This window comes from Denticeps clupeoides, chromosome 5, assembly GCF_900700375.1.
Source record: "Denticeps clupeoides chromosome 5, fDenClu1.1, whole genome shotgun sequence".
NCBI classification, from domain to species: Eukaryota; Metazoa; Chordata; class Actinopteri; order Clupeiformes; family Denticipitidae; genus Denticeps; species Denticeps clupeoides.
In genome coordinates, this window is record NC_041711.1 from 28,357,513 (window position 1) to 28,479,408 (window position 121,896).

A 121,896-nucleotide genomic window follows, 5' to 3' on the forward strand; every position below is an offset into this window, starting at 1 on the left:
CTAGAGCAATGCATGTGACTTACCAAAAAAAAATGAAATAATGTTTTCTTCCCATCCCCAAACATGTTCTCTCAAGCTTGTTAGGTGTATATTAATGGTGATGTGCGCAGTGTATGTCTTGGCCCATGTGAAAATACTTATTTCTAGGGTTCAGTGTATTTATTATTGCACATTGCAATTTGCCCTTTAGCCTGTACTGACGTACTTAATGATTGAGTATCAAAGTTGAGAAGTGATGGCATGCTCCGTGGAGAATGGACTTGGACAGGAACAGCACTCTTGGAATTCTGTCCACCCAATTGAATTAATCAGTGAATGAATGACTGGATGATGATGAATAAACCACTAGAGAACAATGACATGATGTCCCTTTGCCATTACATTATTAAATAAATAAATACAGAGACCATTTGCCATCACAGAATGTTTAAGCAGTTGTTGAATAAGGTCAGCAGACACAATATGCAAAGCTTTGACAGCAGTGCTGGTAAAAATCTACCAGGCAAAGTCACATAGAATAAATCACCAAGACCTACAGAGGTGTAGTGGTACAAGCCAACAGGGTGTTTGAAATATTAAAACCCAATGGTGGAGGAAGGTATATCATGAAGAAAAGAGTAATGATAGCTGGAAGGCTCAGGTCTGTTGATTATAGTCATAAACAAAGTCATAATTGCTTGGCTCCTTTGGAAGTGGAGGAGGGGCTTCGGGAATCTGGATGTTTTCAAGGTCCAAAAGGCGGAGTTTCAGTTCCATAGAGATTAGAGTGTCCATGTCAGATTTGGTGAGTGCACTGGACATCTCTTTACCCAAGAGTGCATTCAGACCATCTATCCAAATGCAGAACTTAAATAAGAAAGAAAAATCATTACAAAGCTGTTCTTGGTGCTGTTGCATGCATTTAGTCAGGAACTCATAATAAAAATGTCAAAAGTCAGATCACAGCTCACCTCATGCTTGTCAGGAGCAATGAAGTTTAAGTATTCATCTGATTCGTACAGGACAGAGAAAGCTGACTCCAGCACCTCCTGATACAGAATGAAACATTTCATTTCATGATTCAGTACCTGCAAGTGACACCCACACCTCCTGTGGATTTCATTTGCACATTTACTGGTGAGTTTGCAGCGCCAGATGGCAGATCTGTCACAATCTTACCTGTCCTCGGCAGCCACCCACTGGCATTGTGGGTAAAAAGGCACAGTGTGGCTGACAATGCAACTTTCAGTTTATTATTCTGCTTACTATTTGTGCTCGTAAATGTTCTGAAGTGGAATTCCACTCCACTCTGTGATTGCAACATTTTCATGGTGGTTATGCCAGCCATGTCCAGGTGGTTGTGTTTTAAATATTTTTTTGGACATTACTAGCTTGGTTGACCTGAGTACAAAAGGTCAGCTGAGCTGTGTGCAGCTGAACTTCAGACCCAGATCCCTGTCATGCAGCGGAAAGGCAAAATGCAGATACTCTATAGAAAATCTATCAATTGCCGTTTTGTGGCTCACCTTATTCTGCTTAAGAGCACCTTTTTCCTTCATGTGTGGACAGTCTTTCCCTGTAATCACTGCTTTGATATCAGCCACATTGACTGCAATGAGGGAGAGAATTACACCGTATTATGGAAAATCATTTTACACTGGAAATTAAATGATTTTCTGTTAGTTAACAACAGATAATCATATATTTACAGTACAGTATGTAAATATATGACCTGAGCTTACTCTTCTCTTGTAGAGAGTCGTGGGGTATCTGTCCTTGTAGGTTCTCCTCCAGATCTCCATAGTGCAGCACTTTATGATTTGGTGACAGTCGACAGTACCAGAACTTGTCTGAAGAAAATTTAATATTAATGTTATTGTTTGAGTGTGATGTATCTTACACAAATATGCTTTCATACACACGTCAACCACACACTAATACCCTGTATCTATATTATGCACACAAATTACATTGGCTCAATTAACCAATAGTCTGAACGAAGTAGATGTTGACATGTAAAGACATTTGATTGTTACACGTCCTGCAGGGCAGTTATCCCCCACCATATTTCTAATCTCTTGGATCAGAACCTGGCATCGTTGGAAATATGCCCAATGTTCTCTGTGGGTAATAATATGGAAACAAATGAAAACACTTTTTCTTGTTTGAGAGAAATGACTCAACCCCCATTTGTGCAATGAATGGTACATTAATACAGCATCATTACATGAGTGTGGACGACATGTAATCACAATCAGTTTGCACACAGTAGCTGATTGTTGAATATTGTAGAATAAATCCCGTCAACACTGCCTGAGTGGGCTGATTTACAGAAAGCCACCAACCTGCAACAATACATTAAAGTGGTAAATAAAAATAGGTCAAGGAGTGTAGGTGTAGGGTAGCTGTCTGAAGACGATGCAGATAAGGACAATGACAGGTCTGAGTGAGAATGGCTGATGTTGCAGGAATGGGGTACACTGGGGTATCTCACCCTGCCGCCTACGAGTGCTGATCTTCCGAAAGCAGGTACCCTCGCAGAGACGGTTCAGTCTTTGCTGTTTGATCAGCTCCAGCAGCTCAGGCTGGACCCTCTCACGCAGCTCCCTTCATACACACAAACTCAGCTTTATATTATGTTTCTATACATAGGACACAACAATGGCTTAAAGCATAATTAACACTGTTGACCATGTTAATATGTTAAGGAAGGGCTAAATCGTTGGTTGCTCACAGGATAGGTCGAGATTGATGGTCATCCTGATTCATCCTGTAAGAACTTCAGAGAGGAGTGAAGACCCCCGAGAAACTTCTCTGGGCTACAACCAGCAGAAGCAGCTTTCAACTTCACCACCTACAGACACATATTCACATTTTTTTTTACATATGGATGATATATGGGGGGGTGTTATGTCATTATGTTCATAATGCTTTTCAGAACCACCTTATCAATGTCTCTCAGAAGAACAGAAAATTAGTGCAGGGATTCTGGCATTTGCCTGTCATTGTGGCATCCAGACACTAGAGACAACTTGGTCACATTTTGTGGCATGTGCTAAGTCAGCTGTATACTTAGGAGGCAACCACTGTCACATTAATCTTCTGCATTACTAGGAGAACATGCCAGGACACCGGAAAATGCATGATCAGATATAGGCGTGATTACATCGTTGAGATGAACCACGCTGACAAGCCACGCCATTGTGGAATGCACTTTGCACCCCCACACCACAGCTCTTGTCCAAATCCAACCCTCGAGAAGGTGAGAGACTGTAATGTAACCCTGCTGCTGGGGTGATTCAGTCACAGCACTACCTGGAAATATTTTCTGTGCATTTTGAGGCTCCATCTTGCACAGCCCTCTCACTGTTCTCTCGAGAGAGAGACATGACAGCTATTGCTTTCACCACAGAATGAACCAAGATTGTTTTGTCCTCAACAGTTTGTAGGGAGAAATAAAACAAACACAGAGCAACATGTTCTGATAAAGCAGCCAATACGCAGCCCAGACACAGTCCCCCGGGAGAGCGGCGCTTCAATTTCCCCATGTCCCCCTGGGGCCCTGTGATTAACCATCCTCAAATGAAACAGCCTAAAATAGCACATTAATGTCTGGGCTGGAAACAGGTTGCAGATTTATGTACGGACAGCACTCCAGCAACACAGAACAAATTGGCTCCGGACATTTTAAACAAAATTGAATTCAAAAATATATTTGCAAATAGCTCTTTAGGCATCACAAAATAAATCAAATGCTCGGTGTGTTCAAATGCTTCTTTATGCTCTTTATTATGTTGAGAGCATAGCTGACAAAGCTCTAAAACACATGGTACAGGGAACATGCAAATATTCCTGCTCTAATTAGGACTAGGCAATACATGGTTAGAATAGGGTCCTTGTTATACGCTTTAATATTATAATAAGCTCAGGGCATCGCCAGCTGTCTGCAATTACTGAATGCAAATAAATCAGGTCAGCATGAACTGTCATGTTCATGGATTTATTAGAGCAAGATATCCTGATGCATATTTTCTGAATAATATACATGAGTATTAAATCCTTTTTATACAACCTCACAAAGCCATACCCGTAATTATGTTTTCATATTTTTCACATAATTTTAAGCTACTTTCACCAGTCACCCAAGATCACCGTCTGGGTGGCGTATTTTTTATATTTCCTTTGTTTGCTCCCAAGCACAACCCCGTCAAAATGGTCTCAGCCTTCGTGGAGATGTACTTACCAGTCAGTGTCAAAGCCATGTCTTCTCATGGACTTGTTTGTCAGAGGTGACAAATGAAAAACCAGAGCTGGTGACTTCGGTGTCGGTGCAGATAGATGATTTTCCCAGAACAGGCAGAAAGAAAGGGCAACTCTGTTCAGTCAAGCAAAAGGAGAACATCTCAGCCTCGGCTCCTCAGTGCAACACAACTCGCCTCCAGATCATAAGCATGCAGCTTTTGCTTATGTTTATACCATTGTGCTGCGCGGATTGGCCAGATGACTCGGTGGTGCTGGCCAATGAACAGCTGTGAAGAGTCACATGGGCAGACCACTGAGCGAGAGCCTAAATGGGTTGGGGGGAAGGGATGGTTATGAGGAGGAGAGTGAGAGCTGATGGTTCAAGGGCTAGGCTGTCTGCCTGAATGCTGGAGTGATGCGGTTTTCTGCACACAGGGGTGTCAAGACAGTCCAGTATTTTTGGACAGCACTGGCACAATCCTTGTCACTTTGTCCTTCTCTAGTGTGAAGAGGTGTTGCAAGAACATGTGTGCATAAACACAGATGCACAGCCCCTTCAGCACGCAGACACACACAAACACAAAGGCATACACATGGAAGCTAGAAGCGACAGTCTCTGTCTCTCATTGAGGCAAGGGCCAGGGGTGCAGTCATTAGAATTCAGTTGTCATGGAAACCAGTTCAATGTGGCCAGTCAGATGGTGGCTGAACTCAAAGTCTACCCCAATGTGACACAATGAGATCTGCCTACCTACACATTCCCTGTGACCAAAAACCACTCTCCTGAGAGTGTGCAGACGCCACATTATATCCGTAACATGACAGGGCTACCGGTCAAGCGTGAGTAAGGTTTAGCTGACCTGAAAAGTCAGTGTGTGAAATGCATTCACCCTTCAGACAGACTCCACTTGGTTATGAAATGCGTGGCTTTTCATTTGGAAGGATGGGGTCATGTTATCATGTTAATATTATAAGGCCTTAAATGTTGATTTGTGGTCTTCAATTTATAAGCTATAATAAATAAGGAAATACTACTAGGGCATACTTTGTGATATCCGGACAGAGAGCTGATATATTTGAAAACCAGTTTTGGAAGGGATGTTTCATACCGGAAGGATAACTGCCTTAAATTTATGTTACTCATGCAAGCTGATTAAGGTATAGTGAAGGTATTAAACTGTATAATATGTATTTTAGTAGGATGTATTATGGTACCTTCCTGCACCTGCATGCACAGAGGAAACGTCTGCAGTGAAATCAGCGACCATGGAGACCAGATAAAAAAGTGATATTTGGCTGATATCTGTTGGAAAGGGGGTCAAAATGTACGGTTGAAAGTTAGTTTAGCTGTGAATTTTAGAAGGAATAACAGACCTTTTCAGTATTGCACTTCATACAAGGTGAAGCTGAGTAAATAATGCAAAGTTTTGTGCTCTCACTCAGTCCATTAAATTTCCTCTGTTGCTCTTTGGGCTTTTTCTTTCATTTCAATAAATTATGAGTTCACATATGAAGAAGAGTTTTTTTTCTAAGGCAAATTTATGTGTTTCCCTAAATGTCTGTGCAAGCGGTATGTACAGATTAATGCTGGGTGTGTTTTGAAAATGGCTTCATATACATTGTGGTGATATGGGACCCTGTACACATTAAGAAGAGCACAGTTGCACCCACCGGATCAGATCGGCACTTATGGAGGTGATGGTGTAGTAGAAACAGATTTATCCCTTTTAACAGATTTACTCTGAATTCTGTATTTTTATGAACAAGATCACAGTTAAACCTTCGTATGGTTTTTGGGACTTGCTGAACAAAATCACAATGACCTTTCATCTGACAAGCGCTCAACTGCTACTTTCACACCCCTGACGTCACAAACTATTTCTGGAGCAGGAAATACTCTACACTGACATCTGCTGTAACAGATTGGATGATCATAAGTAAATGTCCTGATTTTGTAGTAGACAAACTGTAACAACTACATCAATAAGTCCATCAAAGGATCTCAGTGTACACACACACTGGCAGAATTTCTTGTTGGAAACACGGTCTATTAAGATTCATACATATGCGTTTTATTTGCTGTTTTACGCTTGTTGGCTTCATTCTGCTTCATGGAGTTTGTAACACGTGTCTACATCAAATAATTTGCCCTCCATGGAAACGAATTTATTATATGCAATGTTATCCTTTAGTGACACCTAGAGGCCAAATATAGCTATTTAGTTGCTATCGTTTCTGTTATTTCTCAGGGTATTCTGAAATCATAGATCATATGATTATTTCCATGATTGCATATTTCAGTATAGCTTGCACAATGTTATGATGTTAACCATATCATTAAGTGCTCTGTGTCTTATTCATGTCTCATTGTAAAACATTTTATATATTCAGGCTTCAGATAGAGTACGGTGTGGGACAAATGGTGTTAACTTAGTATGCTTTAGGTAAACAAAAGGAAAATCGAAATTAAATCTTTGTTCGTTGTTACTACTACAGAAACAAATGTGTAGGACTGTGTGGGACAGCAAAACTCTGGTGAGGTTGTGGAATACAGTTTCATGACACAGGTAAAACTGAACACACAACAAGACCCAATGTATTCATACTGCATCAGCAAGGTCTTCCCAGACAAAGCTCTTTCCCAGATAAAGATTTCAGATATTTCTAAATATTTGGCTGAAGCAGAAGGCAAATTTTCACAGAAGGCCAGGAGGGCAGTACAACTGTGAAGTATGCAAGCAACAGTGAAGCATGGTGGAAGTTCCGTACAAGTTTGGGACTTTTGGTTGGTTATTAATGGTGTATCATCGCTTAGAAATACAGCCAGATACTTATCCATCATGCAACACCATCAGGCCCCAATTTTATTCTGCAGGGGTCCAACAAGTGCCAAATAGGCACCGTCATTAAGAACTAAAATCCCAAATTATGTGAGAGTCAAAAGCATTTGAGGACAGCTTCAGGCACAAAAGAAGCTGAATGCATAACTGAAAACAGTAATTTGCAATGTGTTGTTAAATTAACCAACATGTTGTGGCATGCTGCGCTTTCTGAGTATAGCAATATCCCACACAGACGTATTAACAGCATTTAGAGAGATAAAAAAAATCGAAAAGCATGTGTTAATATGGAGGTTTCACTTCACGTTTTAAACCAGGCAACGTGCACAACGACGTGCTCCGAGCGAGTTGCGACATCAGTCCCATCGCGATGTTGAGCGGACAGTCGTAATATTGGTACTAAGTGCGCAGCCCGTAATATTGGTACTAAGTGCGCAGCCCGTAATATTGGTACTTAGTGCGCACATCGTGTTGCAACAGTTGGAGTGTTGCGCCGCGCTGCGCCGCGACTGCTGTGAGCTGATCTCTCCATTGGGCTCCTCGCAGGCGTCTTCCCAGCGGCTTCCAGGGAAACATCGGCAACCCGATGAAGAATTCAGTATAAACTCGAGTCACAACAAATATCCAGTCTTTCCAGTCAGAGGCACCAATCCCGAGGCTTAACTGGTCTGGGCGTATTCGTTCATTCAAGGAGCAAGAAAATATTGTAAATATTTGTTGCCTTTCTGGGTGCTGCTTGAGGAAGGTAAGTGTTTTTTTCGACAGCTCAAGGAAGTTAAATACAAGAGTTTTCAAGCGTGAAATCAGATTTTGATTTGTTTGTATCAGTTTGTCCATCAGTTTGTCAATGCATTTATGCGGGACTTTGGAGAATTGTGGAAGTTGGGAAAGTATTTGGATCTGCAAAGGATGTCCGTGGGTGACGTTTGTGCATTATAATGCACAGTTCCAATGCGACAGCGTGCATTCTACCATCCGTGTGTGTGTGAAAGGGGGGTTTGTGCAAATGCTCAGTGAAAAAAACATAATTTACATGGAAATAGGCAACCTTTAAATGGTTCTAATACAAGTTGTACCTTAACTCATTGACCAAATATCAAATAGAGTGTAACCTCAGTACCCCAACCCAACAAGTGCCAGTACTGAAATAGAGCCCTCTTTGCTTTCTCAGGAGACCATCCATTTAGTCACCTAATGGTCTTCTAAAGGTTTGCCAAGTGAGTCTAGACTGACCATGTCCTGCTTAGATAGGTATAAATCTTAGGACAGCTCCTCTGTTTGTTCAGCTCAAGGACCATCTGGGTTTGTAAGAGCTGTTTTGACAAATAAAAATTCACAAAACTTCCTGCAAAAAGGTTGTTCTACATGGACTATTAGAAGATTCACTCAAGAACTGGTGTGTTTGTGTGAAGTTCCTGAGCAGTTGAAGGTTGGTGTGATCTGGCAATTTTGCTTTTTATTTTTTCACAGAGGCCATGGCTCTCTCTGTTGTGATAGCATTTTGTACTTGTCTCGTCCCTGCCTTTGGTGAGTAAATTTTTATTTATTTTTATTTATTCATGTGAAAGAAATTGTCCCTAGTGATGCAACTTCAAATTTCCTGGAGACAAAAATTCCTTTTATTGTGCTCTTTTGGCAAATCGCATCTACAGAAACCACGGACTTTCGAGGATCAAACCTTATGAGGCAAACCAATCAGATTTCAAATGACTCTTTACTCTGATACCATACTGTTTCTAGACAACTGGGATCAAATGGAACTGAAATGTTTGACTGCATGTGTACTATCATAGTTCAATTCAAGAGTTTTAAAAGTATGTGCGCCATGACATAACCATTCTCCTAGTCCTTTGCATTCTATGGTGTCATCAGGTGTCAAATGCCCTTTAGGAAGAATAATGTTTTTCCCAGATTTGGTTCTGCACATTAACAGAGTTTACAGTCACAATTACACGTATTACACTATTGTGGATATTCATAAGTCACATCAGCGCTTAGTTCAGGCCTCGTCGTGGGCCAGGTCTACTTGTAGACCTGCATCACCTATGCTGGATTAACATCCTGTGTCTGTTTACATATGCGTGAACAGGATCAGCTTTTGGAAGGGAAATGCCGGGTAAGTCAGCTGTCATGGTAGTGTGAAATTATAGGCCTGTCTGCTTTATATTTTGGTTGTCCTAAGAGTGTATCAGCAGCTTCATATATCTGGCATAAATAATGCATCATGTGCACTGCTCTACCCTGCACATTATAACCATAACCGGACAGTAGGGAACAGCAGGAGCTTTGTTTGTCAGAATCTAAAGGCCTTTACCTAAAATGTGGTTATTGTTTTCCTGTTTGTCACACAGTGGTTTTTGCAATGTAAAGTCCTATATTGTGCGTATCATTTGTAAGTACTGCCTGATTTGAGGGTTCCTGAAGATAGATATCAATACAAGGGTCTAGAGAAACTGACCAACTGGCCTGGTATACATTTTACTAGAAATGTTAACATAATGTTAACATGACTAACGCTACCCAATTTTTTTTTTATTGTTTCTAAGATCTGAACAGAATGTGTAATCAAAGCTACTGCCTCATCACCTTTCTGTTCATGTCCTGTGTGTTCCTAAAGTTGTGTGTTCTGAAGTTCTGAGGAATTGTAGGTCAGTGAATAGCGAATTATAAAATGGTAACGATTTTGAACATGTTTACAGCATTTGGTGGCCTTGGGAGAAATGATTCCAGTTATAATACAGGCGTGGTATTATTAATAAGAGACATTTATTGTTGTTCTTGTGAAGATTTCAGAAATAGACTTGAGCCCTGCGTGTAACAGCTTTTGCAGGATTCACTTATTAAGACATTTTGATATCTCTGGTCCATTAATCATATGCATGCTCTGTTTTTCCTGCCTTGGTGTATCGTGCTTCTCAGCAGTTCATTGCATGTGCTGTGTGGCTGGTTGTTTTTCCCAAAATGTCACTGTAATATGCCGGCAAAGTGACTCCAGCTGCTGGACATATACAGTTCATTCAGTGCCATTTGAACTTTTATAGTTTACATGTTTAAATATCGTTTTAAATATTTTCCTTTGTTTTTCAGCTTCTGCTGGGGATGACCCTCAGGGTAAGAAATTTGCTCTTCTTTTCTGTAAACTCACATTTTATGTGCAGTTACTGTGGGTATCGTCAAAGGCAGAATGAGGATAACAGTGACTGTGTATGCACGTTACTTTCTTTTAACTTTTGAATTTTCAGCTGTCTCTCCCAAAAATACAGGGTCGCCGGCCTGAGATCTAAACTTGTCTTGTTTATTTCCTCCTCCCTCCCTCAGACCCTGACAGCCCATTTCATTATGGTAAGTGGGAGTTTGTCCACATTGGTTTTCAGGGGCAGAGTTCATCCCCAACTAGAAAACATCTGGGATGTCAGGACTGGCCCGTGTTTTTCCCTCCATTTTTCTAGGATCAGTGGAAAACGGTCGCCCTCAGTGGGGGAGGGTGATCAAGCTTTTGCCTTTCATTGCTTGTAGAGATTTCTTTAATTCGTCTCTTGTCTCTTCTGCAATTTCATAGATCCTGTCTGTCATGAATGGACTGTAACTCCAGGCAATGCTGACTGAGACTCAGTGCTTGCCATGAACAGAAAGTCTTTAAAACGCTCTCATTTACTCAGCTGTCCCCTTCAACAGATTACGAGTCTCTTCGTATTGGTGGACTGGTGTTTGCAGTGACCCTTTTCCTTATGGGAATCCTCCTCATTCTGAGTAAGTCTGGAAAGTTGAGCTGCACACGAGGAGGAGCAGCCATCTGCATGCTGCTATGCTGAAGCATGTCTGAAATGTGGAGCTGAAAAAAAATCAACTCATGGAACAATTTGCCCTTTAGCTAGAATGCATAAGTAGTTAAAAACCTAAAACCTGGGGAATGCTGCGTTCAGAAATGTAGATTTAGTTTTGCTAGAATTGTTAGCATGTGTTTTCTCTCTCCGCAAACAGCTGAATATTGCCACATCTGTCTTATTCGTCCATGCGCTGCTCGATGCAGCTTTACTTGGACCTTTATGTGCTGGTGCCGCCTTTGTACAAAACTTGATAAACAAGTCTGAGATCTGGGACTTGCTTGGCCGCAAGCCAGCACATGCTTGCAAATTCTCCAATCTTAGCCCCCTCAGACACCCAATACCGCACCCTGGTTATGGCCTCTGTCCTGTGTGGGATAGCCTGTCGCCCCACCCGTCACTACTGCTTTGCAAGTAACACCAAGCCATAAATTATTCACAGGCCTCACGCTATTCCCCTGCTATCTGTGAGAGAAGAGCTACTTCACTAAAAGCAAAACAGATATTTTCACTTATGTTTCTAATATATTTTAATACGTGAGTAGATTAATCATATGTTGGAGCTACACAAGCATGGAAATGTTGCATTTGCTGTTTCATTTTTTTCATTCACTTTTCAGTGTCAATCACAGTCTAATTACTTGTAACATTAGACCAAACCTCTTTCTCTCACCCTCTCATCTCTCTTTATATAATTAATTTTTTCTGGTAGGCCGAAAATGCCGCTGCAGGTTCAACCAGCAATCAAGGTAAGTTCACTCAACATCTTACTGGTAAGACTGACACACTGAAGATAATTTATGACTATTTAGAAGTTTGCTGGACACATTCTTGTGGAGTTTTTTTTTCTGAATAAATCCTTTTGTCTTTAAAGGCCTGTGGGGGACCCAGAGTCAGCTAGATTAAAGGGTGAGTTCACACAGTGCAACATGGTGAAGTGACTTTCATCTTTTAAACACAATCTTATTATACACATTGATTTTTTGTGCAGATGGGAAGTAAAGCACGGCAGTTAAAATTTATCCGTGAGTAAAATTACATTAAAATGTGCAAAAAAAATCGTTCAAAGGTTTAGGGTTAATTAAAATGTCCTTGTTTGGTGCATTTAAAAAGATGTCAAAAAGGTTCAAATGGAATGCTTGTTAACTCAGGTCTTTCACTTAGAAATTTGCACTGATTGAAAAATCATTTAAAATAGTCTTCAACATCATATTTTGACTATTTATTACACTTTTCTTTCTGATTTTTCTATTCATTTTAATTCTGAATGACCCTGAACATTCGAACAGTATTGTGCATGTAAGAATTGTATTTTTGGCTGCTGGTGCTGCATTTTTAATCATACATGTGGGGTCTCTATTCATACAGAAGTTTGCCAAGAGGGGGCAGGTTAACCAACACAAGCCACGATGTTGAGTGACTGACCATCAACCATCTTCAACAGAGAAGAATATATTCAGAATTCAGTCTGATTCTGCTAAACTACATTTTCCTTTTCTTTCTGTTTTTTCCCCCTATTTGTTGTATAGTTATAACTCAATGTGGCCCTGCTTGAGAGGCTGATGCATTCTTATGCACATTAATAATACTGTGTCTAAACTCATTATGCAAGGCTGCAACTGAAGTATTTTCCTGGTTAAACAAGGATTGTTCTTTTTTGTATGTTGTGCAGCACATGTGAATTGCCAAACGACCTGGTAGACATATCTCATTTGTTCTGAGGTATCAAATAAATACACACTAGACTAACAACTATGGTTTTATAATTACTTCATTAACTTTGTTATTTACATTAGCAACATTATTATTATTACTTGGTGATCGCCCAATTTTCTGACCAGGGCTTACTTCTTACATAATTCTGGATACGGGCAGCTTAAATTTATGGCATGCGGGTGGTAGCGACTATGAACTAGAAGACCGCAAAATGAGTTGTCTTCTTCTGGCTTCTCCCTTTATGGGGTCGCCACAGTGCCACAGCTGGTTGTCTGCACAAAGATCTGGCCAAATTTTTATGCCGGATATCCTTCTCAATGCACCCTTCCCCAACCATCTAACATCTAAATAAATATATAATACTCTCACGTCTGTGCCGGCTCCATCCCCCCATCTCCAGAGTACTAGGATTGGAGTAACTGCGTGTCATTGCTCACTTTTCAGACTCCCTTCAGATTACAGGTACAGGTGCGTGTGACTGAGGCTGAATAAAAACCCGCCTGATCTGGAGGCATCCTCCATCACCTATCCGTGTCCAACCTGCATGTATAGTTGGAAGATATATGTGAACTGAGATTGTCCGGTGCCCCTGGGAGTAGGTCTGGGAACAGACCCATACAGGCTGAAATCCTGCAGGAGCATTCCGACTGCAGCATCCTGTGAATAAGGAAGCCGAAGGCAAGACTGGGGAACAGTTCAGCACAGACATTGCAGCTTTGTTCTTCCTTATTGTCCAATAAACCCCCTTTTTGTTCCATCCTTCTGTGCCCGTCCTCCCTCATTCACGATCATGAGAAATACAAACATTAATTTACCAGATGCCCTTTTTTTAATTGAAGTGATTGTCACTTGTGATACACAGCAGCAGAGCACACGGTGCACACAGTGAAATTTGTCCTCTGCATTTAACCCATCACCCTGTGTGAGCAGTGGGCAGCCATGTCAGGCGCCTGGGGAGCTTGGCGCTTGGCCTATAACCAGCATCAGAGAGGGCGACTAATTCATCACCCCTACTGGACATTATGAAAAACTGGTCATCCTGTTCGGGTTTTACAATGCGCCTGCCTTTGGGACATGTTAGGTGTATGCGTTCCCTGGACAAGAAAAGTGACCAAGATACTGCTTGCCCAACAACTGTACTTTAAGTTGGAAAAATGTCATTTCCACCAGTGCTCCACCACGTTTCTAGGCTTTACCATCTCACCCCAGGGTGTGGCCATGGATCCCAAGAATCTGGTATCCCCACCCACGACACTGAAACAGCTACAATGGTTTCTTATATTTGGGGACTGGGGTGGGGGACTGTGAAGTGCTGGCAATCAAGTGGGGTCTAGGGGAGTGGCGGCACTGGTTGCAGGGTTAAGACATCACCTTCCTGGTATGGACTGACCACCAAAACCTCATCTCCATCCATCAGGCCAAATAGTGGAAGCCTCGCCAGGCCTGCTGGGCCACATTTTTTGAACATGTTCTACCTCACAAAAGGGTTTCTTAAAACTAGGTTGTATTATGTGCCATAATATGAAAACGAACGTGGCAAAGCATATTAAGCCTATGTTACCAAATTTCCTACGAGACGACCTCAACTACGGCAGGCCAACAGGGCCACAATAATCGGCATGTACACGCCGCATTTTTTAGGGTGAGAAAAAGAAAGAAGCATAAAGTCAATCCTCGACGCTGTAAATTTTTGTGCTCAAGTGCCTTGAAAAACACCGTTCTGAAGCCGCCTTTAACTACAATCGCGGTGCAGCGTTCAAGACCCGACTTCTTTGGGAGTAAATCTTGGTATCTGACATATAACATCCCCACCATGCATGATGTTTTAGGATGGGAGAATAATACGAATTATACACGATGTTAGTAAGTGGGGTTTGAACATCGACAAACCGCCTACATAAGAGTGCAAAAACATGGGAGACAGGCCGTGCAAGACAGGCAGTGCGAGAGTAACAAGAGCAACATCAAATAAAACATGACAGGCAGTGCTAAATACCAGGCCTTCATAACTGAGGCCCTACAGAATGGTATCATCCACCTTCTAACCTCACTGGCAGCAGCGAGTTTCATTTTTCCGTATCCAAAAAGGACGGAGGGCTATGACCCTGCATTAACTACCGGGGACTCAACAAGATTATCAAAAAAAAGAAACATCATCCACATCCTCTCACCAACACTGAAAGTGATTGTCATTGTGATCCACTGCAGCGCAGCACACGGTGACACAACGAAACGTGTCCTCTGCTTTTAACCATCACCGTATAGTTTTGCTTAATGTGCACCGGCACGTGCACCGCCATCAGCACAAAATATGGCTGATAAACGATAAAACTCCCCCCCGATTTATTTTTACAACTGGACTACTGGCTGTCGGAGTCAGTACATTGTTTTTACTTGTGCAGTGTGTAAATCGACAGAGAGCTTCAATTACATCGTTTTTATTTTTTATATAAATATGCTACACGTTGCATTTTCACGTTAGCTTCCTGCACAAAGGGCTCAAACCGCAGCGTCTGCACCGCCTCGCCCTTCTGGGGGGACCGCGTTCCTCCACATGCGGGCCTGCCGCTGGCGGCCCTCGCCGCTGGGGGGCGCTGTGCTCGCAGCGTTTTACTGCGACGCTCCGGCTCCTCCGGCTCATCCGCCCGCCGCATCCCCCGCCGTTCGGACTGGAAGAGCCGCTCCGCAGCCCGGCACCCTCGTCCACCGCGGATATGGAGTCCACAGCAGGTTTGGCGTCTTTAACTCCGAACAAAAAAAAAAAAAAGTAGCGCAGAGATACGAATTCAGCTTTAAAGTCGTAAAGTCGTCCGTCGCTTTGACCTACGTGGGGTCTCCCGGCGCGGGGAAGTTCCACTCTCCTCGGCCATCGGGTGATAAATAAAGAGAGAAGCTGAAAACTGGTTTAAAGTCCAGTGTACAGATGTGGGGTGCGGTGCGGGGACGGAGGGGGTTCCACGGATCCGGCGTCTCAGCAGCGGAAAGCCGCAGTCCCGCCGCATTTAATTTTCGTAATTCCAACTAGTCGACCAACAAAAATACGGTCACGGATGTCAAAACCATTTCCTCCGGCGCACTGTAATAAAGGGGATATTTTTTTTTGTGTGTGTGCTGCTGACCACCCGAAACTGGGAAAAAGCGCCGCTCATTCATCGACCCACGGGACGGGGTCTCCGTGTGGGAGGGTGGGGGGTGGGGGGGGGGGTTGGACCCACTGTGCCAGCAGGATTCACTGCCGCACCGCGGATCCACGCAGTCTCGCCCCGCCTTCTGTCGCGCGCGCTCCCTCCACGATCCGAGGGCGCGTCACCGATGGTGGACATGAAGTCGATTTGAACCGATAGGCTGGAAAAGCAGGAGGTTCATATGAGCAAACGTCGCAGCAAAAAAGCGAGGAGAAATAATTTATAATTTTATATATATATATATAATTGGCAAAAAAAACTTGAATATAGCTTATACATTTGATTTTTTAATATATATTTCTATGTGGCTTGTCATCTCTCTCTTATAGAATTTGACCAAAGTGCCTTCCACTACGGTAAGTCTGATCATTTGGCATCTCTTGGAAGAATTTGAAACGTCTCACGGCTGTGGCTTCACACAGATTACGAGACACTGCGGACCACAGGGGTCATCCTGGCGGTGGTCATGTTTGTGTCGGGCATCCTCATAGCACTGAGTAAGTATGCGTCACACGGACCTCACATTATGATGCATAAAAATGTCTTTTTCTTTTTATTTTCTCTCTCTGATTGACTTGTTCACAGAGCGCCCATGACCACAGAAGGGCACTCTGCATGTTGTGTTCCTGTTGTTTTTCAATTACATTTTCATGACTATTGTTATTTTTTCATTATTATCATATTCAGAATGATGAGCACCGGTCACCTTTGCGTTATCTCTTTCTCACTTTGATCCTTTTATTTGATTCATTTATTTCTGGTTGTATCTTTTTGTTTGCTTTTGACAGGTAAAAAATTCAAATGCTCAAAATCGTCCAAGTAAGAGTTTGCACATGCCTGCAGAGCTGCACTGTGCATGTGGGTTGTCTTGGATGAAGGGTGTGGAACCTAATAAAAAAGTGAATCCTTCGCCCCTCTGAGGGAAATGTTAAGCCTCCTCTATTAAAGCCGATCCACTCATCGAGATGCTAGAAGTTAAAATGAAAATTAATCCAGCTCCCCCCTCCCCCTATTACAGTCAAAACACTGTATAATGAACATTGCCCTTCCATTCATACATAACTGACTTGAAAAGCACAAATTTACAGTCAGTTGGTGAGTTATTTTAAATCCATGGCAAGGCAATGTGTACAGTGTCCTGTTAGCAAGCAGCATGTGGCCTCTTCGACTCGCTCTCCAAAAATACTCTGCTAATGAGGAAATTATTATGCATTATGTATGTATTTATTGAATAATTCAGGTCAGTCTAGCGTGTTTGACAGATTTTGTGGACATTAGGTTTGCATGTGGGAGTACGCCTACACTGTCACCCCTTTTACATACTTCTGTATAAAATGTGTAACTGTGTTATTCAACTCTTTAGGTCCAGTCCAGTGGAAGGGACCCAGGTACCAAAGACAGAAGGTACTAAACAAATGCATAATTCCTAGTGGAGTCTCAATAGACTGTTAGAACAAAAACCTAAAGACACACGCAACCAGTAATACTTTTTATATTCTCTCTCACTGCCCTCTTTCTCATGCAGTTCCTCCTCAGACCATATGAGCAAGATGGAAGTTGGTGGGTCAGTGGGACTACACCGGACATGAGAGAGAATGGGCTTAATGTACTGGAAATCTGCTACCTGGAGTCTCTTACCCCTACCCTGGCCAGCCTGTCTTTTCTGTTCCAGGTTTCTGTTCGCAAATATCTTAGCCAAAGCATGTTTTTAAAGTCTTTAAAAACACAAAAGTCATTGGAACTTGTTAATTCCAGTAATTTAGAGGAATTGTGGGTTTATTCATGTTTTATCATCACCATGGTTGTATAATAATCATCTAAATTATTTAAAATCAACAGATATGACTGTTCTCAGATAATGTTTATAATTTTTTTCTATACAATTCATATCGCCATATGTTAAAATAATTTCCTTGCAACGAAAAATGCAATAATTCAAAGACAAAAAGTCCGATTATTTTTTCGTATTCTTTCAGCATTTTACACAGCAAACATTTTAATTGTCACTACTTTGTTCTACCAACAACCAACAGGAGTTAAGGGCTTAATTCAGTATAGATTGAATAAAGCCTTAATTGTCATAATCTTGTATGACTGATTGTATGTACATGATGTTCTGCATTTTCAATTTAAGTGTATGGAATCTGTATGTAAGATCTTATTCACTCTGTTAGTAGCATTAACATTAAAACAATCATTGATGATCATTAGATAATTAGATAACTTGAGGGATTTATTTTATTTTTTTTGCAGTGATGACAACATAAGCCCACACCGATTCGTTTCAAACACACTGATATTCTTTATTCTGTCCAAGTATAACCTCAAATAAACATACAAGTGACGTAAAACAGTCCTGTCTTTCTGCAGCACTGCACAATGGAACATGTCTATAATAATATACACATTGTTTATTTGTTGGCTCATGCTCTGTGAATTTAAACAGAATTTTCAAAGCATGGATAAAATCATCAGTGGTTTCACTGATAAGAAATATAATTTCATCCACAATATATTCATTCCGTTCATTTTAATGGCACAGTTAAAGACTGCAGATTTAGTTAAATAATGGAAAACATCTGTTAAAATGTGCTTTTTATTACTACCACTGTAGAGCTAAGACGAGATACATATATGTACCAGCCCAGATAAACTAACACAAAATACAGCAACTCTCCATTTGTCAACTGTGCAACTGATCTTGTTATATCAAAAAGAAAAGGCTTTTCTCCCTGTAAATGAAAATATATAAAAATGGCGACATTGTGTTAGAATTTAGTTTAATTAAAAAAGTACTCTAATAACTTAATTACTTATAATTACTTTAATAACTTATTATAACATTTCTGAATAAAAGTGGGTAACACATTTGCCTTTGAACCATAAGACCAAGGTTCAAACCTCACTTACTACCATTTTGTCCCTGAGCAAGACACTGGCCCTCTCCAGGGGGACCGTCCCTGTAACTACTGATTGTAAGTCGCTCTGGGTAAAGGCGTCTGATAATTGCTGTATGGATAATTGTAAATATAAATGTAGATACCTAGCTCTATGGAACATCGTGTTTCTGGCTCATACGTCAAACTGTATTCTCTGAAAAATCCTACAAAAAAAAATTTAGATCATTGCTAGTTGATTAAAATCAATGCAAAGAGGTACAATTATATACTCGTGGATGACAGCTGAAAAACACTGAGCTAGGATGACTCACCATGACCTTTACTCTGGTGATGAGTAAGTGTGAGTAACGAAACAATCTAGCGTAATGAGTGCAGGAGACAGTTCCTGTAAAATGTGACACTGTATACAAAAGCAGCGGCTGAGATAATGCAGCAATGCAATAATTTAAGCATTGTCCTTCGACATGTTATCAAACGGTGAAATTTGAAATCTCTAAATAGAAAGGAACAAATAAATACAATGAAGTGTTTAGCTTTCATACACTGATGCAGTGTATGATGAGCTTACTGCAACTCTTCTATAAACCAATATGGTTTGTACAATAAAGATTATGGTGATAAAGCTTGTGAAGCTGGTACATTCAGTAAGAAGCTGTAAACATCAACAATTTCACAGAAATTACAGAGGACAAAACCTCCCGTCTTTGGAGGAGTATGTTAGCTTTACACATGATCCTTAGTTAGTTGGTAAAGTCAGTTAGCTTGGTGTAATGTATTTTTTCTTTACACACACATTAACCTACATATCTGAAATAAGCAAACACTCTAAACAATTGAGAGCTGAACTGCTTGAAAATCCTCACAAGAAGATACAGAAAGATCCCTTGTCTGTGGAGGCAAGGCTGCATTCATAGGACAACAAAGGCTCTGAAATCTGATAATATGCCAATTTAAATATATAATTGATACATATGGACAGTATCAGGCAAGTTCCTCAATAAGTTATACACACACATCAGAGAGAGAAAATAGTATTGCTTGACCAAAATTATAAATTGCTTAAATTGGGAAAGGTTTTTAAAAACAAGATCAATTATATTAACCCATTTACTTTGAATCAGATGGCATTAGCGATCTGAATCAAAACATTTTCAGTGTATGTGGAAATGGGACATGGGAAAAATCCCATTCTCCTTCAAACTTATTGCTGAGTTAGGAATGGTCCAACATTCTCATCATCAATGGTTATTTGGCCAGATATTAAACACTGATGGCTGATATATGGTATACACATAATTCTTTTGAATGTCTACGCCTTTCAGTAATGTCCAATGAATTAGGTTAACCTCCATTAGAAACAGATAACGGATACACACAGGGACTTAAAAGTAGTCCGGGTCACTCTTGGTCCTGTAAGGACGTGATACGCCGTCTAGATGAGGCACTTTTCCTCTTCAGAATGAGTTTAAGCTGGAAGAAAACAAGGCAAGTAAATCTCTGAAATCAGGGTAGCTAATGACATTTGTGTAAAAATGACGTGGGTTAGAACAGCAGCTAAGTGCATTGATTTGGTAATTTGGAGAAAACTTACCTGTTCTCCATGTTCTCCACTCTGCAGCAGGTGTGCCGGCTGGTCATTCTCCAGGTTCCGAATGCTGGGATCTGCCCCATGGTTCAGCAGCAGACAGATCAACTCTTCCTGATGTGGGCTGCTATGAAGGCCAGCAGCCATATGGAGGGCTGTGTGACCATGTGCCTGGGTTTGCAGAGTTACACAGTGAGATTTGAATTTTAGGGCCTACATACAACCACTGTTGAGTATTATTATCACAAGTATAAATAATTACACATTTTACATAAACATTTATGGCATTTGGCACATGCTCATATCCAGAACAATTTATGTAAGTGTTTTAAGATTTCAATTATTGTAATCCCACATAGTTGGATTGAGCAACTGAATGGGTCCAAATAGGTAAATAGCTAAATGATGGTTTGGGGAAACACGCCCCTGGTTACTTATCTACAATTAAGGCTGGCTATACTATAATCTTTATGAGATAATGACTGTGTACTATTTCCAGTCATCATGTTATTTTCAATTTTATGTAATAATTGTTCCGATGAATCGTTCTTTAAAACAGAGATCAACTTCTTTTCAGTCATCCTCACCTTTACATTGATAATGAACTGCATCTCTACTGGGCAGATTCTCAAAAGATGATGGACAAGGCTGATATTTCCTTCTTTAACAGCCAAGTGAAGGACTGTCTTGTTACTTTTGACTTCCTGCAATAGAATAGTTCCATTTGTGGATACTAAGTGAACAATGCATTCACTTTTATAACCAAATAAATGCAGTAATATTTTACGGAACAGAACAGACTATTTGTCTGACAGCCATACCTGACTAGTCAAAGAGGCTCCAGCATTCCTCAGGAGCTGCAGGCACACAAGTTTTTTCTCAGCAAGGCCATCGGTCACCCATGTGGATGAGGAAGCTGCCATGGCCTTCATTGTTGCACTGTGAGAGATAGCTACACAGTGCAGTGGAGTAAGTCCTGCTCAGTTCAAAGCGATGTGTGAAGAGAGGGAGCGAGAAGGAAATAATTAAATTCCAGCTTGGTGGGGTTCAGTTCAAACTACAAGTAGAGGACAGATGTTCTATATATTGTACCTTCAAAATTGCGAGCCTCAAGGTTAATTTTCAGCCCCATGGAGAAAATACACTACAAAAGAGAAGAAGCCGTTAGTGTTATCTATGTTTAACGTAATGGTTTCCAAACATATTTCAGACGATGTTGGAGGTCTTCTACCTGCATGACCTCAGGGAAGCCATATGTGGCAGCAAGATGAAGGGCGGTTTGTCCTTTGTTATCACATATATTAACATCTGCCCCTAATGAGAGTAGATCGTGCACAATGGATGGATGATTGGCTGTAACTGCTACCAGCAGCGCACTCTGAGAAGCACAAGGGTTCATAACCACTAGTTATTACATTTATATGGTTATAATGTCTAAAACTCAAACAAAATAGCCAAATAATGACATACCTTTCCCTTGTGCTCTTTTGAATCCAGCTTTCCCAAATGCTTCAGTTTTTCAGCAGCAGCATAGGCGTACTCTCTCTGGCCTTTGGCTGTGTAGATGTGCAGCATCCTTGAAGAAAACGAGTTTTAGGTGTTATTTTCGATTCAAAGTAAGTGCCATAGAACTAATAACACAAGTAAAACATCCAACTCACGTGTCCCCCTCATCATCTTGCCAGGTGTAATCCATGTGCCGGAGTAACAGCTGAGCCTCTTGCAGTTTCCTCAAGTCCATCTGACCACAGAAATGGTCCAAGCTGGAGGCGGCATTACCCTGAAGTCTGACTCCTGAGTCCCAGGTGTACACTGGGTTCTCCACAGGCTCATTGTGGGAGATGCCAGTGAGGCTTGCAGTGACTGGACATTCAGACTGCAGATAAAAGTTGTTCAATTATGGTCAGAGGACTAATCTGAAAAATTAGCTTCTATTTGCAACTTCGAATTGGATTGAAATTATTATTATTATCAGCATGTGAAATGAACAAAATGTTCAGAAGTCTCAGTATTTGTATATCTGTTCTCTCTTGCTTTATTAAGGGCTGTAAATATAGAACTATAAAATGTGCATACCACATTTTACCTGTTCTTACTGGTATTTAAATGTAACTTGATATATGAAACAGCTGTAGTACTGCTTACATATTGCTGACTCGTAGTGGGGGTCTGGTAGCCCTGCATGTGCTGCTGACTATAGCTGAAGCTGGCAGGTTGGTTGAAGGCTGGGCTCTGACTGAAGGAGAAACCCATTGCCATGGGGAATAACTGGCCACTCTGGTGCAGAGCTGTAGAGGGCTGATGAATGCTGGTTAAGTCCCACTGTTCATAGCCAACAGCCCCCATGTCTGAGTAATTGCTGGCAGTGGCTTGAAAAAGAGAGAAGCATTACATTTAGTCAACTGTCTAATAACCTGCTCACAGACTTCAAATTTACATTGATTAAAGATGGACAAGAAAATGTATGTTTATCTGGTGGAATTCAATATGATTGAGTAACAGGTTTTACAACAAAAAATTCCTATGTTTTATGTTTCTGTGTGTCTGTGTGTTGGGGGAAGGGGTTCCAGAGGGGGCATTCGCCAAGAGCACCAAACAGGTTGTCCATGCTGATCATTAAAAAAAGATGACCACATTCACTGAAATGCATTTATTACTACATTGACGTACCTCCTGCGGCAGCTTGTGCTGATTCAGAGGACTCCTGCAGTGGAACATAAAAACAAGATTCAGCTAGACAATAGCCACAGTGCACAATTAAACAATGGTCGAACAACACTGTTTCTCTGATATGTTAACATGCATTTCTTGATATACCCACATTTTAATCACCCAGGAGCACTAAAACAGATATACTACACAGTCCCAGGGTATGTGTTTAGGACAGCATTATTAAATGATTTCTTTTTCATAATAACTCCATTTATTTACTCTATGCAATGATGTTAAATCTCCACTCACTGGATGAGCAGCAGCAGGAGCAAAAGTGACTGGCACTTGAGCACAGGTAGGCGAAGCTGAGGAATTTTCTCGCTTTCTCTTCTGCTCCAGGAGCTTCTTCACTGTGGGAAGAGGGTAACACGGCTTCTCCTTTGGTGCTGTGGACAACAGGACAACAGCGTGCCGGTGATGGCATCGATCACTTCTGAACTGTTCACCAATAATAAATAATAATAATAATACATTTATTTATAAAGCACATTTTCAAAAACAGAAGTGCTGTACATATGAGAAATAATACACTGAATAAAACAATGGGTGAGGATAAAATTAACCTAAAATAAGAGTAAAACAACAAATAAAGAAATAAAAAAAATGTTTTTAAACATAATAAATTATAAAATAAATAAAAACCTCAATCTCAGAATGCCTGGGTATGTTTTCAACTGTTTTTTTTTTAAAGGGTAAGATGGGTGGAGAGAGTTTGAGGTACAGCGGTAAGGCATTCCCGAGTTTCGGAGCAAAGGAGTTCATTCGCTTATCGAAGCGGAGCTCAGCGTCGAAAATGATACCAAGATTCCTGACCCAAGGCTGTATCAAAGTGGAGAGAGGAGTGGTCAGTTCCAGAACCGAAGTTCCATTTGTGGAAGGTCCAAAAAGAATGACCTCGGTCTTTTTTATATTAAGCTGCAGGAAATTGCTTGCCATCATGCGTTTGATATGGTCATAACATTCAAGTAGTCTGTGGGTATCATTTGGTATTAGTGGCATGTACAGCTGGGTTTCATCAGCATAACAGTGAAATGAGACACCGTTATCTGTAATGATTTGGCTAAGTGGGAGCGTATAAATGTCTTGACCAATGCATCCAAAGATCCGTTTGAAAAGTTTAGCTGGGAATGTATCTGTGGCTAGAGCTGATGCCAAAAAGATTGAAGACATTTCTTCAAACTCACTGAATCTGGGTAGAGCTACTGGTGGTGGTAGAGGAGGACTCATCTTCGGTATAACTGACTTTCTAAAGTAAAGTAAAGTAAAGTAAAGTAAAGTAAAGTAAAGTAATGTGGTCAGTCTTTTCAGAGAAAACGTGTTCAGGAGCAGCACAAGGGCTTTGCACTGACTGCGGATTTAGCAAGTGGTCACTAGTCTGAAAGAGCGCAACGCACGTGTACTTTTAGTGCAAATTTGGCTAGTCAGGGTGGTAGCAGTCCAGTGGAACCAAGCCTATGAACCAGAAGACCCAGGTTCAAATCCCACTTACTACCATGGTGTCCCTGAGCAAGACACTTAACCCTAAGTTGCTCCAGGGGGACTGTCCCCTGTAACTACTGATTATAAGTCGCTCTGGATAAAGTGACTGATCACTGTGATATCACTTGTTCATTTAAAAACAACGAGTGTGACATGACTCAACGGCACAGGTGGCCCTTTCCCCCCCTTCTGGGACAGAGTCCCAATCACAATATTACAAGAACAGTAGTAAATTTAAGAAGGTAATACCCATACACGCCTGATCACCCACACACACTTTCTTTTTCATTTTCAATTCACTTGTATATTCCCAGTCCTGTGAATTCCCAATTCTCATTTTCTTAGCTGCTGTTCTGCTTCTAAAATGCGTTCTTTCCTATCATTAGTCACCAATATCTGACGTTTCCAGTTGTTGCACTAATGTGGCCAGGAAGGAGGGGAAGATTTCTTTGAAATTTAAATGTGACCTGAAAGAAATTTCCATGAAAGGAGCATAATGCTCACAGACAACGTTATTAGGAAGGTATTCCACTAGGAAAGCAAATGGTGAGGTCAGGCCTACCTGCACAAGAAAAACATTTCTGTGCAGGATGTTCTTACAGAACTTTCTATGATTGCTTCCTCCTCCATTACGCTCTCTGTGGTGAAACCACACAACTTCCTGTCTGTCGCTGAACACTAGGCCAGAACCCATTTGCTGTGAGCCTTGCCAGTCAGACATTTCCATGAGCAAAGTGTAGTAATCAATATCCGAAACCAAGGAATACCAAAACGTTTGAGAAGGTTTCTCACTTCTAAAGTAGTTCTCAAAAGTGTTTCACTTTCATTTTGTTTCATCAAAAATGTTTAATTGAGTTTGCTTACAGACAGACAAGAGGCTTTTCAGAGAATCAATGTTAACTCACACTGTAGGTACACTGTTCCAGTGGATAAAAAAAAAAATGACAACACTCATACCCATTTTTATCAAACATAAGACCGTGTAGGTGGTCAGTGCACATTTGAGCAGGGAATGCCTCAGGGTGCGGTGGCGGAGGGAGCAGTCACTGGAAGGGAAAGCCTGACCAGTGATGCATAAGAAGTGGCAGGTGGCATATCTGGCAAATACATGAATAGTACATGCATGCAAATATGTCAACAGAGTAGAATGCGGAACAACTCTGAGGCCCAGCGGGTTTGAAAGGCTGCTTTCACTCTGCCACAGGAAACAGTACAAAGAAACCAAGAAAATAAGTATAAAGACATTTGCATAGCATGTCAGCTGTCAATCAGCAAACATAGCATGAGCACTTTTCAAAGAGGTGACACAAAGCGTAGTTTATCCCAGAGATCTGACAAATTCCCCTCGTAATTTTCTGGGTCAGTGACTAATTTAGCCAACATATTAAAAACTGGCCGATGAATCGAACGATTTCAGTCAAGCTCCACGAAATGTCTGCAAACACTACAAACATTTTCTTCACTGTTTTGTCTCTGAACACACGATCCGATTTCCGTGCTCCATCTTTCAGAAATATCAAACTACAATGTCTGACAGATGTGACTGGGATGCCCTCTCGGCGGTGGAAATCCCTGGCCACTGAGTCACGGCCGTGGGCGGTCGGGGATTCCAAAGCGCCGTGAGGCGCAGAGCTCCACCCAGAAAGAGGAACTCTCGTGACGCGTCCGCGGACCGCCAACATTTTAATTCGACGTATGAAACAAAACGAACACACACAGAAGTAAGCAAATACGTTGCCTTTACAGCCCCGGCGTAATGTACACCACGCAAACTCTGAACGGGGAGCTGACGCCGCGACAGAGCGGGACGATGGCACGATAACATGCGCGTTGTGAACGAGTTACGAACGCGTTCACCCAGTCATTCCGCTGTAAATAAAGAAGACTGTGCTGTACGAGCACACGAGCAAGCAGGACGGGACGAACCGTCGACTCACATTTCGGCCAGTGCATGTCCGTGTCCCTGGTTCTGTTGTAGTTTTCAGCGCTGTAGCGGTGAGAACGAGGCTCCGGTCGGCGCGTTTCTCTCGTGTCGTTCGCTGCGCGGTCCTCCCCCGTCGGTTCGTGCCGGTGCTACTGACGGCAACGCTCGTATCCACACACACACACACACACAACACACATACACACACAACACGGCACGTTGCCTGCTGGCTCCGCCCATCGCGGACCGTGATTGGACGCGGCCTCGACCAACCCGCCGCGCGCGCACTGTTGACATGTGTTGGACTTGGACTCGGACTTGGCTGGGCGTGCAGGACGTTCCAGATATTGCGCGATATGGTTGACAAAGTGTGCGTTTGCCCAAAGCCTTGCGTTGAAAAAAAAACGTTTTGTTAAAAATTGTAAGCTGATGCCCTGTGGCTAATTTTCCCTGGGCTCGCTCCAGCCCAAGAGTCCAGCATGATTTTATTGACATTTCATCCGTCTACTACAGTGTGCACCGGCATAGACCAATACGTTAAAAGATTTTTAGATTATTGTAAATGTACTCTTTATTTCATAACACAGCAGTGTTTCTTAAGCCCAGTGAAATTATTGTCATTTTCACTTTTTAGTAGTCATTACAATTTCAGAGTTTTTTTTATTATTATTTCAGAACTACACTACTAATAATTAATAATACACTACTAATAATTACTTAACTAAACTAGTTTGGATGCACCTACTTTGTGGCCATTTTGATGAATATACTGCAAGAAACATATTTAGTCGTTTTTGCAGCAGGAATTTTTTTTTGATGAATCAGTGCTTTAACTCGTGTGTTATTTCATAGCCTTCAGTTTTGTTCTATAATGTATAAAATCTATAAAAGCAAAGTATAAAAGTTGTGTGTGCTTTTGTAGTAAAGCACATTGTAAGTCGCTTTGGATAGGGGGGCCAGCCAAATTCCATGAATCCTATGATGTTATGTAAAAAATACAAGACCCAAAAATGAGTTTGACTGGTAGTGTATGACTGTACAGACAGAGCGGGACACAATGAACAATGGACTTGTACACAAGTGCTAAACAATCACAACTGTGCAAAACAGGACAGCATACAATGCACCTGACAAATGCCCCAAGCATTACTTTTATTGGTTTACATATATTATTTGTGCTGCTGACACGCTGCCTCTGACATCAGACGTCTAATTAACAATAGGTAGACTGCTGTCATTTTTCACTGAAATTGTGATTATGCTATTTTTCAAGTGAAAGGAATCTTCCAGTGTTGCATGAGGGAGCACCTTTCCGCTAGCTCCTTTCCGACATGTGACAGGTTCAGGCAGACAACAGATGCACAACAGGAAACAGAGCACTAGAAAACCTCACATACCCATCACCTTCTCATTCACAATGGAGGCTGATACCATCTCAGAAAGGAAATGATGTGTGGTTTTGTTGTATGTTGAGCACATGATCTTGGTTCCACTAAAGAACACTGTGTTGATGTAGCTATCTGTCCATATCTATTGATCGATTGAATGATCTATCTTAGCATTAATATTACTAAAGAACAAAATAAACAATAAACTAAATAAAGGTCTTAATAAAGAACAAAACCAGAAAATAACAAAAACACATCATATTTACATTTAGGGAATTATTCAGAGTGACTTACAATCAGTTGTTACAGGAACAGGAGACACTCAGGGTTAAGTGGCAGTAACACAATGGTAGTAACCTGTGAATTTGTGGTATTCTAGTTTAGGCGAGTGTCTTACCCACTTGGATACTAACATATTTAGCCTGACAGCTAGAAAGACAGCTCCTTGGCTGTCTTTTTGAACAAATTCAAATTTATATCGCTATAATTATTATTTATTGAATAGTTTTTCCAGTGTAAATTGCATGGCTGTATGAACACACAATAAATGAAAATGTATGTAAAACTTTTTTATAAACTTCAATTGATTTAGAATCAATCATAAGGCTGTTCATGATTGATGAGGCTTTTCAACATGAAATCACAGCATATGTTATGGGAAGCGGACCCATAATCGAAACGTTACCACAAAATAACCCAGAATCACCAAGGTGCCTCTGAGCAAGGTACTGTCCCCACACACTGCTCTACGGTTGCCTTTCATCAGTTAAATGCAGAGGACATTTGGTTGTGTGCACCGTGTGCTGTGCTGCAGTGTATCACGTTTCTTGTGCCTGGTGTCCTGGGAAATTCAGTGATTTGGATTGTGTGTCCATGTATCAGTTATTATGTTGTAGACTCGCCCACAGGTGATGATGTTGACTTGCACGTTCCTTGTATGAATCCGTGGATGAATCAGGAATTCCAACAGGACAGGGTGCCATCCTATTGCAGGGTGTAACCGAACCATTCACACACCATCCACTGCCTTTTGGGTGGTGTTGGAGACTGGAGAACCTGGAGAGCAAACATCCCGCACACATATCTCAACAGGCTGGGAACAATGTCTTGTTCTTACTCATTATCCCCAAGATGGACTGATGTGCAACTTCGTAAGGTAAAGCAGTCCCGGTCAGCGGACTACTGAATGCCACTGAATTCTACTGAACTTCCTGATCTCCCACCTTCTTGCAACATGCCCTTATTCTCGGCTCAGTTTCCTGAGCAGTGCTCTTTCTTTCCTCTTCCAACTGTATTTTTTTTTTTTTTGCACTGCATTTAATGCTCCACTAACATTTTTGTGCTTAGCATAAAGGTGTTCCATGTCTGGGCTTCTTTGCTTGGAAGTATTGCTAGACATTGCTAGTATGTCCAAATATATCTTGTATAGATATTAACATAAAAAACAGTGCAGAGTCAGCTGAAATGTGCAATAATTCTGCGATGAAACCATAGTGTTGCTATTTTTCCTATTTTTCTTAAAGATGCTGACGCAAATGTGCTCATTTGTACTCATGATTGTTGAACTCAAGAATTCACTCTGTACCCCGAAAATAAAAACATGAAGTTTTTCTTTTTGAAAAAGGAGCTTTGCTGTCTAATCCCATTTTATTATATGCAGTAGGACATATTACAGAATTAAGTTGTATTACAAGAGGCTAGTTTCATCCCCCATAGCTTTCATTCACAAGATGGCATCATAGAGTCACAAACTTCCCCTGACACTTGTGTTGATAGTGCCCCTTCAGGACAATGAAGGTGGTACTATTCAGGACATAATTTTTTTCAATGTAGTTAAATGTGGTTCAGTGTAATTAATTGTTTTATATGTGTGTCAGTATTATTGTATATTGTTTTTTGAGTAACTGGTGTTCTGTGGAATTGAATAAGGGACACATTTTAAGTCTGCTTCATTTGAACTGGTAACCTGTCCTACAGAGGGACTATTTAGAGCATTCTGAAAGTAAAAGTGAAGTGATTGTCATTGTGAAACACAGTACAGCACACAGTGACACAAGGAAATGTGTCCTCTGCTTTTAACCCATCACCCTTTGTGAGCAGTGGGCAGCCCTGGGAGCAGAATCTGTTCAGGATTCGAACCAGCAACCTTCTGATTACGGGCCCACATCCTTACCCGCTAGGCCTGCCCAATAGAAAGGGGTGTGTTTCTGCTCCGTAGTCATATTAGACTGTCTAATACTGTCATAATAGTTCGGGAACTGCATGGTATCAGACTGCAAGACCCATCCCCCCGTTTTATTTTGAAATAAATGACCTGGGATGTAAGGAGTTATGTGGGGGAACAAGCCTTTATTCCCAGCGAGGGTATAAACAACAGACAATGGGCAGGGGACAAATCGCATGTGGTCAGTTTCAATTATTAAAGACTGAAATATGTCATTAGTTTGCTTTAAAATATACGGAATATACGGAATCGCAAGATTAGGCCTTTTCTCTCGCAACAGGCTACGCAGCTCCTCGCCCAGGCAATGGTCATCTCCAAACTCGAATATTGTAACTCTCTCCTGGCTGGAGCCTCTGCAGTCACCATAAAACCACTCCAGATGATCCAAAATATGGCAGCCCGTCTCGTCTTCAATCAGCCATAATACACCCATGTTACACCTCTTCTTACCTCCCTCCACTGGCTCCCGGTAGCTGCTCGCATTGAGTTCAAATCCTTGATGCTTGCCTACAGGGCTGTAAATGGAACTGCGCCCTCCTACATCAATACAATAGTACCTAGATACACCCCTGCACGCCCTCTCAGATCAGCAAATGAAATGAGACTAAAAAAATCCTTCTTCACGGGGTCTCCGATTCCAATCAACTCTGTTGTCATTGTACCTGGCTGGTGGTAGTAGCCTAGTGGGTAACACACTCGCCTATGAACCAGAAGACCCGGGTTCGAATCCCACTTACTACCATTGTGTCCCTGAGCAAGACACTTAACACTAAATTGCTCCAGGGGGGGACTGTCCCTGTAATAGTGATTGTAAGTCGCTCTGGATAAGGGCGTCTGATAAATGCTGTAAATGTAAATGGAACAACCTGCCCTCCTCCACACGACTTGCCGAGACTACCACCACTTTTAAGAAGCAGGTCTCTCCCTCTTGTTCAAAAATTATTACAGACAAATCTAACACGCGTACCCATTGCACAAAAACAAAAATGTATATATACATTATAATTTTTTCTTCGTCTAACACTTAACAATCTCTGAGCATGCTCTTCGCTGACAAGTTGAGCCTTATCAGGGCTCTTAGTTTGTAAACTCAATATTCTATAGAAATCGAACGAGAATTACCGGTGTCTTCCTCTTGTAAGTCGCTTTGAATAAAAGCGTCTGCTAAATAAAGTAAAGTAAAGTACGGTAAAGTAAAGTAAAGGAATAGACTGTAGCAACCATGAGAGTGGAGCGACAGCAGCCTCTACTGGCCATTTAGCGTAACGTCAGGATCTTAATTTTTTTTTAAGGTGGACCGGAAAAGGCGAATAAGACGCAAAGTTCAGCCTCGTAACTTTTTACCACCACAGGTCCGCCCTTCCGAATAAACATGAGGTGCGAATTCTCTCGGTCTTCGTCTTTTCGCCTTATTCGTGATATCATTTTCCGGGACTCGGTGGCAGGAACGTGCGTGAGCAGAAAAGGCGTCACTTTCTTAAGGTCGCGCATCACGACAAACATCGCCAGACGCCCGCGGCACAGAACCGAGGTAAGATGCTTTAGGCGTCGCTTTTCATTGCTGATGAATAAATACTCGCAAATACAGCCACCTATACAAACATTGGCAGAGACGTGTGATAGAATCATATCCACTATCAGTTTAAAAAAAAAAAAAAAAAACCTTATATCACATTATTATTTTCTGTAAGTTATTACTAATGTTTTCGTGCGCGTGACTTGAAGTATGTATTGGATGTAATTTCATGCAACTGTGGTTTATAATTGCGCCAGCGTTTTATAATGCAACATACTAAATAGGTAAGGACGACGTGAAATGCACAGCGATTTGAATAAACCCACGTGGAGGGTTTTTTTTTTTTTTTTTTTACCAGCACCCACCTACTGATTATCTGACTCACTTGACATTTAGACAAGAGCCTTTCTCAGCCCCCCATAGGCCCTCCATGAATGGCCTTCAGCCCACAGAGACCGTTTTAAAGGTATTGCATTCAAATTATAAAGGCACTGTGTAGATCGTGTCGGTTGTACCGATTACAACGCTTGGCGATCTTGTGTAATCCTAGATGCAATCGCTTTTCTTTGTTGTGTTCTTAACTTTAAAGCCTTAAGTTGAATTTTTCCTGCTATCTTGCTTTACAGGTAATTGTCAGGTGAAGAGGTTTTTAGAAACTGGCAGGAAATGGCGAGGATTTTATTGCCCGCGTTCTTGTTCCTTTTTTTCTACGGTGAGTGAATGACTTTCACACCTACCCCCTGTTAGCAGACTGTCGCTTCCTGGTCTCCCTCAGGTCTGTGCAAAAGACCACAGTGCAGTTTTGCACCCTAACAGTGGAAAGAAGCGGCTCCTTCTGCAGTAACAGACACTTTTTTCAGTTCTGCCTGTTTATGTGCCACTGACAGTAATCACTAATTCTCATTTTGCCTCGTCTCCATGTTACCGCTCACTAAAGAGAAGACCATGGCTATTACAGGTTTGAATTCTTTATCCCTTCATTTCACATTTCAATCACTTTACTCTGTACATAATCAGTATTTTCTTAGAAGACCGGTTGCATATATACACACATACACACACACACACACACACACACACACACACATAGTGTATAAGGTGACTATTCAATCTGGTGATATTTTTTCACTCCTTAATTAGACCCTCCTAAAGAAAACAGTTCCTGTTACAAAATTGAACCTGCAACACTAACCGGTGTGATCGTCGGCGACGTGGCCCTCACTGTCCTTGTCGTTGTCATCACATATTTCTGCGCTAGCAGGCGAAGACAGCGTAAGGAGAATGGTAACATTTCAAGTAGTTCATATATACCTTTGTCAGATTACAGAAATACTCAATTCAGGAGCCACTGATAATTCGTGCATTTCAAAAAACAGTCACCTGTTCTGTGGATGTATCGTGTAAGAGTTTGCCTTTACCCTGCGATCATGCTTTGTTAGCCCCACCAAGATCTATATATGCCTGCAATTGTCCATTAGGTCAACATATTTCTTATATAGAAACTTAGTGCAATAATAAAATAAACAGAACTCATGCTCTGCAATACAAGTATGACATTCAAGGAAAAATATAGCAGAAAATAAAGATTATTGTGTTGAATGTAAGACAGGTAACCTTCATGCCAGTTGTGTACAATCACGCAATCACCCACCAGGAAGTGTTGGATGTATATTCTCACCAGGTGACAGTGTGAAAATATAATTAATATACGTTTTCTGTCTTTATGCAAACATTAGAAATCCTTGGCTTTTGTCCACATCTATTGAAATAAAAAAACTATTTGAATTATTTTATTCTTACATTAGTCCTCAGTGCTTCATGGTATTTAAATAGCTTTGCTTGCATTCTAATTCTGAACATTTGCTTTACCAGCAGAGAAGGTCTACATGAATGTGAGGGCTAACTGCAAAGCATAAGAAACTGAAGACCATGGACTGCAGCAGTCGGGAAACTACATTATCCCTTGTCATTTGTTTAATCTGATCAACAATGAGTAATCTTGAGTTCAGATGAGCAGATGCATGCATTTAATTTTTTATATATGTGTTTTCATTTGCTGAGCATTTATTTTGAATGAAACATCTGCTTTTTAAAGACTCGATATTTTGTAATGTTTTGTAAAAATATTTAGATGATAAGATGAAAATAAATTACCTTTTTTAACCTTCAGGCTTTATTAAAATGATTTTATGAAACATGCGTTGGTAAAGTTCGACAGAATCTTGATTAGGTTGAAATCTGTAGAATTTGGAGGTCAAGTCAACACCTTAAACCCTGTGTCATGTTCCTCCAGACATTAATGAACACAGATTACAGTGTGGCAGGTTAGGGTAACCTGCTGAAAGAGGGCACTGTATATGAGGACTCTCTTGAGATCACATCCCTGCTGATTCTCTTGGGTGACTTCATGTGTGTCTGCTCTGCATATATGTGACTCCCCTCTGAACCGTCGACCCAGTTGTTTTTGTGTGTAGTAAAAAATCTGTGTCTAAACACTTGTGCGTGGGTCATGACACGTGTATTACTTTGTTTAACAAGCCATCGGCACTACTGGTTCACTAGTGTGAAATGCAGAAGCAGTGCAGAGTGTTCATGCCTTGGAATTTCCCAGTTATTTGTGTCTTGGACAAGACTGCTCAGTAAAAATCATGATTTGTTGAAGGTCCGTTGAAAAACCATTAAACCTTTTGAAATAACATGCATTGTCTATGTTTTGCATTTTAGCTCGTTTTCTGCATATATATTACAGGTTACTGTCTGAATGGGCAGAATTAGTTTCATGTCTAAATGAACAGTGGAAACCAGATGTCTGTTTCCTGTGGTTTGCATTCTGTTGGTTGTTATACAGAGGCTGCATATCAACAGTTCATATCACAAGGGCCAGAGCAAAAGGCAGAATTAATGACTGTGACCACATGCAGCATCTCAGTGCATTTCAGCAAGCGTGCGACTAACGGTTGGTTACACCTTCTTGTGCCGAGTTGTAATCATGATTGGCCTCTAGATGAATACTCAGTCTTCACACACTGTCTGCCTGACAGCATTGTTTTCCTGTGAAATTTTTAGTTGCAAAAGTGTTTGGTGTAGTAATTTCTGGTCCCAGCAAGTAAAGCACTATAGTATGCAGCTGTTCAGAAGGCACAAACACACACAGCAACACCACAAAAAGGAAAAAAGGTCTAACATATCTTTTTGTCATGATCCGGTCCGGCAGGGGTTACTCCGGGTCCTGAGTTCGGACCGAAGTTTCATGTTCGTCCTGTGTAAAGTTCCCTGATCATGTTTAAAGCTATCCTGTTCGTGTCTGTTCGCTGTCGGGTCATTGTCTGGTGAGTTATGTATTAAGCCGCCGATACTGGTCAATAAGGGCAGTGGTGGCTAAGCGGCTAAGGAAGCGGCCCTGTAATCAGAAGGTTGCCGATCTGCCAAGGTGCCACTGAGGTGCCACTGAGCAAAGCACCGTCCCCACACACTGCTCCCCGGGCGCCTGTCATTGCTGCCCACAGCTCACTAAAGGGTGATGGTTAAAACAAACACACTGCCATACCCACGGACGCATTCATCTCGATCACCAGCGACGCCCACAGAATAATGCACCTCCTCATCTCCTGTTATCTAGTCTTCCCTGCCAAGCCTTGGGTCATGTGGATTCTTTTGTCTTTCGAGTTCTATCCTGTGTCATTTGTAGTTCTGTTTTTTTATCATTTGTGAATAAACTTTGTTTTTCCTGCAATGGTCTCAGATGTTACTTAGTTCCAGAGACCAGTTAACAGAAGGCAACAAAGCAATGCTGTGATTCTAGACCTTCTTGTGGGGCAGCACCAGGGGCGGTCCTAACCTGTTTGGTGCCCTGGGCGAACACCCACTCTGCCCCCAACCCCACAGACTCAACGAAACATAAATATACAGAATTGTGCATTAACATATTTTATTGTAATACCTGTTGTCGGAACCATATTGAATTCCCACATATATGGGTGTGATGGAATTTAGAAAACTACATAGGTGCAAATTATAAGTCTGTATCATAAGGGGCAGTGGTCAGCACCTGTGGTCAGCACTGAGGTGCCACTGAGCAAAGCACCGTCCCCACACACTGCTCCCCGGGCGCCTGTCATGGCTGCCCACTGCTCACACAGGGTGATGGGTTAAATGCAGAGGACAAATTTCACTGTGTGCACCATGTGCTGTGCTGCTGTGTATCACAAGTGACAATCATTTACATTACATTTACAGCATTTATCAGACGCCCTTATCCAGAGCGACTTACAATCAGTAGTTACAGGGACAGTCCCCCCCTGGAGCAACTTAGGGTTAAGTGTCTTGCTCAGGGACACAATGGTAGTAAGTGGGATTCGAATCCGGGTCTTCTGGTTCATAGGCGAGTGTGTTACCCACTAGGCTACTACTACCCCAATCACTTCAATCACTTAAAGTCTGGTGCTTTAGTGTTTTTATTTTGTCTTTATTTAGTTTTTATTTAGTTTCATTTTGCAAGCTGGTTAGCAGGAGGTGCACCTTGCAAAAGGAGGGCACTCTTACTGCCCACAAACAGGAAATAGAAAACCAAGCGATGCCCCTTCAATCCAAAAATCTGTTGCCATGGTGTCGGGTCAACATGGGTGCGCGCCATGATGTCTTCCAAATCAAAAATCACCACTAGGCAACACAATCCAAAGGCCCCTGTGCCAGCCATCAACATGTCTTGACTTTTTACTCTCACTTCTGTACATAGTCCTTTTGCATCAGAATAAAGAAATGACTCATGTAGTTAAGCAGAACTTAAGCTGTTTCACTTCGGTTTACACCTAAACTGGTTGGGAAAATCTAGGTCAGATGTTCAGGTCAGATTGGTTTACAGAAGGTTTACAGAAGAAAGTTTGTACCTCAGAAAAGTGCAAAACAAAAAGTACCTCAGTAATTTGTGTATGTGTGTGTGTGAGTGTGTGTGTGTGTGTGTGTGTACAGGTGTTTTAGATGTTAATCTAATCTTTAGATCTTAGTTTGTTTGCATTATTAGCCTACATATGGAGTGCCACAAGTCATCCTGGACAGGGGTGGGCCCAGTCAGTCCAAGCATTAATTTAGGCTTCAGGGTTTCCTACCCACCTGGGCTCTGGGTACTACCACGCCCATGGCCTTGGACCATGGCGTGGTGGACCCTTTTTCCACCTGTAGAATGATCTTCTACAGTCTGCACAGGTGCTGCACTTCACTGTAACAGTCACAATGTTCCTCCTGAAGCCAGGCAGACAAATATCCAAAAATTCAGCAACTTGTCATCAACACTTCTTAAAACAAACTTATATCAGTGCAACTACATGGGATAAATATGTTGAAAAGGTTAGGTTAATTTAGCCTAGAGTACTGAAAATATAATTCTATAAACGTTATGATCATCCATCTAGTTTATGATTATCCAGAGTTTCTTTAAATCAAGTCCCTCATTCAAAGGTGTACTTACTTTATAGCTTTTATTTGTTGTTGTCTTGTCTTAAAAGCAAAAGTTGTATGACCTTCCTTATCTTTATCCAACACGAGTGGTTGGAAACGTTTAAAAAAACGTGTGGGATCTAATTGAAATAAAGTAATACCAATCCTGCGTGGTGCTGGACAACGCAATAGCCACAAGTCTGTGATGTCACACACGAGAAACAGAGATGGTCCCACCTCAGTGGGTGTTTTTCAAGTGAACACACTCACTTCCCCGTCATGCTGGCCACTCGTGGCTTGACACTTGTGGACGACGTTCGGCAGCAGCAGGAGAGCAGATGGGTAGGGCACTGTGCGTGGTGGCTCCACTCGCAGGACTGTTCGGTAAGGGACTGCACTCTTTTGTGGGGTGGTGGTGGGTTAAGTGGGATGTGGGGTGTAGTTGTGCGCGGGATTATCAAATTGCAATGCATTAATGTGAAACTGTAAACTACGAGGACTGGACTTTCCCACGCTTCATTGACTGTGTGTGTGTGTGTTTATTTTGGTGGTCACAGTCACTAAAGAGACCTGAAATGACAGAAACATCACAGGAAATGACCCACTTTTACCACTGCTCTTAATATTTCTCTTTTTTTCAGGTCCAGCCTCAGGAAAACAAGGTGGATATCCGTGGTGGAAGGTCTTTTCTGGCACATAGTACATTTCGAGTGATGTGTGTGTTTAATGTTATTTGTCTCATCACCGCACAGACTGTAGACAGTGCTACCCAATGGACATGGGAGTTGTAGTGGCCATCGTTGTTTGTGACGTTATACTGACCGTGCTTATTGTTCTGTCTGTCTACTGCATTGTGACACGCCAAAAAAAACGAATTGCTTTGCAGCTCAAGGCAAATGAAACAGGTATGGGAATTCATTGTGTTCGTTCTTGTAAAATGCTATATATTTTAAACGAATCTCATAAAAGTGAAGGTTAGGAATTTGAGATGGACATCTGGTTATAATGTGAAAGTGTAATGTGTGTTAAAAAAGTGTCTGCGTTTAAACGGTCACTTCTCTCTTTTCACCAGCAAAAGAAAAAATGCACACAGCATCGAAACGAGCAAGGAAGTCTGAAATCACAGAGTCTCCATACCAGGTGGGTTTGTTAAATAAAAGTGTTTTTTATCCTCACGTGAATGTACACTATCAGTTTGGATATCTTCTGCGGTGAAGATAGAGGTTATTTGAAGAATCTGATGCAAGACACATATTAGTATTTTTTTGTAGAAGGAGAAAGTAAAGTATGTTTGATGAATCTGTCACCTTTGTTCATAATTGTCACAATCAAAACCCACTTCATGATATCACCCATATCACTCATTAACTTGAGTGAATGATAAGAAATTGTTCAGCAGAAGCTTTCAGGACTGTTGGAAACCATCCCAGTTGCCTTACTTGGTGGTGGAGAGAAGACAAGTGTGAGAAATGCTGCCATCACAGCAAAAGCTCTCTGTTTTTGCCCAGATGTTCAACTTTTTACATAGTTTGCATTGTGTCTTCAGTTTTGTTGTATAAAATAAAAAAGCAAGATCCATAAATGCATTTAAACTTTACATTGCTAATGTATGTGTTCCTGATTGCCCCATCCTGGGTTATAGGAGCTGTATGGGGTGCAGTCAGACATTTACAACGATCTCCGACAATATCAGAAATGAAGCTCCACCAGGCAGATCTTTCCTCCTCTTCTGCTCTTCCATTAGACATGAGAATTGCATGCAAGTAGTAGACTATGTGTAAATGTACATGCACTTCATGATTGTATTGTATGCTGATATTTGTGTATATAATTAAATACCCAGAATAAATAAATTTGCTCTGCAAAACGCAATTAGACTCTGAATAACTCCTCTGATGGTGCACAAGACCGCTCTGACAGTCACACTCCTGACAGCTCTTGGTCACAAGCTGGAACCTTTTAGACATCCTGGGAATTCACAGCTGGAAACTAAATCATGTGTTTCTTTTAGCAAAGTTCACATGATTGCAGGCTACCTTTGATAAAATCACAAGAAGATACTGTTTTAGCTCAGAAACACTGATCTCATAATACATTGGCAGGGCAATAGTAATATACTATAAACTAAAATAAAGTAAAATAATAAACTACCGAAAGAAAGAATGAACAAAATTATTTTTAAAAAATCAAGAATGAAAGCAAATGTCAAGATGTCTCAGGTAGATTCGAACATTTCCCAACCACCTACAGATAAGGGTGTTGACATTTTGTCTCTATCTTTTGTAGAGAATAGATTTGCACTCAGTTTATAGCATCATCTGGCATGTAGTTAAGTTCTTACCGGTACATTTTGGTCACAAAGACCGAGGTGGTTGTGCGCAACATGAGAATGAAAGATTTCACCTTTGGTCATGAGCTTTTGCATGAACAACAGGAATGTTTAGAAATCTGTTCATTTTAATACCACAGCTTGTGACTCTGGTCTGGCAAACATGAGGTTGTGTGTCCCTGCGCCACTGCAGGGGGGTTGAGTTTCAAAGGCAGAGACAGTCCTGCCCAGCCAAACTGAGTGGGAGGCAGAAATGCAGTGATGGACATGGACGTGCTGCACTTCTCACTTCTCCTTTTTAATCTGAAGTACTTTGAATTTTTAAGTCTCATGGTTCTGGCTCTCATCTCAGCTGTCTGCCGTGGAGCGTGTGAGCACATGAGTGTTCCTCTGTGTGCGGGAAACAAATGACATTGCAGCCAGGTACTGTATTAGTCTTTTTATTATATTTATTCTATCGAATCCCTTTTTACGGAAAAGATGCAAGTTGATACCTCTCTTATTGTTCTTAAGCTTTAAAGATGTGGATAGCTGTGTTTCTGCTGACTGTGTACAGTGCTTTACCAGGTAATTCCTCCTACGGCATTACTGAAATGAAAACGTATTTTTCCTTTGGTGTTGATAATTTTGCATGAATTATATAATGTACTGGTGTAAGTGTGATTATTATGATTATACAATTTATTCAATTAAAAATTGCAATGATGAGCATCTGCTACAGTGTAACCGGTGATGTTTGTGCTTTTTAGGTGGTGCAGGGAGTAAATGGGTGGTGACTTTCTCCCGGACTGAAATTTGCGTATGGGCAGGCACCACAGTGACTCTGCCCTGTCGTTATGACTATCCATCCGGCTACAGTGTGAGGAGGGTGATGTGGTTCCGCATCTCATCAGAGGACAAAAGGGACTTTGCCTACCACGCCGACTCAAGCATGGTGAGCCCGTCTTATAAAGGCAGGACTAGGTACATGGGTGGCCACAAGAGATGCAGTCTCCACATCACCAATGTAAGACTCAGCGACGCCGGCCAGTACCACTTCAGGTTCGAGACGGACAACCAGCAGGGGAGGTGGACTTCGCCCGACACCATCCACCTTTCCGTCACAGGTGAGTTGCTGCTCTACAAAAATCTTCCAGGTTTAGTTTTTTTGTCGCCAGATCTGTAAACTGCGTGCGTCACAGAGTTGCAGGTGCAGGTGCATCCAGCCCGGGCGGGGAACATGTTCGCAGCCGGAGAGACCGTGTTTCTGAGCTGTGTAGCCCGAGGCTGTGCAGCCACAGGAAGAACCTTTGCGCTCTACAGGAACGGCGTCAACCTTGGTTCAGCCGAAAGATGGTCAAAAATCTATAACTTCGGAAGCCAGCATGTTGGCACCTACAACTGCCGTCCGGTGCCGCCACAAAATGTCCTGTCCCCTGGTGTCGCCTTGTCTCTTGGCTGTAAGTGGGCATCTTTGAGCCTATGGATCCATACGTGACAAAATAACACGAGCCACAAACATCTATATCTCTCCCATTCTTTCACAGCCGCCCCACACAACACCATGGTCCATATCATTCCTCAGGGCTCCGTACCGGAAGGGGGTTCAGCAACCCTGACCTGCAGCAGTGACGCTGCCCCCGCGGTGGAGAGCTTTGCCTGGTTCAAAGAGGGCGAGAGCGGCAGCATGCCTGACAGTTTCAAGCCTCAGCTGCACTTCTGGAAGGTGGACTACACAGACCATGGAGAGTACTTCTGCGTGGCCAGGAACCCCTTGGGTGTAGACCGATCCCGACCAGTTCTCCTCAATGTCACCTGTAAATGTCTGAGCAAGGCAGAGTTTTAAACACTGTAAATCAATCAATATTACTGCATGCATGGCCTTTCATCACTAAATCCATGTGGTAACTCTTTCCATGTGTGCTCTTTAGTTATTTAAATTGGCTGCAGTGCTCATAAATATTTGTATAACTATATTTATTAATATAAACATTTTGCCGATACCTTTTTCTTGCCTATATTTGCTCAGACCCTCCAAAGAACACCAGGATTCTCATCCATCCTCCGGGGGACATCATGGAAGGATATTCTGTGAACCTAACATGCAGCAGCAATGCCAATCCTCCCGTGGAGAAGTATGGCTGGTACAAGGTGAATGGCGGACAGCCTTGGACCAGAGGGTCTTCGCAAAATCTTTCATTGCCCAGCGTGCGCTCCCACCACAGTGGACAGTATTACTGCACTGTGTGGAACCAGATCGGACAGCAGATGTCCCTGACGGCCGTCCTGCCTGTATTATGTGAGTGGCCTACTCGTCTGAAGGAGCTCCTTGTGTCCCTTCAGAATCTTTTGTGTTACTGAGCAGTCACCTTTAGCTTGGCGCTGTTCAGGTTACTCAGAGTGAAAAAAAAAACTAACCTCCAATCAACCTTGGACCTTTGAGCAAAGTGATCAATCAATCCTTCCTACTCCCCCTCCCTGCTGCCTCAATCTCTTTTACCTCTGGCTCCTATTCCCCATTTTTGTGCGCTTTGTCACCCCATGTCCATTAGAGTGTCTATTTTATTCCACGACTATTATTTGTTTCTGTGTGACCATGCAGATGCCCCCAAAAACACCTCAGCGTGGGCTCGTCCCTCCAACGTGATCGAGGCAGGTGAGTCGCTGACCCTGACATGCAGCAGTCAGGCCAACCCGGCAGTGGAGAACTACACCTGGTACCGGATCAATGCTGCTGACACCTTGGAAACGCGATCGGGCTCCAGCTACACCATCGCTGAGGTCAGCCCTGGAGCCAGCGGCCAGTACTACTGCGAGGCCCGCAATCGAATCGGGACCCACAGCTCGCCCGTGCTCACTGTTCGAGTTCGAGGTCAGTGAGCAGAGAAACGTTTCTTCACTGAATCCACAACCTCAGCCTCAGGTCTGAGGTTGTTCTCCATGCAGTCAGGTCTTCAACTGACAGAGAGCAACGTAATGAACTCCAGTGAACTCCCTTGAGCTTTGATTAGACTTTATTTAGCTGCTATGACATATTTAGATTTTCTTCAGACACATTGAGAAATACATCTCACTTTCATGAGGTCAGGTCCACATAGTTCTCTTTTTCATTTGTGCTTCTTAAAATGAATAGCTTTTAATAACCTCTAAAGTGTCAGGAAACAGGGATTAGGTCGCTGTCTCATGGAAAGTGCTGACATGACACAGTTGTCACCCTGACGTTTTATGGTGTTGCAACAATGTGAGGCATCAGAAGTTAAGAAGGACCATTATTTTCTTTGACCAACATTAGTCACAAAAGACAGGACCAATAGCCGTTTGTCTGCATTAGATGTGTTTTCTGGAGTGCCTCAGGCTTCTGACAGCCCACACTTTAACCACAAGGATGTGGGTTCTTGCTTTGTTTCAACTTAAAGGCGGTCAAGATAAGGACAAAGTTTACATCCTGTCACAGTTTGGAAGTTATATCTCGAGCAGGATCAGCTTTTTCTGGCAGCACACAGGCCAGGTTGTTGTTTTAAAGAGGACATCTTAGTGGCATTCACACTTTTATTGATTTCCAGGGCGTCTGAAGGTCATTGCTCTGGCTTCTGCAGTGGGAGTGTCTTTGGGGCTCATCACACTTACAGTGGCTGTTATGATCAGGTGACATATGCTCGTAGTGATTACCGTAATATCTCAAATCCTGTGACATGGAAATGCTGACTTTTTCAAATGTAAACTTGATTCTGTGCAGTAAGAACATGCATCGAGTGGACACAGAAACTCCTGAAGAAGACAAAGAGGTCATCGTCTAACATTGTATTATAGAATTAAAAACTATTAAATGCTACAAACTAAGCATAAACATGTTTACAACAAGTTTAATACACAAAGCAATGCTGAGTGCAACTGCAAAGCAATTCGCCTTGTTTCAACCTGACAGCATAGATCATCTGTGAGTGACACAATGTTCTATGAGTCAACTCAGCCAACAATACCAGCCAGGAGCTGCAAGATGTCAGACATACCGGTCAGTTCATTATGTGTGAAAACAAATGCCTCTCACAAAAATAAATTTAAGCTCATCACAGGAAAAATGATTTTCCAGGAGGAGCCAGAAGAGATGACTGAGAGCTCCCACCCATCCATTGTACCCCTGAACGAGGCTCCTCAGAGCTCTGAGTTAAACTATATCACAGTGCATTATGGTAAAATGCCAAGGTGAGTATTTGACATTCTGTTCCGTATTGATGCTGCGGCTATCTGGCTATTGGAGGACTTCTTTGTAACAATTTGTCAATTTGGTGGCCTATCGGGTAAGGAATTGGACCCTTAATCTCCGGGCGCCTTTCATGGCTGCCCACTGCTCACTTCACTTTCACTTTCGTGTTTATATTGTCAGTGTGGACCAAGTGCAGCTAATGAAAGTTCCACTAGATGGAAGTAAAGAGTCTGAGGACAGACACGGTGTCATTTATTCTGTCCTGTCCAGACAACAATAGTGGCAAAGGTAAGGGAAGTCTTTATGATTTGTCAGGAGACACCATGCTAGGTGAATAATGCCATCACGTGTCTGTTTTTTTTCCAGAAAGGAATTCTGAAGAATCTCCACCAAATATGCAATATCTGGTTCAAGATGCAAATGAACATTACCGTACATTAAAAAACATAAACCAAACCCAAATCTAAAATCTAATTCATTTGTTACAATGATCTACTAAATATTGTTATCTAAAATATTGTTTCATATTTTGTCATTGATGTTAGATTTTTATTACTCTGTTGATTTTACCATTGAACTTACTAAGTAAAACGTCTTGCTTACTGATTTGAATACCATTTCTATAAATAGTGATACAATATGCCTTATATTCAGTTAATACTGCATTCATTCTTACAAGGTTTGTCTAGCTTTTAAATTTTCGCCATCCTTCAGTTTAGTAGTTGGTTTTCAATTTTGTGAATCACTATAGTATTTCTCTTGCAAGAATCTGAGAATAAAAATATCTTGTAAAGTGTATAAAAGTCAAGTCAAATTAGAGTAACAAAAAAGCCATTACAATCTAATGAATACACTACCTGCCAAAAAAGTCTCCACCTTGATATCTTCCAATTGGCAACATTTATTCTGACCTAAAGATGTGCATTCAGATCTGAAGTGCATCATTTCCCATCCTCCGGATACAGATAACTAGCAAGTGGTTCTTTCTTGTTTTTTCTAATGAATATACCTGACAAACACTAGCGAGTCTCAGGCGCTCCGCGCCAGATCAAAACTGGTGAAACTACCTGAATACAATGCATAAGCACTCTTTTTCATGAATGGAGAGTATGGGCCAATTTCAAGCAGCTATGCCAGGATAAGTTGGGCTCTATTGGTTCAATTTCACACACGAACCTGGCACCACAGAGCCCTGACCTTAACCCCTTTAAGAACATTGTGTCAATTGTGTTGGAGGCTGCAAATGTTGGACATTTCTGAATCATGTATTCAGCATGGTAATTGGCTTCCCTAGCTTCATGCCACCATATCAGCATGTCAGTGACACACATAACGGCAAAACAAAATGTACAAACAGTACTTTTATTAACAGTGATCAATGTTTACAAGCAACAAAAGGAACAAATACCACAGACAAGCAAAAAACATTAAGGCAACATCCATATGTGAACGCTTTTCTCTAAACTGGTTGTTGGTTTCTAAAAAACTTGTGTCCACGCGGGAATGTTATCCGCAGAAAACGGCCTAAACACTGTTTAACCCCCCCTCACAAGTGCTCTCCTCATTTCTAGATGTCCTCTGTGGAGAACATGTCATTGTTCTCCAGCCTCATCTTTTCATTAGAAATGTGCACCATAGAGAGGCCATCCACACAAATAAAAAAAAAAGTTCTTGTGCTCTTCTAAAGCCTGTGGATAGTAATCAACTACAGGGAAGGTGAAACAAAGGGGAAAGTAATCAAAACACACACAGGCTAAAGATCAAATACAGTAAAATTAGACTATAGACCACTTATCACTAGCTGTGGTCTATAGTTGTTTTTGAGGGTCTGTCTTGTTTCGCACCCGTCTAGGGGGAAGGAATGTGGACAATGTGTACTAGGTGGACGGTGACGAGGAGAAACACATGGGCCAATACATTTGATTAACATGGTACACATGCTGCTTAATCGGGGCATGATTGCCGACCTCTATATCATGCCCCAGCACGTTTGTATGAGTGGAAACATCAGAAAATAAATCTGTAAAATCATTAATCAACTCTTACATGTCATTATGAGGCAAACTTGACAAAAACTCACCTAAATAACACAAAACCTAAGCGAGCCCCCGCAACAGGGACCTCACGCTGGTAAAGCCAATCTTCATCTGGGGAGTAGGAAGACACAGTTGACACTACCACAACAGGAGGAGACATTTACATTTTCACTGTCAGCACACAAGTAGGCTTTTAATATGTTAAAATGACAGAGATGAGTCTTGCATTTCTGATCAGGCATGCAAATAATGTCACTGATCTTGGCCTCCGCTGTATAGGGACCATAAAATATAGCAGATAAAGCAGAGTCAACGAGAGGCAACAAAACCAGAACCTGATCGCCAGGCTGAAAGGAGTGCACAACTAACTTAAAGTCATATTATATTGCCATTCATTTTTGATTGAACCGATGCCAGCCATCTGAACGAAGCAGAGCCCTCACAATCACAAACAAAATTACAGATTACATGCTACTACAACATACAACATCATAATATATCAGACTCCTGCACATACTACAGTATACATCATGAAATATTATTCCGAAGGTCTCATGCATGCACAACTCAGTGTGTCTAACATACTACAACATACACTATCATACATTACACAAGCAAAGGTATCCCCATTAACACACTCCCATTGTGCCAAGCACCCAGGGATGTAACATTCTTAATTTTAGTCTAGTCTTTCTGTCAAGCTGTCATTTTAGTCTTTATTCGTCTTAGTCATGTCCATACTCATTTTTGTCTAGTCAAGGTTTTGTCATATTTAGTCAGAATTATCCATGACTATTTTAGTCTAGTTTCAGGCAATGAAAACCTGACATTTGTGTGTAGTTTTAGTTAATGAAAATTGTATTTTAGTGTCTAATATTTTAGTAATGCATTTCTAGTTAACCCAGTTAATATTGTAGATGTACGTAGTAGAACAGACAAAAACAACATTTTCTTTTGGTCTAACTCATTTCATAATTAAAGGTTATCTTATTATTATATTATTGTTACCTTATAGACTCCAGAATAATCTACATCCACTCCAGACATGTTAGACGCTCTGATTTGTTCCATGTTTTTCAACATTTTGTGTTTTCTTTTCCACTTCACTGTAAAGAAAGTGCATGCAAATAGTGCATCAATTTGTAATTTTCTCCCAGCCATTTGCTAACCCACCACTAGTATCCTGAAAATTATTGATGCAAATGCATATTGAGGAAGTGACTTGACTTGTATTCGTCTATGAAAATCAAGAGCCATTTTAGAGTAGTTTAGTCTCATTTTTATTTTTATTTTATATTACATGATAGATTTTTAATACATGACCAGCATTTATGTTGTTTCTTGTCTTGTTTCCATCAAGTCAAAAAGGTTAGTTGACCAAGATATCATGAATTTCATAAAATATCATAAACAACACTTGCGAGGTCTCCAGAAATTTGCTGCAGTGTTCATTTACATTTACATTTACATTTACGGCATTTGGCAGACGCCCTTATCCAGCACACGGTAGGTGGAGCCAGTAGGCGTGCAACTCCTACCACCAAGGCAGTCTAAAAGAGACAGACACAGAGACAACAGAAGAAGACACAAATACACATGGGAGCATAAGTCCCTAGTACAAAAGGACATAAAACCCAGGCTATTTTTATTCAAGCATCAATGGTCAGCACCCTGGACAGCACATGCCTGTCAAAGTACAGCATCAAGATTGGAGATAGCCCATCAAGACCAGCCCTCTATTTTCCCTAATGATCAGCGGTAAAGTCCCATCAATGCTCAATCAAATCAAATGGACATCTACCATTAGTCAAGAGAGAGCTCAGTTCTCCAAACCCCTGTTCATAAGTCCGTGTATCCTTTGGTAATATTATTTTTGAGCTAAAATACTTTACTCCAAGAAAGGTTGAAGATGAGGTGGTAAACAGAGACTGATTGGACTTCTACAACAGTCTGAAATTGACAAGAAATAAATACATAGATATTTAAGAAAATTTGTAATGGACCACAGAGAGAACAATGTAACCATACTAATGAATTTTGATGTATGATCACATATAATCCACGCCAGTGTTGCACACAATAATTGTGAAATGTTTAGAAATGATAGTTCCTCTTAATTATTACATCTACTTTAATTCTGGAGCTATTGTCACCACATTTAGTTTCATAGGTAAGTGTTGAACGTCTCATAGGAAACAACTGTTTCTCTATTTTATGTTAACTATTGTCATATTCCCCAGCATTCTGTTCCTGTGTCTACCTGACCAGAGTTTGCTTTGTCTTGTGATTCCCTTGTTACTTTGATTATTTGCATCTGTTATAATATAATATATATAATGTAATACTAATAATCTTAGTATAAATGTATCCATGCCATGTCCCATCCATGTCCTGTCCTCCGACATCCTCATGTGGGGTTGTGTGTGAATGTTCATTATTATGTTCTGTGTTTATAACTTTTTATGGGCCCTTGTCCTTTTTTTCTTTGATATGAGCATACAGTATGTGTCCTTCTTTCCCCGTCACATGTTTGTGACAGTTGTGGACATGTTCTGGACAGGAAAAAAACATCTGCAAAACTGACATCTCTTTCTACTTCATATCTGATTACTGCTTTGCACACTCTTGGCATTCTCTCGATAAGCGTCAAGAGGTCGTCACCTGAAATGCTTTTCACTTCACAGTTGTGCCTCATCAGGGTTAATTAGTGGAATTTCTTGCTTTATTAATGGGGTTGGGACCATCAGTTGTGTTGTGCAGAGGTCAGGTTACTACACAGCCGAAAGCTATTGGACAGCTGTTCAAATTCATATTATGGCAAGAACCAATCAACTAACTAAAGAAAAATGAGTGGCCATCATTACTTTAAGAAATGAAGGTCAGTCAGTCTTGAAAATTGCAAAAACTTTAATTGTGTCCCCAAGTGGAGTCGCAAAAACCATCAAGCGCTACAACAAAACTGGCACACATGAGGACCGACCCAGGAAAGGAAGACCAAGAGCAACCTCTGCTTCTGAAGAAAAGTTCATCTGAGTCTCCAGCCACAGAAATTGGCTCAGATCAGAGACCAGATAAATACCACACAGAGTTCAAGCAGCAGACCCATCTCTAGAACAACTGTTAAGAGGAGACTGTGCGAATCAGGCCTTTATGGTCAAATAGCTGCCAGGAAGCCACTGCTTAGGAGAGGCAAGAAGCAGAAGAGATTTGTTTTGGTTCCCACTGTGAAGCATGGAGGAGGAGGTGTGATGGTGTGGGGGTGTTTTGCTGCTGACACTGTTGGGCGATTTATTCAAAATTGAAGGCACACTGAACCAGCATGGCTACCACAGCATCCTGCAGCAACATGCCATCCCATCCGGTTTGCATTTAGTTGGATGATCATTTATTTTTCAACAGTAGAATGACCCCAAACACACCTCCAGGCTGTGTAAGGGCTATTTGACCAATAATAATAATAAAGTGAAGTGATTGTCACATGTGATACACAGCAGCACAGCATACGGTGCACACAGTGAAATTTGTCCACTGCATTTAACCCATCACCCTGAATGAGCAGTGGGCAGCCATGACAAGGCTCGGGATTCAAACCGGCAACCTTCCGCTTCCTTAACCACTAGGCCACCACTGCCCCACTGGAGAGTGATGGAGTGCTGCAGCAGATGACCTGGCCTCCACAGTTACCGGACCTGAACCCAATCAAGATGGACTGCATCACTGGACTGTAGAGTGAAGGCAAAGGGGCCAACAAGTGCTAAACACTTCTGAGAACTCCTTCAAGACTGTTGGAAAACCACTTCAGGTGATGACCTCTTGAAGCTCTAATGCCAAGAGTGTGCAAAGTAGTAATCAGAGCAAAGAGTGGCTATTTTGTAGAAATGTAAAGAATATAAAATATAAATTAAAATGTATTTTATATATTTATTTTTGTATATAAAATACATTTTATATTCTAAATATTTTGGAATATAAAACATGTTTTGAGTTATTTAACCTTTTTTGTTAAGTACAGTGGAGGAAATGATTATTTGACCCCTCGCTGATTTTGTAAGTTTGTCCAATGACAAAGAAATGAAAAGTCTCAGAACAGTATCATTTTAATGGTAGGTTTATTTTAACAGTGACAGATAGCACATCAAAAGGAAAATTGAAAAAAATAACATTAAATAAAAGATTGAGACTGTTCTTTAAGTATTTGAACCCTCTAACAAAAAAAAGACTTAATACTTAGTGGCAAAACCCTTGTTTGCAAGCACAGAGGTCAAATGTTTCTTGTAGTTGATGACCAAGTTTGCACACATTTTAGGAGGAATTTTGGTCCACTCCTCTTTGCAGATCATCTCTAAATCACTAGGTTTCGAGGCTGTCTCTGTGCAACTTTGTGCACCCTTTTGTTGCCTTTGCTGTATGTTTTGGGTCATTGTCGTGCTGGAACACACATCCACGACCCATTTTCAATCTCCTGGCAGAGTGAAGGAGGTTGTCGCTCAGGATTTTATGATACATGGCTCCGTCCATTTTCCCGTTGATGCGGTGAAGTTGTTCTGTGCCCTTAGCAGAAAAACACCCCCAAAGTAAAATGTTTCCACCTCCATGCTTGACAGTGGGGACGGTGTTTTGGGGGTCATAGGCAGCATTTTTCTTCCACCAAACATGGCGAGTTGAGTTAATGCCAAAGAGCTCAATTTTGGTCTCATCTGACCACAGCACCTTCTCCCAGTCACTCTCTGAATCATCCAGGTGTTCATTGGCAAAATTCAGACGGGCCTGCCCATGTGCCTTCTTGAGCAGGGGGACCTTTCGAGCACTGCAGGATTTTAATCCATTGCGGTGTAATGTGTTTCCAATGGTTTTCTTGGTGACTGTGGTCCCAGCTACTTTGAGGTCATTAACTCACTCCTCCCGTGTAGTTGTAGGATGATTTCTCACCTTTCTCAGAATCATTGAGAATCCCACGAGGTGAGATCTTGCGTGGAGCCCCAGACCGAGGTCGATTGATGGTCATTTTGTGCTCCTTCCATTTTCAAACAATTACAGCAACAGTTGTCACCTTCTCTCCCAGCTTCTTGCTAATGGTTTTGTATCCCATTCCAGGCTTGTGCAAGTTATTTTTTCAATTTTCATTTTGATGTACTATCTGTCACTGTTAAAATAAACCAACCATTAAAATGATACTGCTCTGAGACTTTTCATTTCTTTGTCATTGGACAAACTTACAAAGTCAGTGAGGGGTCAAATAATTATTTCCTCCACTGTACATAACTCCACATGTGTTCATTCATAGTTTTGATGCCTTCAGTGAGAATCTACCAATGTAAATGGTCATGAAAATAAAGTGTTGGCCTGTACTGTACAGGTCAACCTCATTATGAAGGTAACTGAGACATTGCACCAGTCTTATAAAATTGAGAAAGACTGAACAGAAAATCAAAGGTAGGTAAAAAAAAAAAAAAAACATGTGCAAAAAGAAACATACTTAGGCTCTGAAATTAGCATTATTATTTCAAACATTTTGATAGGTCCCTGCAGCAGAAGATAAAAAAAAAACAGTTTTATGTTGACTGACCTCCAAATGCCAGAAACTCCTATCACAGTCTGAGGTGCCAGAACAAGTACTCCTAGTGACCTGCACCAACCATGAGAGAGAGATGTTCCCTGGACCTGAAATGATACAACGCCAGAACTCAATTCACTGAGAGATCATGAGAAGTTATACCCATATTAAATATGTGTACAAAGTAACTTAATAGTATATTATAAAATGGGGTCTGACGTGCCATGGAACATCCCGCAAACATCCTGAATCAGAACATAGAGTCTTCATACTAGCATTTTTACACCATACATATAAACATGTAAAATATCAATTATATCTATTGCATGTGTTTTTGAAATTAACAGTCATGTACAGTGAACTACAAAGCTGTTTCTTCTCAGGCATCCAAATTCGTGTGATCAGGTCCATGAGAGGTGATGGTTTCAAGACGGCTACTGGACCACCTAAAGGTTAAGAGGCCAATCTGCAGGTAAGGGGGAACCTAAGTGTTCTCAGACCTCAGAGCAAAAGCATTCGAGGTTGAATCATGCAAGGTTACTACATGGGAAGTTTTTTTTTTTATTATTTAATCCTGCATACTTTCAGAGCTCCGGGAATGAATGGCGATCGATCACTGTAAAAACTCCAGCGAAGGACCCGTGTTCGTACAGCATGGGATTTGTTTGCTCATCCAGCAGGCAGGGACGAGGTTCAGGAGGAGGGACGTTACTTTGTCACTGCCGGGCGCCCAGAACCTCGGCTTTTACTGGCCGGAAGGAGGAGGTGAAACCGGGGTGGGTGGGGGGAGAAGAACGCATCCCTGGCTTCTGTAGGAGCGAGGAACCTGGCTCTGGTTTCATCCACTTTTTTTTAAAAAAGTCGCGCAACACGACCGGAGGCAGGTGTCGCGGTAAAGATTACGGTCCAGGACAGGAAGCCTGTTACGAAGAAGAGGTGAGCGCCCTGGAACTTTCCGCCAATCAGCGCGAAGAACCAGCGTGGCGTCTTGTCTGTTTTTTTTTTTTTTTTTTTTTATATATATATATATGTATATGTGTGTGTTTTTATTGTTATTTTTGTTATTCTTATTACTTTTAATCTGATTAGTAAACGTGGCCACGCAGGCAGGCGGCCGATCGCGCCCTCTGGTTTGTTGAACCGGTTTAACCCATCTCTCTTCCAGACTCCTCGCCGGAGCGTGAAGGGACTTTCTGCGCTTCATTCTCAAGAGATGACAGAGAGGAAGAAAGGTACAAGTCGGCCAAAAGCTCCCCGCGCCCCGTACGAACTTTTCCACCCGAAATGATCTACTGTTAAAAACGCCCGCTGATTATTACTGTCAGCTACTGAGGTCGAGGCCGTAGTGAGAATATGGGTGAAATGCCTTCTGTGTTTTTTAATGGATTACCATTAACCAAAATGTCACGTTGTGATAATTTAATTACTTTAAGCACCTCGAACTGTACTCCTGGTTGTTTTTGTTTTTTTTTTCAACTTTATTTAGTTAGAAAAAAGGTGCTGAGCAATATATATTTCATATTCTGACATTACGCCACAGGGCTGTTTTCTTTTTCCAGAGGGACCTGAGATATTTCCGAGATAATGACATCTGTGTCTGTCATCTGTAATAACTTGCAGCTAAAAAGATTAGTATTATTTATTTCTGGTAGGGCTCGTGTCATAATAAGCGTAAAAAGGATGATCTTTTTCCATATCTTCAGAATGTGACCCCTGGCACCTGTCTTGGAATCATTGGAAATGTATTAATTGATGCTACGTTTTCTTGTTGTTTGGAGGTGAAGAGCCCTGTTTAAAGAAGGCAGGTATGAAAATGGGAATTTCGGCTTCTCTGTGTATTAAAATGGCCCCTCATACAGAGACCACTTTTCAGACAATAGCGGTGCTTGTTCTCCCGTCAGTCTGGCCATAGCAATAGCTGCACTGCAGGCTCCAAGGAGGAAGCAGGAACCCTCCCCCTTCTCCCGGTGGAAGCTGCAGGTCCCACAGCCAGTCATTAAGCAGAATGCTGGAAATGCAGAATGCTTGTGGAAAGAACGAAAAGGAAAGAGCCTGTGAAGTGTCGATTTGATCTGATTGTATGAAACCTGTACTTCATCAATATATCTATCATGACGCATGATATCCAGTATTGCTGGATCTTAGTCTGTGTTTGTGTCAAACAGAATATGTCACTGTGTAAGGCATTAGTGTAAGGCACTGTGTAATAGCATTAATGTTAAAACAGCTACAGGGCACATTTTTAAAAATGATTTCTTGTAATTCTATCTTGTAATTATTTCACAACATTGTAATATGGTTGTTATGGGGGGCAACATGTTATTTCATTGAAATATGGCTAGTACTTATGCTACTGGGGGACTTATGCTTGATTCCCGTGCTTCATGCTGTTAACCTGTTGAATTTGTGCATACTGAGGTTGACTGTGAAGCACGCAGCGCTGATCATTGATGTTTGATGAACATTAATGGCAAGGCAACCAACATATTCTTGTTTGTTTACCTTTAGGCACGAGCTTATCAGCACCCCAGAACTGAGGGTCTGGGTCTGTGGCTGTGTCTGTGGCACTTCACTGAGCAGCCATTTGCAGTTAATGATCACACAAAAACCATACTCTGTCAGAGAGGGTGGTTGCACACAACAACAGGCCCTAATTGTGGGTTTACACAACTGTGCTTGTCTGTTCGGTATAACGTTGGAACATTGTGTTACCGCTGTCTTATGTTCCAGAGAGATTTTTAGGTATACCCTGTGCATTTTTATATGCAATCAGTGGCGCTTGCCTTCTTGTAGTTGTCAGCAGGATGGCGTTGACCCCAGTATGATTATTCATATGGTTGTATGCGGCTACCCTATTATCTGAGCAAAGATGGGTGCCATGTGGTCCGATAAGAATTGCTTTATGCAGCCAACCACATGCATGGCGAGATCTCTCTGACTGTGTCCAAGGACAGGATGACACTTTGTATTGGTTGGCAGTGGCACTGAAAGTGAGCTTTGCGTTTGCTTTATCTCTATTGAAATGGAGACTTTGGACTATCGATCCTGTGTGCTTTCCTTGATGTGCAGCCTTCATGGTGTCATGTTTTTCTGCTCTTTTCATCATTTGTTATTTTTCAGAAACATGAATGTGAAGCAAGTATCTTAAACTGAAAAGATTTATTTATTTCCTTGCATTTTTAAATTTTCGGTCATATGTTGTCATCAACAGGGAATCTGGTGGTGGCCATTTTCAGCCCCTGCCGATTGGCTGTAGCTATCTGCCTGACGGTCCTTATCCTTGGGGGAATTGGAGTAGCTATTTGGGCCCTGGGTGAGAAAAGTTACACATGGTGTTCCCTTTCCACCACTATCACCATCAGAGCATTATTTTATAAATGTTTAGGCCACAAATGACCTCCATTAGAAAATCTACAGAATATACACAGATTATAAAAATCATAGAGATTAAACATCACCGGCAGGTGAAAACATTTTGCTTTGTCAACATTTGTCTATCCTGCCTTCAGAGAATGGATTAACCCTGAATTTAAAAGTGCATACATATTTTAGCGTTTTTTTAGGGGAACCCTACTTTACTGTGACGTGACATATTTCTGTTCTGTTCTGTTATAATGGTGTTTTTCAGTAACATATTTGAGCAAACCAGAAGACATTGGGTTATATGAAGGTATGCCATATGAATAAAACAGTTTTAGATTCTTTAATTTTGTGGACAACAGTGACTAATTTATGACCCCATTCTGAAACAGTTCAGATGAGCTCTGCTGACAGGCGTCTCCGGGTATTTGACTCCACTCAGAGCAGGTGGAGGCATGTTTGCTCTTCCAGTGCTGACCAGCTTGTGGCCTCCATAAGCTGTGAAGAAATGGGTTTTGTCAGGTTGGAATCATAGGAATTATTTCATACACCGACAAGTACCATTTTACATTTGAATTTGTCTTTGAAATGTCTATATTAATTTATCTTTTAATGTAACTACTTGCACAGACATTGTAATGCTGAATAATATAATGATGTTATAAATGAGAATAATAATAAAAATCTTTGTCCATTACAGGATGATGAATTATTCCAGAATACCTATAAGTAATGACCATGATGTTTTCTGCGTGAAAGACAATGAACTAATACATGGAAAGAAGATCATAACATCACTTTATCCATGGTAAAACTCTTCAATGCATTTGCCTCATAAATTTCAACATATAGGACAAATATAAATATCACTAATTCATAAATCTGCTTTTGATCAGATAAGAATCACTCTCATGATGTGCCTGATTCAGTCCACATACTGACACTGTTGTTTTTTTGTCCAGTGAATGTGAGACCGGAGAGATCATTGCTGTAACTTGTCAAGGTAATACTTTTATTTCCCCTTTAAACACACAATCTTCTTTATCACTTATATTATTGTCCTTAACTATATAGAATGTGGACGTCGGAGTCTGACAGAAGAGCGCATTGTTGGTGGTGTGGATGCTCGTCAGGGAAGATGGCCCTGGCAGGTCAGTCTGCAGTACGATGGTGTTCACCAGTGTGGAGGATCCATCATATCAGATCGCTGGATAGTGACTGCAGCTCACTGCTTCCCAGAGTGAGTTGAACTGCTTACATAAACATCCTCAGAAAGACCTCAACTCAAAAAGATGGTTGCGTGCATGCACTTAACTATACATACGAACACACCAACTAATTCTGCCTGTCCTTGGTCAGGAGGTACCGCCATGTGGCGAGGTGGAGAGTAATGCTTGGATCCATCTACAACACCCCGACACACAAGAATGTGGTCAGTGCTGAGGTGCAGACAGTTGTCTACCACAGCAGCTACCTGCCATTTGTTGACCCCAGCATTGATGACAATAGCCGAGACATCGCAGTTCTGGCTCTCGTGACACCTTTACAGTTCACGGGTAAGAAATCCCAGCCGCAGTTTCTCTATCCGATGCTTTTCTGTATGTGACTTCAAAAGTTCTAATAGAATCCACCAAATTCATCAGCCTCACACTAGCCCATGCATACGTGATTTAATAGTATCAATTTATGAAAGGAAATAAATATATATTTATTTTCCAGAAATAAGTGTTTTTATTTTGATTTTCATGGATTTTGGTATTATAAAATATGACAACATTATTTAATAATACTACTTCACATTGAACCGTAGGACCTATATAATAATAATAATAATAACTAGAATAATAATAATAAAAGCCAGACACACTTGTGACCATTAAGGCCAGGCATTATAGCACAACCTTTCTTTGGTTTCATGTTTCCAGAGAGACTTCCAGACAAAGACCCTGTTTGTCCCCGGTACTTGTGTCCTAACAAAAGAAATTGGTAGCAGCTCGAATACATTCCCTTGGTCTTTATATCTTAATGCTAAGTTTCCAGATTTTTTGTCCTGTCAAAAAATGCCTTTTTTTTTTGCAAGATTTTGCAAGAGTTACCAGTTGCAGGTTTTAAAATGCGACATCCTGACCCCTCGTGTTTATTTTACATAGTTTCTTTCTGCCCTCTAGTGTCGACAGACAAAAGTTCTGCTGTAAATTCATTTTATGGTTAAAGTGCACGTTATTGTGGACTTTATTTAACACTCAGTGTACTCTTTCAGATAGCCATCATTTCCAGTTTCACCTGAACCTCACAGCACAGTTGCTGTGAGTGCCGGTAGCATAAGCGACGTGCCGATAGCATCGTTTGAGACACGACACTCAGTGCCACAACTCCTTTTATCTCTGCAAACTACTGACACCGTTCATGTCTCTGTCTGCCCATCTTCCTGATAGACTTCATCCAGCCGGTGTGTCTGCCTGTCCATGGTCAGCGTCTGGTAGATGGACAGATGGGCACAGTGACAGGCTGGGGAAACACTGGATATTATGGTAAAGCAGAAGTCGGCCAATTGGGCCGGTTATCAAGCACAATTATCAAGCCACTGCGTATGTGTGCTAGTCTGTAATTTTATCCTGACTTTGTGGTATATTTATAGTAAGGTATATGATAATTTGATACTGGTCCCAAAATACCACACTTTATCTTTTAATCACTCTAATTGGCATTGACAATAGACTCCCTGTAAGCCAGTATCCCTGTCCTGTCTTAGAATTGCTGTTCTTGGAAGCAGGCCAGTGTTTCTTTTCTCTGTGTGACCTTTACACTTGTAAACTGTGTCACAGACACAGTATTTAAATGTAACCAGCGCTTACACTGCGGGACCAGTCATTTCTGGAAACTGGAGAATCATTTTTTTATTCTTTTAACAAACTACAGTCAAAGTGCTTACACCACGTTTAGTTGCTGTGACATTTGGGAATAATGTAGTTGACATTTGTGCGGGCCTGGTTGTCACACTGTCAGGTGTGCCCACATTTTGTCTTTGTCTCCCCCCTCAGGCACTCTAGCCAACATTCTGCAAGAGGCCACTGTCCCCATCATCAGTGACGTCGCGTGCAACGCCCCAGATTACTACGATAACCAAATCACCACAAGCATGTTCTGTGCCGGCCTTGAGAAGGGTGGTATTGATGCCTGTCAGGTACGAACAGAGCCAGTACTAGAGGTATAGTTCCAGAAACTGGGCCTGTCATTTAAGCAGTTTAGCTCTGCTGCGAACAGCTTCCTCAAACCCTTAATATATGATGTCCAGCATGAACAACCAGTTTAATTTATCACATGACTAGTACGAACAATGTCAGGCAAACAAAAATTGCTTTTAACATAAATTTAGCAAAATAGTTTACCAGATTATTCCTGTTGGATTTGATGAAGGATTTTGCCCATCATTGTATTTTTCAGGGAGACAGTGGGGGTCCCTTTGTCTCAGAGGACTGCTTGTCCAAGACCAGTCGATACCGGTTACATGGTGTGGTGAGCTGGGGCACTGGATGTGCCATGGCCAAAAAGCCTGGCGTTTATACGAAAGTCTCCAGATTCCTACCGTGGATATCTGCTGCTATGAGGGTGGGTGCTGTCGTTATTTAGGTGATGAGTACTTCTTAACACATTCTCAATCTGTTTCCCTGCTCTCTGTTTCACAGACCTATGACACCACACCTGGAGTACATAAAATGTCCCGTACGTGAAATCTCACGTGAAATTTCAAGATCTTTTAGGACATTTTTAAGAGACTGTACATCCTAGAGCATCTTCTTAGGGAATTCACTCAAAGGTCTGACACTGACACTGCTGTCTGACAGCCTGACGGTAACTCTGGACTGATGCTTGAATGTGAAATGACCACAGAGTGATTGTAGTTCTCACAAAAAGATACAGCACTGTCCCTGAGATGGCATCAAAAGCCTGGCATAGCTATGATTTATGTAACAATCTATAGTGTTTGCAGCAAGTTTTTTTGCCTTTTCTGTAATTTACACATGTAGCACAAAGCATCAGCTGTGCTTTTGATAGCCCCCTTCCCCACCGGTGTCTGTGTCATACAGTGTGACTTTAACCATAAAATGTATTATGGGGATTGTATGTAGCTTTTTCACTGTATTGTTTTAAACTGCTGATGATTTAAAACTGACCTGATAAAAGACACATATCAGTTTTTCATGCATTTTCATGCAACCCAATGAAAACAAGGCCCAATTATGCTCACACAGAATGGAATTACCTTTGCATGCACCAAGGCCAGCTTTATTTATACAGCACATTTTCATACTCAAGGTTATTCAATGTGCTTTACAAAACAGAGGAATAATATATACAGATTTATGTATATTAAAAGTATATATAAAATGTAATCAAAGGAAATAATATAATAATATATATAAAATGTAAGATAAGTTAAATATAATAAATAAAACAGAAACATTTACAATCCTAGAAACCATTTTACATTTACATTTATGGCATTTGGCAGACGCCCTTACCCAGAGTGACTTACAAGGTGCTTTCATGTTACCATCAATGAAGTAATCGCTTCTGATCACTAGGGCTCAAACCATGAATACAATAATTTTATTCACTCTGCAAGTCAGACTTTAAGAGAGTTATAAGTTAGTCTAAGTATTCTCTAAAGAGGAAGGTCTTAAGCTGCCGTTTGAAAATACTCAGTGACTGTGCTGTTCTGACCTCGAGGGGAAGTTCATTCCACCACCGAGGGTGACAGAGAAAAGTCTAGATGACTTCAGCTGTAAAATGCAGAATTTTGCTTTGCTTTTAAAGATGGCTACAGAATACAACACAAAAAGAAACTCTGTTTACTGCAGTAATATTGGCTAGATTCTGGCTTGATTCTGAGCCATGGTAAATTTTTTATTCTGCCTCAAAGCTGTAAGGATGGCAGTCTCCACTTGGCTTTGACCAGATTATTGACTCCTGGTCTAAAACAAAATTGCAGTAAGAAAATTCCATGTTAACATTTCTTGAACATGAATGATTACATGACACTATTGCAAAATGGAAGAAAAGCTGTGATGTGATAGTATTCATAAAACTGGTTTAGCAGAATGATGTATTAAATGTTCTAATTTGTGTTTTGTTTGATGTGTTTTCTATTTTGTACATATTTGTAGGAAAGGTTCTTAATTGAGTCTTAAGTGCTTCAACTTAAGTGATGACATTTCTTCTTCTGATTCTAGTTTTTCTGGTTTGTTAGCTTTGGTTATTATTAATGCATCTATATGTTCATGTGTGAATATGTGTAAATTTTAACTCTTCTATAAATATATAATTTTTTATTACTGACATGTAATTGCTCAACACATCTTTACCTGAGGTGTAAACTGTAATTTTGAACACTATAAAATAAAGTTGAAATACAGCGATGGATAGCAGGATCAGCAGGTTTGTTTCAAGGGCCTAGTTTACATGCTTATTCACCCGTTTCAGTGTTCCATCTGTCATTGTTATGTTGGTTGCAGTGAGGGGCAGATTTTTTTCAGTGGGTACATATTTCGGGGTGTATTTGACAGAGGCGGTTTCTTTTCCCCGTTTCCTGCTCTATTCAGTATTTGTGAGGGTGGGCGCATGGACCGAGAAGACTGTTTATACACTGGAGGCCCATTACATCTGGCTTCTTTTTCACTGTGCTGAGTTTTATCAAACACACACAGATCATTAGCTATGCTTTTGTAGCTTTTTTCCAGCTTCATGCTTTTTTATAATGATTATTCCAGTGACCTTTATATTGGTGGGGGCCTAGTTTACACTCACCAGGTCATTGTTGACCTGGTGAAAAAGTAGACACTTTTCTGCCTTTATGTAAGGGGCAAGGCACCTGTGCTACCCAAATTTCCATATTTGAAACACCTCCAGCGAGTCATTAACAGAGGAACATGTTGGAAGGAAAATGCCACTGAATGCTAATAACATTTATAAATTGTATTTTTTACAAGCCAAGAAGCGTCTATTGTATTAAGTTGTAAGTTCATTTGAAAAGTTATTTTAAGTGTGTTTACAGGAAAAAAAATATAGTTTATTAGGTAAAACTATTGTTTGTTTTATCAGTGTGTCTATTGCGACTAACCATTAGGTCCCTAAAAAAGATCCTGTACTGATATCAGTATTCACCATAGCTAATGACATTAAAAGCCTAGTTTCCCTGGGCACAGATTCTCCCCTTTTCATCCCTAGCATCTGCATTGCGTTAGAAGAGCCATGGTAACACATTTGCTTAAGTGCATGACAGCCTTAGGCATCCTTTGCTTGGCAACTCTGGCTACTTTCTGTGTTTGTGCTGAGTCAAATGTGTGCTGTCGAGTGGATTTGGTTTGTAAATGTACCTGTAAATGGGGATCCCATTTTAAATAGACCAGACAGCATGCAGCGGTAACAATTGTTTTAGAGTTCTTCTGAGTTGCAGAGTTAAATGAATGCATGATACTTTGTTCACATGAATGTTGAACATAAACTCTTAACTGAACCCATTAACTTATTATAATTTGACGAATGCCCATAGAACCTCACTTCAGTCTTGTTTTAATGTAACATAATATTAATTAGGGGAAGCTTATGAATAAAAGTGTGAAATGAAGCTTCCCGTTCACGGTTCATGGTAAACGTAAAGTTGTGGAGGAGATGTGTTAAGAAGTGCGTTTGTGTCTTTGGCTGGTAAAATCTCGGCTGGCTGTTTTGGAAGGTAAATAATCTTATGCAGTACCCAAATGACTGCTCACGTAGACTAGAGGCAGAGAAAAGGGTGGTAGACATACCTCGAGGAAGAACAAAAAAAAAAAGAAAAGAATGTCTCTCTCCCTCCACGGCACAGACCTTGCTCAACCTGTTCGAGAATGTTTCCTTCAAGTCATCTTTGGAAATCAGATTTTTGCCCGTATTTGCTTTAAACCTGTCTTTATGGTTGCATGGTTTTACGACTGTTGCCTGGCTCTAGAATTTATGTCTGTGTTTTTGAGATTGGTGGCTACGCAAGAAATATTTTTTTGAAATATTGGTGCTTAGCAAAAATTCAGGTCATGTCACAAGATTTTGTCACAGGATGTTGTCTGCCTTGGCTTGTCTGTGCACTGCTTCTTTCCCCTGTGACTTCAGGAGGTAAGGAAACCATGGTATTTACCATCATTTTAGGTGATGCACAGTTGATAAAATTGAGGTTAAGGTAAGCAGTGCATTCATTTAAATAATATTTTGGCATCCTAGTTTTATGGTTAAAATAGGATATTGGACACTCAATGGTCAATTTATTATAGACTACTGAGTTGTGTAAAGAATTATTAATACAATTAAGCAAATTAATCCAGGGTGCTAACTGCATCCTTAATCTGCTTCAGATCAGTAAGAAATGCTGCATGTTTGTCAAATGATAATCAATGGCACCAAGCAACACATCAGATTAAGCTTTAGGGGGGTGACAGGTTAAGCATGTCAAATACTCTTAAATGATCTGCCTTATTTTAACCTACTGATCATTGTCTCCAGGCACTTACACTCAGATCCCCGAAAACATTACCTCCCTCACGGGAAAAACTGTCACCTTTCACTGTGCTACCCGCTTGCCCAGTGCTCTCAGCTTTTCAATTCAAGGAAGTCAGAACAACAACACCTTGTCATGTAACTCTTCACAACCCTTTAAGCCAATTTCCGTACCTAGCAGGGTGAGTAATTAATTTGCTTTCTTTGGGATTTATAGTCATAGGCCAGCCTGGAGAAGTATAGAAAGAACGACTGCAAACCATGATTACTTTTTAATTATTTTTCTTCAGGCTCTTCAGGGTAACTGTGAGAACAGGAATGGAGAACTAGTTGCCCAGTGGACCATCATTTCTACGTCCCTGTCTGATAATGCCACCATTTTCAGGTGTCAGAGTTCAGGTTTACCTGACGCTATAGGAACTCTCACCGTCTACAGTAAGCGTCATAAAACATAATTACTTTACCCTGTTTTTATTTTACATAAAAATATATAACCACCTCAACACCTCTCCTACTCTCTCTCTTCATTTCTGATGTTTGGACCATCAGTGAACAGTGGCTACTTTGCCACTCTCATTGGCTGTGTTATTGGCGGGTTTTTTGGGATCCTCATCGTCTTTGTTGGAGTGTATATTGCCCTTCAGCGATCAGAAAAACTCCAGATATGTTTCAGTGAGTGTTCTTTCCATCCAGAAATTTACACACACACACAAACCAACAACTTATGTTATTAATTAATACATTTTCACCCTCAGAAATACTGGGGAAATGTGATAGACACAGCAGAGTATTGTCATGTTATTTGTGTAATTGTTGTTTTGTAGGAGGCAAGTCTGAAGATGATGCGATCACCATAGTGGAGGAGTCAAAGAGCTACTGACATATACACCACCCAAACTGTTATTTCCTGTGCCTGGTACAACACTGTTGACATTGAACTGTCAAAGTCAAACTAGAGATTGTTTTACGTAAAAAATGGGGTTATCCAAAGCATTCATGCAGATGTTACCTAATCTGCTAGAATCTGCTGATGTTTAGGATTTTATACACACAAATTGGCATAAAAATGATGGAGTGTAATATGAAAATTCAGTTTAAGCGCTTTTATTTAAGAGGTAAAGTCACACACTGTGGCAATTTACATTTTTTACGAGAATAAGCAAGTCATAAAAACATTTACTATCTCTAGATGAATATAATTGTCTGTAAAATGTCATTTAAGCAGCCTGCATCACATCTTCACCACCTACATCTTTACTTCATGACATATGGACATATGGTTCTTTGTTTAAAAGTTGTCCCTCATAGTCATATGCTAGTTGTCCCTCATATGCTAATTTTAACACTCAGTCAAACATACATGAAAGCATGCATGAAAGGACTAATACCTCTCTGTGTTTGTTCCATGTTAAATTATTTAAATTGTCATAACTACAGGTTACTATAGTTGAACAGATAGTTGACAGATCTACGTAGACATTAGAAAAACTGGGCAATATTGACAGCGGCAGTTTCCTCTTCAAATTTACAGCTTAAATATTTAGACTTCCAGATTTTAACATATAAATACAACAAATAAGTCATCAATGTAACACATGCATACATTATTGTTGATATGTCTTTATTTATATGGATATGTCTCTATGGCACAACCAAGGGCAAACTTTTTGGATCTGGATTGTTTGGGGACAAACAAACAATGACTTTTCCTGCATCTCTAAATCTGTATGTGCAGCCCCCTCCCACCTGATCCTCTGAAATCGATCGCAGATCATTTCTTTTTTATTTTGAATATTCACATTTCATATATATTTTAAGTAAAATGTAAATGGATTACAAAACAATAAACAAAGAAATCCACACACAAATTTATATCCATGCAAACCTACGCTGACGCACACATACACACATTAACATTTGTAAATGTATAAATGGTCTGCCACTTCTCCTTGAAATATGTGCATTATAATTTATTTTATGCATGTAGTTTGACTCATTTATTGTCTGATATTTAAACAAAGATGACCTGCAGTAAAGGAAATAATTTTATAAGACCATCAGGACAGATCTTGTGTTCTCTAGTTCTATTTACCCAAAACAAAAAGCTCCTTTACTTTGAAAAGGACTCTTATTGCAAAGACGCAGTGGAGTTCAGGCTGTTTAAAAGTGCAGATATATTTTTGGGTGAAAACTATATTCTCTTGGGTGAATAGAACCTTTCCAACTGTGGCTATTAAAAGCTTTGTACTGACATCAAACTCTCAGGTTATAAGTGCCCTCTTTGTGTGTTGTATCCAATCTTGCTTCTCCACCTGCTGCAAACAAGATGGGACTGTGGAATATTTCAAATAAGTCTTGCAGTAACACCCAATCCTTATCTATCTCTTTAAGTGTGTGTTTTTCAGCGTAAGCAGGAAGTTATACATTAAGCTTTGTGATTTTTCATTGTTCTAATAAAAAAAGACATTCATTTAATAATCACTGAACCAAGTTTCATTGACAAAGACAAAAAAACTCACATGATCACTTAATGCAGCAAACAATTATACTGCATAATTTACAGGTTGTTTCCAAATGGAAAAACATTAATTACCAAAAAATTTAATGAATGGCAAATTATTTTGTTAAATACTAAAGTCATTTTACAGTGAGTACCAATGAACACCCTATAGCCCACTTTCATAAACACACACACACACACACACACACACATATATATATATATATACACACACACACACACACACACACACACACACACACACCAAACAATTTCTTCAGATCCATTTTTCTCTTTTTTATGAACTTTTGTGAAGTAGTGACCCACCCTCAGGGCACTGTTTGGCCTATACACACACTGCACAAGGACAAAGTTTAGGGCACGGCAGTGAAAACTTGACATAGGTGGATCTGTCCTCCCTCATTTTTTTGTGTTATGTGTATACAGAAAGGAGGGGCCATTCCACTTGGTAAAAGCAAAACATGGGGAGGTTTATATGAAGTCAAGTCCTTCCTGTGCCACCCACCAGACACCTTAAGACAAGGAGAAGAGCCCGACATCTCAGGTAAAGCAAAGACTTCAAGACTAAGGCAATGACTTTCTTACTTTAAAAAAAATACATTCAGATTTTAAGAGCCGTTTAATCGGTCTTCCTTGTGATGATAATCTTTTTTTAATCTTCCGAGGATCTTAATGTCTAATCTAATTTGTGCATTTATGATTGCCCATAGGCAACAGCTATTCTTCTTTAATGGATCCATTTAAAATGTTGTGAAAATGTAAAATGCTATCAGCATTTTTTTTTATTTAAGATATATTGATGTGCAGATAATGGGAACCTTGGCAATGGAAACTTGAACAAATGTATAAAGGAAACATTCTTCTCCAAATAAATAAATGAAAAATTCCAGCTCTGAAAATCAAAATAAATTTGATACACCAGACACAGAATGGGGCCAGTAAAATTTCCAAAACATCTACACTTCGTCATTGCTGGAGTCCAAGGACACACCAAGGGTGGCGCGGCATCCGCGATATCCGCTCTTCTGTTCTGTTCTTTTCATGTTTACTATCAAAACACACGTACAGCTGTCTGCGGTTCTGAGGAGCATTTCTGCTGTGCTCACCACCTTTCCCTGAAACAAGCGGCCACACATCTGATGGGAACCAGAGTGTCGTTTTCCTCTCCATTTTAAACCACTGCTTCATATCTACGAAATTCATCTATGTCACTGCATCACTTTTAATCTTATTTTTGGTGATAGGCGGCTGAAACGATGGGCCAAGTTGCCAATCTAGTTCTTCTGGCAGGTAAATAATGACTTTTGTGGTTCATGGTAAAACAATAGCACTGACCCACTTATCTGATGAGTGGAGGACATGACCTGGAAAAGGCATTAAATTCCAGAATACAAGGAATTACAATTACTTTCAAACAGATGTAGACGTGTGTACCCTATTTTTTTATACACACACACATATATATATAATAAACCACAATCCTAACCCTTTTCATTTTGTTTCCATCAGTTCTGTCTGCTGTCTTTGCTACAGCTGAAGGAAGTAAGGAAACTGTTTTCTATTGAATAAAAAAACACTTTAAAAAGCCACTTTATTTTAATAATATTGCTAATCACCCATGTTATTAGTGATGCCAGCAGCTTTAATGAACACATTTGTTTGATGTGGTGTGTACTGTGCTGAGTTTTGTATTATTTTGTCCTCTCCCCAATGCCTCTGCTTTCAAACGGTCCCATGAAGATGCGTTTACATACAGTAAGTGGTCTGCTATATACCACTGTGACACTTTCTCCCCGGTAAATGGATCTGAGCTTTGCGGCACTCTTTGTGTTGAAATATTTAATTCTGTCTCTTCTCAGACTATGAAAGACTACGAATTGGAGGCCTAATCATAACTGCCCTGCTTGTGGCTGGAGCAGTCGTGATACTTTCGTGTAAGCCCCCTCCGATCCTCACATGTCAGTGCCGGTACACTGGCCGAGGTTCCTCGCTCTCCATTGCGCCAGCAATTTGTGTAATTCTTTCCAACCCCAGGAATGTAATTAACAGTTGACATTTCTGCTCGCAGGGAACAAGTGCAAGGCAAAGAGCAGGTAGGCGACACTGCACCGTCCCCTTCAGTTTGTGGACATACATTGTATTCCAACATTAAAACACTGTGTTCCGTGCACTCCTCAATAACTGTATATGCCAAAGCACCATCCCATTTACATTTACATTTACAGCATTTATCAGACGCCCTTATCCAGAGCGACTTACAACCAGTAGTTACAGGGGACAGTCCCCCCTGGAGTGTGTTACCCACTAGGCTACTACCATCCCCCCCACACACTGCTCCCCGGGCGCCTGTCATGGCTAGCCACTGCTCACTCAGGGTGATGGGTTAAATGCAGAGGGCAAATTTCACTGTGTGCATCGTGTGCTGTGCTGCTGTGTATCACTTGTGACAATCACTTCACTTTGTTGTTGTCACTTTGTTTGTTGTTGAATGAAAAGGGCAAGTCGTAGTGAGGCAGGGTATGTTCATAAGGAAGAAAAAGACATACGAATAATGTGAACACATGTGATTTCCCTTCCCTTTTTTACCTGCAGCAAAGATGCGGACAGTCCAAGTGAGATCTGAGAACCTCGTGAGGATTACATCACCCTGTTTGTTGTCCGCCGTGGTGAAGATGCTGGAGGAACTCTGTCACGATCGTCCTTTTCCTTTTTTTTTTTTTTTTATTAGTCATAATCGCAGACTACGCCACCCATGCTCTTCATTAAAGATGTAGCCTTGAGAATGAACAGAAAATAAAGGCCAGACTGCACCGTGTGTCGATGTGAGAAGCCCTCTCCTTCGCTTCAGAACCGAAACCTACGCGAGTCGAACATCGTTACACACGCGTGCTGTCGTGCAAAAAGCACCAACTTTGCGTTTGTTTTTCTTCTTTTTTTTTTTTTTTTTTACGTTTTGGACGTCGCTGAAATCGCAGCAACAGGTGAAGTACCCGCATTCCCAGCGTGCCCGGCGGACTGGAGGCCCCTCGAGGCCCCGCCCACACTTAAACCTGTCGCGCGCGTCACGGCGCCGCCCGCGTGAACGCGCCGACACGCGACGCGTCGCTTCACTCGCAGCGCGGCGGAGGTGAGTTCGAACCCGCACGGATGCAACTTGTGGTTTTCACGCTCGCACAGAAACCGGGACTTTTTTTTGGGGGGGTGGGTGGGGGTTTGTTAAGCGTTTCACTGTTGACCGTACGCGTTGGGAAGGGTTGATAATTCGGTCGTTTTGACGAGAAGACTTACGTGACGGTTTTCCTTGTGCGGATGGATAAGGTCTAATCTGTGTCTCGCAGCTCTTCTTCCGAGCTCATTTCCATCTGCTTTCTCAGTTATTATATTAAAAACAGGCCTGTAATTACTTTAGCGGCTAAACCATGACCAGGATGTAAAAATCTGAGAAAAGTATTAACGCTTACTACACTATAGGCAACAAAAAAGATGGTTTAAATGAACAAGCACTAACTGTTCAACAAGTGTGATTTGCTTACACACTGCTCTAAACTGTATGCATGTTCTCTGTTAATTCCTGATTTGAAAAAAAAAAATCTTGATTCCTGAGCATAATATGAAATGGTTTCGGATATGTACGGTTCTTATGCTTTTCATAATAATGACGATTCACTGGTTGATTCGTGCCAGTGAAATGCAACCATGCCATTGTCGTGCGTCGTACTGAGCAGGAAGGCCCAAGCGCTACGTCCAGAAAAAGAGGCACTTGGTCTTTAAGCAGCAGCGGGGAAGGATTGTGAGGGAAGAGTGAGTCATGGAAATAACACGTTACATTCCCTCTCTGCCACGAGGCAAATCAGTCCCGCCGCGTTCCGCCGGAATCTCTGGAGCCGGGCCGGGCCGAGGAACAGCTGGTTTGCTTCAGGGAGACCCGATGTGGGCCGGCAGTACGGGGCCACCTCTCTTTTTTTATCACCCGGCGCGGGCGTCGAACTCACATGATGCACCACGCCCCTCTGGCGTACTGTCCTTTTCATCCAGAGTCCGAATCGTATGAGTGGGGGTCTCGGAAGGGCACGGTGTGTGTGTGAGCGCGTGTGTTACATTCCTTTTATACTTCAAAGTGCACTGCCTGTTATAAGTGGTGGTGGTTTGTTCCCGATTTAGCAGCGCTAGATTCCTGTGCTCATGGGCCGGGTTCTTTGTGCACAGTTTGACCTGGAATACAGTAAGAAGGTGAAGGAAGCAGAGGCGAAGCTGGCTGTCGACCCATGTATGGACCACCCAGACTGTCCCGGCTGAACATCTGAAGACAAAAGAAAGAGCCTTATAGTCTTGGTTGAGTTCTTGAAGAGCTATTTATGAATAGTAATCAAATCCGTATCACATGAACGGATTCCTGTATGTTGCTGAGATAAATCAGTTGCGTGCGTCTCAGCAGGCCATGTGCATTAAGAGGACTTCTTTTCCTCGTCTCTGCAGTGAAATATAAACGTTCACAAGGGTTGGACAGTAGGTCTTAACAGGCATTCTGTAGCCTGCTAGGATCACTGATCCAGATGACCGAGGCTTCGGGAGGGAGGGGGCTGCAGAGCGACAGAACAAGGAAGCGCAGGGAAGGGGCATCATCTGGACCGAGTTAAGGAGTGAAATCCTGCCACGGAGCACAGAGGGCGCCGCTGAAATGGCGAACGGAGTCTGTGCCGCGGGCAGACGCACACGCAGATGAATGTGTCCAGTGTGGAGTACAAGACGCTCATTATCACCGGCGCACAGCCCGCCGGGTAGGGCCGCCTGTTAGGGGGAGGGAGGGTGCGAGGGTGTGAGTGTGCGCTGTGGGTGTAACTGTCAGGCATTGTTAGGCAGTTGAGAATATCCATGCCGGCTCCGCCCTAGTGTAATACGATGCCGCTTTAAAAAAAAAAAAAAAGTTGCTTTGTACCAGACCAGAGAGTTAAATGTCAGTTTTGGGGGCCCACAGCATTTCTGGGAGACTCTCCAAGCTGACAGGGTTGCTTGGGAGCAGGAGGGTCAGGAGCTGCAGGGTTTCGGTGTACAGCGTGTAGCACTGATTCCAGAGGGGTTTTCTCCCTTTTTAGTGGACCGCTGCTCTCTTTGTTTGCTGTGCAGGGTGTGTGTTTGCTCGACCGAGAGCACCGTTTTATCACAGTCTCGACAGACGACCATGAGACACAGGGGGATTTGTAAAATCTCCCAAAGACCTTCCAAAAAGCTCTTAAATTAGCTGCTTTCTCAGCGAGACCCGGCTGGGCATGTTGTGATCAAAGCAGTTAAATATTAGAAGTTCACCTGAGCTCAGCGAGCCTGTTGTGTCCCAATCGGGGTGTCATGCATTCTTCCACAAACGGTACAAAAAACGTTACAAAAATAATTTTTTTTTCCTGAATTCTGTTTTTTTTTTTCCATTTTAATTCTTCTGAATTCCATGTTTTCCGTTTATTCACCTAAAAACTACCTGAAATATAACAAATCACTTATGATCACTGTTCAACAAAGTGCTTGGGCATTTGCTCTTTGCTTTTGTAAAGCATTCACATATAAATAATATGTGGATTTCATGCAGAGAACTATTTCACGATATTACACATTCTTCCTTTTGTAAAATAAAAGTGCTTCACGTTTGTCCTCAAGATAAAAAGAACGTATAAAATAAATAAGCTTTTGGGAGACCTGGAATACAAAAAAAGTTGCGCCCACTTGCATTATGAACTGGAACCATGATAATAAAACCACATTTTGAATCAGCTGATATGTTGCATGACTGGCTGGCGCTAGTTTTCTTCTTTTCTCTGTTTCTGATACGACTTATTGACCGTCCCATATGCCCTCGCAAAAGAGTTGTTCTTCCTATTCATAAAAAAATGGTTTGGGTATTGTTCCACTCTAAACTTATTTATAAGTTTATTTCCGTAATTTTCTGAGGACGCCGGTGTTCCAACGAGCCAAGCCTAAATGTTGCGTACAAAGCAAGTGCTCCGGATTCGCCACTTACAGCCTCTTAGCCATTATCGAAAGTCCCGCCTCCACCGGAAATACCTGTGGTGTGCTGCAGTGGCCAGAAACGGCAATTATACACAACTCATTTTACAGCCGATTACATTTACAGCATTTATCAGACACCCTTATCCAGAGCGACTTACAATCAGTAGTTACAGGGGACAGTCCCCCCCTGGAGCAACTCAGGTTTAAGTGTCTTGCTCAGGGACACAATGGTAGTAAGTGGGATTTGAACCTGGGTCTTCTGGTTCATAGGCGAGTGTGTTACCCACTAGTCTACTACCAAACGATTCCTTGTTATTTGTTGGATTTCGCAATTCCGTCCGTGTTCATCCTAGGGCTCCACATAAATGTTTTCTGTTCTAAACACTTCATAATGCAATAGCAATGATAGACCATCTTCTGGTTTGGTTTCTGAGGAATAGAAGGCCTGGACACAATTCTAAAATGCACGTTGTCATGTCATCCTTCGAGGCCGGGACCTTTTAGAGCATCATCTCCGATTCTTACCATGCAGCATAATTGCATTTGTATGGCACCATTTTGGTAGCAGGAAGCCATTTTCTACATTTAGGTTAGATCTGGTATCAGACTCAGGGGACAAGCCAGAAGTTGCAGGACGTTGTTGACACAGCGGAACTGGTACAAGCCGGTTTTCTGGAGCTGCAATTTGCTCTCTGCCTTGGAGTATAATCAAATAATGAAGACTGGGGGACATTTTATGTGTTTCTCCTGTTGATCAGCAAATGTTGGCCCATGTTATTTTAAGCTCTACACGTATTCGGAGTGCACACAGTATGTAATTTATGTAGAAGAACAAATTGAAATAAATGTGATGTGTACAGTTTTTTTGTATTTTTTTTTTTTTTCATTTTTGGTTTTACAGTGTTCACAGTATTCACAATTTCTTTACACAGGTACCCCCTTTATAAAGATGACCAAGTTGTTCACGATCATCTTTTTCACTTGTGAGTTTCTTTATTTGCCCACCCCAAACACAATTATCATCATACAGTATATAATATAATTAAAGTCATCTTGTGTGGTGTAAATGCATGTAATTCCATGTAAATGTTATATAATTAATATTTTCTCTGCAGTTATTTCCCTTGTGTTGGCCGAGGGTCAGGAACAAGGTCTGGATTTAAATATATTTATTTTAATTCAATATACAGTTACCTGATTTAAAATATAAATAGGTAATTATATAGATATTGGGAATTTACAGTTCATTATTTGTTTCTCCACTGTTATTTCATTAGCAGAAGATGACCCTTTTACATTTGGTAAGTTTAGAGTTTTTTCTCACTGGTTATTTTAATACCACATAATTTGTCTGCAAGTTTTTTGCTCTTCATTTCTGTTTCCCCTGAACTACAGATTACCACAGGCTTCGCGTGGGGGGTCTAATCTTGGCAGCAGTTTTGTGCTTAATAGGCATCACTATTCTCCTTAGTGAGTTTTATCATGCACAATCAAGACTACAGAGCTTTCCAAATTGAGCATGAATGAAGCATACATCTAAATGAATTCTATTAACACACACACACAAGTTTGTGTTTTATGTAACAACACAGTTATTGATATTAAGCCTCATTTCCCTTCACAGGTGGACACTGCAGATGCAAGTTCAAGCAGGACAAAAAGAGGTAAAGGATCATAATGGCCTTGGTGATGTTCTACCTAATTATGATTCTTAATTCGTAATTCACACTGTCACTGTTCCACAGGAGGAGGACAGGAAGCACTGCAGCTAACCAGCTCAATGACACAGGTCTGTGTATTGGTGTGGTTTATGTTAGGATAAATATACATATAAATCTATTTAATCTAGTTTTTTACTGAAGATTAGATAGCGACACAGTGACAACATTTGTGATAACTGCTTCTCATAGTTTATAAAAAAAAAAACTTTTTAATGGATGGCTAAGATCATTGCAATAGTGGAATTTTCTTTAGCAGTCGTTTGTACATGAAGAAAAAAAAAAAAACATCGTTTTTGTCCAGAAACCGTTTTACACTGAGAGGTTTATCTGAAGTTTATCTACGTTGTTTTTGTGTTTCAACAGCCCGGGCCAGTGAATGCTAAGAGCAGATTAGGACTGCTCACATTCAGAAGAATGTCATCCTGTTTTTTTTTTTCTTGAAGAGGGTGTTTTTTTATTTCTCACCCAAAGGGAAGAGACACTTGCACAAAAGTGTGGTATTTCTATACTCATATGTACCTGTTCAGCTTGTGCTCACAACTAGCTTTAGATGGAGAATATATTGTTCAAGGCAAGTATGCAGCATTCATTTGGAGACACTCTGTGTGAATTCACTTGTTCTTTCATTTCAGTGTTGTTTATGTGTTTATTACAAAGGCAGAACAATGCCCCGAGGAGTATTCTGTCACAGCTATCCTAACATCTAACTGTTGACTGAAGCAAGTATAAGAGCAATTAAACTGTAATATATTTTAGGTCATTGATGGTTACATAGAATACAAGTTAACATAGAATAAAAATATATTCACACATTTTGCACAGCCTAGTAAGCTGTGTTTGGGTGTTTCAATGTTATCCACGTGTAATCTGAAGATAAACTATACACAGATGACCAAAGTCCACCATGAACAGTTTCTCTGTTTGTTCTCTGCAGTTTTGTATTTCAGATAGATAGGCTGAAAGACCATAATAACACATGATTGATTACATTTAATACATTTAAACATGAAAATGGATTAAACTCTATTAAACCAAAGCGACCTGCACAGCAGCATGGACAACTCTTTCTGTCAAACAAAAGAACACGGGAATTCAGGAATTCAGGACTTCCTCAGGAATGAACACCCTTCCTGAATGATTCCCCAAGTCTCTATAAGCAGCAACGCTGAGGATTTGAATTAAGGTGTTTCGAAAGTGTGACAATTGAAACGTTTGCTTATATTCAGAACATTGGCCAGCTTTTTTCCAGACAAAATGGAAATTGTTTATAGGCCTTGGTGTGTTCAGTTTCTAATGATGCTGCTCAGAGTTATGACTCTCTTAGGCTGGATAGTGTCCAAAGTTTTTTAGGTCTGCCAAGCAGCCTTCAAAGGACTCTGGTTTGTCTTTGTGGTTTATTAGTAGAATTACAGTGGGGCAAAAAAGTATTTAGTCAGCCACCAATTGTGCAAGTTCTCCCACTTAAAAAGATGAGAGAGGCCTGTAATTTTCATCATAGGTATACCTCAACTATGAGAGACAAAATGAGAAAAACAAAAAATTGAAAATCACATCCTCTGGTATTTTGGCCCATTCTTCCATGCAGATCTCCTCTAGAGCAGTGATGTTTTGGGGCGGTCGCTGGGTAACACGGACTTTCATTTTCTATGGGGTTGAGAGCTGGAGACTGGTTAGGCCACTCCAGAACCATGAAATGCTTCTTACAAAGCCACTCCTTCGTTGCCCGGGCGGTGTGTTTGGGATCATTGTCATGCTGAAAGACCCGGCCACGTTTCATCTTCAATGCCCTTGATGATGGAAGGAGGTTTTCACTCAAAATCTCATGATTCTTTCCTTTAAGCTGAGTTTTTACCAAAAAGTTCTATTTTGGTTTCATCTGACCATATGACATTCTCACAATCCTCTTCTGGATCATCCAGATGCTCTCTAGCATCTGGGATTTTTGATCACCGTTCTTGTAATCATTTTGACCCTACAGGGTGAGATCTTGGGTGGAGCCCCAGATCGAGGGAGATTAACAGTGGTCTTGTATGTCTTCCATTTTCTAATAATTGCTCCCACAGTTGATTTCTTCACACCAAGCTGCGTACCTATTGCAGATTGAGTCTTCCCAGCCTTGTGCATGTCTACAAGTTTGTTTCTGGTGTCCTTACACAGCTCTTTGGTCTTGGCCATAGTGGAGTTTGGAGTGTGACTGTTTGAGGTTGTGGACGAGTGACTTTTATACTGATAATGAGTTCAAACAGGTGCCATTAATACAGGTAATGAGTGCAGGATAGAGGAGCCTTTTACAGAACAAGTTATAGGTCTGTGAGAGTCAGAAATCTTGCTTGTTTGTTAGTGACCAAATACTAATTTTCCACCATAATTTGCAAATAATTCTTTAAAAATCAGAGGATATGATTTTCTGGATTTTTTTTCTCATTTTGTCTCTCATAGTTGAGGTATACCTATGATGAAAATTACAGGCCTCTCTCATCTTTTTAAGTGGGAGAACTTGCACAATTGGTGGCTGACTAAATACTTTTTTGCCCCACTGTATTAAAGCAATAGCAAACCACTCAAGTCCAGAGAGTGCCCAGCACACCAAATGCTGCCTTTCAGTGGTAATTTTATTTCTCCTGCAGGGTCTCTCTCTCTCTCTCTCTCTCTCTCTCTCTCTCACACACACACACACACATTCACACACACATATTTCTTAATCTGACTTCTGCCTAGACCGCGCCACCCTGTCTGTTGTCCTTCTGAGGAGAGAGTTCCTGGCATGGCCTTTCTACACAGATTGTGAACGTGTTTTACACTGTAAAATGAAGTACTTTATTGTACACAGACTTTTAAAAATTTACATCTAATAATGACATTTTCCCTCACAGTGGGATAATGTCATTGTTGGTTCCAACAAGTGAGAGGTTTTAGGAGATTGTGTGAGGTCCTTTGTTATGTAGCCTCTCCTGGAACGTTCATACACTCCGGTGCATCACCAAGGATGTGAAGAGGGAGGTGTCAATGAGTCAGGTGTTAATTTTAACTCCGGAAGGTTTACGTATTTTATTTGATGCAATGCAAAAAGCTGCTACTTGACAAATGCCCTCATATAAGATACGATACTAAGATAAAATAATAATCTTTTGTTAGTCCCACAAGTGGGAAATTTATAGAAATTTATAACAGAAAGTGGACAGCAGATGAAAAGAATAGAATAAAAAAATTCAAAGTAAGCTAAAATAACAATATGATGTATGTATTGGTGTACTTAAAAAACAAATTTTGCATATGCATATAGAAATAAGTGTACAGAGTGGATATATACACACATATTGCACATAAGAAAAAAACACTATGGTATATTGGATGTGTGTGTTGGTTAGTCTGTGTGGTCAGCAGCAAAGACTTTAAAGATATAAAAACATGTTACCAGGTTTGTCTAATACAGGTTCTGGAAAGATTTGATTTGCTGCATACTGGAGTCTGGAGCTGAACAACTCAATTCAGGCAGGGTTTTACAGTTACATTTACATTTACAGCATTTATCAGATGCCCTTATTCAGAGCGACTAGCTACAGGGACAGTCTCCTGGGTCTCCTGGTTCATAGGCAAGTGTGTTAACCACTAGCACCCTAGAATGAATGCACTATTACAGGGGGCACCTGGATTTGAACCTGGGACCTCTTGATCTGCAGTCAAATGCTCTACCACTGAGCTATAACCCTTGTCATATCAGCACATTGGTAGTGAAACAAGCAAGGACATAAAAAATTATGGTGCAAAACTAAACACTATACAAAATAAGTGCTGCCAAGACTATACAGAGAGCAAAAGACACAAATAAGAGTTGCAAAAATGCAAGACGGGCCAGCCGATAACGCAGGTGACAAAACAAAGGCAACTGTTTTTGGTGTGCAAAAAATTACTTGGCTTGTGCAAACATAACAAATAGTAGCAGCATTAATTCATGTGCAAACACAGCTAAAGCAGTAATATTTAAAATAGCAGCATCATAAAACAGCAGTATTGTCATTGGTTCAAATACTGATTTTATTTTAGACTTTTATTTTATTAAGAATTTATGTCCATGTTCCACTGGGTGTCGCCACGGAGCAGCTTTCACAGAACAGGATTTCACCAGTGTTGTGTTTCCACTGTTTGTTAGCGCACATCAACACAAATGCTGCACATTCTGCACAAATGCTGGAATGATACTGTGGAATTAGATCTTAAAGCACAAACACCATTGAAACCGATTATTATCAATGTTTTATTATTTCTAATAATAATGATAACAATATATATTTTGTCAAAGCAGATTTATTCTGTTTCATTTCACATCACAAAATTGACAGTAATAATGCCCAAATGACAGATTGTGGCAGACAAAGCACATCACTTTTGTATCATTATCGGAACTGCCAAGTTAGAATTATAGCAATAACGAAAAAATGTCTTGGTGTCCATGTTTGGTGTCCTGAATCCACTACAACTCGACTCATGGGGGTTGTGGACCAGACATCTCCATGGCATAAATAAAACTGCTAAAATGCTGTGACCATGAGTAGCAAAGCACAATTGCCTGCAGATTCACTCCCTGGGTAGAGTGTGTGCTTAATTATATATGGGCAAACTCCACTGGGAATGGTGCCATGCAGTTGTGCCCCATAATTAGCCATAGGGGATGCATACTTGTTGATTGTACCTTAGGGATCAGAAATTGACTCCTGTTATTTCTGATTGTGCTGGAGAGAAGAAAGCTGTAGGACTGAAAGCCGTGAACTAATGGGTTAATACACATGCAGAACTTTGGGGCTAAACATGTGGTTTGGTCAGCTATTGCATTCTTGGGTTGGCACACGAATACAAGTTTGTCATCGTCGGAGTCCCGGGGCGCATGTGCAGACATGGGGAAGCATGAGGAAGCGCAGGGAGATGAGGGAGTGGCACGGAGGGCCTGGAGCGGGATGCCGGAGGTGGCGCAGGTTGGAGATGGGGATGTTTGGATTGCAGGAGAGACGGGACGTGGGTGTGCTGGAGATTGGGGACGGGGAGAGTTTGGCTGAGTGGGAACAAGAAGACACTGAAGCTGCAGGCTTTGTCAATGTCTGTGGATGTCAGGAAGGGACAGGGTTTGGCAACATTTGTTCACGGTTTCAAAAGAGGGAATCCAAAAATCAGCAATGAAAAAAACAGGCAGATGTCAAAAAGAAGATTAAAGAAATTAATGGGTGAGCGTAGCTAAAGGGAAAAGGCAGGGTACAAGAAAGCAGCCCTTCTTTTATGCCTCCTGTTGACCCCATCTTCTTCCACTTCCGGGTGGTCTTCCTCACCATCGTCTCAGCCCCCTTGGAGGCCCGGCGGCGGGCAAGCAGCCGTGCTGAAGACTAACAAAAAAAAGTGTCACACAGGGAATGGGAGTAAACCATGTGGCGATTGCCAGAACTCAAAACATCACCAAACTGAACAGTTGCAAAGTCCACAAAGACTTCACAAAAATGTCGGAGCCGCCGAAGGGCGGAACCACAGCGCCTTATAACAGCGCCCTGATTGGGCAAAGGTGAGTCCCCAGGTGCAGTCAACCCTGACAAGGTGCATGTCTGTGGTGGGTTAGGCGGTGTGTTGACAGCAGGGATGGTCGTGCAGGGCGCTCAGTCAGAATGGCAAAAAGATATGACTGGCCCTTATGCACCTGAATGTAAAACAGAAGAAAAGGTTCTCAATCACCTAGCTGACTTTAACAATAAGGTTAATTCCTAAGGAGGGGTTAAAAGGATGTTCAATTTGAAAACATTTGGAGCCCATGCTGATCTTTAGAATGACTAATTTATTCAAAATGTAACTTTGTGAAAAGTTGCCATATTGTGGCGTAAACAAAAAAATGTCTCGTTTTTAGAATTATGAACAATCATTTTGGTCCCCTGTAAATATGGGAGAAATGTTTCTCTTCTTCTCAGATCTCTGTATACTCTGTATGATTTGTAAACGGAATCCTCACACTCAAATTGTAAAAGTCACAGAAGTGAAATTAATATGATATGTCAATAAAAAACTGTAATATTACCATATGTATTAATACTATTACTTTTTAGATGCTTGAGTAGTAATTACTTTTACAATATATTATATTATCATGGTGTAGACAATGTACACTAAAAATATAGGTCTGAAAGTAGCTAACTTGAGTGACCTTCGCCCATTATATAGTATGAAGCGATTACAGATGGGACATTTCACTAGTCACGTCACAAACCCCAGGTTATCCTTCCAATCATCCTTGATTACTTCTGTCAAACAGGCAGTGTTGCAATTTTATGAAGTCAGTATCCTGTAATTGAAGTAGGAGGGGACAGCAAAAGAGAATAAACTGTGAAGAACTGGTGGACCCATATCTTGGGAGGACAGCCACGGCAGGACCTCACAGCCTGGAGGAACGCAATGGAGGAACAGTCGCAAGCACATGACAAGGCTACAGTGGCTGAAGCTCCACTTCCACCTTACAGTGGCATCCAACAGAATCCAAATGCTGGATATTATCATCCTCACATGGGCTTTCCTAACCAACAAGCCTACTATCAACCAGGTCCAGGGAGTTCCTTACCAAGTGGCTATGGTCCGCCGTATGCTCAGGAGCAACAGCCTCATGTCATGACGCAGCCAGTGATTCATGTGGTCCAGACACCCCTTGTCAATCCAGTGCCGGATTACCTGGGATATTCAATTTTTACCATGTTGTGCTGCTGCCTGCCGGTGGGCATTGCTGCTCTTGTCTTTTCCATCTCTGTGAGTATAAGTCTCCACCAGTTTTACTGTGGTTTCAATATATGTTATATGTACTTCTAATGCTATAATTTCAGGCTAAACCAAAAGTAGAATTATTCTGAAGTTCATTTAACACACACCAGAGTCTTCAGTGAATGTAGTTTTTGCACAGACAAGATGAATGTCATGATGAGCTATGCCACCCCACTGTATGACAGGAGTTTGCTTTAGAACCATGATAACTATGACAAATATAATCACATCTAAAATTACATCTGTAATTCAAAATTAGTAATGGAATGATGCTTGGCCCTTATTTAATTATTAAGCAGACACTTTATTCAAACTCTGCATTTCACACCATTCCTGCCATATATCTTACTTTATAGTGCTGTAAAGCCTATTGAACTGTGGGGGCCAAATATAACATGTAGCGTAATTCCCTTATAAATAGTTCATTGCTTAGCTAGAAAAGCATTTTATTATGAAACGTTCAGGATATTCTCTGTTGGGTCAGACCATGTTCTCTAGCATCATTCTAGTCACGATAGCAACTCTCATGTTTCCTAATACTTTTTTGCACTTCTCACCATTGCTCACCATAAATCATTAAATATGGGAAATAGATTACAATTACATTATAAAGTTGTTGTTATCTATAATAAACACACATCAATTGCACATTATATTAACAAACAAAGTACAAGGTACAACGGTAGCTGGCAATTCAAGGTATTGAATCAGTACAGAACACTGATAAGGTACACAAATCATGGTAGTGAGTCAGGGGGCAGAGACAACACAAGCAATCCAAGATTATTGCAGTTGCAATAAATTCTGTTCACACCAATGTTTTATATCCAGACAAACTAAAATCTTTACTTTTTTTCAGACCCGTGAAGCTAATAATCAAGGGAATCTTATTCTGGCCCAGAGGAACTCACAAACAGCAGTGAAGCTAAACCATGCTGCTCTTGGAATTGGCATTGCCATCATTTCCTTATCTGTCACTTCTGTACTTCTTCTCCTATACGTATAGTTGTTCTCAATGTTATGTTTGCTGTGCCCAAATAAATTAGCAATGCATACCTTCTGCATACCCACAATCCATTGCAGCCAAAAACGCATCACTCAGAACAGTGTTGTAACACACAACAACACCTCCGTGACGCCCCAGGAGGAATACGAAAAAAATATCAAACAAGCATGTATACAGCCAGATGCTCTTGGAGGAACAGACATACAATCATTTCTATGACCATTGTTATATTTATCAAATTTCAACATGGCCGTACGATATGCAGAAGTCTCCCGGGAAGAGAAAGTGAGTGAATGAGACTGAAATAACTACATGGCCAGATGTCAAATGCTTGTTAATTTTTATTCATGTGCAGATTTTATTCTTGTGCATTCTGACTGCATTATTTAGTAAAAAAAGTTTTCTTTTATAACATTTTTAGCATATGACAAAGCAAAAGAACTACTAAATATTGAAAGAAGAAGTCCTGAAAAAAAGGACGAAGGTACAGCAGGTTTTATGACACTATTCCAGGTAAAACTCAGGCGACCTGGGTTCAAAAGGTTAATGAGCTTTGTTTATTGACTTATATAATTGTGAGATTATAGGTGGCGTCAGTGTTGCCAGACGTATGATAAGTATTGTATTTGTACAATAATTTTACCCTCTGTACAAGCAATAATTCCAAACATTTCATACAATACAATACATTAATAAAATTAATGTTATTAAAGTAATTTCATTAGCACAACACAGTCTTCATCTGTCTGCACTGATGGCCTTCTTGGCTTGTTTATGCCTCATGTGCCTTTACAGCCAATAAATGCATGATGTAACACAAACTATTATTTACTCCTCAAGCAGTCAGGTTTTGAATTTTCACTCAAATACCGGCGTGTGCGCTGCACTCTGACTGGAGCTTACTCTCATGGCTACAGTAGACTAAAGTAGACTACTTCAGTTGACTAAAGCGCTACTTAAAAATTGCGTTGTGAACCTGTAGATTATTGGCCTTTTTGGCTTGCTGTAGTGGAGGTAGAGGGGAGGGTCTTACCTGAGCTCATTGTTCCTGGCCTTATGTCATGTGCCTTTGGGTTGTTTGGAGTTTGTTCATTTTGTGTCCTTTTTCTGGCCTACTCGGGGCAAAAAGTACTAAATCATAACCAAATCTTTAAAAGAGTTACATTTACAGCATTTATCAGACGCCCTTATCCAGAGCGACTTACAATCAGTATTACAGGGACAGTCTCCCTGGAGCAATTTAGGGTTAAGTGTCTTGCTCAGGGACACAATGGTAGTAAGTGGGATTCGAACCCGGGTCTTCTGGTTCATGGGCGAGTGTGTTACCCACTATGCTACTACCACCCATAGAGTTCAACAAGACTCAAGAAATCTCATACAAACTCATCTCAAATAATGTAGAGGAACATTTCACAACGGGCCAAACTGATTAACACAAACCCACTTAAATAACCCAAATCTGACCTTACATGAAAAGACCTCCCAATCCAGTGTTGCCAGATCCTAAATGTTGAAGTATTGTATGAGCAGCTTAAAATGATTGTAATTTGAGAAAAATTATTGCACACACATAATTGCTCATAATACACTGTCTTATTTCCAGATATTATCTGTACATATAAAGTGAAGTGAAAGTGATGTGATTGTCATTGTGATACACTGCAGCACAGCACACGTTGACACATCGGAATGTGTTCTCTGCTTTTAACCATCACCCTTGGTGAGCAGTGGGCAGCCATGACAGGCGCCCGGGGAGCAGTGTGTGGGGACGGTGCTCTGCTCAGTGGCACCTCAGTGGCACCTTTGCGGATCAGGATTTGAACCCTCAACCTTCCGATTACGCATCTACTTCCTTGTCCTCTAGGCCACTACTACCCCATGTAGATGGAAATATAGATGATTTAAATGAAACTATATTGATTATTTCAGAAAATAAATATAATGTGTGAATCTAAATCAAATCTAAATATAATGTGTGAATCTAAATCAAATCTAAATATAATGTGTTGATCTAAATCAAATCTTGAGTGTTTATTGGCTACCACCGTTTGCAAGACTGAATGCCAGCAGGGCGGCCATCACAGTAGCTTTGTAGGTTAAACAATACATTTACATTTATATTTAGAGCATTTATCAGATGCCCTTATCCAGAGCGACTTACAATCAGTAGTTACAGGGACAGTCCCCCCCTGGAGCAACTTAGGGTTAAGTGTCTTGCTCAGGGACACAATGGTAGTAAGTGGGGTCTTCTGGTTCATAGGCGAGTGTGTTACCCACTAGACTACTACCACCCATTGTATGTGGGCTACAAACAATGAAAGAAACCGATGTAAATAAAAGCAATGACCACCATCATATTTAGCAATGGCAAATAAGAAAAAGATTCATCAAACGATGAAGAATGAAAAGATTCATTCTTTCTTCTGCTACAAACAAATGTTAAATATGTCTTGCATTGAATTCTTCAAAATGGCCTCCTTCTTAGTCTCCATAGTTTATCTTATGAATGCATTACTGTGACAATCATAGGTTCCGTGTGCCACTTACGTTTACTAAAGCAATAAGAAATGGATGAGAACAAAGTCTACAAGTCTACACATTTCTTTCCCTAATAAAATCACATGATGTGCTATTTTACCACAGTATAATATTAACACTGATTTCAACATCATCCATGTCAACTTCCCAAGAATCATCACCGAAATATAATTGGGGGTTTTGATGGATTGCGTGTGTGTGTCTTTCCTGCACTGGTCATTTTTTTGTTTCTTCTTGAGAAGAACAACACTGTGTAAGATTATGTATTTCACAAGTTCCCTCACAGTTCCAGTTTTTCACATTTGTTTTTATCTGCCCACTCCTTCTACATTAGAAGTCCGTGAACTAAACAAATCATTGTCAGCATGGGTGTTTTACACAGAACATAAAGGTGCTCTGCCAAGGGAGGCATAAGCAGGAAAGGTCACTGACCCAAAGTGAGTTGAACCCCTTGACAACTTCAGCCACTTCTTAGCTGGTGAATCAGTACCACATCAGCCAAATATACCATGGGGCACAGTGTGAATGTAAAATGAGAGTGCTGTGTACACTTGTTATTTTTGTAGCATGGCAGGTCACAAAATGTTTAAAAATTCCAGTGCGTCAGCAGTTGAAGGTCGCAGTAGCCTGACGTACACTGACTGTGTTTCACCACAAGAGAGCACTTGTGTCCCAATTTCGAGCCGTGCCAGGCACGGACATCTTGTTTTAACCCATAATGGTCATCTGATATCTACCACTCCCAGGCTTTTCCTGTAAGCCCGCCCAGCTCTTTGTGCGCAGTTGTGTAGGGGGAAAGCAAGAAATCAGAGTACTGGGAGACTGCTCTCTTAAAGGTTTTGAGAAGAATTTGAGATAGTCAGATCAGCCCAGTCAGAATTTCAAGATAAAAGATGGATGCCAGCAAGCAACCTGGTGCCTGGAGCTCAGACGAAAAATCAGGAATTCAGCCACCACCTTATCAAGACAATCCTCAACTTTATCCTCCTCCAGGTCCTTTGTACCAAGGAGGCTACTACCCACCTGGTCCTGGGATTTCACCACCAGGCGCCTATGGCCAGCCTTATCCACAGGGTCAAATCCCTGTTGGGCAGCAATCCACTGTCATGGTCCAGCCTACGGTATATGTGACCCGGACCCCACTTGCCAATCCCTTTCCAGATTACCTGGCATACTCCATTTTCACCATGATCTGCTGCTGCCTCCCTCTGGGCATCGCTGCGCTTGTCTACTCCATTTCAGTGAGTATTTTCATATTATGTGAAAAAATGCCTATGCTTTGTATATTTCATAAACAAAGCACTAAAAAGCATTAAAATCAAACATGGTAATAGTTTTTACAAAATCTGTTTAACATGCATTACTGGAAATGGCTGGTTGTGATTATTGAAAATATATCACACAGGTAACTGTGGGAGGCAAAACTCACAATAAAGTGAGACCTAAATGGTCACTTTTCCTTTGTATATGTGTATTCATAATGTACTCACCAGTAACACATGTTGCACACTATTCCAACTGCCATTAACTTGATTTTGGCAATCATATAAAGATATTCTCATAACATTAAAATATCTTATATATGTTATGGAAATGTAAGCTTCTGTTGCAAACCTCTATACAAATATAAATTGAGGACAAGCATTTCTAAAAGTTGGATCAATTGTTTCAGTTTAAGACCTTTGCATGAATATTGTTTTCATATTGGTGTTCAAAATGTTACATTGTGTTTTATACTACACAGTAAGTTTTTACTTTACACAGTGTTTTTTCACACATTGCACACCTTGATTTTTCCTTATTTTGTAATATGTAGCATGTGTTTTAGCACATACATGGTTAACTGGTTAACAAGTATTGGCGCCATGTTATAACAGTTAGTGAGCAGCAATGTAACCCTGCTTATTAGGCAATGCTTGCAATGGCAATTTCTTCATCTGAGAAATCAGGAAGTTGGACTTTAAAATTAACTGTCAACCTTTCCTAGCAGCCTGCATCTAGATCATTATAACCACATTATGGGCAAATGGCAAAGTGTAGTTTCAGGCCAGGCCTGTTACCAGAACACTCACATGGGACCAGGTCCACAAGGAACATTTTGGCTACATATTTGGAAGTCATTCTTGTAACTGAAGGGACTTTATTTGAGGAATTACACACAAGCCATGAGGATAAAACAGCAAAATGGAAAATTGCATAATTAATTTACCCTTCAAGCGATTCACAGTGCAATAGTTGGTAAGTGCAGGGCAGTGTAATGATAACCAATTAGTAAATGAATAGACATTGGAAAATAAATAAATGAAGCGATGTCACAGTTTGTTAGATGGCAGTTTTCTACAACAGGAAGCAATGACTGAAAAAACAGAGATACACACACCTGTGTGTACAGAACGAAGCAGCTATCAGGCATGAGAGAGACTCTCTAAAGCACACATACCCACACCCAACGGGTTTGCTTTAAGCCTTCTCGAGCAAATCATACATCACATTCTTTAACCTAAATTAACAGTGTGACTGGAAAGAAAGAAGAACAACTAAAAAGAAAAAGATAACAAATAATATATACACCTTAATAAATGTAACATATTAGTAGAAAGACTGCAAAAACAAATACTTTTACGAGCATTTGTTTGAGGGTGTTTAAGTGAACGCTGTGTGAAAGTGCAAGTTAAAGTGACATTTACATTGACGTAGTGGGGCTCAATAGTTCAGTAGCTGTGTGTGCTGTAGCAGGACTTCAGAAGACTGGTGGTTCAGGCCTGGATGCCTCACGGAGCTGCTGTACAGCAGGGCTGATAGCATCCAGACACCACACCGGATTTCCGGTGTACCAACCTAGGTTGCAACTACAAAAGCCACTGAGGAGCCACTGAGCAAAGCACTGTCCCCACACACTGCTCCCCGGGCGCCTGTCATGGCTGCCCACTGCTCACTCAGGGTGATGGGTTAAACACAGAGGACAAATTTCACTGTGTGCACCATGTGCTGTGCTGCTGTGTATCACAGGTGACAATCACTTCATTTTGAAAGTATATGACGCAAATTAATTTTCCCAAATCGTTTAGCCCTAAAACAAGAAACCAAATATATTGCACCGCCTCTTGGCTTGCTTCAGTACGGGTAATAAAAGTCTGGTAACATTGACAAAGGCTAAAAACAACATATATTTCGAAGGAAAAAATGACAAATAATAACAAATTACTTAAGATAAAATACAATTGTTATTGCACACAGACGCTTCTTGAAATACAGGCTTATACTGGGTTTGTTCATTTATTTCCGCTTATTTAAAAAATGTTTCACACAGGAGAGCATACCGGTTCTAAATTGTTCTGTGCACACTGTTGTATTTCACTTAGACATGTTAGATACACGCAATCATGCATACACACCAGAACTGACATCAGGTGGGTTTTTTACACATCAGATGAAGAAGGACAAATGTGCAAACAATATAAAGGAATAAACCACACACACAAGCTGAGTTCAGTGGCAATAGACAACCAAACCAAGAGGTCCAAAGGTTAGTCTACAAACAGGAAACAGAGGCGGTTGAGAATTCAATAGCATGGGAAAGTTGTTCTAATTTCAAGGTACAAGTAGGTCAGCAGTAAAAAAAAAAAGCACAGTAATTACAGGAAGAGAAGTCAGCTCGCTGAAGTTAATATATTGTAAACTGCTGTTTGTTGTCATGTACATTCTAAATGACATTATAGGTATAACATTATGTCCCTTCATCTTGATTACTTAAGTAGCTGTTAAATAAAAATGTTGAACAAATGTTATCTTACAAATAATGAGAGAATACAGAGTAAATCCAAGTAGGCATTGCATTATATATATTTGTTTTTAATGCTCCATTTGCCATGCCACATCAGTCTCTACATTTATCATTTTACCTGTTTTGTTTTTTTTTACTTAAATGTGCCACAAACCATAGTGGATCAGGAACTGAAGTGTGTATTGTCTGTGGCCTAGCTGGATCAGGAACTGCAGAGGGAGCTGAGAGTGCATCAGAAAAGGCAATAGCTGTGGTGTTGGGGGAGGAGCTGAGAATCTTGGTACTGGAAATGATGTAGGAGGTGAAGGCATGTGGAGTGCAAGTTCCAGGGCATGGCCCTGTCATTTCCCCTTTTTTCTTTCTGTGCTGGCTGATCCCACTTTCGGGTCAGACAATTGTTCACCAGCAATACTGGGGCGTGTCGGGGGAACAGCTCTACATGCCCAAACTTGGGGAATTCTCAAATTCTCATGAAGTGGATAAAAATGTCTGTAGCAGAATAGCTCCCGCCCATCCACTTCTCTGCCTGTAAAAACACCCCACTTCAGCAGCCAATCAGAGGAGGGGACGGACTTGGCACATTGCCATAGATGGTTATTGTCCTCCATGTTATGGCAGTGTCCAAGTTCCTTCGCTTATATAAATTAGGAGATGAAATAGCAAGTCAATGGGCAAGTCGAGCAAAACGACATTAACAGAATACAGCTGCTGGTGTGGCAAAACTGAAAACAAGGACATGACAGACGAAATAATCTCTTCAAATCAGGGAGGCACAAGACTGAGGACCGCTAGTGAGGGGGTTGCATTTAATCAGGAAGTCTGTTAGAATAACATCTGACTCATGCGTGCTTGCAGGCTTGTGTCACTTCTAAAGGATTGCAGCACCAGAACCAGCAGTTAGTGAAGTGAAAGTGAAGCGAAACACTGCAGCACAGCACACAGGGCACACAACTAAATCTAACCTCTGTATTTAACCATCACCCTGAGTGAGCAGTGGGCAGCCATGACAGGCGCCCGGGGAGCAGTGTGTGGGGACGGTGCTTTGCTCAGTGGCACCTCAGCGGCAACCTTGGCTGCTCGGGATTCGAACCGGCAACCTTCTGATTACGGGGCTGCTTCCTTAACCGCTAGGCCACCTGTGACAATTGTCTGTGTCTATACATCTTCATGTATAATAACAGTATTAAGCACCACAACATGTTTTTTGTTTGTTTGTTTTCATAGACCCGTGATGCCAATTTTCAAGGAGATCAACATCTGGCAGAGAAGAATTCAAAAACTGCACGAAATCTGAATCATGCTGGACTTGGCATTGGCTTGACTGTCGTCATCATCTATGTCATCTGTGCCGTTGTCTTAGCTTCCCGCTGAAACTCATCTCTACTACTCAAGACTTACAGAAACAGTTGAATGTTAAATGTTGCAAATATAACGGCAGTAAATTACCCTGTTAAAAATACCTCATAACAATTTTTATGCATGTTTATACAAATATTATTAACACAAACATAAACCATATATATCGTTTTGGACAGTAATGAGATGTATATGTAGGCTACTTTAAAATATACTCCGGCTATCTGGAAGCTCAATCAAATATTAATTAAATATATCTGTCAAGGTTCCATGCCATAGTTCTATTAAATTTAACTATTCGAATCTGGACAATGCATTTACTGCTTTGAGAAAATGTGCACAGTTAATCCACAATTTCTTAAGAATACAATTTAACTCTTCCTTTAGGTGAAATATCCTGGTTACACAAGTGTATTTGGTCACAAATATGAGACAAGTTTTTTGGTTTTCTTCAATAAATATTTTTGAGTTAAAGTGCATGTTTTCATTGTCTCTGTACACTGAACTTTACAAGGACCGAGTCCCTCACTAATTATAAGAACTGTCACCTCACCAAGTTAGCTGCAAACTTGGTGGCATTATTAGCATATCTAAACTCTTACCAGTGGAACCCATTTTTCACTGATGTTGGCTTTTGAGCCCGCGAAGGTTTTGTTCAAACGAATGAATCTTTTATATGAACGTACTGACCCAAATCACTTTCTCGAGTGATTTGTTCGTTTCTCAGTACAGTTGAGCTAATAGAAGCGCCGGGTGGCTGATGGCAGAATGAACAAATCACTCGGACACCTACACTCTCCTGAATCATTTTACTCTGAAGGCGGCCTGAAACCTTCTCTGTGGTTTCAACAGATTTAGTTTCCAGATAAACAAACCTAAAGGGTTATACTGGCTGTAATGAGAAGAGAGTGAGACTCACCAGCTGTAGCAGGCACTATGCAGTATTATTTATTAATCAATACAATAGAATAAAGTAGAAAATAAAATAGAATAAATGAAGAATAGGTCTAGTAAAAAGTAGTAAAAAAAGTAAGCAAGCTATAATGCAAGCTAATATTTATGTTCAAGGAGAACATAAGACACTGACTTCACTGTGTAGGGGTTATGGATTCTGCAAAAGTGCATTGTGCATAGCTGTGAGGAATCACCCACTGAGCCCAGTCTTCGTGTATAATAACAGTATTAAGCACCACAACATGTTTTTTGTTGGTTTGTTTTCATAGACCCGTGATGCCAATTTTCAAGGAGATTGTAAAAACGCACACATGAAGACCATGTGGTGTTGGAGAAGAGAATAGAGTGTGTAGAAAAAACTCTTTCTCCCTCCACACAGAGCACTGTATTTAACCACTCCAATTTGATGTTACCTGGCAGAAAGAGGCATGGCACAACAGAGGTTAAAAATGAACAGTTTCTAATTTATTAACACCGGTAAATAATTATTGTAGTTACATGTGAATATTGAATGTAAAAAGGTACCAAGGTTATAGAGAAAGTAAACATGAGAAGAAAGAGTAAAGAGGGAGAAGAGAAAGAGAAGGGAAGATAAAAGTCCCAGAAGCCTTCCGGCTTCTGAGGGAAAAAACCCCCTGAGCAAGATAGCTCAGAGGTCCCTTTTCCACATGTGTGCAGACATTTATACCCCTGGCCTACAGGAAGTTGTCACTGGCCTACAGGAAGTTGTCACTGGCCTACAGGAAGTTGTCACTGACCAATCAGAACCTGTTGTTTCTGATGTCACGCCCCCGGTGCCTCCCATTTGGTGAAGACAAAGAGGGTGGGCGGTCCTGACGGCTGATACTTCGCACGTTGACGTCGGACAAAAGACATGTAAAAACCGGGGTGTCGAATCTTCACCCACAACCGTCGACACAGGAATGTTACACTTCCCCCTGCAGACATCTGTTATGCAAGACAAAGCAGGCTCCCACGATGTCCATTCTTACAAGATCAACTTCTGGCAGAGAAGAATTCAAAAACTGCACGAAATCTGAATCATGCTGGACTTGGCATTGGCTTGACTGTCGTCATCATCTATGTCATCTGTGCCGTTGTCTTAGCTTCCCGCTGAAAGCAGGCACTATGCTGTAGTGGCACTATGCACACAGTGAAGTCTGTGTTTTATGTTCTCCTTGAACATAAATATTAGCTTGCATTATAGCTTGCTTACTTTTTTTTACTACTTTTTACTAGCCCTATTCTTCATTTATTCTATTTTATTTTCCACTTTATTCTATTGTATTGATTAATAAATAATACTGCATAGTGCCTGCTACAGCTGGTCTGTTGACTAGTCCAAATAAATAGCATACCATAGGAGAACATCACACTTAAAAACACTTAAAAACATCACACGTAAAATATCATGATTTCTAAACAAGTTTAATTTTACAAATGTACACAGGACAGACACAACACACGACACTCAGTTCAGGAAGTCGGATTTGCAGGCTCCTCACTCCAAGCACTGGATTGTTGAACAAATCTTTTGAATGAATCTAAGGATTCTAAAGATTCAGTACATCTAAAAGAACTGCCGTGCACATCACTACTTGGCACTCACAAAGAAAATGTAAGTTGGAGGTCCTTCTTTATATACACAAGTTTTGTTTTTCACAACACAATGCTCTGAAACCCTAATACCTTAATGCCTTTAACTCAAGACCGAAGCAACTGAATACACATCATCTTTCAACATGTAAATTGTTAACTGGAAAATCATGGAAAACATGGTTCCAATATCCAATATCGTGAATATGCTGTCAAATGTGCAGTAGTGCTATTGTCTTATCATAATATGTTTAAACATTCCTTTTGCATATACTTTTGTACAATGCATCATTTTTAGGAGCTTATGTTTCATTTTCTAAGAAAGGTGTGGTCCTGCTCTTTCAGAAAGTGAAAGCTATAAGGTCTCCTTTGCTTGCTTTCCTTTTATGTAGGTCTTAAGAGTTTCCCTAATAATGTCAAGTCAAGTAAACGTTATTTATAGAGCACTTTAACAGCTGTTCCACTGCACCAAAGTGATGTACAGGCATAAAAGGAAATACACATATACATAAGAACAACACAGTAAAATACATGGACAGGATTAAATAAATAAACAAATAAATAATGGAGATACTGAAGCAAATCAAATAAAAATGCATAATAGCATTAAACCTTTAAAAAATTAGGGAGGGCTGAAGAGAACAGTATAAAAACACATTAAGGGAAAACTTTAAAAGTCTGGGAAGGTTAAAGAGTACAGATGGGTTTTAAGCCTGGATTTAAAATCAGAGCTGGTTCCACAGGCAGGGCGCAGCAATTGCGAAGGCTCTGGCACCTTTCTGCTTAAGGCAAGATGGGGGATTTTGAAGAGGGCGTGGCTGCTCGATCATAAGGATCTAGGAGTTGGCTGAAAATGATCTGTTATGTAGGGTGGGGCCACTCCATTTCGGGTCTTATAACCGTCAATAAAATTTTAAACTGAATGTGTTGTCTGTTTTTAGTACCCATCAGCAAGCATGCTGCAAGCATGCTGGACCGGCTGCCATGATAACAGTGACTGCGGGAAAGCAAAATAGACAGCATTGTAATAAAAGCATGTACGGCCTTCTCAAAACCATTCAAATGTACAAGGGTTTAATTATAGTCTCAGATGATAAAAACTTGATTTGACTACAGAACTTATCTGATTGTCCATTTTAAAATCACTGTCCATGATTACACCCAGGTTCCGTACCAAAGACTTAACACAGTCCAATTTAGGGCAATAGTTGGTGGCATTGGGCTTAAAAATTAAAACTGTTTTTGCTTTCATTACATTTACATTTCATTTACATTTACAGCATTTACCAGACGCCCTTATCCAGAGTGACTTACAATCAGTAGTTACAGGGACAGTCCCCCTGGAGCAACAAAGGGTTAAGTGTCTTGCTCAGGGACACAATGGGATTTGAACCTGGGTCTTCTGGTTCATGGGCGAGTGTATTACCCACTAGGCTACTTCCACCCCTATCATTAAAATGAAAAACGTTCAAAGCCATCAATTCTTTGATGTCATCCAGGCAAGAGTCAAATAATGGTTTTAAAAAGCTGGTATGTGTCTGTTTAATGTATCTGAAGTCTATTTCCAAAATTCAGCCATGGTGCTGAATTGCAGCCACTTTTAGCCTGGCCCACAGTGAGATTTCCCCAAGACATGCCGTTTCGGTGAGTGTAGCTTTAAATGCTAATGAGGAGAAGAGACAATGTTTTAGGGAAGGGGTGTGAAATTTTCTGGGCGGGCAAAACAGGGGAAACAGGAGGTAACCTTTCCCCTTATGACAACATAAGGGGAGAAATTCAAGATCCGACCATCAGACTGGCCAAAGCACTCTTTTTATCTATTGCTATTTCTAGCCACTTTAGGGAAATGTTTAATAATTGAAACCAAAATTGCCTTAGGTGATGCCCACACACCTGCCAGGTTCTCCCAAAACCGAGCAGCCACTTCTAGGTTAATCAACGACGGGGTATTTCCCACTCGTGATGTGGTGAGTGACACATGGTGACGAGAACAGCGATGGGGGTTCTGCCAAATACCACCCTTCATCACCCCGGCTACTGATTAATCTCCTTTTCATCCTTTTCGAATGACATCATCTCACAGCTGGTGAAAGGTACATTATCAAACAACATCTCTTTATGGATTCCATGTCTTGCAAAGATTGATTTCATTATTTTTATCACAGTAAGAGCTGACTTATTACGTATATTTAACAATTTTGGATACTTTGGATACTATGAACCGGAAAACCCAGGTTCAAATCCCACTTACTAACATTGTGTCCCTGAGCAAGACACTTAACCCTAAATTGCTCCGGGGGGACTGTTGTAAGTCGCTCTGGATAAGGGTGTCTGATAAATGCTGTAAATGTAAATCTAAATGTATTGCGCATCCCCATCTCAACATCACCTCATTTGTCCACTTCGATCGGGAAACACGTCCCCCCAGTTGAACGTTATGGCTAGATTACCTGTCACCATCTCATCAGCTCCTGCTTCCCAAGTCACCCTTTCAGCTGTCCTGGAGTGGAGATGACACAAAATCACCACCACCGCATTTGTGGACTCCGGGGTGGCAGGAAACTTCATCGACCAAGCTTTCGTTCACCAACACAAGATCCCTACGGAACCCCTGGATTCTCCCTTGACCAGGGGCAGTGGTGGCCTAGCGGTTAAGGAAGTGACCCCGTAATCAGAAGGTTGCCGGTTCAAATCCCGATCCGCCCAGGTGCCACTGAGGTGCCACTGAGCAAAGCACCGTCCCCACACACTGCTCCCCGGGCGCCTCTCACGGCTGCCCACTGCTCACTCAGGGTTATGGGTTAAATGCAGAGGACAAATTTCACTGTGTGCACTGTGTGCTGTGCTGCTGTGTATCACATGTGACAATCACTTCACTTCACTTCACCTCCATGTTGGCTTCTGGTCCCATCACCCACCATACTATTCCCCTCTGGCTGCATCTCGATGCCCACACTGAACATCTCAGTTTCTTATATACCTCCATTGTCACATCACCTCTGCTCCAGGGCTTCCCCTGGCTGACCGTCCATGAACCCCATTTTACCTGGTCGGCCAGCGTGGTGTTAGAATGGGGAGCGGACTGTCTCCAGCCACAGCCTCCTACAGCCAATGATGTCATCCCTGCAACTTCACGACCTGCTCTTGAAACTGTCCCTTCCTGTTGCCATGACCTGGTCGCCGTCTTTAGTCCGTCCAAGGCCAACATCCACTGCACTGACCAGGCAACATGGCCATCGATGCACCTGAATGGCCAACCACTCTACCCTGGACATCTCTACTCACTCACCAAGTCTGAACACACGGCCATGGAGCAGTTTGTGGCAGACACACTTCACAATGGTACCATCCGTCCCTCCACATCAGGGTTCTTCTTTGTATCCAAGAAGACTGGGGGGTTAAGGCCCTGCATTGACTACCATTGACTATATAGATTACTATCAAGAACGCCCTCTCAGGTGCGACATACTTCACCACACTGGACCTCCACTCGGCATACAACCTCATTGGCATGCAGGAGGGCAAGGAGTGGAAAACTGCCTTCATCACTCCTACCAGCCACTTCGAATCTTGGACTTCGGAGCCCAAGAAGCTGGAAGCAGTGGCGTCGTGGCCCCGTCCCACGTTGTTGAAACTGTTGCAACGGTTTCTTGGGTTTGCGAATTTCTATCGTCGCTCCATCCATGGCTACAGTGCAGTCACTACGCCCCTCCCTGCTCTCACGAAGTCGTCTGCCTGACTCTTCCTCTTGACTCCTCATGACCCAGATCCAGCTCTTCTCTTCATCGTGAAGTGAAGTGATTGTCACATGTGATACACAGCAGCACAGCACACGGTGCACACAGTGAAATTTGTCCTCTGCATTTAACCCATCACCCTGAGTGAGCAGTGGGCAGCCATGACCAGCGCCCGGGGAGCAGTGTGTGGGGGGACAGTGCTTTGCTCAGTGGCACCTCAGTGGCACCTTGGCAGATCGGGATTCGAACCGGCAACCTTCTGATTACGGGGCCGCTTCCTTAACCGCTAGGCCACCACTGCCCAAGTGGATGTGTGGAAGTGGATGTGTCAGATATGGGTGCTGGTGCTCTCTTGTCTCAACCCGGTCCGGATCAGAAACTGCACCCGTGCTGCTTTTTTTCATGTAAGCTCACTCTGATGCAGCAGCGTAACGGGGTACCGTGAACTGCTGGCAGTCAAGTGGGCGCTCAAGGAGTGGCGGCACTGGTAACAGGGCTGTGACACCCCCTTTCTGGTCTGGAATAATCATCAGAAACTTATCACCATCCATCAGTCCGATCAATTAAACCCTCGTCAAGCGAGGTGGGAATAGTGGATGCTCTCTCTCAACAACATGCCCCTGAAACCAATTTACCTGATCCAGCCCCCATCCTCCCTGCCAGACGCATTGTAGGTCCGCTCCGGTGGTCTCTGGTGACCCAGGCCATCCAACATCCCACCTGATCGCCTGTACGTTCCCGAGACCTGCTGTTCTGCTGTCCTCCACTGGGGTCACTCCTGTGTCCTCTCCGGAAATCCAGGACGCCAACAGACCATGTCCTTCATTCGCCGGGTGTTCTGGTGGATATTATTGGCTAAAGACGTACATGCCCACATCAACGCTTGGGACAATATCTGCAGTGCTTTGCATCAAACCATCAATGCACCTGGCCAATAACCTGCAGGTCTCTTCTGCCACTGGACTCAGTCTATTCGAGACCTGCTATGGCTATAAACCTGACATCTTCACCAGATGCCTGCAGGGGGGCCTCGGGTGGCCCGTCAAAGTGCGGTCTGCCCTCCTCACCACTCCACTCAAGATCTCCATCGGACAAAGTCACACAATCTGTCTCCTCGCTTCACCGGGCCATTCCAGATCCTCAGCCGGCTCAAGCCCTTCTACACGTATACATGTTATATCGTCTCTTTCATACAAATGTCAACATCCGTGGATGTTGCGGCCTTCGCCAGTACATGTTCGTATATCAAAGCAGTGGACATTCTCTGGGGTTATTCAATTCCTCCTACTACGCGTTATTGTCATGACAAAACTCTTTTCAGAGAAAAGAGGTTTTGTTTGGACGGGGCCTAAAAGCTTCATAATAATAATAAATATTATTCAATTCACAATTTTTCTAAGAGTCATGGAGGGTAGAACATCAGCCAGTACCTTCACAAGTGTCTCGACACACCAAAAAGCCTAATCATTGCCCATTATTGATATAACAATGGGATTCAGCTTCCTCTCACTGTTCTGACAAAAATTAAAGGACAAATTTTATTATACACAGACTTGACTGACCCCAGAAACTCATCTGCAGACATCACAAGAGGGAGGAAGTGGCAGAATTAAGGAAACCCACCTGACACTATTTGGAAGCACATTGGGACATATGGGCACTCATTTAGATTACACACTGAATTTAAAAACACATTTATGAAGCACATTACAGATTTAACATCATCAACAGCATTTTAAAAATGAATTTCAATAGCTGGAATGCCTTATTTTTTGTATTTGAACTTGCTCTTGTTGTGACCGATAACACAAATTACATGATAAGAGGAGTGGGTTTCGTGTATAGTACAGGCTAGTATTTACACATACTGACAAGGCCTTCAGAAAAGAGAAGGTAAAGGTCATAGTCACCTCAAGTCCAACTAAATATGTATAAAATTAAAACAGAATGGTACTTTTACAGGCAGTATGAGACATCAATTTAAATAGTTTAGAGTTTAAAAATGTGTTTCCTTGAGAGTTCTTCAATAAAGAACAAATTAGTTAGCAAAGATAGACAAAGGGAAGCCCAATTGAGTGATGGTCATTTGGGCCATTTTTTAAAATAAAAATGTAATTATGCTACTGTGGAACATTCTTGTTTTGTTGTCCTCTAATGTTTTTGAACAGATGAGATTTAATGTTATGCAGTTGTTTAAACATTTTAACAAGATTTTACACATCTTAAAATCTCCTTTTAGTGAGAGTTGGCATAAGCTTAACTGCAGTTGACATTGGTAATGACATTAATGTTTTACTATAATTTCATTCCCCACAAAGTTAATCAAGGCACAGGAACGTGCAGACTTCATCTTTGAGTAAACATATTTTGTGTTCATAATGATAACGCAGGTGAAGTATAGTGGTAATGTACGTTTGCCTTTGATAGATGTTGAGGAATTGTGTGTATTCCTAAAACAGGGGTGACATTGCCAGTCTTGGGCGGGATTATTAGTGCCACACTTCATACAGCTATATAATCCTTTTCATGATAGCTAATCACTCTCTGTGGAGTGAAAGTACTCACTTAAAAGGACAATACTGCAGAGGAATACACAAAATTTCAAGATTTTGCCAGGAAAAAATATCGGAGTTTGGACCACAATTGATTTGGACTGTGACTCAGTGACGAGGGCTGACACCATGAGTAAACAGGTAAACATTTTTTTTTCAAATTGGACAAACTCTACAAGAACCACTACAGTATATAAATTAGATACATTCTTTACATCTGCTTAAGTATTGTAAAAAAGGGAAAACAAATGGTCCGTTTGCAGGACTCGTATGATATGTTTGTGGAGATGGACAAGATGGATGGAGAGATGGATGTCAAAATCAAGAAGAAAAAGAAAACAAAGAAAAAGGAGAAACTAGAGCAAATGAAGAAAGAAATGGACATTGTGAGTGTACAAAGTATTAAATGTTTTTTGAGTCACTAAAACGTACTGTGAAAAAGTGCATCGACTCTAATAACAACTCTTGAACAGGATGACCATGAAATCAGCTTGGAGGATTTAGAAATGCGATACACAACTAGTATTACAAAGGTAACTACACTAATTAGTACACTAAAATAATTCATATTATATGCAGATGATAATACAATAAAAAATCATTCATCAGTTAAATTCAATCTTTTTGGGGGATGCCATGTATACTTAATGTCTTTTGATGTCTTCTGTTTCCCATGATGTTGTAGGGACTGACCAGTGCCTTTGCTCAAGAAGTCCTAGAGCGGGATGGTCCCAACGAACTCAAACCACCCAAGGGCACCCCAGAGTATGTGAAATTTGCACGTCAGCTTGCAGGAGGACTTCAGTGCCTTATGTGGGTGGCAGCTGTTATCTGCTTCATTGCCTTTGGCATTGAGTGTGCCAAGGGGGAATTCGACAGTTATGATGATGTGAGAAACACTCTCCATGTTGAATTTTGTAATGTTATCAGTCCCTCGTGAATGCTGATTCTCTATGCTGATTTTCTTGTCTGTGCAGCTGTATTTGGCCATTACCCTGATCGCCGTGGTTGTGGTAACTGGATGCTTTGGATACTATCAGGAGTTTAAGAGTACAAATATTATTGCCAGTTTCAAAAATCTGGTACCACAGGTGAGACTTTAGAAACTTTGCAAATGGTAATACTCTTAAAACTCTTGACGAATTCAAGCTTGACTTCATGATTGCATAGATTCCACAGCCCAGCTGCTGCCATACCGGACAGATTGTGTTCAACACCTAAGAGGCCTTTATCATTGTCTGACCACAGACAGATTGTTCAGTTGTTGTTCATCAAAACTAAAACAACACAAATGTCATGGCTGTACACTACCTCTATTCAACGGCTTTTTTGGTTATAAATCTACTTATTACTAATAGTGCAGTGAGTGTGCACAGCCTCAGCCTGTATGTCAACACCTTTAAAGTGTATGTGTAACTACCCGTTTAGCAAAGTGGCAAGAATGCTTTGCTGTTCTTGTTTTCCCAGCAAGCTGTAGTAATCCGAGACGGACAGAAGAATCAGATTAATGCCAATTTGTTAGTGGTGGGTGACCTTGTTGAGATCAAGGGTGGTGACCGTGTCCCTGCTGACATTCGTATAATAACCGCACAGGGCTGCAAGGTGGGTCACAAAACAGCATGCCTGTGTCCTTTTCACACATTACACACTGGCACCATGTCTGAGAATGAATATAGAATAAACTACATAAACATTGGAGGACATCATTGAGCTACATTGTTCTCAATCTTTTTTTCCAGGTAGATAACTCTTCACTTACAGGAGAGTCTGAGCCTCAAACTAGGAGTCCAGAGTGCACACATGAAAATCCCCTCGAAACCCGAAACATTGCTTTCTTCTCCACCACGTGTCTTGAAGGTCAAATATTGCAGATTCTCATAGCCAAATATTTTCACATTGTAGTCTGGCTTCCTTAAAATTCATTTCTTTTGATAAAGTGTGGAAGTGAACATGTATCATTAGCATGAAGTTTATTTTTATTGATGTGCATTGCATTATTGGGTTAAAATTGTATAAAAATTGTATTCTTCCTTTAATTTCTCCCCTTTTCCAGGAGTAGCCACTGGAGTGATTATTAACACCGGTGACCGCACCATCATTGGACGCATTGCCAGCTTAGCATCAGGGGTGGGCAATGAGAAAACACCAATAGCCATAGAGATTGAGCATTTTGTAGACATCATTGCTGGCCTTGCTATATTTTTTGGCTTCACATTCTTTGTGGTGGCCATGTTTATTGGCTATGCCTTCTTGGAAGCTATGATCTTCTTCATGGCCATTGTGGTGGCCTACGTCCCTGAGGGGCTGCTTGCTACTGTCACTGTAAGTACTCGGACACAAGCACAGGAGCAAAATGAACCTTTTATATAATCTTTTACGTGCAGCAATTACTTCTATTTTAACATTTTATTATTATTACAGGTCTGCCTTTCTCTCACAGCCAAGCGTCTAGCCCGGAAAAACTGTGTGGTCAAAAACCTAGAGGCTGTGGAGACTCTGGGGTCTACATCGGTTATCTGTTCAGACAAAACAGGAACACTGACACAGAACAGAATGACTGTGGCACATTTGTGGTTCGACAACATGATTCATGCTGCTGACACCACAGAGGACCAGTCCGGTAAGGGAGGTGAAATGGGAAAATGCCTAGCTGATAAGGAAGCACACTACACACTTCTTAAATGAACAGAACCGTGTGTGTGTGTGTGTGTGTGTGTGTGTGTGTAAGTCAGAGTGTAATGAGTTCTGCGACTTTTACACAGGTCAAAGTTTTGACCAGTCGTCAGAGACATGGAGAGCTTTAGCAAGAGTAGCTGGCCTTTGCAATCGAGCAATTTTCAGGCCCAACCAGGAGACTGTGCCGATCCCTAAGGTGAGGCTCATATGCAGTACAAACATCTTAACAAAACCTACACATGCACAACACAGAAAAAAAGGGAAATATTTACTTAACAAATGTCTACCCCAGAGGATTGTGGTGGGAGACGCCTCAGAAACAGCCCTGCTGAAGTTCACTGAGCTGACTGTCGGCAACATAATCGAGTACAGAGGTCGCTTCCGGAAGGTCTGCGAATTGCCATTCAACTCCACCAACAAGTTCCAGGTATGCGGAATGAATTCCTCCAGAGATGGCAGATTATTTCAACAGGAATGTCTGCATTAATGACTAGAATATGTGAAATATTTTCGTCTTCAGACACTGATCATGTAAAACTTTTTACACCACAACACAAGAAATTAAATGGCCCATTATTTTATATATGTCACATAGGGTGACAAAAGAAATTTAAAATAGGGGGGGGGGGGGATCTTTCAGTCTGGGACAACAAAGCAGTTCCCAAAACTGCCTCTATAAACCCAACACTACGCCAAATGTGAAAATAAAAGGTAACATTCATAGCAAATCATTTACTTCATGCATGCTGCCACCCCCGTGCGAGTTTTATACTCGACGGCCAGATATGAAAGAATGCTTCTACGTTATCATGAGCGTTATCAAATGTTTAAACTTTTTTTTTTTCGATTTTCGAAGATCAGTCTGACGCGCACGTGCTGGCCAGACCTCGGTCGCGCGCCCCGTTTTCCTCTTTCACGTTTGCACACGCGTGACCGTGACTCCGTGTGCGTGGGCTGAGCGGGCGGCTACGGGAAGTTCGGTGACGTCCGGTGAATGGTTACGAGCAAGCTTCCGCAGCGGGATGCGTGCTATTTACCCACCGCCACAACAGTATGACCGCCACAACAGCCCTGACATGTCCAGGCATGGATTCCACAGACCTCTGCTCTGGTATCTGGCAGCGTTGGGGTGGAAAAGCTGGGGACGCGGCCCGGCATCCAAGCGCAGATCGTCGCCACGTTAACAACATAACCAATGCTCAGTAGTCATGATGTTATGCGTAAATATAATAATACCGTTCTAAAGGGCTTCCTGGCCACCATCCCTGAAAATAAAAACAGACCATCTCCTCTCCTACACTTAAAGATCCCTGAAACATTTTCATTTAACACTGGTGACACAGCCGTCGTGTTTTGTGAAGTTATAACACGCTGCTGGGGAGGAACGCTTGGTTGTCGAGTCACCTGCGGGTCTCTGTCTCCCCCTGTCGGCGAACAGCTGTCGGTGCACGAACTGGAGGACCCGCTGGACCTGCGCTACCTGCTGGTGATGAAGGGGGCGCCAGAGAGGATCCTGGAGCGCTGCTCCACCATTCTGATAAAGGGGCAGGAGCTTCCACTGGACGAGCAGTGGAAGGAAGCTTTCCAGACCGCCTACATGGATCTGGGAGGCCTGGGCGAGAGAGTCCTGGGTAGGGTTTTCTGCTGTGATCTAGACCATAGCTTTAAACTAGCTATGTATAGTGCCTCAGTCCAAATATTGAAATATTGATTTCATTGTAATGTGCCAATATAAATGGCTTTAGAAGGTGTGCCTCTTAATTTCCCTCCTGGATTTCCTCCACTGGCCATACACCCCTGGTTGGACAGTAAGGGAACCAACTGTAAATGGTTAGATAAAACATGTTGTACTCTGTTCATTGCATGCAAAAGACTAAAATATCTTTCCTCAGGCTTTTGTCACATATATCTGAATGAGAAGGAGTATCCTCGAGGTTATAACTTTGATCCTGACGACATGAACTTCCCCACCTCGGGTCTGTGTTTTGCTGGTCTGATATCGATGATTGATCCTCCTCGTGCTACTGTGCCTGATGCTGTCATGAAGTGTCGCACAGCTGGCATTCGGGTATGAGGGCCAGAGTCTTGTCTTGTGTAGCCTGTTCTCAGTTACTTATCAATAAATCCATAACCCAACCGGTTTTATCTTTAGGTTGTTATGGTAACAGGCGACCATCCAATCACAGCAAAAGCAATTGCAGCAAATGTAGGTATTATTTCTGAGGGCAGTGAGACGGTTGAGGACATTGCCAATCGATTGCGAATCCCCGTGGAACAGGTCAAAAAGAGGTGACCAAATGTAGCCGTGAAACTGGAGCATTTTTCCAAAAAATACACCAATGGACAAAATGAACATTGTTTACTATCATTCTGATCTCTTTCATAAGTGATGCCCGTGCGTGTGTGATTAATGGTGGACAGCTGAAGGACATGACCAGCGATGAACTGGATGAGGCCCTCCGGAACCATCCAGAGATGGTGTTCGCCCGTACCTCCCCCCAGCAGAAACTGATTATTGTGGAGAGCTGTCAGCGCCTGGTGAGGCTCAGACAAGAAACAGAGCACATGAGCTGCAGCATTACTGTTGTGACCAGAATTAAGGCGTTCTCTGGTTTTTACACAAAATACCTTGAGTAACTGTTCATTTTTTAAGTGCTCATTGATCATGATGTGCATAGATAATTTGTGGTATTTTTTCTTTTACAATATGTTGTGTGAAGGCCGTAGTTATTATGTTCTTTAAATGTAAAAGTGATCAAATTAGCTTCTCATCCCCTAACCCAGGGCTCCATTGTGGCTGTGACGGGTGACGGAGTGAATGACTCTCCAGCCCTGAAAAAGGCCGACATTGGCATTGCCATGGGCATTGCTGGCTCTGATGCTGCTAAGAATGCGGCTGACATGATCCTGCTAGATGACAATTTTGCATCTATTGTGACTGGAGTGGAGCAAGGTGGGAAGAATGTGTGTTGAGTGTGATGATATGTGGCTTATTCAAAATTAACCTTCACCCTAAATATCCTCAGTATAGTAAAATTCTAGTGTGATCCGCAGGGCGCTTGATCTTTGATAACCTAAAGAAGTCCATTGCCTACACTTTGACAAAGAACATTCCGGAGCTGACACCCTACCTCATCTACATCACTGTCAGTGTCCCCCTGCCCCTGGGTTGCATTACCATTCTGTTCATTGAGCTGGCCACAGATATTGTGAGTGTAACAGTAAATATTTTTATTCATATTTTTTTTGTTTAAGCAAATCTTTTGTTTAAGCATCTCCAATTTGACCCATTTTCCCTCTCCCCTCTACAAAAGTTCCCCTCTGTATCTTTGGCCTATGAAAAGGCAGAGAGTGACATCATGCATATAAAGCCAAGGAACCCACGGAGGCATAGACTGGTCAATGAAGCTCTGGCTGTCTACTCATATTTTCAGATTGGTTAGCAGATCTTTGCGTAATTCATGATATTACTTTTATAATTGCATACTTTGAAATATTTCTGAATTATTTCTGTCCAGGTGCCATCCAGTCATTTGCTGGCTTCACAGATTATTTCGCAGCTCAGGCACAGGAGGGTTGGTTCCCTCTACTGTGTGTGGGGCTAAGGTCACAGTGGGAAGATGATCACCTTCAAGACCTTCAGGACAGCTATGGACAGGAGTGGGTTAGTTTGACATAACTGGGTTGTGATCTGACCAGTGAAATATCTTAGGGATATCTTCTTAGCCTGTTTTCAGGTTCAGTTCAGGGTCACAACGAAGCTAAAACAGGGACTGTTAATTTTTTCAGACAACCCACCGAAAGGCTTAACTAAGTATCACAATCACCAGCACAGAACCACCATGCACACCTTTCTTTCAGACATTCAGTCAGCGGCTGTACCAGGAGTACACATGCTACACCGTCTTCTTCGTCAGCATTGAGATCTGCCAAATTGCTGATGTCTTGATTAGGAAAACACGTCGTCTTTCTGTGTTCCAGCAAGGCTTCTTACGGTCAGGACATTTTACTAATATCTTTAAATAAGACAAAATGTTTGTGTGACATTGTAGTAAATGTTTTAACAGCTAAACCATACTGCAAATGTTTTTCTCATTTGAGTTTTAGTTACATTTGCATTTGTCTGCTTGCAGAAACCGGGTACTGGTGTCTGCCATAGTCTTCCAGCTATGTCTTGGTAACCTGTTGTGCTACTGCCCAGGAATGCCTAACATCTTCAACTTCATGCCAATTAGGTAAATAACCAGTTTTTTTAATTCATGTTTATTAGGCTTCAAATGCTAGTCATTATTTCATTATTTTTACACTGTAATGTTTCATGGTGTTGCAGAGTCCAGTGGTGGTTTGTTCCAGTGCCATATGGAATTCTCATTTTTGTCTATGACGAGATTAGGAAACTGGGGGTCAGACGACATCCAGGAAGTAAGTGCACCTGACTCACCTTTTTAAGGATAATTGAAAGAGATTTATTCTAATGTTACTCAAGTATCTTTCTTCTCAAAAAGGCTGGTGGGACCAGGAGTTGTATTACTGAAAGGCACTTCACAAATGAACAACACTCAAAGACTATCATACAAAACCAAACCAGCAGTGGATCAGGAATTCTATAAAACACCACTCCTAGGAGGGCAACAGACATTTGAAATGCAGTGATTAAACTGAAGTATTTGTCTTCTGAAATTAGTAAGTCTGAATTCAATATTGATTATAATATTTTAAGAGGCCTTTTTATATTTTCTAATATAAAGAAATACGTATCCAGAATATTGATTGTTAATTATAAAGCAGTCACATGTTATAACAATTTCTGGACATATTAATAAAACAAAAAGGCCTAAAAAACTAATTAAACATACAGGCCTAACTGGTACCTTTCCTTCGTCAACTTTGTTAATATTTTGCATGTTGGAAATATTATTTATATATGAATACAGCACTAAATGGATTAATTCACTAGAATTACTGTATATGTTGTATTGAGCGCTAACTAGAACAGCAAAATAAAAATATGAGTCTCCTGCCATTCTACAATTTTGATTCATGTAATAAAGGTGTGAAAAGTAAGCCTTGAGAATAAATTCTACATGTCAACAATTAACAAACTATGGATTAATGTCAGAATTTTTTGATTGTGTGACTAATCGAAGCATGCTTGATTTATGTTTTATACTTACTGACTACTGAAATATAGGTTTCACTCATTCATTAGACACCAGGATGTGAGCAGCCACATTGGTACGCACCATCCCTCACGTAGGCCACTGGGATGCGCACCAATCACAGAGCTGAGCGAGTCACGTGCTTGCACGTGCGGAATTTACCGCGCGGCGTTATACATTTAATTATTGAATTAAATTCGTTGTCACGTCATATTGTCAAAATGTTGATAAAAAAAAAACACATGCATTCCTCTCAGAACGTCACCCAATAGCAGGAAAGGAACTGCCACGTAATCTTATAGAATCGTCTACACACACGCACGCACACACACCCACGAGAAATCAGCATATATCTGTATATAAAAATTAAATAGATTTGTATAGAGTGGTCTGTCAGCGGTCCCTTTCTACCTCGCGATCTGTCGGTCTCCCCGCCAGTTACCATGGCAGCCGCGGTCATCCTCTCGTCCCCTTCACGTCCCCGTTAGCTTCAAGTACGCCGACCGCCGCAGAACGCGTGACGTCATGTTTCCAGGGAGACTCGCCCGTGCGCGTGTCCGCTATATAAGCAGGGGGCGGCGTAGCGCGGACACAGACGTCGCAGCATCTTACTGGGAGGTGAGTTCGGTGAATTCTGCTACGCGCCATTCATTTCCCCCCCGACGAGACTGCGGTTGAACGCTTATTATTTCATAGCCACAAATACATGACTATGGCGTGTGTGGGAGCGGGCGAGGACTGAGAGAAGTGATGCGCTCTCGCCTTGGCCTTGTCGCGGTAATTTCGTTACGTAACCACAGAATGGCTGCGTCCGTGAAGCTCTTGGACGAACCGGCCGCCATTTGTGATGCTTTTCGTGCACCGCAGCGCTGCCTGTTCACGGAAATGACTGTGACGTGACACGGCCTGGAGCCCAAAATGGTGCATTCGATTTGCGGAAGAGGCTTGTCGTGCAGCGCCGCATGTCGTGATGGCAAGAAATTGCGAAAATTCACCGGATGCGGCATTGCAGTGTCCCGGGCAAAGAATAATAAAAAAGAGTGAAGTTACATGACATCGTACACCGTCGCTGTAACGTTCGCGGTCGCGCGTCCTGAATCCAGTTGCGTCACGTCGTTCTAGAAGGTTCGGCGGGGTACCGACGAGATGCCTGCGAGCTTTAAAGCAAATTATTTCGAATAATATTTAAAGTGAACGAGTGAGAAGTGTTGTTACATGAACTCTATAGCATGAAGGCTTTATTTGAAGCTTAAATTTCTCCTTATTCAGTACAGCCTTCGTAGAAATTCATAATTCATTAGCTTACGACAAAACGATATGGTTTACGTCATGGCGGCTTATTACCAAAGATGCTTATTAGCATGTAGGTGTCGCACAGACTTCAAATGAGCAGGAAGGCAACAAGTCGCAGGGAAACGCGATACCCTGGTGGGAGCGTTGATGAAGGTCGGGTCAGGCAGCAAGGTCACCTGGACAGGTGACAGGATATGCTGTTCAGCCACACACTCACCGACTCTATTTGCACGTCGGCATTCGCTCCGAAAGGGCTAGTAACGAAACAGACTTTTTTTTTAGCTTTTTAACATGTATTTACCATTAAAAGGCACCTGGTCGTGGGATGGTGTAGCTGGATGCAGAGCAGGCCTGTGCCTACGTGCCTTGCAGCATGTAGCTTCCTTGGGTACCACGTGCAATGGTGATGATGTAATAGCTGGTTTGGTTATGACTAGTTTTTCTATTTGATTTGTACTTGGAGTTGTCCACTCACACACAAGTGGGTCTCCTTACAGCCACATTTTCCTTTAAATACAGCTTCTAAAAAGGGCTTTTTATAGTCGTTTGTAATGTTTGCATATGACTGTATTATAATTGCACAAAAAAACATTGTACACAGGCTGGCCTCTGCAGTGTGACACAGCAGTTTGCACTGCAGGGAGATCACATGAAGGAGAACTGCAGCAGTTCCACTCCCTGGCCTGTCACTGCTGTTCATTTAACAGACATGCAGGCAGTTCCATTTCGGCAATACCGATCAATATTTGATTGGACGATTGGAATAATCGAAATGACTGATGATCAGAATGACTGGAATAATTGGAATTATTGATTATTCATGATTGGAATAATCAATCAGCATTAGGCTCAGCAGTGGGTGCAGTGGTGGCCTAGTGTAAGGTTGACGGTTCGAATCCTGAACCACAAGGTGCCACTGACCATCCCCACACGCTGCTTCCCGAGCGCCTGTCATGTCTGCCCACTTGGTTAAAGCAGAAGACACGTTTCGTTGTGTCACCATGTGCTGTGCTGCAGTATTTTACAATGACAATCAATTTGTGAATGATCTCATTTATTTGACCCAGTATGGCTACAGGAGCAAAATTATTAAAAGCTGTGGATCTCAAACCATTGACCTACCTGGGATGGTTGGCAAACATCCAGCATTGCAACCAATTATGAATGTGATATAATTTAATATCATTAACATGACATCTCAGATGCTGCACAATCAGAGTTTATGTCAGTATGATGACCAACATGAACAGAAGCAACAGAACACAGAATTAAAAGCACTTACAAGAGAACCTATAAAATTCAGTTAGTACAGTCACACTAATATTTTTGTAAATTATTGTATAATAAAAACATATCCATCCAGAAAATGTATGCATTGAGGCAATGGTATGGGAAATTAGGGAAATATTTCAGGGAAAATTATGCAACAGGTTATTTGCATGACTGAGAGTCTGTGTTTTCCAAAGGGGCATGGCAATACTGCTGGACAGGAAGCAAGAGTTTAACTCTGTGCTTTTTTGCTTTGAATCCTGCTGGTGGAAAAGTATTGGATAGTGGAGGAAGTGCCAGTAGTCAGCTGTATAGAAGTACAACTTCTAGCCTGTCATCCCTGGCATGCATCATTAAAGGCAATGGTTTCTGTACTGTCATGATCACACTGGGCATGTTACATGTCTTTCAGACATTTTTAATTTTGTATTTCCTGTGTCTAAACCATCATGGGGATGCAGCATGCGTCATATCAGAGTTAGCAAATGACCGCTGGTTGCCTGGCACTTCCTCAAAATGGCCTCCAGTTTCTAGTAAGCCATGTTGGAAGCTTAAGAAAAGAAAACACACAGTGACTCTAAGTCTGTAACCATTTCCATAGATTCCTGATTAGTCATTGTGCCTCTTTTTACTGGCAATTAAAATAGCCAGATCAGATCGGATTGACTTGTGTAGTTGCAGTAACTGCAGTCCAGTTGTGCAGTAATTAAGTACACTAGTTGCACATAGGTTGGTCTGAGGCTGGCCTGGGCGTTTTTGCACAGTGTTTTGTTGTCTGCCTAAATACCTAATAGGAGTCGTCATTTTGTGGTCATGAGTCTTAGATTTGTGCTTTACTTTCTGTTAACAGTGCATCTTTCCTGGGACGCTGGGAAGTGGAATATTTAAACAGGTAATGATACTGGGTTACAGAAAGAAGTGAAAGCCAATACTGTCACACAGAGTCGAGTGGAAAAAGCATTAGTGCTGTGGGTGAGTCAGTGTTTGAGCTGAATATAAAACCGTGAAAGAGAATGTGTACACATGCATCCTAAGGGGGTTTGGCCTGTCCAGTTAATTCCATCACTGTTAATTGATTATCACAGACGTTTGTTGTCTGATGCCCGCTAGGATGGAGTTCATCTGAGGCAGCCTGCCAGTCTAGTGGCAGTGCATTCTGGGGCCCTTTGAAAGGACTTCATAGCAAGAGATTAGGATTACATCAATAGGTTTGGTACAGTGCAGTGGCTCTTCCACATGCTTTCATACACACACACACACACACACACACACACAGGCTCAGATTAAGAGATTATCAGTGTCATTGGTTTCCTGGGCCATCCTCAATGTCCTTCAACAGGACACAAGCACCTGACTTGGAGCAACACCTGATCTGCTGTATTGCGCTTGCCAACATTTTCTGACTTTTGGAAGCCCTTTGTTTTGTGGACACAGCAGTCCCTTTGTGCACTGTTTGAGGTAATTTCGCTGCACTATGCTTGTAGCCGCTTACTGGATGTAACATTTTCTGTTTAGCCTTTCAAAAATTCGATGAGAAATCTTTGCTATATTTATGTCATCAGTATTCAGCACTGATAATCAGAGAACCATTTATAATATGCATGGCAGTTGATTGAATTGTTTCTGTTGAGCCATTTGGTTGACAAGGCGGAAAGCCTTGGGGTAGCTTTTCCCATCGTCTTTGTCAGACGGTTCTATTGGTGCACTGAAGTGGAGCAAATCTAACTGTTCTTGTATAAGAATGAAATTGTTCTGATATCGCCTTAGTCATCCTCAGTACTTGTAAATGATTTGAACACCACTTAATCCGACAATTAGGAACGTTCTGCCAGTTGTGGGCTGCTGAAATCCAGTATTGCGAGCTAAAAGGGAAATTGAAATGGATTTTTTTTTTTATTCAGTGTTTTGTTCATTTCGATTCAGCCTCATGTTACCCTGTACTGGTTTCCCACACCAGTAATAGTTGGGACAGACTGAAAAAATCAATTGTGTCAACTGGAAAACCTAGTTTCCTTTTTAGTTTTTTCTTTGTGACCTGGATACATAAATACATATATTTTAAGAGTAAATGGTCCTCTCTTGCAGTCTTGCTCATCCGCTGAAACATGCTGTACAGCAGTATCAGTGCTTAACCAGGACTTCAGATACCTTGTGCATGGAAGACATTTAATAGATATTTTTTGTAATCTAGTTACTTCACTTCAGACTGTAAATTTGATCCTGCAACTATTTTGAAGTGTATTTTGCAGAGTGGCGGATATGTTTCCTGTGGCCTTGCTGGATGCATTCCTTCTTCCTCTGCCAGCAGCCCCCTCTTCCTTATAAGGAATGGGATTGCATATTTGAATTTGATCCAGCACAGGCCACAGCTCCATGTTGGTGATGTAAATCCACATTCTGAAAATCAAATGTCAAAAAAATTGTGCACTGTCATGCTTTCATGAAATTCCTTAATTTATCATAAACTCCATGCCAATCTGCACAATTTTGCAAGCATGTATTTGCACATACGCGTATGTTTATAAAATTCCATAAATATTTTAAAGCATGGCTTTATTACATGGCAAACAAGAAACAATTATGGATCAAAAAGTCACCAAAATATCAGAATTAGTTTTAGAAAAGCAACAGTGTGTAGAGACGAGTGATGGGTGGGTTTGCTATGCAGGTTCAAACTCGTCTAAACTGTGGGTTCTGTGTTTTTCACTGGCTGTTGCGTAGCTTTGTGTGTGCACAATGGGAGAGGACTTCATGCCAAGTGCATAAAATGTCCGGCCTCCATGTGTTTCAGACTTTCAGACTCCCTGCACAGCATTTTAAATAGATATTAGAACAATGGCACCCAGAGCCCAGGCACATTTAACACTTTCAATTCAACATTCAACTCTAGTTTTCGCTAGCAGCCATTTACAGCAGTGATTAAATGTTATAGTCTTGTATGAATATATGAAGAATGAATATATGAAATATATGAAGAATCTGAAACTATCAGTGCAAAAACATTTTTATCTTTTTTTTCTTTCATTTCAGTGTGACCACCAAAACCTACTCACTTGCAATAATGTCAGACCTCTGCGTTGGAATCAATGGGTACGTTCTAGTGTGGGCATGAGTGGAATTTCACAGTCAGCTGAGGCCTCATGGCAGAAAATGAAATGTGAAAGGGCCTACTAAATAATGAACCTGACACCATTCAGATTAATTCCGACAGATAATATGTCAAACACAATTTTTTTGTCTGTTACATTAGTAATTAATAAGGTAAATTCACTATGGATCATAATCCAATAGACTGACTACCAAAAATAAAATGAGTGAGCCAATACAACAGTTAAAAGAATCATGAACTCTGCCCTTTGTACAGATTTGGCCGTATTGGCCGCCTGGTCCTGAGGGCCTGTCTTCAGAAAGGAATCAGAGTCACTGCCATCAATGACCCATTCATTGACTTGCAGTATATGGTGAGTTTCATCTTACATCAGTTATGCCTCATGCAAACAATTTCTTTTAACATTTTTAGTTAAATTTGAAGATACATGAAATTGCTTAATTATTCTGGAAACTGGAAATAGCTTAATAATGTTTTAAAAATCCCCTCGATTCACAGGTTTACATGTTCAAGTATGACTCCACCCATGGACGTTACAATGGTGAGGTGCGCCAGGAGGATGGCAAGCTGATTGTTGATGACCAAGCCATCTCTGTATTCCAGTGGTGAGTTTAAGTTGCATTTTAGCCTGTAAATGATTGCAGGTCTGTGATCAGACTTTGCGGGATTTGATGCAATGAAAAGAGATCAATCTATAGCATCACATACTGATTAACTTTATATATTGTGTTAGTCCATAGAGGGACAGAGCCACTGGAATGCAGAAGCAGCTCCCCGTAAATAATATTATAATCCCCTATTCTTTTTCTCCTTCTCTCTCTGTCCTTTCTTTTCTTAGTATGAAGCCTGCTGAGATCCCATGGGGTAGTGCTGGTGCAGCATACGTTGTGGAGTCCACTGGCGTCTTCCTGAGCATCGATAAGGCCTCTGTGAGTAAAACGTGAACTAATCTATATAATCTATTAACTTCTCTGCCACATTCTGATTTAAACATATAAGAACACCAACGTACAGAAGCCTTAAAATCAGGTGGGAACTAGACTGATGCAGATTTTTTTTTTATATCTAGTCTCACCTGGAGGGAGGTGCCAAGCGAGTTGTGGTGTCTGCCCCATCTCCTGATGCTCCCATGTTTGTGATGGGAGTCAACCATGACAAATATGACCCCTCAAGTATGACCATTGTCAGGTGAGCCCCAGAACAGCATGTTGAAATTTAATTGGATGGAATAGTATTGCTCAAACAGGTAATGTATTTCCTGGCAACTTTTTGTACTGGTTGCACAGCACAAAAGTTAGGTGCACCGAATGTTTTTCATTTTAAATTGCTGTCCAATATTGGCAATATTGACTTGAAAATGATTAACTAACAAAGTTTTTTATTTGAAGCATAATTCTACAAGAATTGTAATTAAAAGTGCAAGTGTTTTAAGGGCTTGAACTTGATTATCATCTTGGCCTGATCTGTTTGATGCTGCCTGTTGCTGAAAGGCATCAGGGAGAGGGGAAACTTGGCCAGTACATTTATCATTGCATGTAATGGGTTTTATAGATGCATTATGCTTTTTCAGTGTTTGTACAGGAATATCTGGACCATGGCCAATCAGAGACGGGGGCCGCCATTTACGATCTCTGATTGGTTTAGAATACGACATGGTTTAGAATATGTGTCTGTTGCTCGAACAACATGACAGTTTAAATTGGTCGCCCTCTAGAATTTATGCATTATATTCATGATTTTAGATGTTCGATGTAAGAAATGTTTCAAAAATGGGTTTCACCTGCAAATTATGAATGGTTATGCATGTATGTACATAGATCATTAAGCACATGTTTGAGTGTCTTCTTTTTAACTCACAGCAATGCATCCTGCACCACCAACTGCCTAGCTCCTTTGGCCAAGGTGATTCATGACAACTTTGGCATCGAGGAGGCCCTCATGGTAAATAAATGTGTGCTTTGCTGTCGTTTTGTGAGATTGGAACGTGCTTTGATGTTGTGCTGACGTTTCTGCTCTTCATTGCTATTCCCGCGTCTCACAGACCACAGTCCATGCATACACTGCTACCCAGAAGACAGTTGATGGCCCATCTGCCAAGGCATGGCGTGATGGGCGTGGTGCACACCAGAACATCATTCCTGCTTCCACTGGAGCTGCCAAGGCTGTCGGGAAGGTCATTCCTGAGCTCAATGGGTCAGTCTGGAACATCATAGTGTGTCTTCTTATTTATTAAAAACACCACATGTTCCTAAGTCTCATTAATCAGTTTCTCCTCCTCCGATTAATATTTGCAGGAAGCTGACCGGTATGGCTTTCCGTGTGCCAGTTGCTGACGTCTCTGTGGTGGATCTAACGTGCCGTCTGTCCAGGCCAGCCAGCTATGCTAACATCAAAGAGTCCGTCAAGAAGGCCGCCCATGGCCCCCTGAAAGGAATTCTGGGATACACAGAGGACTCAGTAAGTTATTAAGAAGCAATCTGCCATGACAGTGGACAGAGGACCCCTGACAAACTGACAGGGCACACTAAGGACAGTGTTTTACAGAGAATTCACATAAATTCAGATAAATCATTTATACATTTTTAAAACGTCTGTGTGTTTTTTAGGTTGTTTCCTCTGACTTTATTGGTGACACCCACTCCTCCATCTTTGATGCTGGTGCTGGAATTTCCCTAAATGACAACTTTGTCAAACTTATTTCCTGGTAAGTCCCATGACAACCTTTTATTTCTTCTACTAGCCTAGTTTGTCATTCACTGTTGTCAAAAAAAGCTAACGTGTTTTCTTACTTGTTTCCTTCTGCAAGGTATGACAACGAGTTTGGGTACAGCCATCGCGTGGCTGACCTGCTGCTGTACATGCATTCCAAGGAGTAACCTGCTAAATAGCAAAGAGGCTGTGACGGGACCACCGAACCTTCTTTTACATGCACTCACTCCATAGCCATAGTGACACTCCCTAATACCCCTCCCTTCACTCTACAAGACAGAATAGTCTCTGTAGCAGTCTGTGTGCGAGTGTTAGTTTTTCTGTTAAGAAAGTCCCACTTGGAGGCTGGTTTTCAGTATTTGTGTCTGTGTCACCCCCCCAGCATTGCTGTTGATGTTTCCATATTGGTTGTTACCATGTTATATTGGTGTTTGAGAATTAAAGTTTAAAAGCGTGGAGGTGGTGATGACATGCGGTTGAAAAGGAAATCTGAAATAAACATAAAAAAATACATCTGTGTGTTATTGTCAGCTTTCTCTTGCACATTTCAGAAATACCATGCACTGTACCACACAGTAACTAGTTTCTGTTGGTGTACTGTATTTAATACATAAACCTTTAATATATATGAAGAATGTTGTAATGTGAATTGAACAACTGCTTTAATTGAACAACAACTTTACAACGATAATTGAACTTTGAGTCCAGTGATTTCTGATGTTAAAACATTCATCTTTCTAAAAAAGTGAGTATTTTGTACTTTAGTATTAAGTAGAGGACAAAAGTACTGAAAAAATGTTTGAGTAAAAGTAAAAAATTACTTGATTTAGAAATTACTTTAGTTACTATTAATTACTTGATGTAAAAAGGACAACTAATGAATCCAATACAGCACTAGTTGTTTTTATTCTACTTTTAGGCTACCATACAGGCCAAAAGCTTGGACACCTTATCATTGGTAGATTCTCACTGAAGGCATCAATACTATGAACGAACACACGTGGAGTTATGTACTTAACAAAAAGTGGAGACCTGGCCTCCACAGTCACCGGACCTGAACCCAATCAAGATGGTTTGGGGTGAGCTGGACCGCAGAGTGAAGGCAAAGGGGCCAACAAGTGCTAAACACCTCTGGGAACTCCTTCAAGACTGTTGGAAAAGCATTTCAGGTGACGACCTCTTGAAGCTCATCGAGAGAATGCCAAGAGTGTGCAAAGCAGTAATCAGAGTAAAGGGTGGCTATTTTGAAGAAACTAGAATATAAAACATGTTTTCAGTTATTTGTTAAGTAGATAACAAGTACAAATGCGTTTAATTCATAGTTTTGATGCCTTCAGTGAGAATCTACCAATGCAAATGGTCATGAAAATAAAGAAAACACATCGAATGAGAAGGTGTGTACAAACTTTTGGCCTGTACTGTATGCTCAGACGAGCCCACAAAATATTTTCAAGCACAGTTGGCCACAAAAGTACCAGATTCTGAATTGTATGGTCCAACTCAAACATTACAATAAAAAAGATGAAATAAAGCCAAAATTGAAAGTATCCAAAACAAACTGATAAAAGAAACAATCCTTATTAGCAAACTGTGCTTTTTGTTCTTTCTATTGCAAACATTGGTCTTTACTGACCAATGAGCACAATGACTACTGATATAAGAAATGAAATAAAGCGTCCTGCCCCACAGAATACTAAGGCATTGGACTCTAAAGCTCTTGTTCTAGGCTGGTAGTAGCCTAGTAGGTAACACACTCGCCTATGAACCAGAAGACCCAGGTTCAAATCCCACTTACTACCATTGTTTCCCTGAGCAAGGGACTTAACCCTGAGTGTCTCCAGGGGGGGACTGTCCCTGTCACTACTGATTGTAAGTCGCTCTGGATAAGGGCGTACGATAAATGCCATAAATGTAAATATAAATGTTCAGTTTGAGTAATGTAATGTATGGAGTACACAGGCACAAAGCACACACAGTGCATCGTCTCGCTTCATTTGTGCCAATTAACGTGCGATTACTATTTCCCAGATCGTCTAGGCGCCTGTCACGTCGTGCGCCGTGCCTCGTGTGCGGACGCTCCGCGACGCAAGGTGGCAGCACTGCCCGCAGGCGCCCGCCGCTCGCCGTCCGGTGACGTCGTCTCCGGCGGGCGGCGCTTCTTCGCGGCCTCGCCTCAGCACCGCCGTTCGGCCCGCAGGTTCTCGGCGACGATTCAGCCGCGGCGTCAACGACCGTCACGGTACGAGAGGACCGGTGCGTCGGTGCCGTCAGCCGTTTCTCGGTGAGCCCAGGAGCACGACAGCAGCAGACAGGAGGCGTCTGTGAAATTGCATGTATTCTCATTAGAGGAAAACCATGTGGCTCGTGTGTATATATAAATATATATATATATATATATTTTTTTTAAATCAGATTCTTTCTTTGGCAGAAGGACATGACGCTCTTTCATTTCGGAAACTGCTTTGCTTTGGCATATTTTCCCTACTTCATAACCTACAAGTGCAGTGGGTTGTGAGTATCTTCTCGCTGTTATGTTCTTGTCATTGGTTTTCTTTTGTACAGGCAGATTTAAATCCTCTTAAACGGCCCCCATCTACACCCCCCGTTTTGTTGAGGCTTTTAGCGACGTGTAAAGTTAATCCACGCTGACCGCTCTGCTTCTGGAATTCAGAAGTAATTCTGCATATGATCATTTCGTTAATTTCATCGACAGGTCAGAATACAATGCTTTTTGGAGGTGTGTCCAGGCAGGAGCAACCTATCTTTTTGTGCAGCTCTGTAAAGTGAGAGACCTAATTTTTCATGCGACTTTGAATACATTGTCACAGGGCATCTATGAAAAGTATTTTGTATAAATGTCGTTTCCTTTCCAGATGCTATTCCTTGCCACATTCTTCCCTACGTGGGAAGGGGGAGCAGGTGTATACGACTTTGTTGGGGTAAAAAAAAAAATCTTTCAATGTCCCTGAATAAATCATATTCAATTCTGTTTGAGATTCCTTAACTCAGAATGGTGCTGATTATTGCAGGAGTTCATGAAGGCAACAGTAGATCTTGCTGACCTGCTGGGCCTTCATCTCGTCATGTCCAGAAATGCAGGGAAAGGGGAGTACAAGATCATGGTTGCTGCCATGGGTTGGGCTACTGCAGAGTTAATCATGTCAAGGTAACCACACATACAGATAATAACACACATAAATGTGTAAATTAAATGGCTGATTGCAGCAACGTGCCATATTTATTTAACAATTAACACTGGGTGGTAGTAGCCTAGTGGGTAGGTCACTCGCCTAAGAACCAGAAGACCCAGGTTCAAATCCCACTTGTGTCCCTGAGCAAGACACTTAACCCGGAGTTGCTCCAGGGGGGGACTGTCCCTGTAACTGCTGATTGTAAGTCGCTCTGGATAAGGGCGTCTGATAAATGCTGTAAATGTAAATGTAACATATTTTAACTCAGGGAAACAGGATTCATTTGCACAGATTTAAACTGTATAAACTGTTATATATTCTTTCCAGATGCACTGTAGGGTGTGGATATAAGTTTAAAAGGCTAATTGTTGCTTTGCTGCTTTCAAAACAGGTGTATCCCATTGTGGGTGGGTGCACGAGGAATTGAGTTTGATTGGAAGTATATTCAAATGAGCTTTGACTCCAACATCAGCTTGGTAAGTCTGAGTTTCTGTGGGTTGGAAGGACATGACGCACCAGAACACGAAAAAAAACTAGTTAAATCCACACAGAGATGTACAGTTGAGGTGAAATTTTTTTGAAAATGACAAGTATTGGTTGCTGCTTCAGTTATGATGGAAATTTGCATATACTTCAGACTTATGATGAGTTATGAAATGGATTTCCACAATCATTTTGGCCCTGCCGAGATTTTTTCAGTAATCTTGTTCTCAACGCAGATGAGAGAGTTGACTAAGGATGGAGGTCATGCTGATAGAGTTATAATAGAAGACTGCATGCTTTAAAACAAGACTGATGCTTTTGGGCTCTAGAGTGCAGTCATCATTGTGTTGAGTAAAAAGGGCTAAGGATATTGGATACTGCTGCTACTAAGGTTGCGGCTCAATAAACCATTCATCAGATCATCAAGAACTGTTAAGGAAAGAGGTTCAGTTGTTGTGAAGACGGCTCCAGGATGCCCAAGAAAGTCCAGCAAGACCATCTCTTGGAAGATGATTCAGCTGTAGTCCAATTTCGGTTGGAAATTATACTCAATACACCATAGAAACATCTGACAAAAAGATCTAAAAACACTGAAGCAGCGAACTAATCTGACTACCAGTAGTTGTCATTTTCAAAACTTTTGGCCACATCCCTGTTTCTGAATCAAATGGCAATGTAGCGTAGCTCTCACCATCTTGTTTGAAATTGTTATTCTACTTGATCTAATTTGGATAATTGATTAATCTCTTGTATTATTGCTATGATCCTTGTATTTTAGATATGTCTATATTATATGTTCTTGTTTTATAGTTTGAGCGACACCATTGACCGGAATCAAATTCCTTGTATGTGTTTGCTCACATAGTTGGCCAGTAAACCCAATTCTAATTCTGTATGTGTTCTTGGTATGTTCAGGTGCATTACATAGCCATGGCTGCAGTGGTGTGGATGTTTACACGGTACGACCTTCCAAAGAGCTTCCGTCTGCCTGTGACTGTGCTTCTTGGCCTCTGTGTGTACAAGTCCTTTCTCATGGAGTGAGTAGAACATATTGCATGATGAGGTTTTTATAATATAATATAATAGGATAAAAATACTGTGATTTGAAGAATGCTGACACAAGGTTGTACCCTTCTTGACCTCAAGAGGGCATTCTAAGTTCTTTAATGCCTGTCAGGTAAATTTGACATTTAGGACAAAATCTGTCTTAATTTTAATTAGTAGTGGTGCTGGACTGCTACCGTTGATTTTAGCCAGGCTTATATTTGTGGAATATGGCAGATGCCCTCATCCATAGCATGCTTACAGGTTACCATAAGTGAAGTAATCAGTTCTGGCTTACTAGAACCCCAACTATGAATACAATCATTTTATTCACTCTGTTGTAATTTTTGTAATGTATGTCAGACTATAAGAAAGTTACAAGTTAGTCTAAGTATTCTCTAAATATGAAGGTCTTATTCTGCCATTTGAAAATACTCTGTGCTGTTCTGATCTCTAGAGGTCACACCTAGGGTTATAACTAGGGTTATACATATGTTATTAGCAGAGAGTTACATTTACGCTGTTACATTTACTTATATGACATTTTGAGAAAAATGTACTGCTGAAGGCCCTTTCAGGCTTTACACCTACAGGCTTTAGTGTGCTTTATTTAACTCCCCTTCATTTCTCCCCTCCGCGTGGTCTGGTTTTGTCTGGTGTGAATACCGTAATCGTATTTGAGTACACACCAAATCAACTGCTCCGGGACTCACAAGAACAAGAAAGAAGAAAGTGAAACGAGCGTCATTGTGATAAACTGCAGCACAGCACACTGTGACAACAAAATGTGTCTTCTGCTTTTAACAATCACCCTTGGTGAGCAGTGGGCAGCCATGAAAGGCGCCCGGGAGCAGTGTGTGGGGACGGTGCTTTGCTCAGTGGCACCTTGTTGGTTCGGGATTAGAACCGGCAACCTTCTGATTTTGGGGCCACTTCCTTAACTGCTAGACTACCACTGCCCCAATTTTTGAGGAAAATGATACAATGTTCAAAACTCACCGACTGATTTGGACCAAAGCAAACAAACTAAGGTGTGAAAGCTCCCTAAGTGTTAGGTTTACAAGGCAATTATTTTTACATTTAGTTGAGTACATTTGTGACTCTCTACTCTTACTTGACTCACTCAACTTTATAAAAACCATTTATATGCTTTTATTTTTGCGAGAGAGATGCCAACAGTAGATTTATCATGTCACATGATTATTGTTAATGTGAACCATTCAGATGTAGCATAAATAATCATATGACACCGTTTGAATAATTAGACGTTGTCAAATGACCACACACAAACCATATCGGCATAGTGGCACAAATATAATCGCATAGCACAGATACGGAATGAAAAATGGCAGATACGACTGTCTCCACTATTAAAACCAAAGGTTACAGAAAGCATACAGAATCCCAGCCTTTTATATAGACCCTTTCAGCATTTTTAAACATTTTGTTAAATGGTGCCATAAGCTAAGAGGACCACTATACATTTTCTGTAAAGGAAAAAAAAAAATGTATTTAAAATATCTATGGTAATATATAATTAGCACATATAAGATTGTTTGTACACTCAGATTTGGTTCATTAATAAGTTACTTTAATAAAATTTTATTATTATTTTTTTTAGGAAATACCAGAATTAGCACATTTATTTTTTTCGGTCTGAAAACAGTTTTACTGCAGGCTTATTCATTTTTAACAAGCACTGATTGTCTGATACAGTCGTTAAATTTTGTGTGATCTTTTGTTCTTTTTCCCCACACACACACACACACACACACACATATATGTATGTATGTATATGCACACACACTTAAATTCTGTCTTTATTCTCCTTCTTTACAGATTATTTGTGCACATATTTCTCCTGGGCAGCTGGACAGCTCTTCTTGTGAAAGCGGTGACCACTGGTGCCATCTCCCTCTGTTCACTGTTCCTCTTCATCACTCTTGTTCACAGTAACTGAAGTGAGCAAGTGAAGAGTAATCCATTCTGGTTATTCATACATTGACTTTTTATATAATAAACTCTATTCCACTGTGTTTAATATCCCTTCTGGTGTGTGATTTGTCAGACATGGAACTGTAAAAATGTAGTTACTTGTGCAACTATTGAGTGTGTTTTTAATCTAAGAAACAGTAGTTCTGGTAAATGAGTCAGAACAGGCACAAGATGCAGTTAGCAGGAAGCTTTAACAGAATATATATTATGAATAAATTTAGATTTCATAACAGCGTGCTTTTTTTAAAAGATGATTGTGCTTTTTCTGACCAATGTGTTAATGGAAGATAAATTTATAAGCTGATAAAATGGTCCATCCAAATCACCTTACCTGAATCCTACAGAAAATCTACGGAAAGAACTAAAGCTCAGAATTCGAGGGGCATATGGATCCTTCGCAATTTGAAAACTGAAAAGCTGACACACTCCAGCCATATGAGATCTAGCATCATCTTGCATTAGGAGGAACCCAGGGCCAACCACACCAGCATATGGTCTCACAAGGGACTTGAGGATCTCAGCTCGGTACTTAATGGCAGTCAGGTTACGTCTGTCGAGCACATGGAGGGCTGCGCAGCCCCACAAAGAATTGCCACCTCACACCATTACTGACCCACTACCAAACCAGTCATGCTGGAGGATGTTGCAGGCAGCAGAACGTTCTCCACGGCATCTCCAGACTGTGTGAACCTGCTTTCATCTGTGAAGAGCACTGGGCGCCAGTGGCAAATTTGCCAATCTTGATGTTCTCTGGCAAATGCCAAAAGTGCTGCATGGTGTTGGGCTGAAGGCACAACCCCCACGTGGACATCAGGCCCTCATTCCACCCTCATTGAGTCTTTTTGTGACTGAGCAGACACATGCACATTTGTGGCTTGCTGGAGGCCTCTTGTAGTGCTCCCCCTATTCTTCCTTGCATAAATGCAGAGGTTAGCAGTCCTTCTGCTGGGTTGTTGCCCTCCACATTTACAGCATTTATCAGATGCCCTTATCCAGAGCGACTTACAATCAGTAGTTACAGGGACAGTCTCCCTGGAGCAACTTAGGGTTAAGTGTCTTGCTCAGGGACACAATGGTAGTAAGTGGGATTCGAATCCGGGTCTTCTGGTTCATAGGCGAGTGTGTTACCCACTAGGCTACTACCACCCTGCTCAAAAAAAAATTAAAGGGAACAGTTAAACAACACAATGTGACTGCTTTGGAGTTACATTGTGAGTTACATTACATTTTGGAGTTACATTTTGAGCAGGGTGGTAGTAGCCTAGTGGGTAATGTCACCTGATGTACTGGCCTGTCTCCTGGTAGCTCTTTCGTGCTCTGGACACTACTCTGACAGACACAGAAAACCTTCTTGCCACAGCTCGTACTGATGTGCCACTTGTGCCGACTTTTTATGTCTTTAACATAACATGTGTAACAGGTAGGGTGAAGGTGTGCAAATGAGTGAAAGTCAATGTATATATATATATGTATACTAATAGAAACAAGAGTGTCTCTACTGTATTTAATGCGCTACATGGTGGTGGATTTGCCGGTGTAGGGTTGTTGAAAAAAAAGTTTAAAACACAAAAACAAACTCGGTCGGAGCAGTCGCGACGGCAGCCGACCTCACCAGTGCCATGCTACCACTAGAGTGAAAGCACCACCAGCATTCCAAAATGAGCAACCCATCAGCCAGAAAGCAAAGGAACTGAGAAGTGGTCTGTGGCCACCATGGGGAGGTGCAGAACCGCGCCTTTATTGGGGATGTCTTGCTAATTGCCTATAATTTCCACCTGTTGTATCTTCCATTTGGACAACAGCATGTGAAATTGATTGTCAATTACTGTTGCTTGATTTCACAGAAGTGTGACTGCTTTGGAGTTACATTGTGTTGTTTAAGTGTTCCCTTTATTTTTTTTTGAGCAGTGTATATACTATACAGATTGTGGTTTGGTAAAGATGAATTGAATCAGGTGCAGTGTAGTGTACAAATTGTGTCTGAGAATTAAACATTAAACGTGAAGATATAGTGATCATTTAATGCACTTAAAAAGGATATCTGCAATAAATGTTAATAATAATACTCGTATTTCTTCATTTTGACTTTCATTTACACAGTTCAGAAACACCAGAGCACCCCATTTTAATGTATATTTGTCAAAAACAACATGTCCTTATGTAACCATTACAACAATCAAACTATCAAACTATCAAAACATTATTGTACTCTGACTATCATGCCAGTGAGAGAGCATGAGGTGCAGATGCTTGACATTGTGTTTCAACATCAAAAAATCACTAACACTTAACACAATAACATCTCAGTGAATGTCAGATTTACCACTGTGGAGCAGGCTAGCAATAACTGCATATTTAAATCATCAGCACATGGTCTTGCTGATCAACCTGCGCTGACATATATTTGTGTAGAGGATGTAAAGAGGTGAGAGCACAAGAAGCTGCAATTAACTCTCACTTTTTGTAAAAAGGATCAAATCAACCAGACAATCT

At 41.2% G+C, this 121,896-nt stretch overlaps 14 protein-coding genes and 1 long non-coding RNA gene across 23 annotated transcripts in view; 12 read left to right on the forward strand and 3 right to left on the reverse strand.

Annotated features, from left to right (window-relative positions):
* LOC114790122 (serum paraoxonase/arylesterase 2-like) overlaps nucleotides 1-419 on the forward strand; it is a 4,146-nt gene extending 3,727 nt beyond the window's left edge. Inside the window, exon 9 of the mRNA XM_028979889.1 lies at nucleotides 1-419. This exon is cut by the window's left edge and continues 853 nt beyond it. The gene's annotated coding sequence lies outside the window, so the exon portion shown is untranslated.
* Nucleotides 420-449: 30 nt separating this feature from the next.
* On the reverse strand, nucleotides 450-4,442 carry LOC114790123 (engulfment and cell motility protein 1-like). Its single transcript, XM_028979890.1, has 7 exons — nucleotides 4,223-4,442; nucleotides 2,714-2,833; nucleotides 2,474-2,586; nucleotides 1,722-1,829; nucleotides 1,506-1,588; nucleotides 951-1,028; nucleotides 450-846 (listed from the first exon to the last, which is right to left on the reverse strand). Exons 2-7 carry the CDS (start codon nucleotides 2,746-2,748, stop codon nucleotides 637-639), a joined length of 627 nt encoding a protein of 208 aa, XP_028835723.1. The 5' UTR covers nucleotides 2,749-2,833; nucleotides 4,223-4,442; the 3' UTR covers nucleotides 450-636.
* Nucleotides 4,443-7,529: 3,087 nt separating this feature from the next.
* fxyd6l (FXYD domain containing ion transport regulator 6 like) lies at nucleotides 7,530-13,358 on the forward strand. 3 transcript variants are annotated; one of them, XM_028980127.1, is made up of 10 exons: nucleotides 7,530-7,806; nucleotides 8,532-8,588; nucleotides 9,151-9,177; nucleotides 10,149-10,172; nucleotides 10,380-10,403; nucleotides 10,737-10,811; nucleotides 11,598-11,634; nucleotides 11,760-11,794; nucleotides 11,877-11,910; nucleotides 12,254-13,358. In XM_028980127.1, exons 2-9 carry the CDS (start codon nucleotides 8,537-8,539, stop codon nucleotides 11,885-11,887), a joined length of 285 nt encoding a protein of 94 aa, XP_028835960.1. In that variant the 5' UTR covers nucleotides 7,530-7,806; nucleotides 8,532-8,536; the 3' UTR covers nucleotides 11,888-11,910; nucleotides 12,254-13,358. The 3 variants fall into 3 exon arrangements, with proteins under 3 accessions (XP_028835960.1, XP_028835961.1, XP_028835962.1); XM_028980128.1 differs by lacking the exon at nucleotides 10,380-10,403; XM_028980129.1 differs by lacking the exon at nucleotides 9,151-9,177.
* A 1,856-nt stretch (nucleotides 13,359-15,214) lies between these two features.
* fxyd7 (FXYD domain containing ion transport regulator 7) lies at nucleotides 15,215-18,080 on the forward strand. 2 transcript variants are annotated; one of them, XM_028981436.1, is made up of 6 exons: nucleotides 15,215-15,331; nucleotides 16,116-16,142; nucleotides 16,209-16,283; nucleotides 16,575-16,605; nucleotides 17,150-17,190; nucleotides 17,312-17,454. In XM_028981436.1, exons 1-6 carry the CDS (start codon nucleotides 15,316-15,318, stop codon nucleotides 17,329-17,331), a joined length of 210 nt encoding a protein of 69 aa, XP_028837269.1. In that variant the 5' UTR covers nucleotides 15,215-15,315; the 3' UTR covers nucleotides 17,332-17,454. The 2 variants fall into 2 exon arrangements, with proteins under 2 accessions (XP_028837269.1, XP_028837268.1); XM_028981435.1 differs by lacking the exon at nucleotides 16,575-16,605 and having other exon boundaries at nucleotides 17,312-18,080.
* A 129-nt stretch (nucleotides 18,081-18,209) lies between these two features.
* Nucleotides 18,210-26,537, reverse strand: nfkbid (nuclear factor of kappa light polypeptide gene enhancer in B-cells inhibitor, delta). Its single transcript, XM_028981096.1, has 12 exons — nucleotides 26,400-26,537; nucleotides 23,233-23,369; nucleotides 22,942-22,975; nucleotides 22,417-22,640; nucleotides 21,933-22,147; nucleotides 21,742-21,847; nucleotides 21,503-21,649; nucleotides 21,364-21,415; nucleotides 21,093-21,247; nucleotides 20,859-20,975; nucleotides 20,278-20,442; nucleotides 18,210-20,156 (listed from the first exon to the last, which is right to left on the reverse strand). Exons 1-12 carry the CDS (start codon nucleotides 26,413-26,415, stop codon nucleotides 20,085-20,087), a joined length of 1,440 nt encoding a protein of 479 aa, XP_028836929.1. The 5' UTR covers nucleotides 26,416-26,537; the 3' UTR covers nucleotides 18,210-20,084.
* Nucleotides 26,538-37,194: 10,657 nt separating this feature from the next.
* tyrobp (transmembrane immune signaling adaptor TYROBP) lies at nucleotides 37,195-38,819 on the forward strand. 2 transcript variants are annotated; one of them, XM_028981554.1, is made up of 5 exons: nucleotides 37,195-37,331; nucleotides 37,589-37,609; nucleotides 37,700-37,852; nucleotides 38,020-38,087; nucleotides 38,590-38,819. In XM_028981554.1, exons 1-5 carry the CDS (start codon nucleotides 37,286-37,288, stop codon nucleotides 38,644-38,646), a joined length of 345 nt encoding a protein of 114 aa, XP_028837387.1. In that variant the 5' UTR covers nucleotides 37,195-37,285; the 3' UTR covers nucleotides 38,647-38,819. The 2 variants fall into 2 exon arrangements, with proteins under 2 accessions (XP_028837387.1, XP_028837388.1); XM_028981555.1 differs by having other exon boundaries at nucleotides 37,201-37,331; nucleotides 37,834-37,852.
* A 723-nt stretch (nucleotides 38,820-39,542) lies between these two features.
* On the forward strand, nucleotides 39,543-43,921 carry si:dkey-33i11.1 (B-cell receptor CD22). The gene is made up of 13 exons (XM_028981443.1): nucleotides 39,543-39,699; nucleotides 39,790-39,843; nucleotides 40,026-40,382; nucleotides 40,458-40,715; nucleotides 40,803-41,072; nucleotides 41,285-41,554; nucleotides 41,858-42,127; nucleotides 42,819-42,900; nucleotides 42,992-43,040; nucleotides 43,181-43,267; nucleotides 43,346-43,458; nucleotides 43,640-43,747; nucleotides 43,826-43,921. Exons 1-12 carry the CDS (start codon nucleotides 39,684-39,686, stop codon nucleotides 43,737-43,739), a joined length of 1,926 nt encoding a protein of 641 aa, XP_028837276.1. The 5' UTR covers nucleotides 39,543-39,683; the 3' UTR covers nucleotides 43,740-43,747; nucleotides 43,826-43,921.
* A 7,929-nt stretch (nucleotides 43,922-51,850) lies between these two features.
* Nucleotides 51,851-58,749, forward strand: hpn (hepsin). The gene is made up of 13 exons (XM_028981297.1): nucleotides 51,851-51,985; nucleotides 52,215-52,281; nucleotides 54,261-54,362; nucleotides 54,678-54,719; nucleotides 54,802-54,931; nucleotides 55,110-55,217; nucleotides 55,372-55,412; nucleotides 55,484-55,649; nucleotides 55,769-55,965; nucleotides 56,845-56,940; nucleotides 57,451-57,593; nucleotides 57,854-58,018; nucleotides 58,096-58,749. The coding sequence occupies exons 2-13, from the start codon at nucleotides 52,263-52,265 to the stop codon at nucleotides 58,138-58,140; spliced, it is 1,254 nt and encodes a 417-aa protein (XP_028837130.1). The 5' UTR covers nucleotides 51,851-51,985; nucleotides 52,215-52,262; the 3' UTR covers nucleotides 58,141-58,749.
* Nucleotides 58,750-61,233: 2,484 nt separating this feature from the next.
* On the forward strand, nucleotides 61,234-64,191 carry LOC114790915 (uncharacterized). The gene is made up of 5 exons (XM_028981349.1): nucleotides 61,234-61,555; nucleotides 61,940-62,115; nucleotides 62,224-62,368; nucleotides 62,483-62,605; nucleotides 62,758-64,191. The coding sequence occupies exons 1-5, from the start codon at nucleotides 61,366-61,368 to the stop codon at nucleotides 62,811-62,813; spliced, it is 690 nt and encodes a 229-aa protein (XP_028837182.1). The 5' UTR covers nucleotides 61,234-61,365; the 3' UTR covers nucleotides 62,814-64,191.
* Nucleotides 64,192-67,512: 3,321 nt separating this feature from the next.
* On the forward strand, nucleotides 67,513-73,081 carry fxyd3 (FXYD domain containing ion transport regulator 3). The gene is made up of 8 exons (XM_028982139.1): nucleotides 67,513-67,581; nucleotides 71,384-71,434; nucleotides 71,567-71,602; nucleotides 71,729-71,752; nucleotides 71,847-71,921; nucleotides 72,076-72,115; nucleotides 72,197-72,240; nucleotides 72,536-73,081. The coding sequence occupies exons 2-8, from the start codon at nucleotides 71,401-71,403 to the stop codon at nucleotides 72,553-72,555; spliced, it is 273 nt and encodes a 90-aa protein (XP_028837972.1). The 5' UTR covers nucleotides 67,513-67,581; nucleotides 71,384-71,400; the 3' UTR covers nucleotides 72,556-73,081.
* Nucleotides 73,082-77,755: 4,674 nt separating this feature from the next.
* Nucleotides 77,756-104,838, reverse strand: LOC114789809 (uncharacterized). Its single transcript, XR_003749731.1, has 3 exons — nucleotides 104,722-104,838; nucleotides 80,992-81,070; nucleotides 77,756-77,849 (listed from the first exon to the last, which is right to left on the reverse strand). It is a non-coding gene; the product is annotated as an uncharacterized LOC114789809 (long non-coding RNA).
* LOC114789807 (dispanin subfamily A member 2b-like) lies at nucleotides 83,250-87,939 on the forward strand. Its single transcript, XM_028979209.1, has 2 exons — nucleotides 83,250-83,737; nucleotides 87,505-87,939. Exons 1-2 carry the CDS (start codon nucleotides 83,390-83,392, stop codon nucleotides 87,649-87,651), a joined length of 495 nt encoding a protein of 164 aa, XP_028835042.1. The 5' UTR covers nucleotides 83,250-83,389; the 3' UTR covers nucleotides 87,652-87,939.
* LOC114789808 (potassium-transporting ATPase alpha chain 1) lies at nucleotides 96,331-103,870 on the forward strand. The gene is made up of 22 exons (XM_028979210.1): nucleotides 96,331-96,861; nucleotides 96,949-97,008; nucleotides 97,161-97,364; nucleotides 97,453-97,566; nucleotides 97,943-98,077; nucleotides 98,215-98,332; nucleotides 98,529-98,797; nucleotides 98,897-99,095; nucleotides 99,238-99,347; nucleotides 99,444-99,578; nucleotides 100,590-100,782; nucleotides 101,044-101,219; nucleotides 101,304-101,440; nucleotides 101,539-101,689; nucleotides 101,936-102,104; nucleotides 102,206-102,360; nucleotides 102,466-102,589; nucleotides 102,670-102,815; nucleotides 103,013-103,146; nucleotides 103,285-103,386; nucleotides 103,482-103,573; nucleotides 103,657-103,870. The coding sequence occupies exons 1-22, from the start codon at nucleotides 96,724-96,726 to the stop codon at nucleotides 103,683-103,685; spliced, it is 3,090 nt and encodes a 1,029-aa protein (XP_028835043.1). The 5' UTR covers nucleotides 96,331-96,723; the 3' UTR covers nucleotides 103,686-103,870.
* gapdhs (glyceraldehyde-3-phosphate dehydrogenase, spermatogenic) lies at nucleotides 104,833-113,203 on the forward strand. Of its 4 annotated transcripts, XM_028979206.1 has the most exons (12): nucleotides 104,886-104,928; nucleotides 107,723-107,764; nucleotides 109,903-109,962; nucleotides 110,237-110,333; nucleotides 110,480-110,586; nucleotides 110,820-110,910; nucleotides 111,051-111,169; nucleotides 111,841-111,922; nucleotides 112,023-112,174; nucleotides 112,276-112,438; nucleotides 112,588-112,685; nucleotides 112,788-113,203. In XM_028979206.1, exons 3-12 carry the CDS (start codon nucleotides 109,934-109,936, stop codon nucleotides 112,855-112,857), a joined length of 1,008 nt encoding a protein of 335 aa, XP_028835039.1. In that variant the 5' UTR covers nucleotides 104,886-104,928; nucleotides 107,723-107,764; nucleotides 109,903-109,933; the 3' UTR covers nucleotides 112,858-113,203. The 4 variants fall into 4 exon arrangements, with proteins under 4 accessions (XP_028835038.1, XP_028835039.1, XP_028835041.1 ...); XM_028979205.1 differs by lacking the exon at nucleotides 107,723-107,764 and having other exon boundaries at nucleotides 104,833-104,928; XM_028979208.1 differs by lacking the exons at nucleotides 104,886-104,928; nucleotides 107,723-107,764 and adding an exon at nucleotides 107,820-107,844.
* A 1,611-nt stretch (nucleotides 113,204-114,814) lies between these two features.
* Nucleotides 114,815-119,451, forward strand: tmem147 (transmembrane protein 147). Of its 2 annotated transcripts, none has more exons than XM_028980766.1 (8): nucleotides 114,815-114,971; nucleotides 115,119-115,201; nucleotides 115,404-115,473; nucleotides 115,564-115,629; nucleotides 115,720-115,856; nucleotides 116,273-116,357; nucleotides 117,280-117,401; nucleotides 119,248-119,451. In XM_028980766.1, the coding sequence occupies exons 2-8, from the start codon at nucleotides 115,125-115,127 to the stop codon at nucleotides 119,366-119,368; spliced, it is 678 nt and encodes a 225-aa protein (XP_028836599.1). In that variant the 5' UTR covers nucleotides 114,815-114,971; nucleotides 115,119-115,124; the 3' UTR covers nucleotides 119,369-119,451. The 2 variants fall into 2 exon arrangements, with proteins under 2 accessions (XP_028836599.1, XP_028836600.1); XM_028980767.1 differs by having other exon boundaries at nucleotides 115,122-115,201.
* The last annotated feature ends 2,445 nt before the right edge of the window (nucleotides 119,452-121,896 follow it).

Bases quoted from the DNA above. Each gene is read 5' to 3' on its own strand.
- LOC114790123 (XM_028979890.1), bottom strand. From the start codon at position 2,748: ATGAATCAGGATGACCATCAATCTCGACCTATCCT. The intron at 1,830-2,473 runs GTGAGATACCCC...AATTTTCTTCAG, and splicing joins CAGCACTCGTAGGCGGCAGG to ACAAGTTCTGGTACTGTCGA. The intron at 1,029-1,505 runs GTGAGCCACAAA...ATTCTGTATCAG, and splicing joins GTGCTCTTAAGCAGAATAAG to GAGGTGCTGGAGTCAGCTTT.
- fxyd6l (XM_028980127.1), top strand. From the start codon at position 8,537: ATGGCTCTCTCTGTTGTGATAGCATTTTGTACTTGTCTCGTCCCTGCC. The intron at 10,173-10,379 runs GTAAGAAATTTG...TCCCTCCCTCAG, and splicing joins TGCTGGGGATGACCCTCAGG to ACCCTGACAGCCCATTTCAT. The intron at 10,404-10,736 runs GTAAGTGGGAGT...CCCCTTCAACAG, and splicing joins TGACAGCCCATTTCATTATG to ATTACGAGTCTCTTCGTATT.
- fxyd7 (XM_028981435.1), top strand. The intron at 16,143-16,208 runs GTAAGTCTGATC...GGCTTCACACAG, and splicing joins CCAAAGTGCCTTCCACTACG to ATTACGAGACACTGCGGACC. The intron at 17,191-17,311 runs GTACTAAACAAA...TTTCTCATGCAG, and splicing joins CCAGGTACCAAAGACAGAAG to TTCCTCCTCAGACCATATGA.
- nfkbid (XM_028981096.1), bottom strand. The intron at 21,248-21,363 runs GTACAATATATA...TGAACTGAGCAG, and splicing joins TGAGGCTCGCAATTTTGAAG to GACTTACTCCACTGCACTGT. The intron at 20,443-20,858 runs GTGAGGATGACT...CTGCAAACCCAG, and splicing joins AGTTCATTATCAATGTAAAG to GCACATGGTCACACAGCCCT.
- tyrobp (XM_028981554.1), top strand. From the start codon at position 37,286: ATGGGTAGGGCACTGTGCGTGGTGGCTCCACTCGCAGGACTGTTCG. The intron at 37,853-38,019 runs GTATGGGAATTC...TCTTTTCACCAG, and splicing joins GCTCAAGGCAAATGAAACAG to CAAAAGAAAAAATGCACACA. The intron at 38,088-38,589 runs GTGGGTTTGTTA...CCTGGGTTATAG, and splicing joins TCACAGAGTCTCCATACCAG to GAGCTGTATGGGGTGCAGTC.
- si:dkey-33i11.1 (XM_028981443.1), top strand. The intron at 41,555-41,857 runs GTGAGTGGCCTA...GTGACCATGCAG, and splicing joins GGCCGTCCTGCCTGTATTAT to ATGCCCCCAAAAACACCTCA. The intron at 43,268-43,345 runs GTCAGTTCATTA...ATGATTTTCCAG, and splicing joins GCAAGATGTCAGACATACCG to GAGGAGCCAGAAGAGATGAC.
- hpn (XM_028981297.1), top strand. The intron at 54,363-54,677 runs GTGAGAAAAGTT...GGTGTTTTTCAG, and splicing joins AGTAGCTATTTGGGCCCTGG to TAACATATTTGAGCAAACCA. The intron at 56,941-57,450 runs GTAAAGCAGAAG...CTCCCCCCTCAG, and splicing joins GGGAAACACTGGATATTATG to GCACTCTAGCCAACATTCTG.
- LOC114790915 (XM_028981349.1), top strand. From the start codon at position 61,366: ATGGTTTTACGACTGTTGCCTGGCTCTAGAATTTATGTCTGTGTTTTT. The intron at 62,116-62,223 runs GTGAGTAATTAA...ATTTTTCTTCAG, and splicing joins CAATTTCCGTACCTAGCAGG to GCTCTTCAGGGTAACTGTGA. The intron at 62,606-62,757 runs GTGAGTGTTCTT...GTTGTTTTGTAG, and splicing joins AAAACTCCAGATATGTTTCA to GAGGCAAGTCTGAAGATGAT.
- fxyd3 (XM_028982139.1), top strand. From the start codon at position 71,401: ATGACCAAGTTGTTCACGATCATCTTTTTCACTT. The intron at 71,753-71,846 runs GTAAGTTTAGAG...CCTGAACTACAG, and splicing joins AGATGACCCTTTTACATTTG to ATTACCACAGGCTTCGCGTG. The intron at 72,116-72,196 runs GTAAAGGATCAT...ACTGTTCCACAG, and splicing joins TTCAAGCAGGACAAAAAGAG to GAGGAGGACAGGAAGCACTG.
- LOC114789807 (XM_028979209.1), top strand. From the start codon at position 83,390: ATGGATGCCAGCAAGCAACCTGGTGCCTGGAGCTCAGACGAAAAATCA. The intron at 83,738-87,504 runs GTGAGTATTTTC...TTGTTTTCATAG, and splicing joins CGCTTGTCTACTCCATTTCA to ACCCGTGATGCCAATTTTCA.
- LOC114789808 (XM_028979210.1), top strand. From the start codon at position 96,724: ATGGTCCGTTTGCAGGACTCGTATGATATGTTTGTGGAGATGGACAAG. The intron at 97,365-97,452 runs GTGAGAAACACT...TTGTCTGTGCAG, and splicing joins AATTCGACAGTTATGATGAT to CTGTATTTGGCCATTACCCT. The intron at 99,348-99,443 runs GTGAGGCTCATA...TGTCTACCCCAG, and splicing joins AGACTGTGCCGATCCCTAAG to AGGATTGTGGTGGGAGACGC.
- gapdhs (XM_028979205.1), top strand. From the start codon at position 109,934: ATGTCAGACCTCTGCGTTGGAATCAATGG. The intron at 111,170-111,840 runs GTGAGCCCCAGA...TTTAACTCACAG, and splicing joins TCAAGTATGACCATTGTCAG to CAATGCATCCTGCACCACCA. The intron at 112,439-112,587 runs GTAAGTTATTAA...TGTGTTTTTTAG, and splicing joins TGGGATACACAGAGGACTCA to GTTGTTTCCTCTGACTTTAT.
- tmem147 (XM_028980766.1), top strand. From the start codon at position 115,125: ATGACGCTCTTTCATTTCGGAAACTGCTTTGCTTTGGCATATTTTCCC. The intron at 115,630-115,719 runs GTAAAAAAAAAA...TGATTATTGCAG, and splicing joins GTGTATACGACTTTGTTGGG to GAGTTCATGAAGGCAACAGT. The intron at 115,857-116,272 runs GTAACCACACAT...CTTTCAAAACAG, and splicing joins GCAGAGTTAATCATGTCAAG to GTGTATCCCATTGTGGGTGG.